This window comes from Neoarius graeffei, chromosome 1, assembly GCF_027579695.1.
Source record: "Neoarius graeffei isolate fNeoGra1 chromosome 1, fNeoGra1.pri, whole genome shotgun sequence".
NCBI lineage: Eukaryota > Metazoa > Chordata > Actinopteri > Siluriformes > Ariidae > Neoarius > Neoarius graeffei.
The window spans coordinates 50,752,031-50,896,209 of record NC_083569.1 but is presented as its reverse complement, the minus strand read 5'-3'; the positions used below and the strand labels follow the sequence as shown (position 1 = coordinate 50,896,209).

At 40.6% G+C, this 144,179-nt stretch overlaps 2 protein-coding genes across 10 annotated transcripts; both read right to left on the bottom strand.

Annotated features, from left to right (window-relative positions):
• Positions 1–33,034: 33,034 nt before the first annotated feature.
• sstr1b (somatostatin receptor 1b) lies at positions 33,035–104,654 on the bottom strand. 9 transcript variants are annotated; one of them, XM_060933565.1, is made up of 6 exons: positions 93,122–93,241; positions 81,657–81,684; positions 55,698–55,889; positions 55,031–55,209; positions 48,006–48,095; positions 33,035–34,935 (listed from the first exon to the last, which is right to left on the bottom strand). In XM_060933565.1, exon 6 carries the CDS (start codon positions 34,196–34,198, stop codon positions 33,080–33,082), a length of 1,119 nt encoding a protein of 372 aa, XP_060789548.1. In that variant the 5' UTR covers positions 34,199–34,935; positions 48,006–48,095; positions 55,031–55,209; positions 55,698–55,889; positions 81,657–81,684; positions 93,122–93,241; the 3' UTR covers positions 33,035–33,079. The 9 variants fall into 9 exon arrangements, with proteins under 9 accessions (XP_060789548.1, XP_060789530.1, XP_060789503.1 ...); XM_060933547.1 differs by lacking the exons at positions 48,006–48,095; positions 81,657–81,684; positions 93,122–93,241 and adding exons at positions 102,317–102,382; positions 104,574–104,651; XM_060933520.1 differs by lacking the exon at positions 48,006–48,095.
• A 396-nt stretch (positions 104,655–105,050) lies between these two features.
• znf16l (zinc finger protein 16 like) lies at positions 105,051–126,935 on the bottom strand. The gene is made up of 3 exons (XM_060933507.1): positions 126,250–126,935; positions 117,105–117,296; positions 105,051–108,067 (listed from the first exon to the last, which is right to left on the bottom strand). Exons 1-3 carry the CDS (start codon positions 126,872–126,874, stop codon positions 107,370–107,372), a joined length of 1,515 nt encoding a protein of 504 aa, XP_060789490.1. The 5' UTR covers positions 126,875–126,935; the 3' UTR covers positions 105,051–107,369.
• Positions 126,936–144,179: the final 17,244 nt, after the last annotated feature.

Here is a 144,179-nt window from a genome sequence, read left to right as displayed (position 1 = left end):
TAATTCAGTGTTTTTTTCTTTATTTTTATGAATTAAAAGACACTTTATGGCAAAGTAATGATGGATGTTGTTTCTCTTTACATAGTTGAGTGGTTCTTGACATAATATATATTACTACAGTTGTGGAATAGGGCCATTTACTGTATTTTTTTATTATTTACTATTTACTGTTTGAGCTCAAACACATTAAGAAGGCAAGAAATTGCACTAACTAACTTTTGATGAGGCATAACTGTTAATTGAAAAGCATTCCAGGTGACTACCTCATGAAGCTGGTTAAGATAATGCTAATAGTGTACGAAGCATCATCAAGGTAAATGCTGGCTACTTTGAAGAATCTAAAATATAAAACATAATATTTTTTAACACTTTTTTGTTTACCACATAATTCCATATACAGTGCCCTCCACAATTACTGTGAGGGAAAAGAGAGAGAGAGAGCATACAAAAAAAATAGAACTAATGCATGACAGTTTTTATTTTCATCTTGTGTGTGAGGAGAGATACAGTACATGTATTATATAAAGTCTAGAAATATAGAAAAGGAAAAAAACTTCAAACAAAGACACAAGATTGCATCACAAATTAGTAATTAAACTATATTTAATCACTGTTTTGTCATCCTGTAATAGAATTACATTGTGTTGGCCTAAAAGTAGCTATAGAACAATAATGTAAAAATGTCCCATACTATTATTTATGACCAAAAATACAGTGTAACATTATCCTGAATTAGAGCACACAGCAGATTTGTGCTTCTCGTGACACACAAATCTTTGATTACAGTATGGTTTTTTTTCAATATTAGTCTGCTCTTTTTTTAATAAAGCTCTGCTTTTATTAGCTGCACTATGAAAAAAAATGTAACCCCATTCTGTCAATTCCATCTCATATCTGTAAGCCAGTGCTGCTGCATCAATATATAACAGAACACACTGTTGGATTGTTTTAACTAACCAAAGATTGACTCAAGAACAGATCTTTTTTAATCTTCATTTCAAGGGTTGTTTGGCCTATTCATGATTATTTAGGACCCAGATTGAGCATCTGAATACATTTTAATCTGAAAAATCATTGGAAGGCTTTTATGTTTCGAGAATATATTTAGTTCATTCATTCACCTTCAGTAACTGCTTCATCCTGATCAGAGTTACTGTGACTCTGGAGTCTATCCCAGTAACACTGGATGCAAGGTGGAATTCACAAAAACTGGTGTGAAAAACAAAAAACATTGACTAAGTGACATTTCTGTGGGTAAAGATGTCTTGTTTTATAAGAGAGGTCAGAGTCCATGATAGCCTCAGATGCCCTTCCACATCAAGGTTCGATGTGTTGTGCATACTGAGATGCTTTTCTATACATGACAGTGAACAGGAGCCCAAACAAAATCATGTCTTTATACATGAATGATACAGAATGAAAGAAACCTGACTAAACAAAAGCAATGTGTTCATTTCATTTATTTAAAAAGTCATTTTTTGTGGTCTAATACCTGAGGATTGTGTGATAGAAACTGCTGCTGCAAAATCTTTGATAAATTATTTTTATCTCACAGATGTGGTGAGATACTACAGATGCACTTCACCTTGGCTGCACTGAGCTATCATTGACAGGTTGCCTTTGAATTACTAAGTACCACCATCTCTGTGATGTGCCAGTTCTTGGCTGATAAAAGAAGAGCCGAAGACAATATTTGGAAGTCTGTGGCATAACTTGAACAATATGTGTATATGTGTCTTCTTCTTCTTCTTCTTCTTCTTCCTTATAATAGATTTCAGTTGCCTTTTTGATTGATTTCCTTTAAGCAGTGCAAATATTTATCTTACATAACTTCATTTTTCCCCATTCCTGTAATGTGAGATAAGCCATTGGCATGGCGTGCTCTGAATCACCTGCAGGTATGCTGGAGATAAAAGTTTTCATCTGTTGAGGGATTTTCAAATACATTACAGCTTGAGTTAAGTACATGGTAATATTCAGTGTAGAGAGTAAAACAATAGGTTCAGGTTGTATTTCAATCCTCGTAACGGCCCTGTGTAACATCTGAAAACCTTGTGGACATGTGCACACATGCTGGGATTTTACAACAAGGTCACATAGTGAGATATTTACCACAAGTACCACCATCATGCAGTAATCATTTCCTTTCTCTTTCTCACAGGCTCAAAACAAGCTGCATCTGAACATGGTTGTGGCTTGAGTAGGTCCTGCAATTTCATGGCAGCTTTCTCCTGAGTACCTGCTCATATCGAATAATGTCTTTAATGTCTACTTTTTTTTGCTGAAGACTTGCTTATTTAGTTTCATTCCATTAGAGAAGGCTGATAATAGAGAGGCATTGAATGGATGAAGTGGGAGTGAGAGGGTCAACAGATAAAAACCAGATGTGAAGAGGTGCCTCATGCATCACCAAGCACACCATATATTGGGTTTATGGGTACGAATCAGCTCTGCAGAAACTGTCTTGTGTACTAGGGTCACCCTGTGGGCCTGCTAGCAAAGAAACCTTAGTTAGGAAAATGGAGGTTATGGAATCATGATGCCTGTATGAGCAAACATCTATTTCCATGGTGCATTAAGAGACCACATCCTACGTAATCCTCTCTTACAACCCTATTTCCAAAAAAGTTGGGGAGCTGTTTAAATTGTAAATAAAACCAGAATGTGATTATTTGCAAATCATGGAAACCTTAAATTTTATTGAAAATAGTTCAAAGACAACATATCAAATGTTGCAACTGAGGGATTTTATTGCTCTTTGAAAAATATATACTCATTTTGAATTTCATGCCAGCAACACATTTCAATAATGTTGGGACAGGGGCAACAAAAGGCTGGAAAGGTTGTGTAATGTTAAAAAGAAAACCTAATTAGGTTAATTGGCAACAGGTCAGTAACATGATTGGCTATAAAAAGAGCATCCCAGAGAGGCTGAGTCTCTCAGAAGTAAAGATGGGGAGAGGTTCACTGCTCTGTGAAAGATTGTGTGTGCAAATAGTGCAGCACGCCTCAAAGTAAAGTTGCAAAGAATCTGAGGATCACATCATCTATGGTACATAATATCGTTAAAAGATTCAGAGAATCTGGAGGAATCTCTGTATGCAAGAGACAAGGCTGTAAACCAGTGTTGGATGCCTGTGACCTTCGGGCCCTCAGGTGACACTGCATTAAAAACAGACACGATTCTGTAGTGGAAATTACTGCATGGGCTCAGGAACACTTCAGAAAACCATCATCTGTGAAAATAGTTCATTACTGCATCCACAAATGCAAGTTAGAACCAGATATAAACAATATCCAGATACACCACCACCTTTTCTGGGCCCGAGCTCTTTTATGATGGACTAAGGCAAAGTGGAAAACTGTTCTGTGGTCGGATGAATTGAAATTTGAAATTCTTTTTAGAAATCATAGACACCACATCCTCCAGGCTAAAGAGGAGAGATACCATCCAGCTTGCTATCAGTGCACAGTTCAAAATCCAGCATCTCTGATGGTATGAGGGTGCATTAGTGCACATGACATGGGTAGCTTGCTGGGAATAGCACCATTAATGCAGAATGATATATACAGGTCTTGGAGCAACATGCTGCCATCCAGACAAAATCTTTTTCAGGGAAGGCCTTGCTTATTTCAGCAAAACAATGCCAAACCACCTTCTTCACGTATTGCAACTGCATGGCTCCGTAGTAAAAGAGTCCCGGTACATTACCCACTAGAGGGTTTTGTGGTGTTCTACACTTTGAGATTTTAAACTTTCATGGTCTCAGTTTCAGCCTTCAGGACCCCCCTTGAAAATCAGGGCCCCAAGCAAGTGTCTGCCTTTCCTTTCCTGTAGCCACAACTCTGCCCTCATCTACCCGACAAAGAGGGGACTAAATCTCATCTCATCTCATTATCTCAAGCCGCTTTATCCTTCTACAGGGTCGCAGGCAAGCTGGAGCCTATCCCAGCTGACTACGGGCGAAAGGCGGGGTACACCCTGGACAAGTCGCCAGGTCATCACAGGGCTGACACATAGACACAGACAACCATTCACACTCACATTCACACCTACGGTCAATTTAGAGTCACCAGTTAACCTAACCTGCATGTCTTTGGACTGTGGGGGAAACCGGAGCACCCGGAGGAAACCCACGCGGACACGGGGAGAACATGCAAACTCCACACAGAAAGGCCCTCGCCGGCCCCGGGGCTCGAACCCAGGACCTTCTTGCTGTGAGGCGACAGCGCTAACCACTACACCACCGTGCCGCCAGGGGACTAAATGGTACAAAAAAAAGATTCTTACAGAGTCAGAGATTAAGGCTTTGTAGCAGAGTGCTATTTGAGGAATAATTTCATGGCAGTTTTTCTTGAATACTTTTAAATAGAAATTTTGAATAATATTGAACAATACCTTTAATAGCTGGGTTTTTTCCCCCAGAGACTTGCATATTTAGTTCCAGTCCATTAGAGAGTGCTGACAATGGAGAAATACTAATAGATGCAGTGAGAGTGAGAAGGTCAACAAATATAAGAACCAGATGTGAACAGGTGACTCACGAGTCTCCAAGTGCACCATATATCAGGTTTATTCTTTATTTTAAGAAAAAGCACGGAAGAAGAGAATTAAGCACTTATGCCTGAGTGGCTTTTTCAATGTTTCTGAACTGTCTTTGTGCTTTAAACAATTATAATGTGATTAGTCTTGCTGGCTCTTGTCAGTCTGTTGTTCTGTTTAATTTCATAATAAAGTTATCTTTCTCACTGAACACCTGAGACACTGGACCTCACCAATAGCTCTCTGTAATTTAAGAATCACTGAGCTAGAATTAATATGTATTTATATTTTTAACACTTTGCCTTGCATTTCTAAACATAGTACTATTATGTTTTAGACATGATGGGAAAACAAGTGTTGTTTTTACATTAAATTTAATGAAATGTAATGAATAAGGAGAGAGTTGGCTGGCTTCATTTGTCTCGGAGCAAGCACATGATAGCCTTCACCCTCCCTGTTTGGTAGCTGTCATATGATAGGAAAGACCTAACTTGTAGGTAGGAATTACGTCATGGACTGCATCAGTTAGGCTTCCAGTCATCTATAAGTCCTGAGTTTGCCTATCAATAATTAAACTATCACACTCAAGCCAATTCCGCCTCCCTCATGGTGCACCCTGGGGAGCCTGATCTTGCAGTCAGGCGGGCTGAAGGAGCTCTGGTGAGTCACCAGATGAGGGTTTGGGTCCCTCTGGTGCACTATAAATCACCCAAGATGATTCATGGATGCTAGTTTGCAAAGGCAAGATGACACCAGAGAGTGGATGGGTCTGTCCAGTGCCTCTGATCTGGCCTGCGATAGGTCCAGGTGGAGAGAAATTTGTAGAACGACTTCCTGGACCGTCGACCCTCAACTATGAGGATGGCAACAGCCAGACTGCCAGACAACATATAATGCATTGCGCTCCTTCTATCCTTGTATGCCTATATGGTTAAATCCTTCCAGAAGAAGAGCTAAATAGGAAAGCTAAATAGTCCAGGGTGTGTTCCTGCCTTGTACCAAGTGTTCCCAAGGTTTCTCTGGCATAATTAAACATTGATAATAAGTGAAAACAATATTAATGCCTGTGAAATACATATTTATCAAATGGAGGTAAGTGGATGGTGTTTGATTCATGTTAAATCATGATTAGTGCATGTTTTGATTATTATTAAGGGCAAACGAGCATGTTTCCCATGACATTTTGTATATTCAGGGAAAGTGAATATTTGCCATCATTTTTTACAGTGGCATGCAAAAGTTTGGGCACCCTTACTGAAAATGTCTGTTACTGTGAATAGTTAAGTGAGCAGAAGATGAACTGATCACCAAAAGGCATAAAGGTAAAGACAACACATTTCTTTTCAGTGTTTTCTGCAAGATTTGTGTATTATTTTTGTTTTGTACAATTGGAGAGTGAAAAAAGAAAAGGAACACCATGTGAAAGTTTGGGCACCCCAATACATTTGAGTTTTCAAGTAACTTTTACCAAGGTTCCAGACCTTAATTAGCTTATTGAGCTGTGGCTTGTTCAAATTCTTCGTTAGGAAAGGTCAGATGATGCAGATTTCAAAGCTGTATAAATTCTCTGACTCCTCAAACTTGTCCCTAAAATCAACAGCCATGGGCTCCTCTAAGCAACTCTCTCGCATTCTGAATAATAAAATAATTGATACTCACAAAGCAGAAGAAGGCTACAAGAATGTAGCAAAGTGTTTTCAGGTAGCTGTTTCCTCAGATTGTAATGTTATTAAGAAATGGCAGTTAACAGAAACAGTGGAGATCAAGATGAGGTCTGGAAGATGAAGAAAACTTTCTGAAAGAACTGCTCGTTAGATTGCTAGAAAGGGAAATAAAAACCCCTGTTTGACTGCAAAAGACCTTCAGAAAGATTTAGCAGACCCTGGAGTGGTGGTGCACTGTTCTACTATGCAGCGACACCTGAACAAATATGACCTTCATGGGAGAGTCTCAGAAGCAAACCTTTCCTGCGTCCTAGCCACAAAATTCAGCATCTGAAGCTTGCAAATGAACATCTAAATAAGCCTGATACATTTTGGAAACAAGTCCTGTGGACTGATGAAATCAAAATAGAACTTTTTGGCCACAATGTGCAAAGGTATGTTTGGAGAAAAAAAAGGTGCCAAATTCCAGGAAAAGAACACCTCTCCAACTCTGAAGCATGGGTGTGGATCAATCATGCTTTGGGGTTGTGTTGCAGCCAGTGGCACAGGGCACATTTCATTGGTCGAGGGAACCATGGATTCGAATAAATACCAGCAAATTCTGGAAGCAAACATCACACCATCTGTAAAAAAGTTGAAGTTAAAAAGAGGATGGGTTCTATAATAAGATGATGATCCAAAACACACCTCAAAATCTACAATGGAATACCTCAAGAGGCCCAAGCTGAAGGTTTTGCCCGGGCCCTCACAGTCCCCTGACCTAAACATCATTGAAAATCTGTGGATAGATCTCAAAAGAGCAGTGCATGCAAGACAGCCCAAGAAACTTGTAGAACTGGAAGCCTTTTGCAAGGACGAATGTGTGAAAATCCCCCAGGTAAGAACTGAAAGATTATTAGCTGGCTACAAAAAGTGTTTACAAGCTGTGATACTTGCCAAAGGGGGTGTTACTAGGTACTAACCATGCAGGGTGCCCAAACTTTTGATTCAGGCCCTTTTCCTTTTTTGTCATTTTGAAAATGTAAAAGAAGAAAATAAATTGTTTCTGCTTAAAATATAAAGGGAATGAGTCATCTTTAACTTTATGCTTTTTGGAGATCATTTCATCTTCAACTTGCTTAACTGTTCACAGTAACAGCAATTTTGACTAGGGGTGCCCAAACTTTTGCATACCACTGTATATCTGGTGTCATGAAATCATTTCAATTGCTCAAATCACAGTGAGTTGTGTGTGCCTAAATTAATTGTCCATTAACTACAGTGCTCAGCGTAAATGAGTACACCTCCTTTGAAAAGTAACATTTTAAACAATATCTCAATGAACACAAACAATTTCCAAAATGTTGACAAGACGAAGTTTAATATAACATCTGTTTAACTTATAACGTGAAAGTAAGGTTAATAATATAACTTAGATTACACATTTTTCAGTTTTACTCAAATTAGGGTGGTGCAAAAATGAGTACACCCCACAACAAAAACTATTACATCTAGTACTTTGTATGGCCTCCATGATTTTTAATGACAGCACCAAGTCTTCTAGGCATGGAATGAACAAGTTGGTGACATTTTGCAACATCAATCTTTTTCCATTCTTCAACAATGACCTCTTTTAGTGACTGGATGCTGGATGGAGAGTGATGCTCAACTTGTCTCTTCAGAATTCCCCATAGGTGTTCGATTGAGTTCAGATCAGGAGACATGCTTGGCCACTGAATCACTTTCACCCTGTTCTTCTTCAGAAATCCAACAGTGGCCTTAGATGTGTGTTTAGGATCATTGTCATGTTGGAAAAGTGCACGACGACCAAGGGCATGGAGTGATGGTAGCATCTTCTCTTTCAGTATAGAGCAATATGTCTGTGAATTCATGATGCCATCAATGAAATGCAGCTCCCTGACACCAGCAGCACTCATGCAGCCCCACATAAGGACACTGCCACCACCATGTTTCACTGTAGGCACCATGCATTTTTCTTTGTATTCCTCACCTTTGCGACGCCATACAGTTTTGAAGCCATCAGTTCCAAAAACATTTATCTTGGTCTCATCACTCCAGAGTATAGAGTCCCAGTAGTCTTCATCTTTGTCAGCATGGGCCCTGGCAAACTCTAGGTGGGCTTTTGTGTGCCTGGGCTTTAGGAGAGGCTTCTTTCGTGGACGGCATCCATGCATGCCATTCCTCTGCAGTGTACACCGTATTGTGTCACGGGAAATAGTCACCCCAGTTTGGCTTTCTACTTCTTTAGATAACTGCAGTGAACTTGCATGCCAATTTTCTTCAACCCTTCTCATCAGAAGACGCTCCTGTCGAGGTGTTAACTTCCATGGACGACCTGGACGTCTCTGTGAGATGGTTGCAGTTTCATCTTTCTTAAATTTTTGTACCACTTTTGTTACAGTATTCTGACTGATAAGTAAAGCTTTGCTGATCTTCTTGTAGCCTTCACCTTTGTGGTGTAAAGAAATTATTTTCTTTGGGGAATTCTGAAGAGACAAGTTGAGCATCACTCTCCATCCAGCATCCAGTCACTAAAAGAGGTCATTGTTGAAGGATGGAAAAAGATTGATGTTGCAAAATGTTGCCAACTTGTTCATTCCATGTCTAGAAGACTTGGTGCTGTCATTAAAAATCATGGAGGCCATACAAAGTACTAGATGTAGTAGTTTTTGTTGTGGGGTGTACTCATTTTTGCACCCCCCTAATTTGAGTAAAACTGAAAAATGTGTAATCTAAGTTTATATTATTAACCTTACTTTCAGGTGGCATGGTGGTGTAGTGGTTAGCGCTGTCGCCTCACAGCAAGAAGGTTCTGGGTTCGAGCCCTGTGGCTGACGAGGGCCTTTCTGTGTGGAGTTTGCATGTTGTCCGTGTGGGTGTGCTCCGGTTCCCCCCACAGTCCAAAGACATGCAGGTTAGGTTAACTGGTGACTCTAAATTGACTGTAGGTGTGAATGGTTGTCTATGTGTCAGCCCTGTGATGACCTGGTGACTTGTCCAGGGTGTACCCTGCCTTTTGCCCGTAGTCAGCTGGGATAGGCTCCAGCTTGCCTGCGACCCTGTAGTACAGGATAAAGTGGCTAGAGATAATGAGATGAGACCTTACGGTACTTTCATGTTATAAGTTAAACAGATGTTATATTAAACTTTGTCTTTTCAACATTTTGGAAATTGTCTGTGTTCATTGAGATATTGTTTAAAGTGTTACTTCTCAAAGGAGGTGTACTCATTTATGCTGAGCACTGTATATCTAAATCAGTCATTTTTCTGTTTAGTTCTAGTAGCTGTAAGTAATTAGTTCCTAAATGTATACAATAAAACAACAGAGCCTTTAAAGGGTGGGCTACCTGAATAAATACAATCTGACTTCTTTCAGTAAATATTTTAAGCAGTTATTACCAAATGTTACAAATAACATTCTAGAACAGATTGAGGGTTAAGTAAAAAAAAAAAAAAAAAATGGTCAATGACCTTATGTTCACATCAGATTGTGGATTTGTTTCACTTTTGACCTGACAGGTTAGTTTGCAAATATTTGGCCAGTAGTCAAGTATGAATAGAGATGTCTTAAACCCATTGTATCAAAAGCATTGTTTTATAAAAATAATTTATAAAGCTAGCAGGTTAGTGTTAAATACATCGACACATTATTTATTTGAAAATGTAATCATCTGACTGAAGTTGAGGCATGCAGTTCATTCGTCTAATATCATGAAATGACAAATAACAGCTTTTATGGAATGACAGCCGATTGAAAGCTTTCCAATTGTACAACAAACATGCTTCAGTAGCAAATAAGGCAAAAGGCTGAGATGCTGCATAGTTCCATTTTTCACAGAAACAACAAAAGAATGTAACCACAAAATTCTCATGCCAAATAACAAGCATGGTGGTTTTGCACATGTTTAGCAACTACATAAACTGGCCACCTTGCACTCATTAAGTCTACTGAAAACTCCCTTTTAAACAGTATCTAAACAATCTTGAGGCAAATCTAAGGTCATCTGTCTCACAAATGATGCTTGGCCAAAACTGATTTATGCAGTAGGGCAATGATCCCAAGTACACCAGTAAAATTAAAGTTGAATGGCTAAACAAGAAGAAAATCATCTCATCTCATTATCTCTAGCCGCTTTATCCTTCTACAGGGTCGCAGGCAAGCTGGAGCCTATCCCAACTGACTACGGGCGAAAGGCGGGGTACACCCTGGACAAGTCGCCAGGTCATCACAGGGCTGACACATAGACACAGACAACCATTCACACTCACATTCACACCTACGGTCAATTTAGAGTCACCAGTTAACCTAACCTGCATGTCTTTGGACTGTGGGGGAAACCGGAGCACCCGGAGGAAACCCACGCGGACACGGGGAGAACATGCAAACTCCGCACAGAAAGGCCCTCGCCGGCCCCGGGGCTCGAACCCAGGACCTTCTTGCTGTGAGGCGACAGCGCTAACCACTACACCACCGTGCCGCCCAGAAGAAAATCAAGGTTTTAGAATAACCAAGAGGCTATGGCAAGATATTAAGAGAGCTGTGCATAAATAAATGCCATGAAACAGCAATGAATTAAAATAAAGTTGTAAAAAATGTTCAAAAAAGTTGCAAAAACAATTCAATTCAAAATTCAACTTTATTTTTACAATGCAGTAGACATTGTCAACAACAGCTTTACAGAAGTCTGGAGGTAGAGGCTAAAAGCAGCAAGGAAAAACTCCCTGAGATGACATGAGGAAAATCCTTGAGAGGAGTCAGCATCTTTTAGGTGAGACTAGACTGGAAATTTAATCATCAGAATATACAGCTGTTTAGAGTAAAGTCAAATTACATTTAATGTGTTGATACAAATATATGATTATAATAAATATATAATACATAAGGGGATTCAAGTTTTCACGTGATTTTTTTTGTTGCAAATTGGTTGTATCCATCCATCCATTATCTATACCACTTATTCGTCAGGGTCTTGGAAGAAGCTGACTTTGGCCAAGAGGTGGAGTACACCCAGGGCAGGTCACCCATTCACACTCAGCCCATGTTTACATTAGACTGTATCAGCGGATCATCAGATTAACGTTTTTAAAACGATTAGTGTGCACACAGCAACACCAATACACGATTTGCGTGCACACAGCAATACCAATACACGGATACGCTCGGCTCCGTAGGCATCCTGCGCTCCAAATCACTCCGCCCTGAACAGCGAGTGCCCTCTGGAGGGTGCGCACTCCAGCCTTGCGCAGCTCACAGAGCACGCGAGTGAAGTGAACAAGCTGTGATTCGGGACTGAGCCGCTGTGTGTGTGATCCCAGCGCATATCACTTACCACTTGCAAGTGGAAGGATGGCAAGCCTAAAGACAATCATAACTACACAATGGGCAGTATTTGCATCAGTATTTGCAGTATTTTCATACTTTTATACTCTTTAATGAAAGGTGATACAAGGCGGAAGTCCGCGCCGTTTTTCAGCAGTCACGTCACATGACCAACGCCAGCGAATCAGGAAGGTGGATGTCACAGTGATGTTGTCCAATGACGACGCCAGCTAGAGCTCAGCACAGCGTATCCGCGTATTCTGAATGTTTACACAGCACCGGAGCTGACACGATCTGGATTGAATACGTGGACGCTGGCGGACTCCCGTTTCCCGGCGTTTCCAGGCGTTTTAATGTAAACGGACAGTGCATCCGCGAAGAAAACGAGACAGATACGGTCTAATGTAAACGTAGCCTCACATTCACACCTATGGGCAATTCAGAGTGGCCAGTTGACCTAATCTGCATGCCTTTGGACCATGGGAGGAAGCTGGCACAACCCAGAGGAAACTCAGAGACCCACCAGCTGGCAGTCACGTCCACATGGTGCTCACTGGACACGTGGCTGGCATTGGCACTTCCTCACCTGCAAGCACAGTTAGGTTGATAGGTTTATTAATATGCTGCTACATCGACATCTTTGGTATGACTATAAAGAGGTATGCATGCTGCTTAGTATCAGTTCTAGATATCACTGTGGGATTAAGAGTTTGTGTGAAGGATGGAGACTTCCGGACAGAGACGGCTGTACCAGTCTCCCTCAAGCGCTGGGCTTCAATCTACTCTTGCATTTTCACTAACAGCTCATTTATTTGGCCCTTGAAAGCTGCCATCTCTTCTAATCTGCTTTCCAACACAGTGGAGGCATTCTCTCCTGTTTTATGAACCTGCTCAGCAGAGTTTTCTGTCCACTTTTGTTCCTGCCACTGCCACACTCTTTGCTGCATTGGTGCAGTGATAGAGGAAGGAAGTAAATAGCCAGAAGCATTTACATAGCCTTTGAGGCATATTAAAGGCATATGAAGTGTGCTGTTAATGGCTGTATGCTGCAGTTAGGGCAAGGCTCTGCAGTGCCTGTCTCAGATGTTCAGGTCCCAGTTTGGGCATTGATCCTGTTCATTGTCCAAATTTGGGGCTTGGCAGAACAAATAACTCACCATCCTGCCCAGACACAAAGGGTGGAAAAGTTGATAAAATTTCAGCAGTTCACACAAGCTCGTTTGTGGTCAAGACATTTATGGATATTATTAAATTCTGTAAGATTCTTCTCCAAATTACACTGCATCCATAGTATCTGCGCTGCTACACACTGTCTTTAATACGGGCCAGTGGCAGTCAATCATGACAAAATGAGTATTAAGTAAGATATTGGAAATACTCTTGTCTAAGGTGAGCCCCAGCATGTTCTCTTTGACAGTGCAGATTTTAACAATAACAATGAATTAGTGTTATACTCAGCATCTTAAATCTATTTCCTCAATTCCTCTACAAGATTGGGGGGGGGTGCACAGGATGAGCTTGCCATTTTGGGGGATTGCGCACATGAGGTCACGGTCACAGCGCGATGTCTTTGCTATTAGTACTTGGCAAGGAAATGAAAAAAGAAACAAAAAACAAAAAAAAATTGGGAATAACTCCAATAGTTCCAAAGGAAACTGTCCTGGAGGTCCAGAATGAAAGGAAGCAAAACCAATGACTTAAACAAATAATAGAAGCAGAGACATAAGCAAAGTCCACTAAAGGCCTAAAGCACAAATGTTCATGAATAATTAATTCATTATATCTCCCTCCTCCAAAAGTGTCCACTGCTTTATCGATTTGTGTAGTAATATGCCCTCATATTTTTTCACACATTCTTAAATTTTTAATGTTTATGAGTTTGACAAAATATGAGAAGACATAGGAATACATAAGATAATATTGAAACCCATTAATTAACTGTACAAAGTAAATTAAACAGCAATATTACTGCTGATATGGCATACCAGCTACAACCCCAAATCAGAAAAAGTTGGGACGGTATGGAAAATGCAAGTAAAAAAAAAAGAAAGCAGTGATTTCTAAAATTTACTTTGACTTGTATTTCATTGCAGACAGTATGAACACAAGATATTTCATGTTTTGTCTGGTCAGCTTCATTTCATTTGTTAATATACATCTATTCCTGCATTTAAGACCTGCAACACATTACCAAAAAGTCAGGATGGGGCAATTCAGGGCTAATAATGAGGTAAAACAATACAAAAAATAATGTGATTTGAAACAGGTGATTATAATCATGATTTGGTGCAAAATCAGTCTTCAGGAAAGGCCTAGTCTTTGAGAAGCAAAAATGGGAAGAGGATCTCCAGTTTGTCAACAAACGCATGAGAAAATTATTGAAATGTTTCAGGAATTTCAGTGCATAAAGGGCAAAGGCACAAGCCTAAGCTGAACACCCGTGATCTCCGATCCCTCAGATGGCACTGCATCAAGAACACAACAGGTTCATCTCTAGCTGATTTTGGCAGTGAGGGTGTGGTCAAGCATTGGCTGTAAATGGCAAGGAGTCAAGTTGAACCAGCAGGTAACATGTGATGAGTTATACCTGTGTCTAATTACTGACTGTCTATTAACGTGTGTCTCTGTATGTCTTTCAGATAGCCAGTAACAAGAGAGAGAACTGAGTTTCCCAACATATGGGTTTATGTGTGTAGCGTGCCTACGTGGTAGTGAAAGTCACTGAAAAGTGAAAAATAAAATAAAGTGCACCTTGAGTTGTAGCGCTTGTCTCCAGTTCCTCATTTTCCACCCATCCAAAGTTGTTAGACTGATATAACCATATGGACACGGGATTCCTTTGGCAAACCTTTTGTCAAGCACTACAATACAGAGTTACAATCACAAATGCCAGTTAAAACTTTACTGTGACTAAAGGAAGCCTTGTGTTAACTGTGTACAGAAGCTGGGATGGGCCATTACATAGTGGAAATATGTATTGTGGTCAGACGAATCAGTATTCCAGGTCTTTTTTTTAGAAGAAATGGACACCATGTGCTCTGGATCAAAGACGAAAAGGACCATCCAGATTGTTACTGGCAACAAGCCCAAGAGCCAGGGTCTGTCATGGTATGGGGTTGTCAGTACCCTTGGCAAAGGTAACTTACATTTCTGTGATGGCAGCACTAATGCAAAAAAGTGCATTGAGATACATATGCTGCCTTCAAGATAACATCCTTTCCAGGGATATTTCAACAAGAAAATGCAAAACCACATTCTGCACACATTACAAAGGCATGGCTGTGGAAGAAGAGGGCGCAGGTGCTGGACTGGCCTGCCTGCAGTTTTGACCTGTCTCCTAATCGAGAATGTGTGATGAATTCTGAAAAGAAAAATATGACAATGACAACCTCGTACTGTTGCACACCTTAAGACCTGTTTGCAGGAGAATGGGACAAAAAACAAACAAACACCTGAAACACTTCATCATTTGGTGTCTTCAGTCCCTAAGCATCTTTTAAGTGTTGTGAGAAGGAATGGCAACATTATAAAGTTGTACCATCCCAACATTTTTGAAATGTGCTGCAAAAATCAAAATTGAAATGTGTTTATAATTAAAAAGAAAAAGAGAATTCATGAGGTAAAACCTCAAATAATGTGCTGTTGTGTTGTTTTGAGTGCCATACAGGTCAAAGATTATTTACACATTATTGTCTCATCTCATCTCATTATCTCTAGCCGCTTTATCCTGTTCTACAGGGTCGCAGGCAAGCTGGAGCCTATCCCAGCTGACTACGGGCGAAAGGCGGGGTACACCCTGGACAAGTCGCCAGGTCATCACAGGGCTACACATTATTGTTTTCAGTTTTAATTTAAATTTCTGCATACCGTCCCAACTTTTTCTGATTTTTCTGATATAAGTCATGCAGGTTATTAAAACTTCATTAACTTTTATAGGAGCTTTAAATATTGCACTGCAGTGAGTTGTAGAAGTAAAGCGAGGTACAATATATGCTGCAGGATTTCTAATTTGGTATTTGACTATACTGCTCCCTAGCATTGTGTATACCTTTTAAACTATTAATATTGCATACATTTCAGTGCGTTTAGTTTAGTTTAGTTTAGTTTATTTAACAGGGGCCATGTACAGAACAAGTCCCATACCAGAGTTAGCTATACAGCTAATTTTCATCTGTGGTCCCTGGGCAGGGAACAAAACAAACAAACAATAAAACAATATAAACAATACATACACTACTATTGCCACTACAACTAAATATAAATTAAAAACAGCAACATCATACTAGGACAACACAACATCACAACATGTAACAATGACACAAGAACAACACATCTTTGATAAGCCTTCAGCCATATCTTTAAGGATTTTTTAAATTGGCTGAAACTTGTACAGTCCCTAATATGAACTGGAACTGAGTTCCATTTTTCTACTGCACTGATAGAGAAAGCTGATCGGCCAAAGGAAGCCTTCCTGAAACTCCCATAACAATCACCTCTCACTGAAGACCTAGAGACCCTTAATTTATCTCTGCAAAGTGATATGTATTGCTTGAGAGGTGGCAGTGCAAAATCATGGATGAGTTTATACATCAAGCACATATCAGCAAAACAGATAAAACTCTCAAAGGTTAGTAAGTTGTGTTTTGTTATAATGGCAATTTCTTGATGATGGTAATTTCTTGTTTTTTTTTAATCAAGAACTTTTATAGCCCGTTTGTAGAGGGTGGCTAAAGGTTGTAAGATAGTCACCCCTGCCTGGGACCAACTTGTAGAGCAGTAAGATAGATGTGGAAAAATCATAGAATGTAAAAACAGTTTAGCAGCAGGTAAGGGCAATTGGTGCCTAATATGCCTAAAATTTAGCTAGACTAGCTCTGACACTTTGGATATCTTTTTTATATGCTTTTTAAAAGTTAAGTTAGAATCAATGATAACACCCAGATACTTAAAATTATCAACAGTATTTATCACCTCTCCCTTAACAAGGATATTAGGTTGTTGTTTTGGGGCATGCCTCTTGATGGGAAAATACATGGCTACTGTTTTGCTCACATTAGAGTAAGACAGTTAACTGTCAGCCAGTCAGACACTTTATTTAAAGCTGCAGTAAGTTGTATTGCAGCTTGTTCACTCGTTTTGGCATGTGTATAAATAACTGTGTCATCTGCATACATCTGAATGTAAACTTCTGGGTATATCAGAGGTAAGTCATTAATATATAAACTAAATAAAATCAGTCCTAAAATCGATCCCTGGGGGACTCCAATGGTGCTATTAGATAGGGGATAGCATGTGTCCATAATTCTTGTACACTGCTTTCTTGAATCTAAGTAAGATTTCATCCACGTCAGAGCGTTAGAAGAAAGGTTGAACTTTGAACGTTTGTTTAATAGAACATTATGATTAACCGTATCAAATGCCTTTTTAAAATCAAGGAAGACAGCACCAACAACACCTCCCCTGTCAAGTCTGGATTTAATTTGCTCAATAAAATAACAAAGTGCTGTTTCTGTTTAGCCTGGCAAGCCAGATTAAACACAAGCCAGACTAAAGCCACTCGTAGGCAAAAATATTTTTGGCCGCTAGGCGGGTGGGTCTAGTTTACTAGGCTAGTTTCTGTTGAATGATTCTTCCTAAATCCAAACTGCATGGGGTGTAGTGGAAAATTACCATCTAAATAGGCTATCAACTGGTCACAGACCACTCTTTCGGCTGGAAGAATGCTAATGGGCCTATAATTTGTAACATCAGTTACATCACCTGATTTAAAGATAGGGGTTATTACTGCTGTCTTCCAGGCATTAGGAAAATAACTTTGTTTAATGGACGGATTGACCAAGTGAGTAACTGGAGAAGAGAAAATGTTTGCGTACTTCCTAACAAATGCACAATCACAGTCAAAAATATATTTATTAGAGTTCTTAAACTGGTTTAAGATTTTAGTTACAGATGATTCTGGTACTTCTAAGATGTTAAACAATGGTAGATCATTATTTGGTAATGTAATGACCTTTTCTCTTGGACCAAAGTCTAGTGCTAGATTTTGAACTGAATCAGTAAAGTAACTATTGAACACAGAAGAAATTTGGACTTTATCTTGGGTTATAATCCCCTGCACTTGTAATTCATACCCTTTATCTCTTTTATTATTGTCTCTCTTTAAAACTCTATTAATATTTTGCCAAATTTTCTTGCAATTATCCTTTTATTCATTTATAATATTAATAAAAAAAAGTGCTTTAGCCTTTCTCAATTCATGTACCACTTCATTGCGCAACTGCTGAAAAGTTCTCCTATCATTGGGTAATCCAGACTTAAGTGCAGTTTTCAATGCATAATCCCTTCGCTTCATTAAGTTCCAGACTTGTTCACTAAGCCAAGGTAAGTTTTGCTTTTTTTCTGGAGTATGTAATATTTTTACTAAATTCACTTTTAACCTTATCAATCATGGTCATTAATCTCTCAGAAGCATCATCTAGGTCCCTAATGGAACCAATCTCGTTCCAATTCAGTTGCTTAAGCTGGTGTTCAAATTCACTAATGAGCCTCTTTGGTACAATTTTTAAGGTCCTTCTGCTTTCCTGCCAGTACATAAACCTTTGTTTTGTTAATTTCCTTGATATCAATGTCAAATTATGATCTGATAATCCGGTCAAGAAATTAAATGTTTTTATTATTCTTTCTGGTTTGTTACTAAATATTAAATCAATCTGTGTTTGTGTTGATGATGTAATTCTGGTAGGACCTTGAATTAATTGTGTGAGGTTAAATTGATTTGTTAAGTCTTTAAGTTTCTTTCTTTTCGACTTATCAGTCCAATTTATGTTAAAGTCTCCAAGTAAAATTAATTCTATATTTGTGTTCATTTCTTTCAAAATGTGTCTTAGGTGTTCATAAAACATAGTATTTGATGAAGGTGGTCTATATATGCAAATGACAATGAATGACTTATTGGAAGATAAAATCATTCTTACTGCCATGTATTCCATGTCCATACAGTTCAATTCAATTTCATTGCAGTTTATGGAGTCTTTGACATACATCAATAGTCCACCTCCTCTGCCAGACTTTCGATCTTTTCTAAAAATATTAAAACCAGGCACTAAATATGTCGTGTCAGATGATGAGTCTGTCAGCCATGATTCTGACAGGCAGAGAAAATCAAGATTCGAATCCATTAGTAATTTTTCAAGTTGATCAGTTTTTGGAGCGACACTTCTAATGTTTAAATGTCCTTCCAATAACCCTTTGGGCTTTATGTGCAGGTCCCACAAGACTTTCGCGTGATTGGTTGTTTGAAAAAGCAGAAAATTGCGTTGTTTATGAATGGACAATTTACTAACATTACGTACTTTAGTCACTGGAATCATTCCACTTACACTTGCCGATGTAACAACCAAGGGAGGAGATGGTAGATTATCACTTACAACATTGTTTCATTTTTAGTTAAAAAAGCTATTATTGTTAACAGAAGTGTATTGTAAAAAGAATGAATAAAATATATACATCCTGTCACAAATCACTCTCAGCTGAAAAATAATGGTTTGTGAAACATTAATTCAGTAATTCATACAAATATTTTTTTACACATTTAACACGTAACTGTCTGAGTTTCTTTTTCCTTATCTTTATATCTACACTGAGTGCAACATATGTGCAATTTGTCTCTCTTCTTGTGAAGTCACTTTTTATTAAAACCAATGGGACATATGGTAACCTTGCCACCCCTCCCCAATAAGTCATGGATACAGCTTTCTTCTTCTTATGAACCACAACATCTTTAGCTTCTTAGATGTTCCCTTGATGAAACAATATTTAATCTGTTCTGTTCATTAATCTGTCCTGTCCCTTTATCTCCAAGATCCTTGAAAAAGCTGTGGCACAGCAGTTATGCTCATATTTACATAGGAATAACATCCATGAAATGTATCAGTCAGGATTTAGACCTAATCATAGCACAGAGACAGCTTTGGTTAAAGTAGTAAACAACCTACTGTTGGCGTCTGATCAGGGCTGTGTCTCGCTGCTTGTGTTGCTTGACCTTAGTGCAGCATTTGATACCACTGATCATTCCATTCTTCTGGATAGACTAGAAAATGTTGTGGGAGTTAAGGGAACGACCCTCTCCTGGCTCAGCTCTTATTTAACTGATCGTTATCAGTATGTTGATATAAATGGTGATATTTCTAGACATACTGAGGTAAAGTTTGGTGTTCCACAAGGTTCTGTCTTGGGTCCACTGCTTTTTTCTTTATATATGTTACCTCTGGGTGATATTATTCATAAACATTGTATTAGTTTCCACTGTTATGCTGATGACACACAGTTGTATGTTTCTGCAAAACCTGATGAGAGACACCAGCTTAATAGAACTGAGGAATGTGTAAAGGACATTAGACGCTGGATACTTATTAACTTCCTTCTGCTTAATTCTGACAAGACTGAAGTGCTTGTACTAGGACCACATGCAGCTAGAAGTAAGTTTTCTGATTACACAGTAACTCTGGATGGCCTTTCTGTTTCTTCACGTGCAGCAGTAAAAGACCTCGGAGTGATTACTGACCCCAGTCTTTCACTCGAAACTCACATTGATAACATCACCCGGATAGCTTTCTTTCATCTCAGAAATATTGCTAAGATAAGAAATTTAATGTCACTACATGACGTGGAAAAACTAGTTCATGCTTTTGTTACCTCCAGGTTGGATTATTGTAATGCCTTACTGTCTGGATGTTCCAATAAGTGCATAAACAAGCTCCAGTTAGTTCAAAATGCAGCAGCAAGAGTCCTTACATAGTTAGTTGCCGGAGTCCCTGCTTGTACTCAGTGCAATATGTATACTGTTCCTACTTATTCAGGTGACATTGGGCATACCTAACAACCTGTGTTTTCTCTCCCTCTCTCTCTCCCCCCCCCCTCCACCCAAATCTGTCCCTCTGAGTTACATATTGGTCCTGGGATTGAGATGCTGACCTCTTCTGCTCCTCGGACCTGCCTGATCCATCCTGGTGCCCTGTGTCTGGTTGGAGTCTCATCGCATCACTCCTATGGAGGACAGCCCCATGAGGACAGTTGAAAGTCACACTTGGAAGACGCTCTGGACTTTTACAGTAATGCTTTTATGGCTGAGGACTACAGTTGACTTGTTAACTTTAGGACTGCAGTTATCATGAACAGTTTTGCACTCAAGTTTCCATCAATGAAGAGTTTATAACATCAACAAAACTGACTTCATGTTAAAACTGTTAATGTTATAGTCATGCTGTCTGTTGTTGCCCAAATGAGGATGGGTTCCCTTTTGAGTCTGGTTCCTCTCGAGGTTTCTTCCCCATGTCGTCTGAGGGAGTTTTTCCTTACCACCATCGCCACAGGCTTGCTCATTGCAGATAGATTAGGGATAAAATTAGCTCATGTTTTTTGTTCAAATTCTGTAAAGCTGCTTTGTGACAATGTTTATTGTTAAAAGCACTATACAAATAAACTTGACTTGACTTGACATTAAGTAAGATTCCAATATAGTCTCTTGATTTCAAATTTGTCAGAATTCCCACAAGACAAATTGTGGAGTTGCTTTGGAGGTAAGAAGTTAAGAATTGCTTTATCTTTTCATATGACATCTATGCATATAAAAATAATAATTAAAAAAGTAATTCTATGTTTATAATCTTAAAAAAGCTCTGTCCTATTCTATTCTATCATACTTAGAGGGACACGATGTAGTGATGATCTGCTAAATGCTACAGTGATGATTTAGTGAAACCTTATGTTTATCTGTCTTTGAAGGCCATATGTGGAGCATGTAGTGCATATGTGCCTTCTTGCACTAAGTTAATATATATTCATTCATTTCCTTCAGCTTTTCAAGGTGGGTGTCATGGTGTTAATTTAATAACATGCAAATATTCTGTACATAGTTCTTTTTAATGGAGTTTTGAAATAAAGGTTGTTTATTTCTTCAATATTCTGTACTGGAGGTCAGACTCTTAGAAACATGCATATAACCTTATGTGATCAGAAAAAGTTGTTAATGCATAAGGACTAATGTTAATGCTAACTAATTGTTAATGCTACAGGATGACAGTCTGATCTATTGCTCATGTGCTATTTAGATTATGGGGCTAAACTGCAGAATACAGCATTAAAACTAGATGGCCTTTCGATTTCATAAAATCGGTGAAATTTAGTTCCCTCTGAAATTTGGTCATTGTGACATATATTTATTTCTGTAATATAAACAAAACCCCAGGCCATTCTGTGGCTGGGAAGTTATTTAATTTGAGGGTATTCCCGAGCAAATAATGTGCATGAAATTGTTCACTTCACGCAGTCAAGCAGACAGAGGACGTCAATGTGCACATGTGCAGGTTTACCTTCTTCTTTTGGGTTTTACGGCAGTTGGCATCCAGTGTTGCATTACTGCTATCTACAGGTTTACCTTTGACCATGCACTGATAGTTACATCATTCTGTCGTTAAAGCAGATACGCAGAACCTTTATTTTTAAATACATTTCTGAGTGGATAGTATCCAGAGGTGGACAGTAATGAAGTACATTTACTTGAGTACTGTACTTAAGTACACTTTTTAGTATCTGTACTTTACTTGAGTATTATCCTTTTTGGAAATTTATAACTTTAACTTCACTACATCTGAAAGACAAATATCGTACTTTTCACTCCACTACATTTCTGTCAAGGTCCTCGTTACTATGAAGCAGCTTTAAAAGTGGATGTTTTTTTCTTTTCTAAAACGTGATTGATTTTATTGCAGGTGACACTGAGACAGTCTATCAGTAATCACTAGAGTCATGTCACATCCATAGACTGGATAAAATCAAGATTGATGATTTCTCCGCAGCATTATTTAACACAATCAGTTGATGGCAGAATGGAAGGAGGCAGTTTTTCTGGGGAATGCACGCACCCATGACCCACGAACCCATGTACCAGTTTTCTGCAAGGATTAAAGATTCATTTTGTTTTAAATGTTTGCTTTGTTTGCCTAAAACGAACCACATCACAGCCTACAAAAACTCACCATCCAACCTGCAGAAGCATATTGGGGTATGTAAACATTTTGTTCCAAGAGAAAGCTTGCAGTAAACTTGTCTGTGCTTTTAGAGCGAGCAATAATGTTGCAATGGCTATGCAGTCTGGTTAGTCAAAGGGTTTTCTATGGATTTTCCCACCAAGCTGCCGTTGCCTTGTCCATGGCTAACATTAACACATAGCTAGTTAACTTGGACACCGTTAGTTAGCATGTAAAAATGGAGTTATGCTAACATGAATAGCATTAACTTATCTGAAGTCCTTTCAGAAATATGTTTTAGCATAATCTTGCCAAATAAACAGAATGTAGAAATCTTTCTTTTCTAGTAACGTTAGCTACCCAATATGATTTTGAGTTTGAAAAGAGTTTGCTAGCATGTCAGGTGGAGTTTCACTGACTAGCTAGCTTAGCGTTAAACCGCCATGATGGCACAGCATGCGTTCATTTTGTGAATTCACATTTCTGTCTTTGGTAATGGGATTAGGTTTTGTAAGCGTTATGGCAATAATACAACAATGCGTTGACAGAAAATGTACTTTTAATACTTAAGTATTTTTAAAAGCAAGTACTTCAGTACTTTAACTTAAGTAAAAATTTGACTGGACAATTTCATTTGTATCAGAGTAACATTTGACCAGTGGGATCTGTACTTTGACTTAAGTAATAAAGTTGGGTACTTTGTCCACCTCTGATAGTATCTCCATCCTTGACTCTCATATGCTGCATAATTTGGAATAAAAAAAATATTTTTGAGAGTTAAAATCGACCACAAAGTTGGCATTCGAGCTGCCCCGCTAAGCCAGCCAGCCCTGAGTGCGTGACATCACAGCGGGAACCGGTGCTATAGACCAAAGCCAGACTCGGCAGGCGAGAGTGGTTGCAATGGCCTCTTCGTTCAGCTCCAGTTAGTTCAAAATGCCGCAGCAAGAGTCCTTACTAGAACTAGAAAATATGACCACATCACGCCTGTCTTATCCACACTGCATTGGCTCCCAATCAAATTTCGTATTGATTATAAAATACTACTATTGACCTTTAAAGCACTAAATGGTCTCGCACCACAGTACCTGAGTGAACTTCTGCTCCTCTATGACCCGCCACGCCTACTTAGATCAAAAGGTGCAGGCTATCTGCTGGTACCTCGTATAGTGAAGGCTACATCAGGGGGCAGAGCCTTTTCTTACAAAGCCCCACTGTTATGGAACAGCCTTCCAAGTAATGTTCGGGAATCAGACACAGTCTCAGCATTTAAGTCTAGGCTGAAAACATATCTGTTTAGTCAAGCCTTTTGTTAATGGTGTTTATGAGGTAAAGGAGTAGATCTGGAGGGTCCTCAGACATAGAGTGTTTTGGTAAACTGGGATGTATGGATGCTGTCAGTCCCCACTCGCTTGCTCACTCGAGTTTGTTGACGGTGCAGTGGCTGGCTGCTTTATGTCCCGGGGCTCCCTCATGCCTGTGTTACCTTCTGGCTCTCTCCTTTTAGTTATGCTGTCATAGTTAGTTGCCGGAGTCCCTGCTTGTACTCGGTGCAATATGTATACTGTTCCTACTTATTCAGGTGACATTGGGCATACCTAACCACCTGTGTTTTCTTTCTCTTCCCCCCCCCCCCCCCCCCACCCCAAATCTGTCCCTCTGAGTTACATGGAGTCAACAGGAAATCTTTTGGTGGAGACGGTGGGGACCTCGACTGGCTATCGTAGCCTGCAGGGAATCGGCCGTCAGACGTTCTGTCGCATGTCCCAGACCCGGTGAAATGTAACTGAATTGTCTTGGCCAGGCCTAAGGGTCCCATCTGCATCTCATCATTGCTGAGGAGTGTGCTCCCATCACCCAATCAAGCATTCAGCCAGAGCAGGTCATGATATATTTTTTACCATATTAACATGCCATTGTGCGTCATGCCTGATGTAAAGACTCTCGTCTCTGCGAGCCTACCACACAGATTTAATACTTGTCATTTTTAGGGCATACCTAACAACGTGTTTTCTTTCTCTCCCCCCCCATCTGTCCCTCTGAGTTACATGTTGATCCTGGGATTGAGATGCTGGCCTCTTCTGCCCCTCGGACCTGCTTGATCTATCCTGGTGCCCTGTGTCTGGTCGGAGTTTTATCGCCCCACTCCTGTGAAGGACGGCCCCATGAGGACAGTTGAGGGTTATACCTGTTAAAACTGTTAATATTATAGTCAGGCTGTCTGTTGTTGCCCAAATGAGGATGGGTTCCCTTTTGAGTCTGGTTCCTCTCGAGGTTTCTTCCTCATGTCGTCTGAGGGAGTTTTTCCTTGCCACCGTCGCCACAGGCTTGCTCATTGGGGATAGATTAGGGATAAAATTAGCTCATGTTTTAAGTCGTTCAAATTCTGTAAAGCTGCTTTGCGACAATGTTTATTGTTAAAAGCGCTGTACAAATAAAAACTTGAGATTTATTGGAGATTCTTCGGATTCCTCAGATAGTAATACATCTGACTGTGATAGTCCTGAAATTGGTGTGTGTGTACATGCTACTGCTATACACGTAGAACCGTATCAGTTCGAACCATCGGAAAGTGAATCCGATAGCAACACGTCGGCCACAGAGGCCCCCACCTTACGAAATAAAGCCAGAGAACAAAGCCGTCTAGAGAATTGGATGGACTTGAACTGACAGTCTCATGTGACTCTCATTAAAACAGGATAGGTGTTATAACTTATGCAACATACATGTACATATACATGCATGCATTTTCACTGATAAAATGTAAAAGACTAATTAAATAATCAGATGAACTGAGACAATCACATTCTGAAGCAAATTAAATAATCTTATACTGGTAACTTAAACACACAATGCAAGTTACATGCATTAATCTAAATGCAGGTAAACAACGAGTGTTGTTGTTTTTGTTATGTAGCCAAATGAGAGTCACATCTTACCTGTCTGTGTTCTCGCTTCCTGAAGGCCAATCTTGTGGCAGATTGTTTTGAAACAATCTGACTTTCAGTTCTTCGTTCATTCACTTCTTCCACATAAGGGCGAGATATTGCTGCTGAGGCAAGCATATCCAGCGGGGGGAAAAAAACCCCACTCATTCCACTCATTCTCCAGTTTCTCCATACTGAGTACTCCGCCATTACTGCTTGGCTCACACTCCGGGAGAACTGGTGCAACTGAACTTACTTTCCTTTTCTTGTAGTTTTCTTTTCCTTTAATTGTTGGTACTGCACCCTCTTTCAATACGGGCTTATAGCCAATGCTCATCAACAGATCAGGGGTTTCGTACGAGTCCTCAGTAAAATGTGTAGAGCAGAGGAGCTAGAGACCACTTCATAGGGGCCCAATCCATGAATGTCTCACAAAACACGTCCAAATCTTTGCAGTTTGAACATTCTTGGGCCATGAATGCAACATAAATCCACCTTCTGTCATGTTGCTGCACCGGCCAAAAACACATCTATGTGGCATGGCAATAAATTAGCTCAAAATGGAGGATTGAAGTTGCAGTTAGCTCTGTGTTTTAGTATCGTGGAAATGGCGATGAGACCGATAGCCTTCCTGCGGTGATGTCACAGATGTCAAGGTCATTCACTCAGACCGCTACCTATATGAATCACTTTAATCATAAAAATTACTACAACCCCGATTCCAAAAAAGTTGGGACAAAGTACAAATTGTTAATAAAAACGGAATGCAATGATGTGGAAGTTTCAAAATTCCATATTTTATTCAGAATAGAACATAGATGACATATCAAATGTTTAAAGTGAGAAAATGTATCATTTAAAGAGAAAAAATAGGTGATTTTAAATTTCATGACAACAACACATCTCAAAAAAGTTGGGACAAGGCCATGTTTACCACTGTGAGACATCCCCTTTTCTCTTTACAACAGTCTGTAAACGTCTGGGGACTGAGGAGACAAGTTGCTCAAATTTAGGGATAGGAATGTTAACCCATTCTTGTCTAATGTAGGATTCTAGTTGCTCAACTGTCTTAGGTCTTTTTTGTCATATCTTCCGTTTTATGATGTGCCAAATGTTTTCTATGGGTGAAAGATCTGGACTGCAGGCTGGCCAGTTCAGTACCCAGACCCTTCTTCTACGCAGCCATGATGCTGTAATTGATGCATTATGTGGTTTGGCATTGTCATGTTGGAAAATGCAATGTCTTCCTTGAAAGAGACGTCGTCTGGATGGGAGCATATGTTGCTCTAGAACCTGGATATACCTTTCAGCATTGATGGTGTCTTTCCAGATGTGTAAGCTGCCCATGCCACACGCACTAATGCAACCCCATACCATCAGAGATGCAGGCTTCTGAACTGAGCGCTGATAACAACTTGGGTCGTCCTTCTCCTCTTTAGTCCGAATGGCACGGTGTCCCTGATTTCCATAAAGAACTTCAAATTTTGATTCGTCTGACCACAGAACAGTTTTCCACTTTGCCACAGTCCATTTTAAATGAGCCTTGGCCCAGAGAAGACGTCTGCGCTTCTGGATCATGTTTAGATATGGCTGCTTCTTTGAATTATAGAGTTTTAGCTGGCAACGACGGATGGCACAGTGAATTGTGTTCACAGATAATGTTCTCTGGAAATATTCCTGAGCCCATTTTGTGATTTCCAGTACAGAAGCATGCCTGTATGTGATGCAGTGCCGTCTAAGGGCCCGAAGATCACGGGCACCCAGTATGGTTTTCCGGCCTTGACCCTTACGCACAGAGATTCTTCCAGATTCTCTGAATCTTTTGATGATATTATGCACTGTAGATGATGATATGCTCAAACTCTTTGCAATTTTACACTGTCGAACTCCTTTCTGATATTGCTCCACTATTTGTCGGCGCAGAATTAGGGGGATTGGTGATCCTCTTCCCATCTTTACTTCTGAGAGCCGCTGCCACTCCAAGATGCTCTTTTTATACCCAGTCATGTTAATGACCTATTGCCAATTGACCTAATGAGTTGCAATTTGGTCCTCCAGCTGTTCCTTTTTTGTACCTTTAACTTTTCTAGCCTCTTATTGCCCCTGTCCCAACTTTTTTGAGATGTGTTGCTGTCATGAAATTTCAAATAAGCCAATATTTGGCATGGAATTTCAAAATGGCTCACTTTCGACATTTGATATGTTGTCTATGTTCTATTGTGAATACAATATCAGTTTTTGAGATTTGTAAATTATTGCATTCCGTTTTTATTTACAATTTGTACTTTGTCCCAACTTTTTTGGAATCGGGGTTGTATATTAGATTTATTGTTAATGCTTAAAACTATTCCTGTGCCATTCTTGAGGTCTCAAGGCATTTATAAACAAAAAGTGAGGCCATGGCTCTGTGTATCTCCTTTAAACGAACAGCTGATCACACCAAGGTGCTCTCTGACCGCTGATATTTATTAGTTTGGTCCTGTGTTTCCTTTGCAACATAACATCTTTTCTTCTCGCTTTCTGTTACTGTAGTTGGTCTTTCACGTTTCATTCACACACTCACGTCCTCCATTTTTCTCTCCTCTTTCAAATTTGTATCCCACAATGCCTTGTGCGAATGGGGAAAGCCCATCACGAGATGCATGACGTAGTTTCTTGAATTGGGTCATGGTGAAGCAAGAAAAAATAGCAGAGGATTTAGAGCCACGTGGCCCTAAATTCATTAATTGTTCTATTTTTTTTTAAATCTAATAAAACTGGAAGTCTGTGATTCGAATTCAGTAGCTTTCAGTCCACTAAACAAAAATAACTTGGTGTCGGGGAGAATTCTTTTTCTGACCTAAACTTGAAAAATCTGAAAGGCAGTCTACCTTTAATATTATATTTAGTCATATCTCTGGCTTTAAACCACATAAATAAAACTGTGTGAAACAAATAAACAAACAAACAAACAAACAAACAAACAAACAAACAATGGTTGAAAATGCCTTGGGCACATTTACTGTGTTTGACTTTATAATGCTTAAGTTGATTTGGATAAAGGAAGTTTTCACTTATGAATATAATATTTAGTTAAGAGAAAAACAAGACACATACTGACTTCTTCTTATAATAATCATGGAATCCAGATAATACATGCTTAACATAATAAAAACCACACTCCGTTACTGTCTGAGTATAGGCTGTGTGTATAGATATTTTATTTTTGTGCCGTATGTATCATGTATGGTACGTGTGTGCATATTATCCTTGTGTTTAGGCTATTAGCAGCTGATAATTACATTTCAATAATAGCAGCAATTATTTGTATCTTCTTTATTTTCCCCTAAACCTCTTCAGTACTTTGTCATGTTTAGTCACCAGTAAGTTCTTCAAGCAAAACTCTTGAATAATTGTTGTGAATATAGTATATCTGATGAGCTTGTTCAGTCAAGATGTTTACAAGGTTGTCTGTAAACCTTCAAGTGTTAAACCTTCAAGACTGAAGCAAGCAAGCCTTTATTAGAGCATAGTGAAATTCTTTCTCTGCAATTCACACATACCCAGAGCAGTGGGCAGCAGCACCTGCGGAGTAGTTGGGGATTAGTTGCCTTGCTCAAGGGCACTTCAGCCATTCCTGCTGAAATTCACTTTGTAAATAGTGCCTTTCTTGAAACATGTATCAAATACCTTAAAATAATGACCTACCCTATACTGTACCTACGCCTACTCTATCACAAGGCTGATGGACCTGAACTAAACATTTGTGGATGTAACCTGTGTTGTACAGACAAGCACAGTTCCGCACCGGACAGGAAGTCGCAACTCCAGGCATGGGTGGTGGGCATGCTAGCAAGAAGGCTAAAACCCAATGGAGTGCTACTGTCTGTCACTAGCACATCTCTTAATAATGTGAGGTCTACTCAAGCACAACTGGAGTCCAGCTAATTTGGTGGTATATGAACATATTAACATTCCTTAATTGATGATCCAGTAAGTGTGAAGTAATCACATAAAGCCAAAGTGACTTCATCAATTTATGGTGAGCAACAGGAATTTATGACGCATCTTTCATTAATTCATACATTAAATCATTATGAGCTATACATTAGTGAAGCATTACTTAAGTATATCATTTGTAGCATTGTTATAAAGTGTTACCGTTATTTTTTATATTACTGTTAATTTGTAAATTTAAAAAATAACCGATACAATTTGTAGGATAAATAGCAAGAAGCCTTTACAATTTTCTTTATTCATAATCTAATATATTGACCTTGTTATTCTGCAAGGATTTATATGGAAAAGGATCATGCTTAAACTAATTTGTTGATATGTTATAAACATTTTATCACACCACTTAGTGACTGAAGCGCATAGACTTGGGCCCTCTCAGCAAATAAGGATATGAACTTATTTCCTGTTTGTTTTGTTGTTTGTTGTCAGTACGACTGTTGTTCAGTGCTGGAGAGGCTGTTCCCTGGAAATAAGCTTCTGCAAATTTAGTACCGGCTCTTTAATGGTATTATCTTTTTCATGCAAATACCATTCTCTAACTCACAACAGAGAGATTTCCTGTGCGGCATTTCCTAAATTTATATATTCAATGCAGTATTCTTTGGAGACAATTTTAAGTATGTTAAGAAGCTGTCCAGAGCATAAAACTGACATGCTGGAAATTACTTGAAAGGTTCAAACTCGATTTTGCAGTTTGGCATAAAACATTATATAGTTGCTGAGTTGAATGTTTGGTTCAGGAAAAGGAATTGTCTAGAATTAAAACAAAAACATAGGGGAGAGTGGGGAGACTTGGGACAGTTTGTATTCCCATAAATTTATTTCAACCAATTATGTTTCAGATGACATCAGAAGTTAAATGTTGCCCCTTAGAGTAACCTACTTCCTTTGGAGTCACAAAGCTGGACACTGCAGTAAGGTTTGTGCAGTTAAATATTTTAGTCAACTAAAACAAAAATTTTCTACTTCGCCTCCACCTCCATTTTATGGTGTAATGTCTGCTGGTGAATTCGGGATTTGTTAGGAATTAAAGTATGTAGTCTAGAGTTACCATATGTAGTATTATTTGTTACACTTAAATTCTGTAAAAAAAAAAATAATAATAATAATAATAAATAAATAAATAAATAAATATCATTTAAGGATTTTTTTTTCAAAATGGCTGGATAGGGAGAGTTCGGACAGTTCATCAAGTTGCAGGGGTTTTTTCTTGTGGTTTACAAGCATAAAATTGTTTAAATTTTTTTGCTAAAAATGTGGGCATGTACCTGCATGAGGATTAAACTTATTTCATTCTTTCTTGAGAATGGAACTGTTTTGTCGAGTCAAGTTTTGGGTAAACTGACATTTTTCTATCACTGTACCAGCATTGTGTGTTCCTACAGTTCATATGCTATAAGTTTTGATCATAAATAAAAAATAAACATGTAGGCCTAGGTATTTTATTTTTGTTCCATGTCTCCCCAGAATGTCCTTCAGTAATAACTGTTGTTACCAAAAATTTCCAGATCCAGAAGGATGAAGGAACCATCATGCCTTGTTTTAATGTCAATTGAAAAACAGCATCTTGTTTTTCTTCTGATTTCTTTCTTGGTATCTTTAAGGATACTAAGCATGTTTTCATGCATTTCTCTGGATATTTGATGATCCTTAAAATGATGTAAGATACAAAAAGGGGCAACAACACTTTGGGCATTAACTGCAGGGAGTGAGGAACTGGGAGAGTTATAACAGCTCTTTCTTAACACAATGACATTTTTTCTCTAGTGTGAGGAAATAGACTTATGATACAGATATGGTCACTGTGAATCGGAATCAAGCAAGAGAGATACTCACATATGTTGAGAACATGCTGATTAGTTATGTTTTACACACATCCAATATTTATTGTCCTGCAAAATATTATGCAGCAGGAAGTATATTCATATTTGACTTCAGGAGATAAATATTCCAAAGCTCTATTGGAAACTCATTTGTACACAAACTTCTCATTTTAATACATAATTATAAACGTGATGGGCCTACAATACATGACTTGCACAAACATGACTATGAGTAAGAATGATTTAATCAATAAGAGCAATAGGATATGGCTTACCCCATCTTGTCATCGTAATGCCATGCTAAAGCAATCGTAACTTTAATTCTACACATTTAATGTTAATCAATGATACGGATACTTACTGAATACCTACAACTAAGAACAAGACTTTTTATATCATCATAATTAAGCTTTGTCAGAAAGGCTAGACAAAAGACTATAAATTACAATCAGTTAGCAGAACATATAATGAATAATTCAAATATCAAGGGATTTTACAGTGCCCGCCATGATTATTGGCACTCCTTGTAAAGATCAGTCAAAAGGGTTAGAAAAAATCCACCTTTTGGTGAAGTAGCTTCATCTCACACTGAAAAAAATGAGAAAAAATCCAACCTTCAATAGAAATAAATTTATTCAGGGAAAAACAAATCCCTCATCAAGAAATAATTATTTTCAACAAAAACGCATGCCATGTACCCTAACAAGGTATCCAGGGCCTTTGGAGGAAAAACAGCCCCAAAACATCACAGAACTGCCACCATATTTTACAGTTTGGATAGGTTTCTTTTCATTATAGCCGTCCTTTTTTTTTTAACGCCAAACTCACTTTGAGTGTTTATTGCTAAAAAGCTCCACTTTTGTTACATCAGACCATAGAACATGGTTCCAGTCAAAGTTGTAATAGCATTTTGCAAACTTCTGGTGCTTACATTTGTGGTTAGCTTTTTTTTCTGGCAGACCTTCCAAATAATTTGTTGCCATGGAGGTGGCATCTGATGGTGGTTTTGAAGACTTGGAAACCCCAAGATTTTACTTTTTCACCAACAGTGATCCTTGGGGATTTTTATTTTATTTTATCTTTTGCCTCTCTTACCCTCCTCCTCACTGTGCATGGGGGGGAATAAACGGGTCCTCTTCCAGGCAAGTTTGTAACAGTCCCAGTTGGTGTCCAGTTTTTTATTATTGCCCTAACAGTCAAAATGGGCATTTTCAGACAAGTAGATATTTTTTTATAACCACCCCCTGACTTATGAAGGTCAGTACACTTTTCCTTCATTTGGTTTGTATGTTCTCTTATGTTGATGAATGGCTAAAGGAATTTGGCCTCTGTGTCACCTCATATTTGTTCCTCAGTTAATCAGGAAGTCATGGATTACAGCTTGAAAGTTCCTACACACTCCAATCAACTCAAAAATGCACAATTTAAATAGGAAACATGCTTCGATTATGTTGTGTTAACTATCATTTCCAGGGTGCCAGTAATAGTGGCACGTTTTTGTTGAAAATAATTATTTCTTCATGAAGGATTCATTTTTCTCTGAATAAATGGATTTCAATTAAAGGTTGGATTTTTCTCATTTTTTTCAGTGTGAGATGAAGTGGCTTCACCAAAAGGTGGATTTTTTCTAACCCTTTTTACTGATCTTTACAAGGAGTGCCAATAATCATGGAGGGCACTGGAAGTACTTATTGTACATAGACAGCTAAACTTGTTCCTATTTACATATGAAAACAGGGTATTTGTTTTTTTATTTTGAAAACACTCAGAGAAAAAAAATTACAGGTTAGTGGTACGAGAGGTACATGTTCCGTTGCGAAACACCATATCAGAGGCTAAGAAGCACTCTTTAGGGAAGTCCTGTGGACCACATGTTGTTTGCCGCCGGAGGGCCACAGCATAGTAGTCCACCTGCTCTGCATCCGGCCCATTTTCCAACCAGCGGAAGCACACAATTCTCTGGAAGGAGCGCCGGAAGTTGTCGGAAACAAATCCATATAGTATAGGATTAGCACCACTGTTAGCATAGCTTAGAATGAGAAACAGCTGAGTCACTATGGGATCTGGTGGTTTGCAGAACACACTCACAAGCTGTACTATGTAAAACGGCATCCAGCAAAGCACAAAGACAGTGACCACCAGTAGCACCATGCAAGTGATCTTCTTCTCAGAGCGCCGCCGCTGCATCCATCCTGCCTTGAGCCCTACTGCTCTCATACGCACCACAATCATGCAGTAACACAGGCAGATAGCTGCCACAGGAAGCAAGAAGCCCAGCAAGAAGGTATAGACCACAAATGCTTCTGACCATGAGGACTCAGGCCACAGAAAGTTGCAGTCTACCCCTCCATCCTGTGCTGGAACAGTGTCTGCAAAGATAATGATGGGCAAGATGACAAGAAGTGAAAGTCCCCACACACAGATGTTAACCACTTTGGCAACAGTAGGTCGGCGGTAGCGTGCTGCCTTGATGGGGTGCACCACTGCAATATAGCGGTCCACACTGAGCACAGTCAAGCAAAAAATGCTGGTGAACATGTTTATGCCATCCACGCTAAGGACCAGCCGACACATCATTGATCCAAAGGGCCAGTGACGCACTGCAGCTGATGTGGCCAGAAATGGAACACTCAACATGAAGAGTTCATCCGCGATTGCAAGGTTCAAAATGTAAATATTGGTTGCCGTTTTCATCTTGGCATACTTGAGGATGACATATATAACCATAGCATTTCCTATGATGCCCACACAGCAGACTAGGGCATAGATAGAAGGGATGATGATCTTGCTAGCATTGGACTCTGATTGAAAATCGTCATATTCAATGGTGAAATTGAAAGGAAGGTCAGTGGAAGAAAGCATGCTTTCAGTGCCATTATATTCTGTAGCTTCAGCCATTTTATTCTGATTTTGGTAAACCAACTTCAATCAAGCTAGTATTCATCAATGATATCGTCCTTGTAAATATTTCAGTCATTTGATAAAATTGATTTAAAAATACCTTCGTTTTAAAAGTAACAGTGGTGAGGTTTAAGCTTGGTGTTTATTTAATCCTTTATTCCCCAAACCTGTCCGTGACTGGAGAAAGTTAAAACAACAATCTTTGGGTTTTGCTCCTTAAATCACTTGAATTTGTTTCAAGCACATCAGGAAAATCAATTTTTGGAACTTTTTGGCAGTGGACCTTGCAGAAAGTTGGGATCCTCTGACTAAATGGTTCCATCTGTGGAATTTCCAGCTTGAACATTCCTCATTCATTGATAAATAAACCTATGTGTATATATGAGAATGTTGCAGGTGTTGATGGGCTAGGCTCAGTGAGAGGCTCTCAGACACTCAAACTTGGCAATGAGAGCACAATCCAACCATTTATATGAAAATAGGGCTGGAGAATCATAGTATTATGAGGTTACCCTCTTGACAATATGAGCCTGCCTCCAGAAAAAAATCCCTCGTTGAGAATCATGGTCCTCGCTGCATCCTTGAATCCAATCACATGACAAAATATGCACTTGTGTCTCTGATCTCATGATGGAAATTTGGCACAGGGTCCATAGGAATGATAATTGCATATCTGTAATTCTTGTGTTTGTCTCCTGTATGTCTTATATATTGCACTAGTCCATATGCACCATCTGTAAGATCCACAAAGAAACAAAGAGGAAATTTAGGGAGCTTTCGGTAATCAAAATTTACTGCATATTATACAAAATAAGAAAACATCACATGAAAATGAAACAACAAAGCAACAAATCATATGAAGTTATCGGATATCTCAACACATCCAACATTTATTTTCACAAAGAATATGATCATGTATAGCGGTTTATGTGCAGCTCAGAGATGATGAAAAAGCAGAGCAGAGGCATGATGTGTATATCAGACATGCATTTTTGGATCTGCAGTACACTCTGCCCTTGTGTACTCAGCCGTCTGCCTGTAAAATTACAACAACATTCGCAACACAGAAACACCTCTGACACCAATTTCTGTGCTTACAAGGAGCAAACATGTTGCAGAAGGAAGACATGGGGGAAAAAAAGTTTGCTAAATGAGAATTTGATCCAAGAAAGCAGATGAGAATCACTGACTATAGCTCACCACTCACACTCCTTGTCTCTGTCCATGAGGCCCACAAAAATATCAAACAGAGAGTAATTAGAAAAAAACCACAAACCTAATAACATCAATAGGTTGAATTTGCATTTACATCGGTCTGGAGCAGAGATGAATCACAGCTCATTTCTAAGGTTTGGCAGTGTAAGCAGAGCTTTGAGAAGAAAATCAGTAAAATGTTCCACATCCTCTGATATGCCAGATATTTGTTTGTTTGTTTGTTTGTTTGTTTGTTTGTTTGTTTGTTTGTTTGTTTGTTTGTTTGTTTGTTTGTTTGTTTGTGACAGAAAGGTGAAACAAGGCTTATGCGTACTGAAAATTTGAAAATTTTTCTTATCACGGAAAATGCTTCTTAACATTTTTCTTGCTTGTTTATATCTCTACCTGAATTAAACTCACAAAAGCTGAAGACCTCGGACATTTACTTTCATTACTTCATTTAATTTGCTTATTCATTACAACCCCAATTCCAATGCTTTTTGAAACATATATGCTCACTCTGAAATTGATGCCAGTAACATGTTTCAAAAATGTTGGCATGGGGTAAAAAAAAAAAAAAACTGGAAAAGATGTGTCATGTAAAAAAAAAATAAATAAAAAATAAAAACCTAATTAGGCTAATTGGCAGCAGGTCATTACATGATTGGCATAAAAAAGGCACCGCAGAGAGGCTGAGTCTCTCAGAAGAACCAAAATAACTTTTTACTTTGATGATTTATCACAAATGCACATGAAAAATAAAAAAGGAGAAAAACAATCCATGTGAAAGGGTTACTATATAAAATAAAGTCAAATAGGCAGATGCAATTCAAATAAAATCATATAAATGCTACTGCACTCCTTCCTGAAGCTACTGGCCATTGGTTGTAATCTTTCTGATGTGTTTGAGTGCTATGTTTGCCAGAAGACAACATAATTAAAGGTGATCCCAGTTAGCCTTGGCTTACACCATTAGTGCATCTCAAACAATTAGAATATAGTGAAAAGGTTCTTTATTTGTAATTTAGTTCAAAAAGGTAAACCTTTATATAGTCTATATTCATTACATGTCAAGTGAAATACTTCAAGCCTTTTTGTGTTTTAATTTTGATGATTATGGCTAATAGCTCATGAAAATCAGAAATCCAGTATCTCAAATTATTAGAATATTTCCTATTTCTGAATCTCATTACATTGTTGTTGTCTGACTCCAATATAATGACAATAGAGCTATCTGATTCTAAGATCAATACAAAAAGGATTTACAATACAGAAATGTCCAACTTCTGAAAAGTATGTTCATTTATACACTCAATACTTGATTGGAGCTCCTTTACCATGAATTACTGCATTAATGCAGCGTGGCATGGAGTTGATCAGCCTGTGGCACTGCTGAGGTGTTATTGAAGCCCAGATAGTGGCTTTCAGCTCGTCTGTATTTTTGGGTCGAGTGTTTCTCATCTTCCTCTTGACAATACCCAATAGATTCTCTGTGGGGTTCAGGTCAGGTGAGATGGCTGACCAGTGAAGCACAGTAATATCATGGTCAGCAAACCATTTGGTAGTAGTTTTGTCACTGTGGGCAGGTGATAAGTCCTGCTGGAAAAGGAAACCAGTATCTCCATGAAGCTTGTCAGCAGATGGAAGCATGAAGTGCTCTAAAATCTCCTGGTAAATGGCTGCATTGACTTTGGACTTGATAAAACACAGTAGACCAACACCAGCAGATGACATGGCACACCAAATCATCACAGACTGCGAAAACTTCACACTGGACTTCAAACCCCTTGGATTCTGTGCCTCTCCACTCTCCCTCCAGACTCTAGGACCTTGATTTCCAAATGAAATGCAAAATTTACTTTCATTTGAAAAGAGGACCTTGGACCACTGAGCAACAGTCCAGTTCTTTCTCTCCTTAGCCCAGGTAAAACACTTCTGATGCTGTCTCTGGTTCAGGAGTGGTTTGATATTAGGAATGCGACAGTTGTAGCCCCTTTCCTGAAGACGTCTGTGCGTGGTGGCTCTTGATGCACTGACACCAGCCTCAGTCCACTCCTTGTGAAGCTCTCCTAAGTTCTTGAATCGACTTTTTTTGACAGTCCTCCCAAGGCTGTGATCATCCTTGTTGCTTGTGTACTTTTTCCAGTCAGCCTTTTCAGCAATGACATTTTGTGGCTTTCCCTCCTTGTGGAGGGTGTTGCTGATCGTCTTCTGGCCAACTGTCAAGTCAGCAGTCTTCCAAATGATTGTGGTTGTGTGTACTGAACTAGACTCAGAGATGCACGGTATTTATACTGTTTGAATAGTAATTTCCTCAAACTCGAAATGAAATATTCTAATTTTGAGATGTTTTTTAATTTTTTTTGCACTGTTGGCCATAATTATCAAAATTAAAATAGAAAAATACTTGAATCATTTCAGTTTATGTGTAATGAGTGTAGAATATATTAAATTTTCACTTTCTTAAATAACTGATGGAAAATATTGAACTTTTTCCACAAAATTCTGATATTGCATTGTTTGAGATGCACTAGTAGTTCTTCAACATAAGCTTGATGTTTGAGAGCTTTAGACTGTTAGTGATAGCGATAGCTAGTGATACCTACAATAACAGAAGACCATGTTGGGTTCCATTCCTGTCAGCTAAGAACAGGAATCTGATTGTACAGTGGGCACAGGCTCTGAGACAGAAACTGAATAAGTTGAAAATTGGAAAAGGGCCATGTGAATTTTTTATGCATTGTGGTGCTGCCACATGAGTGGCTGACCGGATAATTGCATGAATTGCAGGGGTGCAGATGCTCCTCTTAAAGTGGCCAGAGAGTATACACAGTTAGGTCCATATATATTTGGACACTGACACAAATTTTGTTTTTTTACCTGTTTACTGAAACATATTCAGGTTATAGTTATATAATGGATATGGACATAAAGTCCAGACTTTCAGCTTTCATTTGAGGGTATCCACATTAAAATTGGATGAAGGGTTTAGGAGTTTCAGCTCCTTAACATGTGCCACCCTGTTTTTAAAGGGACCAAAAGTAATTGGACAATTGACTCAAAGGCTATTTCATGGGCAGGTGTGGGCAATTCCTTCGTTATGTCATTCTCAATTAAGCAGATAAAAGGCCTGGAGTTGATTTGAGGTGTGGTGCTTGCATTTGGAAGATTTTGCTGTGAAGAAAACATGCAGTCAAAGGCGCTCTCCATGCAGGTGAAACAAGCCATCCTTAAGCTGCGAAAACAGAAAAAAACCCATCCGAGAAATTGCTACAATATTAGGAGTGGCAAAATCTACAGTTTGGTACATCCTGAGGAAGAAAGAAAGAAAGAAAGAAAGAAAGAAAGAAAGAAAGAAAGAAAGAAAGAAAGCACTGGTGAACTCATCAGTGCAAAAAGACCTGGACGCCCACAGAAGACAACAGTGGTGGATGATCGCAGAATAATTTCCATGGTGAAGAGAAACCCCTTCACAACAGCCAACCAAGTGAACAACACTCTCCCGGAGGTAGGCGTATCAATATCCAAATCTATCATAGAGAGAAGACTGCATGAAAGTAAATATAGAGGGTTCACTGCACGGTGCAAGCCACTCATAAGCCTCAAGAATAAAAAGGCTAGATTGGAGTTTGCTAAAAAACATCTAAAAAAGCCAGCACAGTTCTGGAAGAACATTCTTTGGACAGATGAAACCAAGATCAACCTCTACCAGAATGATGGAAAGAAAAAAGTATGGTGAAGGTGTGGTACAGCTCATGATCCAAAGCATACCACATCATCTGTAAAATACGGCGGAGGCAGTGTGATGGCTTGGGCATGCATGGCTGCCAGTGGCACTGGGTCACTAGTGTTTATTGATGATGTGACACAGGACAGAAGCAGCCAGATGAATTCTGAGGCATTCAGAGACATACTGTGTGCTCAAATCCAGCCAAATGCAGCCAAACTGATTGGTCAGCGTTTCATAGTACAGATGGACAATGACCCAAAACATAAAGCCAAAGCAACCCAGGAGTTTATAAAAGCAAAGAAGTGGAATATTCTTGAATGGCCAAGTCAGTCACCTGCTCTCAACCCAATTGAGCATGCATTTCACTTGTTAAAGACTAAACTTCAGACAGAAAGGCCCACAAACAGACAGCAACTGAAAACCGCTGCAGTAAAGGCCTGGCAGAGCATTAAAAAGGAGGAAACACAGCATCTGGTGGTGTCCATGAGTTCAAGACTTCAGGTAGTCATTGCCAACAAAGGGTTTTCAACCAAGTATTAGAAATGAACATCTCATTATCTCTAGCCGCTTTATCCTGTTCTACAGGGTCGCAGGCAAGCTGGAGCCTATCCCAGCTGACTACGGGCAAAAGGCGGGGTACACCCTGGACAAGTTGCCAGGTCATCACAGGGCTGACACATAGACACAGACAACCATTCACACTCACTTTCGAGTCACCAGTTAACCTAACCTGCATGTCTTTGGACTGTGGGGGAAACCAGAGCAAACCCACGCGGACAACATGCAAACTCCGCACAGAAAGGCCCTCGCCAGCCACGGGGCTCAAGCCCGGACCTTCTTGCTGTGAGGCGACAGCGCTAACCACTACACCACTAACCACTACACCACCGTGCCGCCAGAAATGAACATTTTATTTACAATTCTTTAATTTGTCCAATTACTTTTGAGCCCCTGAAATGAAGGGATTGTGTTTCAAAAATGCTTTAGTTCCTCACATTTTTATGCAATCATTTTGTTCAACCCACTGAATTAAAGCTGAAAGTCTGAACTTCAACTGCATCTGAATTGTTTTGTTCAAAATTCATTGTGGTAATGTACAGAGCCAAAATTAGAAAAATGTTGTCTCTGTCCAAATATTTATGGACCTAACTGTGTGTGTGTGTGTGTGTGTGTGTGTGTATATATATATATATATATATATATATATATATATATATATATATATATATATATATATATATAATGCTTCTCATTTAAACAAAAAAGTTCTATTTTGGTCTCATCCATCCACAAAACATTTTTCCAATAGCCTTCTGGCTTGTCCACTTGATCTTTAGCAGACTGCATACAAGCAGCAATGTCCTTTTTGGAGAGCAGTGGCTTTCTCCTTGCAACCCAGCCATGCACACCATTGTTGTTTAGTGTTCTCCTGATGGTGGACTCATGAACATTAACATTAGCCAATGTGAGAGAGGCCTTCAGTTGCTTAGAAGTTACCCTGGTGTTCTTTGTGATCTCGCCGACTATATATACACACTGTGTGTATATATATATATATATATATATATATATATATATATACAGTGATGCTTGAAAGTTTGTGAACCCTTTAGAATTTTCTATATTTCTGCATAAGTAGGACCTAAAACATCATCAGATTTTCACACAAGTCCTAAATGTAGATAAAGAGAAACCAGTTAAACAAATGAGACAAAAATATTAGACTTGGTCATTTATTTATTGAGGAAAATGATCCAATATTACATATCTGTGAGTGGCAAAAGTATGTGAACCTCTAGGATTAGCAGTTCATTTGAAGGTGAAATTAGAGTCAGGTCTTTTCAATCAATGGGATGACCATCAGGTGTGAGTGGGTACCCTATTTTATTTAAAGAACAGGGATCTATCAAAGTCTGATCTTCACAACACATGTTTGTGGAAGTGTGTCATGGCACAAAAAAAGGAGATTTCTGAGGACCTCAGAAAAAGCTTTGTTGATGCTCATCAGGCTGGAAAAGGTTACAAAACCATCTCTAAAGAGTTTGGACTCCACCAATCCACAGTCAGACAGACTGTGTACAAATGGAGGAAATTCAACACCATTGTTACCCTCCCCAGGAGTGGTCGACCAACAAAGATCACTCCAAGAGCAAGGTGTGCAATAGTTGGCAAGATCACAAAGAACACTAGGGTCACTTCTAAGCAACTGAAGGCCTCTCTCACATTGGCTAATGTTAATGTTCATGAGTCCACCATCAGGAGAACACTAAACAACAATGGTGTGCATGGCAGGGTTGCAAGGAGAAAGCCACTGCTCTCCAAAAAGGACATTGCTGCTTGTATGCAGTCTGCTAAAGATCACGTGGACAAGCCAGAAGGCTACTGGAAAAATGTTTTGTGGACGGATGAGACCAAAATAGAACTTTTTGGTTTAAATGAGAAGCATTATGTTTGGATAAAGGAAAACACTGCATTCCAGCATAAGAACCTTATCCCATCTGTGAAACATGATGGTGGTAGTATCATGGTTTGGGCCTGTTTTGCTGCATCTGGGCCAGGACGGCTTGCCATCATTGATGGAACAATGAATTCTGAATTATACCAGCAAATTCTAAAGGAAAATGTCAGGACATCTGTCCATGAACTGAATCTCAAGAGAAGGTGGGTCATGCAGCAAGACAACGACCTTAAGCACACAAGTCATTCGACCAAAGAATGGTTAAAGAAGAATAAAGTTAATGTTTTGGAATGGCCAAGTCAAAGTCTTGACCTTAATCCAATCGAAATCTTGTGGAAGGACCTGAAATGAACAGTTCATGTGAGGAAACCCACCAACATCCCAGAGTTGAAGCTGTTCTGTACAGAGGAATGGGCAAAAATTCCTCCAAGCCGGTGTGCAGGACTGATCAACAGTTACCAGAAACATTTAGTTGCAGTTATTGTTGCACAAGGGGGTCACACCAGATACTGAAAGCAAAGGTTCACATACTTTTGCCAATCACAGATATGTAATATTGGATCATCTCATCTCATTATCTCTAGCCGATTTATCCTGCTCTACAGGGTCGCAGGCAAGCTGGAGCCTATCCCAGCTGACTATGGGCGAAAGGCGGGGTACACCCTGGACAAGTCAATATTGGATCATTTTCCTCAATAAATAAATGACCAAGTATAATATTTTTGTCTCATTTGTTAAACTGGGTTCTCTTTATCTACTTTTAGGACTTGTGTGAAAATCTGATGATATTTTAGGTCATATTTATGCAGAAATGTAGAAAATTATAAAAGGTTCACAAACTTTCAAGCACCACTGTGTGTGTATGTATATATATCAGATGAACACAGTGAAGACACAGTGAAACTGGTTGAACTCCCTTGGTAGATGTTTAAGTGTGCAAAATTACTAACTGGAGCAGGAGAGGAGCCTTACAGACAGTAGCAGTTAAGCAACAGACAAAAGGTTTGCCTGGACAGAAGCAGTAAAATTAGGGTAGAAGTAAAAGTAGAAGCAAGAAAGAAAGAAACAAGAAGTGATTGGAAGTGGAGAGTGAAAGGACAAACTCCAGCTGCATAGTCTCACACATGAAATTAAAGTGAATAATAGCCCAATAATGCATCAGTGATGAAAGTGAGAGAAGCGGAGTGAACGAGAGGGAATAAAATAAAAATTAAAGCCGCAAGCGGCCTCGACGGGCCCTCGCGCCAGCGGCCAAGGGGGGCGGGGGCATGCGTCCCCGCGAAATACCTTCCACAGCTTCTTCGGCAAGAGACATTACTCCGACAATGGCAACAAAGCACAGAATCGGACACAGAGTACACGGTGCGCTGAGATGTTGTCATGGACAGAAAATTTTATGCCATGGCTTCCCAACCAAATTAATGTATTTACCTCATCAGTCACCAAGCTATAGCTACATAGGATTGTCTTCTGTTAGACATCTATTAGTCTGTATGTAACGCTACAACACTTGCTCCCGACTGCCTACCCATTCCCCACAAGTCATGTGTGTTTAAGGCAACCAAAACAACATACTCCTGGTGCCTCATGATTATAAACACCTCTCCTGCAACTGATACAGCGCAATGAGCGCCCCCAGTGGTGAAAGTTCACCAAATTTGGTATACATGTCAAGGGACCTATGAAGAGTTGTTGTGTCAAGTTTGATCAAGTTTGACCAATCAGAAGCCGAGATATAAAATGTTGCCTGAAAACAGCGCCCCCAGTGGCAAAAGTTTACAAAATTTGGGAGATATGTCGGGTGACCTGTTAAGAGTGTGCGTATCAAGTTTGATCAAGATTGAGAAAATAGAAGATGAGATATTGATTCTTGAAGAAAAAATGTTTTGGTTTTTCCCATGTCAGTAGGTGGCGCTATGCTGTACATGAGCGATTATGAGTTGGAAAAATAAGTGTCTACAACAGCAACGTACTATCACAAGGTAGTGGTGTGAAGGAAAAGCATTAAGGAATTATTTACCAAAAACCCGTTTTGGAGCAATTGCGTCGGCCCAAAACAGCGCCCCCCATGGACGAAAATTCCCAAAATGGGGTATACATGACATGGGAGGTAGTAAGAGGGTGGCCGTGAAGTTTGACCAAATTTGAGGAAAGATTGGATTTTTTGCCCAAAAATAGCGCCCCCAGTGGCGAAATATCACAGAATGTGGGTAGCATGTCAGAAGCCCAATGAGTGATTTGCGTGTGAAGTATGAGCAGCTTTGAGCAATTAGAAGATTTGTTATGAATTTTTAAGCATGTAAAATTTTGCATTGAAAATTGATTGACGTATAACTTCTGAACGGCTTATCCTACGTGAAACGTATTTAGGAACTTTTGTCAGCCATGTCTGTAGATGATGTCTATCAATTTTGGTGACATTCCTATGAACGGCCTAGGAGGAGTTGCGCCGTCTTCGTGGCCATGCATTTCGCACAAAAGTGAAGTTACCTCACTTCCTGTTGGGCGTGGCTAATGCATTGGCATTACATTTTTGTCCGGCTTACTGAGATACATATGCGTACCAAATGGCATGCCACTACTACAAACTACATGGCAACCAGGCACCTTTATTCGGGAGGCCAAAATCACAATGACTTAGGGGGCGCTAAAGAGGCCCTGAGGCCCGCCTGTATCTGGGCTTCTGGTTCTCAGTAGCGGTGGCAGTCTAAGAAAAAGGAGCCAAATTTCGTGCGTTGTCGACCATGGCAAGCGCCCCAAAAAGGGTCTTGTAAAGAGTTTGCTTGCCAAGTTTGACAAAGCAGAAGCTGCAATATCATTTTTGCCATAACCAGCACCCCCAGGGGCGAAAGTGCACAAAATTTGGCGTATATATCAGGCGAGCTATGAAGAGTTTGCGTATGAAGTTTGATGACAATTGAGTAAATAGAAGATGAGATATAGATTTTTGAAGAATAAATTTTTTGGTTTTTCCCATGTCAGTAGGTGGCGCTATGCTGTACATGAGCGATTATGAGTTGGAAAAATAAGTGTCTACAACAGCAACGTACTATCACAAGGTAGTGGTGTGAAGGGAAAGCATTATGGAATAATTTACCAAAAACCCGTTTTGGAGCAATTGCGTCGGCCAAAAACAGCGCCCCCCATGGACGAAAATTCCCAAAATGTGGTATACATGACATGGGAGGTAGTAAGAGGGTGGCCGTGAAGTTTGACCAAATTTGAGGAAAGATTGGATTTTTTGCCCAAAAATAGCGCCCCCAGTGGCGAAATATCACAGAAATTGGGTAACATGTCAGAAGCCCAATGAGTGATGTGCATGTGAAGTATGAGCAGTTTTGAGCAACTAGAAGATTTGTTATGAATTTTTAAGCATGTAAAATTTTGCATCGAAAATTGATTGACGTATAACTTCTGAACGGTTTACCCGACGTGAAACGTATTTAGTAACTTTTGTCAGCCATGTCTGTAGATGATGTGTATCAATTTTGGTGACATTCCTATGAACGGTCTAGGAGGAGTTGCGCCGTCTTCGTGGCCATGCATTTCGCACAAAAGTGAAATTACCTCACTTCCTGTTGGGCGTGGCTAATGCATTGGCAATACATTTTTGTCCGGCTTAGTGAGATACATATGCGTACCAAATGGCATGCCACTACTACAAACTACCTGGCACCCAGGCACCTTAATGCGGGAGACCAAAATCACAACGACTTAGGGGGCGCTATAGAGGCCCTGAGCCCCGGCCAAGGTTGGGCTTCTGGTTCTGAGTAGCGGTGGCAATTCTCGGAACTGGTGCCAAATTTCGTGCGTTTTCGCCCATGGCAAGCGCCCCGAAAATGGCCCAACAGCGGAGAAAAATAAAGAAGAAGAAGAAGACGGAAGAAGAAGAAGAAGAAGAAGAAGAAGAAGAAGAAGACGGAAGAAGAATAATAATAGTGAACTCTTACAAGAACAATAGGGCCTTCGCCCATAGGGCTCGGGCCCTAACAAGTATAGCTCCACAAGGGAATGGGGAACTCCATCACTTGTCTCAGTTATGAAGTAAAGGCTCCTGAAGTACTTTTTTTTTTGCTGAGTAAACCCTGATGTCAGTGCTAAAAGAGAAGTGCACTAATGGATAGAAAAGAGTATCATAGTACATAAGTACTCGGTATTCAAATTAATAGTGTTTACTTTTTTACCCTCTTGGCAAAATAGTGAAGACTTTGGAAAGTAAGAACATCTGACTTTGAAATCTATTTAAGTTATTAGTATTTATACTATAATTATGCTGGAAAGACTTAATCTCACTGCAGGTATATTTTAATAAGAACAGAATCAGGGCTATCACCTTGGGGAAAATCTACCTTGGGCTTGGTTTCCTGGCTAGAGGATGATGTTTCATTTGGTTGACTCATTTCAGACACCATGTTATCCAGCAATAATACATTAATAAATATTCCTTATTCTTAATGAATGATGCAAAAGTAAAAAATAAAAAAAAATTACAGCAGGCAAGACGAGACAAAAATCACAGCAGCTCTTCCAACATTGAACACCGGGCTGCTGTCAACTTTCATTAAAAGTTAAAATGGCACCAATGTTATTATAGTTCCATCTGTTTGGTATGGTTTAAATCTTATCTATGTTTTGGGGAGGTTGGAGGAAGTTGGACAACCTAGAGGAAAACTACACATCATGTCAAACTTTGCACAGGCAATAACTTGAGCTCAGGATCAACCCAGGAACTCATGAGTCATGAGGCAGCAATGCTACCCATGGTACCAACAACCTCAGCTGTTTACTAATAACACAGTAACAGACCTAGTATGCATACAACTTTCTCAATGCAAGCCCATGATTTGACATGAAATGCAGCCTTAGAACACAGAAACTCTAATGAATGTATCAAATATGAATGCCACTACAAGAAACAGTACAACTAACAGCATAATTTCTTCACAATTGCAGGGCCTTTTGTGATGAAACGACATCACAATCAGGCCCGCACACTTTTCTTTCTATTCTGCTATTTCTGTCTCTAAGCATGGATATTACTGTAGCTGTCATGCTGTCTTATGCCATGTACACACGTAGCCGGGTATTTTTAAAACCGAACATTTCCCCCCCCTCCGTTTATAAAAATGTTTTATCCACACCACCTCGTCTTCGAAAAAAATCCCTTCCACACATAACCGAACATCTGCGTTTTCAATCACATTCATAAGCATTCCAAACCTGTAGATGGCTATTTCCCCAAATCCTACCCCCTAATCACATCGCCTGTGCTCTTGGAGCAGTAGTTGGGCTTCTAAAATTAAACACGTAAATAGCACCTGCACAATAATTAACGCTTTCAAGGCACTACTCCGATCCATTACTCTTTAGCTAGCCGCACACTACGCCGATTTTCAGCGTACCGAGCCAACTGAAGTCGCGAGTCAGGCGTAAAGACTAGTTTTCGATGGTACCGACTCATCTCACAGCCGATTCGAAAAACTAATCGGGAGCCAGACTGATCGGCGAGAGTCGCTAGCAATAGCCAATCATATCTTTCGCATATAACACGTGACATCATTAAACACAATTTCTAGCGCGAGAAATACGTGTTGGTAGCACCTAATGCAGGTATATACTGTAATTCCATAGACTGAAGCTTTATCCATAGACACAGTGGGCTGGAAAGCCACTCTGCTCAAGTTGTGTGGCTGAATTCCAAATCGCTTTAACTCCCCTATATAAGTGCACTATTTAAGGTTGGGAATAATAGCTCATGCAGCCTAGATAGTGCGCTACATATTCCGTGTTGTGTCATTTGTAATTCAGCCTGTAGCATCTTCAAGTGTTGGATTTAACAGTAACTATATCCAATAGCCAATCACAAAGCTATTAAGTTGTCATGTGTCGCTTCAATCGCGACTGCACTCGTCAACAGTCGGGGGATATGTGCATGCCCTGTCGGGAGTCGGCTCTGAAATGGGTCGGTTCGGTACCGCGTGGATCGCCATGGTGTGCGGCTAGCTTAAGTCCATGCTTAATCTGGCTTCTGCAGTAAACAAAGGTCACACGTTTGACGTCAGGGCAGATTTGTTGTCATTTTTTTGGCGCAGATTGTGACGTTCTAAAACGCAAAACTCCGGTTATCTCTGTCCACACGAAAAGGCATACACGGAGTTTTCAAAAATCTTCACTTTGCCCGGAGTTTTTTTAAATATTCGTTTTTGATGTGTTTTCATGTGGATGACAGGCCAAAACGTAGAAAAATATCTTCGATTTAGCAGATACCCGGCTACGTGTGGATGGGGTCTTATTCAGAGCCTTATAATTCTCACATCACAGAAGCATGTTGAGTCTTTTTGATCAATCTGCACACACCAGGTGACCATTTGGGGAATGAAAGAAAAATAATTAAACAATTTCAATGCTGCATTAGAACTTACTCTGAGTCTCCCTGTACATTTCATGCCATACAGTGTCTTGCAAAAGTATTCATCCCCCTTGGTGTTTGTCCTGTTTTGTCGCGTTACAAGCTGAAATGAAAATGGATTTTTGGAGGGTTAGCACTATTTGATTTACATAACATGCATACAACTTTTAAAGGTGAAAATTGTTGTTTTATTGTGACACAAACAATAATTAAGATGAAAAAAAAACCCAGAAGTCTGGAGTGTGCATAAGTATTCACCCCCTTTCGTATGAAACCCCTAAATGAGAGCTGCTCCAACCAATTCACTTCATAAGTCACATAATTAGTTGATTAAGATCCACCTGTGTGCAATCAAAGTATCATATGATCTGTCACATGATGTCTGTATAAATCAACCTGTTCTGGAAGGACCCTGACTCTGCAACACTACTAAGCAAGCAACATGAAAACCAAGGAGCCTCCAAACAGGTCAGAGACAAAGTTGTGGAGAAGTATAGATCAGGGTTGGGTTATAAAAAATATCCCAAACTTTGAATATCCCAGGGAGCTCCATTAAATCCATTATAGCACAATGGAAAGAAATATGGCACCACTACAAACCTGACAAAAGAAGGCCGCCCACCAAAACTCACAGACCGGGCAAGGAGGGCATTAATCAGAGATGCAACAAAGACACCAAAGATAAAAGTAAAGGAGCTGCAAAGATCCACAGTGGAGATGGGAGTATCTGTCCATAGGACCACTTTAAGCCGTACACGCCACAGAGTGGGGCTTTATGGAAGAGTGGCCAGAAAAAAAAAGCCATTGCTTAAGAAAACACATTTGGAGTTTGCCCAACAGCATGTGGCAGACTCCCCAAACACATGGAAGAAGATTCTTGGGTCAGATGAGACAGATGAAGATTGCTGTATACCAATGCAGCCCATCTAACTTGAAGGAGTTGGAGCAGTTTTGCCTTGAGGAATGGGCAAAAATCACAGTGGCTAGATGTGCTAAGCTAATAGAGACATACCCCAAGAGACTTGCAGCTGTAATTGCAGCAAAAGGTGGCTCTACAAAGCATTGACTTGGGGGGGGGGGGGGTGAATACCTATGCACGCTCCAGATTTCTGTTTTTTCATCTTACTTATTGTTTGTATCACAGTAAAAAACAATTTGCACTTTTTTAGTGGTAGACATGTGTAAATCAAATGGTGCTAACCCCCCCAAAATCCATTTTAATTCCAGCTTGTAATGCAACAAAACAGGACAAACACCAAGGGGGATGAATACTTTTGCAAGACTCTGTAATCATTATTCTATGCATTAAATACTCCAAGGCTTATGGTACTCTGTGACCACTGGCTTGCACAGCACAAATACATGACATTTTAAAATATATAAATATATGTAACATTTATTTTGTTGGCCATTATTTTGGATTTAAAGTTTAAAGATCCAGGTGCATTTACTGAACACACATAACAGATGTTTTTCTAGTTTTAGGTTTTGTTCTTGTCTTTCATGTCTGGCTCAAGTATTGCCGAAGAAAGAACAATGGTTATGATGCCTTAAGAAGAGAATTCAAAGAGAATAATAGCATAACCACTGGGTATAACCCAAGAAAGTTTGTTTTGTATCTCCGCCAACTTTGTTGGAGGAGGTTATGCTTTTGCCTCTGTTTGTTTGTTTGTTTGCTTGCTTGCTTGTCTGTCTGTTCTCAAAGTAACTCAAACAGTAGTGAACGGATTTTGATGAAATTTTGAGGAAAGCTGAACTATGGGCCAAGGATCAATTGATTAGATTTTGATGCAAATCCAGATAAGTATGTGGATCCAGGATTTTTTGTGGATGTTCCAATATGTGGCTTGGCGGAGGTATGCACTCTACTGAGTGCCCTTCTGTTTTGGTTTTTGGATTTTTTTTTTCCTGTGTCAACCTGATCACAAGAAAAATTCATAGGAATTAACAACTGTCTGATTTCATGCAAATGAATTTGTAAGAAAAGCAGTTTTAACCCTATCTTCAGTCTATCTTTTCACACAACTTGGTCCATGCTAATTTGTGCAAATTTGCAACCATAAAACATCTCAACAATCAACAGAGTGTTGATTTTGCCACAAAGGTTCCAGGATCCAAATTGTTTGCCTTGCTTTCCTAGTGTTCTAATACAGCATAATGTTGCTTTTTGCTTACTGACCCCAAAGCTGATATGAAACAGAAGTTCACTGTGACTAAGAAAAAAAACATCTGGAGAGAGAGAGAGAGATAGTGACAGCTAGTGTTACTATATTATTTATTCGCTTAACACTATTTGACATATGGCACTCTCCATAAATGAAACTTTCTGGACAGAACATTAAAGTAGACTCTGTTCTGCTGTTGGATGCTTATGGATGCCTATGCTTTTGGATGTCCCTTTATGGTAGTTTTCGCTGGAATATCATTCTCTTGTCATATTTTATGGATGCATTTTCCACAGCTGTCTAAAGGACAGATTAAAGCACAGAACTGAGTCAGTCTGTGGCTGCGTCTAGTTAGTTGTTGGTGGCAAGCTTTGAACCATGCTTACAAGAATATTAAAAGGCTTAAATTAGAGACCACATGGACTTTTCTTGACTATAGTTAATTTTCAAGTGCTCACAGTGTGTAGGCTTGATTGCTGAGTGGCTTTGCGTAATTTCCATAATGCAAAGTGAACATATGTTAATTTAAACAGTGACAAATACCAGCAAACTGCAGGTTAATTCACAAATGCAACATTTTTATAAATGTGAAATAAAATATAGTTTAACATACATTTTGTAATATTTGTTAACCATTAATTAGCTATCAGCTGATACGGAGTATGCTACAATGGTGTCATGATTGTTACTATTGTAGTGTCTCGTCTTTTTGACCTAGGATCTATGCACACTAGGGGTGTAACTCGGTGCCACTATCTGTGTCTGTATCAGTTACTAAGGATAAGGGGGAAAATTGTATCATATCTGTATTTGTAACTGTTTAGAACACATTATCTGTTTATTCCCGAATAATATATTTGCATTTGGTTACACTTCTAATGTTTACTAACTTTTTCAAAGCCCATTACTTGTTAAAACGAACACTTGTGATATACACTCACTGGCAGAAGACTATCATCTTCCTGTCTTAATTGATTAGCTCTTTCCTGGCACTCATTATTACAGTTTCTATTTTTAGGGCTCATTAGAACTCCTAGTGCTAGGGTTTTTTTTTTTTTTTTTAAATCTTAGCAAGTGAAAATATACTGAATATATCTGAATCATATTTACCTAGTATTCCCTATTATAAGATTACCATAAACCAAATAAAATATTATTTTAGCCATTTCTGGATGTTTTTACTAATGTCAAGCTTTATATTTTCTTATTCTATTAACTCAGGAGTTCTCAACCTTTTCTGCTTTAAGGCACACCTATTCATACTCGTAACGAGTCAGGGCCCATTAAAAAAGATTCCCAATTATTTTGGCTCATCTATTCTATTAGAATCTAATAATCTGTTGTAAAGTGTATTAATGGGATGTAACATCACTCCCTGTTACAGATGGGAGCCCAGGAATTAAATAAATGCAATAAAAACCAAAATATTTAATTGTAGGTATTGTATTTAAAACTGTATGGATGTGCCAGAAGCCAACAGAAAGCCATGCATGCAGGGCATTCTCAGTCAAAAGGGGTTAATGATCCAAAAGTGGAGTCTGGTCCATTAACACAAGAACTTGTTGCCATGTTTGTGTCCAGCAAACAAGCAAGTTATTAAAACCAAGAAGTACACTTAAAAGGAGTGGATATAGAAACCACTCAATGGGATTAGATCCTTACATGTTAACACAGAAGGATTTTTCCTATGAGTTGGAAAATTATCCATCCGTTGAGTTCCCTGTTCCGGTGCTGCAGACATCGTTCTACACGGACACACAGATGAAAACCTGGAAGAGCATGGAGGCGTACAACTTTTTATATGTGGCTGGGATAAAGATCTGGGGATCAGGACACTACAAGATAGACAGTGGTAGATGGAGCCAAGTGCAGGAAGAGTGTTTATTAGTAGGCGTGATATTTACAAAAACAAAACACAGGAAAGATTATTTAAACCGCATTATAAACATGGCTAGAAACAAATGTGACAGTGATAATACTTCAAAGTATCTATGAAAACAGTGTCCATATATGCATGTGCTGATTGTGCTCAAATCACTATCAGGCGTTTCCCATAACGACTGGGTCCCAAGCTCGTGCACAACATGCTCTGTGAGTGAACATGGCCACTCAAGCTGCGCCAGACTCAAGTGCACAAAAGTCAAACGTTCACCTGCTGTGGAACTTTTAGCTCATGTGTATATCGCCATACATCGCCACCAAAACGCCTCATTTTCATTGATAACCCATCGCAAAGCATCACGAGCTGTAGTGTGATTGTAGCTTAATGAGGTGGATGTGACGTTGGATGCAACTCAACAATTGTACCATACTATGAGTAAAAAAATTATTTTCAACTTGAAAAAAAAATCACAACCCACTAGATGGTGCTTCGCAGCTCACTAATGGGCTGCAGCCCAGTGGTTGAGAAACACTGCATTAACTCATGGTTTTGTTTCCTTCTAGAACTAAATGGTTATTAGCTAAATTATGTACCAATAGAACAATTATTTCAAGCTTGACATAATCTTATTTTTTAATGTCTAGAAATAGGTTGAATAATCTTATATTTGGCTTATTGTAAGTGTATAGGAATGAAGAGATACATGTTTTAATATTTCAAGATATGTTCAGGTGATAAGATGAGAAGTCATTTTCCCCCCCAGTGTCTTTAGTTGGCTATGCTAAAACTGTCCCTAGTTTTGTGTGTGTGTGTGTGTGTGTGTGTGTGTGTGTGTGTGTGTGTGTGTGTGTGTGTGTGTGTGTAATCCTGACTAGGATAAAGCAGTTGCTGAAGATGAATGAATGAATGAATGAATGAATGAATGAATATACAACTCTTGTACATGTTACTGACATTATTACAATGATATTCTTAATTTCTCTTTTTTCTCGTATTTTTCATTTAACCAGGTTCTGTATTGTCTGATTCCAACTCTGTGTGGCACTACTGCCTTCAAGGTTTTGAACATGGATCCTGCTTCCAATAACCTTCCACTTACTTACAGATTTCAGTTACATTTTGACATGGAAACATTTCAAAACCTTTAAAAACTGCTTTTTTTTTATTTATAAAGTTAAAATCCAGATAAGGAAGACTTATATTTGTTGAAAAAGATGCAGCAATATGAGATGTGTGCACCATGAGTATGGCTTCAGGAAACTTTTTTAACAAGTATATAATGAGATTGTACTCCACCTTGTGGCAATACCATGATGTCTGGACGATATGAATAAACGTAATCTACCACACTTGATGCTGCTAAGTACATAGCTGGGTCTCTTCTTGGTAAGTGATCATTTATTCATGCTCCGTGTAACAGGTCTTGAAACCCTTAAATTAACAAAAGCGCTTTACTTCTAAAGGGGATAGTTTAAAATCTTGTATGATTTCATCAGGTACTTGATGGCATTCAAATGCCAGTCTTACGCGGGCTTTTTCATGGTGGTGTTTCAATTTACTCTTGATAAATTTAACATAAAGAAGACACCAGATTGGTTTCTCTGAAGAAGAGGACACTGATGTTCTCATTTTCTTCTCTCTTTCAGCTATTTATACTCTTCAAAGGTTGTATTTAGAGCCTGTATGCTCCACTCATGTGGTCAAAACCATATTTCACAATTTTTCTTGGTCATAAGTCAAGATACTACTGTATATTATGTTTTCTGAATTGAATGTGGAATAAAAATGAGTCACCAGTGCACCAATACGATAGTGAGTATTATTACCTTAACCACTCAAGATTGTGTTATAGTGATACCAATTCCTATCTGATGTTTCATAAAACTTAGAATATGGGTGACAGGCTGAAAATAAGCAAATGTGATCAGGATTAAAATAGATGTGAAATGACTTGTGCTTTGACTTGTGCTAGATTAACCTTCCAGAATGTATAGGGACATTCATACATGTATCTTTAATCTCATTGTACATGTGTATAGTGACAATAAAGGCATTCTATTCTATTCTATTCTATTCTATTAATTTGGTCGGTAAACAAATAATTTTAAAAAACACATTTAATCAGATAACTGTTTTGTAAGTGTCGAATTATTATCAACTGGAACTAAGCGAACAAAACATTTTTACTCATATTATTTTAAAAAAGACCTAAAACAAGTGACACATAAGCTATTAAGATAACTAATGACTGTAACTGTATGATAATCTTCATGCTAGGATTAAGATCAGGAGTTAAACTTGTCTTTAAAAAAAAGAGCAAAAAAAAAATCCTCACTAAACATTGGCTACAGAAATTACTTAATTCATTTGAGAGAACATCTCTCTTGAGCAACATTAGCATCTTAAAAACTCTCATTAGCATCCAATACTGATGCATCTTAAAACACAGAGGTGGCTGAAATCACTTGCTGTTCAAGGCAAATGCTGAAATGAAAGCACCTGCTGTTCTGCCCAAGTTTCAGGTAATTCAATCAAATACAAACAAAGACAAACAAGTCTTCTGGAGGTGTGAATCTTTATATGGGTTTTAAATGAGAAACACAGAATACTGCCTTAAAAACGCATTGCTATCTCTCTTTGCTGAACAGTCTACGGTTCGGTATTAATTAAAGCACACTAAATGGAATGAAAAGAAGTACTCTATTATAAAAAGAAAGAAAAAAGGGGGAAAAAAGACATCCACCATCCACAATACTTCTGGTTATGTGTCTGTGTATATGATAATAAGGACTCAGTATGGCCAAACAACAGACACTTATCTTATATTGCACATATTAATCTGTAACAGCTACTAATTGATTGGATTATTATCCTCCAACCTCGAGCATAATAGATTCAGTATGGATTTGTGAGCTTTGGAGATGAAGTTGTCTTATTGTACTATTTAACAAAACAATAAAGATGCAAAAAGAGTAATAAATCCATGCTCACCTTTCTGTACATTTTTAGTTGTCCAGGTGTAACACCTGCTCGTCTTCCAGGTGCCAAATAATTCAGCACAAGAGGAAGAGACATATGAATAACGTCAACCTCAGCTGAGTCTTTTGTCCAAGCTGTTATTTATATGCAAATGATGCTGATACTTAGGATTCATCCAGCAAAAACAACAGCTATAGAAATAAATGATGAAAACATTTCAGTTACTGACAGCTTTAATATAGTCTTGATATTTGAAACCCCTAGGCAGCAAAGATATAAACTATATACCATATATTTATTTGTATTTCATGCCTGACAATAGGGCGCAGTGCGATGGAGATGATTGATCTGTAATGATGTTGTTCTTCTAACAACTTTGTTCACTCTAATGAAGCGGAAATAATTATTGCTTGAAAAGAACATAATCAAGCATAGAACAGTAATAATAAAAGAAACTTAAGTGTGTGTCCACATAAAATATGCATATCTTAGTTAATTCATAATCAATCAATCAATAACCTGTCCCTTTTTCCCTTTTTAATCTTTACATCTGTCTTTACAGCACCGATTAGCATATATATCCATTATGCAAGAAGTCCATGTCAGTAATCAGTGAAAATAGGGAACGAGAACTGTCTGGATATTTTTATTAGTCAGAGAAATGAAAGATATGACCCACCTTGTTTCATCCAGATAAGAGTGCATGTGTATGAGCAAGTGTGGAAGGAGGTGCAGGATGCCCGTGCTGTGGTTTCTCTCTCAGGATGCTGGAGACTGGAGAGAGCTGAGATATCCTCTCTTCTCTGCTGCTTCTGCTCATCCAAACAGCCACCAGTCTTCTGCTGCATCCCTCTCACTCTAACGTCCTTCTCTAACACATACACACACACACATACACACACACACACACACACACACACACACACACACACACACACACACACACAGCGTAATGCTGTCCCCATCCTGGAAATTGAATTGCTTTTGCTGTGCAAATGAGTCTGATTTTCTCTCCGTGGTTTTCATTTCCTTCTCTTTGTATCATTCACACTTTCTTTTGTTTTAATATCTTTGTGACGAAATTCCAGTAACATGAATAATTAATGCAGCTAATTACTACTATGCGTACACTTAACCCTAACCTCAAATATTCCTAAACTTGTGAGCATATTTGATATCCATTCCAATGTAATATAAATCCATGGCTGTAACCCCCCCTCCACAATCCCCCACACCCTCCTTTCTATGAAATGCATCCACTTGAGCAAGGAAATAATTTTGAAAGCTGGTGGGTTGTTGGAGCCCAACTCCAACAACCCACCACATATATAAGACATAGAAATAAATTTAATTGTCTGATTCGCATATCAAAATGAACTTCTCAACAGGAAATGGCCAAACAACGCTCTTCCTACCACATTTCATGATGGAGCATCTGACTTATCTGACTCACAAGATATTGTCAACAAATTCAATGATTTTTTCATTAATATAGGTCCTTCACTGGCTAAGAAAATTAATAAAACTGTTTGTTCCCCCCAACATACTTTAGCGGCTCTTATCCACTAATTACATCTTTCAAGGCACCGAAGTACAAGTGAAATTCATGACATACTTGTTGAGCTAAAATGTTCAGTCCCTGGACATGATGAAATAAGTACCTCTATATTAAAACAAATCTTTCCAACAATTTTGAAACCAATTACACATGTCTTTAAAATTTCACTGGAAACTGGAATAGTGCCATCAGACCTGAAAATAGCCAAAGTTATACCACCGTATAAAGCTGGGGACCCTTGTGTATTCACTAACTATCAACCAATATCTATCTTACCAGGATTTTCTAAAATCTTAGAAAAATTAGTATACAAAAGGATGGTACGGCACCTAGAAAAAAATAATGTTCTATATAACCACCAATATGGATTTCGGAAAAATTATTCATGTTATATGGCCCTTTTACAACTTGTTGAAAGAATTACAACAGCTCTAGTAAACAATGAATATACCATAGGGATATTCCTGGATCTGTCAAAAGCTTTTGATAGTGTAGACCACCACATCCTAATGGATAAACTGAGCTTTTATGGCTTTCAGGGTTCTGTTCGTAAGTGGCTAAATGACTATTTAACAAGCAGGAAACAATATGTTACCACCCGCGACTACCACTCCCCTATGAAAACCATCTCATGTGGTGTTCCACAAGGATCCATCCTTGGCCCACTATTGTTTCTAATCTATATAAATGACTTAGCATTTGTACCCAAAAAATTGTTTACTTTACTATTCGCAGATGACACGAACCTGTTTATGTCCCACCAAAACTTTGATGTCCTAGTTAGCTCCATGAATTATGAAATGTGTGGGGTAAATAAGTGGTTTCAAGCAAACAAACTATCCTTAAATATAAAAAAAATTTATCATCTTTGCAGGAAAAAGTTAAAAACACTGTAAGAAAAACGGCAAAATATATATTGACAACATACCAATCAATCAAGTTATATATACACACTTCTTAGGTGGTTTAATAGATGAAAAGCTTACATGGAAAAATTATGTTGAGTTCATTAGCAAAAACATATACAAGAATATAGGAATAATACAAAAGGTTAAATATTTACTATCACAAAAAAGACTCATGATTCTATACTACACCTTGATTTACCCATACCTTACATAGTGCAATATTATATGGGCAAGCACTTATCCAACAATGCTAAAGCCATTGCTCTTACTACAGAAAAGCTTTACTAGGATTGCTTCAAATGTGTCATATACATTCCCTTCAGCAAATTTGTTTCATGATTTAAAAGTATTAACAATATACAACATTAACAAATTACAGAATAGTCTTTTTGTTCACAAAATCATCTATGGAAGTTCATGTTTACCAGCACATTACAGAGATAGCGTCACATTTAACTCAGATATCCACAAACACAACACAAGACAGTGCAATAACTTAAGACCGATTCTAACCAAATCTAATCAGCGACGGTTTGCTTTAATGTATAGACGACCCTTTGTATGGAATAGTCTAAAAAGACAATTACAAAACAGTACGTCTCTGCCCCTTTTCAAGAAGCAGCTGATAAAGGAAATCTTGAATAATCCAACTACTAAATTACACTGATCCATCTTTCCAAGTCCTTGTTATCAATTAATTGTTTACAATTGACAATGTTTTCATGTTTAATATTAGATTTGTTCAGAAAGTTGATCTTTAGCTTAGCCCTATCATTTTATTCAGCAAATCGATGTCATTGTTGTCATTTTACCATGTATTCATATATTTGCTTGTGGCAAATTGTATGGGTTTTTTCCCCCTGGCTATCTAGTTGATTAATTACTTAAATTATTAAGGTTTTTTTTAAACTTTATGCTTTATATAAGTTGACCTAATATTGTCATTTTTATTTTAACAAGGGGAGACTCTCGAAAACCCATCAGGTTTCAGGCCTCCCCTGGATGTCTTGTATTTGTTATATTTTGTTAAGCCAATTTTTTTCTTGTATGTGCAAAAAACAATAAACAATAAGTTGACCGTAGGTGTGAATGTGAGTGTGAATGGTTGTTTGTCTCTATGTGTCAGCCCTGCGATGATCTGGCGACTTGTCCAGGGTGTACCCCGCCTCTCGCCCGTAGTCAGCTGGGATAGGCTCCAGCTTGCCTGCGACCCTGTAGAACAGGATAAGTGGCTACAGATAATGGATGGATGGATGGATGGATGGATGGATTGTTTTGCATAATTATTTACAAATAAAAATGCAAAAGTAGTGATTGCGTGTGTTCACCCTTGTCACTTCAAAACCCAACGTGATCCTGGAAGACCCCAGAGTCCGTCTAAGAATATCACTAAAGAAACAGCAAGGAGCTATGAAAATAAGTCTGGGAAATTAGCAATCAGGGTTTTGCTATTTAACCAAATGCAAAACTTTGCCAAGAGGAATGGGCCAAAATTGAACTACAATGCTGGAAGTACACTATATGGCCAAACATTTGTGGACACCTGACAGTCACACCAGCACCGAAGTCCATTCCAGTCTCAACACAAACACAGTCTCTGTGAAGTATATGCTCAGTGTCATATTGTTTGCTAGACAATCTTTTTGATTGTGTTATGCATTTCTAGTTCTAACTGTTTGCTACTTGTTTCCACTTGATTTTCCCATTGCTTATAATATCCTGGTTGCTGATCGCCTGACTCTTTGCCTGTTTCTTGACCACAATTTTTGATCATGTTTTAGAATTTTCTGCCCTATTTGTTATTAAACACTTTATATGCACTTCCATCAACCTCCAGTGTCTCCCTGACATTGACCATCACACCCATATACGTTTTTTTCCCCCCCAAACTGCTGCCACAAAGTTGGAAGCACATAATTATATAAAAATAACTTTGTTTGCTGTAACATTACAGTTTCTCTTCTCTGGAACTACAACATCCAAGCATGTTCCAGCATGGCAATGCCCCTGTGCACAAAGCAAGGTCTGTAAAGACATGCGTTACCAAGGTTGGAGTGGAAGAACTCGAGTGGCCCACACAGAGCCCTGATCTCAACCCCACTAAACGCCTTCTGGATGAACTGGAACATGGACTGAACCTCAGGTTTTGAAAGACATCAGTGCCTGACTTCACTAATGCTCTTGTGGCTGAATGAACAAATCCCAGAGCTAGAATAGAATGCCTTGATTGTCACTGCACAAAATGTACAACGAAATTTAGTTAATCAGAGGACAGCAAAGCCACTGTGTATGTGCATGCTGCCACTCATGGACACTTCAGCCCAAGACCGTCCCATGTTTAAGGTGTAAAATGTACTGTTGTGTTATACAATCAGGCTGCACACACACACACACACACACACACACACACACACACACACACACACACACACACACACACACAGAGGAAGGAAGGCTTATTTTATTTTTCAACTCAAAGCATGGTCACCACTGCATGTTACCATGCTAAAGTCATTCTATTTCAGCCTGCAGATAAGAACAGACCAGCTGTTCAGTACTGATATACAACCCCGATTCCAAAAAAGTTGGGACAAAGTACAAATTGTAAATAAAAATGGAATGCAATGATGAAGTTTCAAAATTCCATATTTTATTCAGAATAGAACATAGATGACATATCAAATGTTTAAACTGAGAAAATGTATCATTTAAAGAGAAAAATTAGGTGATTTTAAATTTCATGACAACAACACATCTCAAAAAAGTTGGGACAAGACCATGTTTATCACTGTGAGACATCCCCTTTTCTCTTTACAACAGTCTGTAAACGTCTGGGGACTGAGGAGACAAGTTGCTCAAGTTTAGGGATAGGAATGTTAACCCATTCTTGTCTAATGTAGGATTCTAGTTGCTCAACTGTCTTAGGTCTTTCTTGTCATATCTTCCGTTTTATGATGCGCCAAATGTTTTCTATGGGTGAAAGATCTGGACTGCAGGCTGGCCAGTTCAGTACCCGGACCCTTCTTCTACACAGCCATGATGCTGTAATTGATGCAGTATGTGGTTTGGCATTGTCATGTTGGAAAATGCAATGTCTTCCCTGAAAGAGACGTCGTCTGGATGGGAGCATATGTTGCTCTAGAACCTGGATCTACCTTTCAGCATTGATGGTGTCTTTCCAGATGTGTAAGCTGCCCATGCTACATGCACTAATGCAACCCCATACCATCAGAGATGCAGGCTTCTGAACCGAGCGCTGATAACAACTTGGGTCGTCCTTCTCCTCTTTAGTCCGAATGACACGGCGTCCCTGATTTCCATAAAGAACTTCAAATTTTGATTCGTCTGACCACAGAACAGTTTTCCACTTTGCCACAGTCCATTTTAAATGAGCCTTGGCCCAGAGAAGACGTCTGCGCTTCTGGATCATGTTTAGATACGGCTTCTTCTTTGAACTATAGAGTTTTAACTGGCAACAGCGGATGGCACGGTGAACTGCGTTCACAGATAATCTCATCTCATCTCATCATCTCTAGCCGCTTTATCCTTCTACAGGGTCGCAGGCAAGCTGGAGCCTATCCCAGCTGACTACGGGCGAAAGGCGGGGTACACCCTGGACAAGTCGCCAGGTCATCACAGGGTTCACAGATAATGTTCTCTGGAAATATTCCTGAGCCCATTTTGTGATTTCCAATACAGAAGCATGCCTGTATGTGATGCAGTGCCGTCTAAGGGTCTGAAGATCATGGGCACCCAGTATGGTTTTCCGGCCTTGACCCTTACACACAGAGATTCTTCCAGATTCTCTGAATCTTTTGATGATATTATGCACTGTAGATGATGATATTTTCAAACTCTTTGCAATTTTACAAATGTCGAACTCCTTTCTGATATTGCTCCACTATTTGTCGGCGCAGAATTAGGGGGATTGGTGATCCTCTTCCCATCTTTACTTCTGAGAGCCGCTGCCACTCCAAGATGCTCTTTTTATACCCAGTCATGTTAATGACCTATTGCCAAGTGACCTAATGAGTTGCAATTTGGTCCTCCAGCTGTTCCTTTTTTCTCCCTTTAACTTTTCCAGCCTCTTATTGCCCCTGTCCCAACTTTTTTGAGATGTGTTGCTGTCATGAAATTTCAAATGAGCCAATATTTGTCATGAAATTTCAAAATGTCTCACTTTCGACATTTGATATGTTGTCTATGTTCTATTGTGAATACAATATCAGTTTTTGAGATTTGTAAATTATTGCATTCTGTTTTTATTTACAATTTGTACTTTGTCCCAACTTTTTTGGAATCAGGGTTGTACTCTAGTCAGTCCATATCACTCAAAAGCACTGTTATTCTTCTATTCTATCCTTTTTTCCACCTTCTTTCTGAACATACAACCCATAACAAGTCATACTAAATGAAAGAGGATTATGTAATCACGCTCTTTCATTCCTTGGAGAGTAATCCTTTTAAAGTAACAAAGGTTCATTGCCCTTTAATTTTCTTTTTCAAGCACTAAGGACTGCTATCCTCCTAACAGATCTTCTTGGCAAAATATAAACAGGTTTAATATTTATAAACCGTGTGTACATGTGTATGGTGGAAAAATATTATCAAAGGGGTTCTCTCACCCTTCCCAGAATCCAATTCTGTTTTTGTTTTGAAAGCATATGACCGGTACCTGCTAGCTTTCTGTGCAGGAAACCCTTTGCAAAGTCACTGTTATTGATCCCTTCAAAACCCATCTCCAATTTTTCCTTCATCTACATATCATACATGGAAGCTTTGAATAAAATATGCCTTATTTTTTCTTTCCTTTGAAGCTGCATGTGAGACAGCTGAGGCCAGTTCAGGTCCATTACAACAGAATAACCATAAGAAGATGGAATGGGTTGGTCCAAAGAATTTAAAATGTAGATACTTTGACAAAATATATTCAATTTCATGTTACAATTTATAGTTTATGGCCTAGGATGTTGCTGGATTGTTGTGGATAGTTTTTGGATATCCTTATCTTTTTAACACAGAAGAAATGACCCAACATAATCTATCAAAAAGAAATAAATAAAACTAACAAATCGGTTGAGGACCAATTCAGTGTATTGAATCACCTATACATCCAATAAACTCATCTCATCTTATTATCTCTAGCCGCTTTATCCTTCTACAGGGTCGCAGGCAAGCTGGAGCCCATCCCAGCTGACTATGGGCGAAAGGCGGGGTACACCCTGGACAAGTCGCCAGGTCATCACAGGGCTGACACATAGACACAGACAACCATTCACACTCACATTCACACCTACGGTCAATTTAGAGTCACCAGTTAACCTAACCTGCATGTCTTTGGACTGTGGGGGAAACTGGAGCACCCGGAGGAAACCCACGCGGACACGGGGAGAACATGCAAACTCCACACAGAAAGGCCCTCGCCGGCCCCGGGGCTCGAACCCAGGACCTTCTTGCTGTGAGGCGACAGCGCTAACCACTACACCACCGTGCCGCCCCTCCAATAAACTAATAATTATAAATAATTGTGTTTTTAACACAATAGCCCTTTATCACTTCTTCTTCTTCTTCTTCTTCTTTTGGCTATTCCCATTAGGGGTCACCACAGCCGATAATGTCCCTCCATCTCCTCCTGTCCTCTGTATCTTTTTCTGTAGCACCAACTGTCCTCATGTCCTCCTTCACCACATCCATAAATCTCATCTTTGGTCTTCCTCTTTTCCTTCTACCTGGCAACTCCATCCCCAGCATTCTTTTCCCAATAAACCTCGGCTCTCTCTTCTGTACGTGTCCAAACCATCTCAATCTCACCTCCCTCACTTTGTCTCTAAGCCGTCCTACATGTCCTGTCCCCCTAATAGTCTCATTTCTCATCCTGTCCAACTTTGTCACTCCCAATGAAAATCTCAGCATCTTCAGCTCTGCTACCTCCAGTTCAAGTCAAGTCAAGTTTATTTGTATAGCACTTTTAACAATAAACATTGTTGCAAAGCAGCTTTACAGAATTTGAATGACTTAAAACATGAGCTAATTTTATCCCTAATCTATCCCCAATGAGCAAGCCTGTGGTGATGGTGGCAAGGAAAAACTCCCTCAGACAACATGAGGAAGAAACCTCGAGAGGAACCAGACTCAAAAGGGAACCCATCCTCATTTGGGCAACAACAGACAACATGACTATAACATTGACAGTTTTAACATGAAGTCAGTTTTGTTGATGTTATAAACTCTTCATTGATGGAAACTTGAGTGTAAAACTGTTCATGATAACTGCAGTCCTAGAGTTAGCAAGTCAACTGTAGTCCTCAGCCATAAAAGCATTACTGTAAGTGTCCAGAGCATCCTCCGAGTGTGACTTTCAACTGTCCATATGGGGCCGTCCTCCACAGGAGTGATGCGATGAGACTCCAACCAGGCACAGGGCACCAGGATGGATCAGGCAGGTCTGAGGAGCAGAAGAGGTCAGCATTTCGATCCCAGGACCGACATGTAACTCAGAGGGACAGATTGGGGGGGGGGGGGGAGTTCAGCCTTCTGTCCTTTTGTCAGTACCACTGTCTCCAAACCATACACCATCGCTGCTCTTACTACTGTCTTGTGCACTTTCCCTTTCACTCTTGCTGGCATCCTTCTGTTACAAATCACTCCTGACCCTCTCCTCCATCCATTCCAACCTGCTTGCACTCTCTTTTTCACTTCTCTTCCACACTTGCCATTACTTTGTACAGTTGACCCCAGATATTTGAACTCCTCTGCTTTAACCACCTCTGTTCCTTGTGATGGTCAAAGCAGATGAGTTCAAATATCTGGGGTCAACTGTACAAAGTAATGGTGAGTGCGGAAGATCCTTATAATATCCCTGACAATATCCCTTACAAGATCCTTACAAAAGCCCTTTATCACATTGTTATTTAAAAAAAAAAGTTTTCCTGAAAATCCATAGTAAGGAAATTTGCATCAACAAATGAGCTCGTAATTCTACAACCCTCAACCAGGAAAGGTTGGGATGGTATGGAAAATGCAAATTTTAAAAAAGAAAGCATTGATTTTTAAATTTACTTTGACTTGTATTTCAAACAGTATGAACCCAAGATATTTTATGTTTTGTCTGGTCAATTTCATTTCATTTGTTAATATACATCCACCTGGCGACTTGTCCAGGGTGTACCCCGCCTTTCGCCTGTAGTCAGCTGGGATAGGCTCCAGCTTGCCTGCGACCCTGTAGAAGGATAAAGCGGCTAGAGATAATGAGATGAGATGAGATGAGATGAATATACATCCATTCCTGTGTTTCAGGCCTGTAACACATTACAAAAAATGTTGGGACAGGGAAATTTAGGACAAGTAATGAGGTAAAACAATTAAATAATAATGTGATTTTGAAACAGGTGATGTTAACAGGTGAATGTAATCATGATTTGGTACAAAATCAGTATCTAGGAAAGGCCTAGTCTTTGAGGAGCAAAAATAGGCTGAGGATCTCAAGTTTGTCAGTAAATGTGTGAGAAAATTATTGAAATGTTTAAAATGTTTTTCAAAGAAAGACAGGAAGGGATTTGGATATTTCAGCCTCTACAGGGCATAATATCATTAAATCTTTCAAGGAATCTAGAGGAATTTCAGTGCATAAAAGGGCAAGGGCACAAGCCTAAGCTGAACACCCGTGATCTCCGATCCCTCAGATGGCACTACATCAAGAGCCGCCATTCATCTATAGCTGATATAACCACGTAGACTCGGGATTACTTTGGCAACCCTTTGTCAAGCACCAGCAGGGAGTTACATCCACAAATGCCACTTACAATTTTACTGTGCAAAAAGGAAGCCTTTTGTAAACTGTGTCCAGAAGTGCCATCAACTTCTCTGGGTTTGGAGGCATCTGGGACGGACGATTACACAGTGGAAATGTGCACTGTGGTCACAAAAATCAGTATTCCAGGGCTTTCTTGTAAGAAATGGATGCTGTGTGCTCTGGATCAAAGACGAAAAGGACCATCTAGACTGTTACCAGCAACAAGTCCAAAAGCCAGGGTCTGTCATGGTATGAGGTTGTGTCAGTGCCCTTGGCAAAGGTAACTTACACTTCTGTGATCGCAGCATTAATCTTGGAGCAACATATTCTGCCTTCAAGACGACATCTTTTCCAGGGAGATTTCAACAAGACAATGCAAAACCACATTCTGCACACATTACAAAGGCATGGCTGTGGAAGAAGAGGGTGCCTGTCCTCTCTGTCCCCAATAAAGAATGTGTGGGAATTTTGAAACAAAAAAATATGACGACAACCCATACTGTTGCACACCTTAAGACCTGTTTGTAGGAACAATGGGACAAAATATCACCTGAAACACTTCATCACCTGGTGTCTTCAGTCCCTAAACATCTTTTAAGTGTTGTGTGAAGGAATGGCAACATTTATAAAGTGGTAAATGCTTTACTGTCCCAACTTTTTTGAAATGTGTTGCAAGAATTAAAATTGAGATGTGCTTATTTTTAAAAAATAAACTAAAATTCATGACGTAAAATGTCAAATAATGTGCTGCTGTATTGGTTTGATTGCAATACAGGTAAAGTATCATTTACAAATCATTGCTTTCAGTTTTAATTTCAATTTCAACATACCGTCCCGACTTTTTCTGATTTGGGGTTGGTAAAAAAAAAAAAACATTTACGTATAAATTAAAAAACTGTTGGGTAATATACAGTACATTCACTGTCCACTTTAATAGGAACATCTGTACAGCTGCTCACTGATGCAGTTATTCAATCAGCCAATCATATGGTTGCAGCACAATGCATAAACTCAAGCTGATATATTTTGTGTAAACTCTAGAGACTATTGTGTGCAAAAATCCCAAGAGATCAGAAGTATTTGAAATAATTAAACCAGCCCATTTGGCACCAACATTCATGATAAGGTCACAGGAGATGACATTTGTTCCCCATTCTGATGTTTGATGGGAACATTAACTGAAGCTCTTGACCTGCATCTGCATGATTTTACCCATTGCGCTACTGTCACAACTGGCTGATTGTATAACTGCATAAATGAGCAGGTGTACAGGTATTCCTATTAAAGTGGATGGTGAGTGTATCTATCTAGCATCTCGCTACAGTGACATGGCCGTTCTGATGACTTCAGCCATCAAAGTCTCTAGGGAGAGATTACAGTAGCAGTTTCCTGTTGCCTTCTACTGGATTATTATGGAGGTTTTCTCCTTTCAATCATTCACACACCTATGGACAATTTAGAGTAGTCACTTAACCTAACCATATGTCTTTGGACTGTGGGGGGAACCAGAGCACCCGGAGGAAACCCACGTAGACACGGGGAGAACATGCAAACTCCACACAGAAATGCCCTCGCCGGCCGCTGGGCTCAAACCCAGGACCTTCTTGCTGTGAGGTGACAGTGATAACCACTACACCACCATGCTGCCCTGGGGTTGTATTATCTCATCTCTAGCCGCTTTATCCTGTTCTACAGGGTCGCAGGCAAGCTGGAGCCTATCCCAGCTGACTACGGGCGAAAGGCGGGGTACACCCTGGACAAGTCGCCAGGTCATCACAGGGCCGACACATAGACACAGACAACCATTCACACTCACATTCACACCTACGGTCAATTTAGAGCCACCAGTTAACCTAACCTGCATGTCTTTGGACTGTGGGGGAAACCGGAGCACCCAGAGGAAACCCACGCGGACACGGGGAGAACATGCAAACAGTGCCTTATGAAATATGGTCACTTTTGTGTTATCTGTCTGGGACTTTTTCTCTCCATGTGTGCAAATAATCACACCCAACATGTCTGAACATCCATCCATCCACTATCTATAGCCGCTTATCCTGTTCTACAGGGTCGCAGGCGAGCTGGAACCTATCCCAGCTGACTATGGGTGAGAGGCGGGGTACACCCTGGACATGTTGCCAGGTTTATCGCAGGGCTGACACAGAGACAAACAAGCATTCACACTCACATTCAATTTAGAGCCACCAATTATCCTAACCTGCATGTCTTTGGACTGTGGGGGAAACCGGAGCACCCGGAGGAAACCCACGCAGACACGGGGAGAACATGCAAACTCCACACAGAAAGGCCCTCACCGGCCGCTGGGCTCGAACCCCAGACCTTCTTCCTGTGAGGCAACAGTGCTAACCACTACACCGCCCATGTCTCAACATGTTTTTACATTTATATATGACCTTTCCAATGACCAGATGGGTTCCCTTTACATTTATATATGACCAGATGAAGATGGGTTCCCTTTTGAGTCTGGTTCCTCTCAAGGTTTCTTCCTCATGTCGTCTGAAGAAGTTTTTCCTTGCCACTGTCACCTCGGTCTTGCTCATTAGGGATAAATAAATTGCTTAGGGATAAAATTAATTTGTTTAAAGTCTTTATTTTTCTATGAAGCTGCTTTGTGACAATGTCTGTTGTTAAAAGCGCTATACAAATAAACTGACTTGATTTGACCTTTCCATTCTTGAGTCTTCAGCGTTGCCTTGGTCTGCATCACAATGTCATTTAAAGGAAGCAGTTGCCAGGGTAACTGTGTGAAGAAGAGCAGCGGGTGTGAAAGGGATGAAGCATCTGCTCATTCTAAGGTGGGAGCATGGCACCCCCTGTGTTCACTCACTGAGTATGTTTGAACAAGTCCTTTCTACATCAGGAATAAAATTATCAACAACAGCATGCTCAGAAAAGTTGCTATGATTAAGCAGTGTAATTCTGTGACTAGGCTCATACTTGACTGGACTGGATTTACATTTCTACTCCTGCCATTGCAAACCCTGTCTTATGAGATTGATTCCTCTCCCAATGGGAGCCCATCTGTTCTCGGCAAGAACCAAGCTGCAGGTGAAGGGACCTTTAATTAATGTCCCAGGCATCAAATTATATGTTTTGATAGCCCACTGTGGCTGTGACTAACCCAATATACACATTCTGCTGAGTGATATGACAGCTTCTGTCAAGGAGAGTTTAATTTGCAGTGAGTGAGATCACTGAATCTGCAATACAGTCAGCAATAACAACAGCCAAGATATGCATTCAGGCACTTCAGGGAAAGGCATTTATTAGCTATTGAATACTGTAGTTCATCTGAGGGTAGGCCTCCCTTAGTGGGCTTAAATAAACTTCATAGCCTCCCTTTCATTATATTGTACTTCATAAGGTTTGTAATAGCAATGAGAAGGCAAGGCTGAAATGCCTTTCATAACCTAAAACCATAGGTTATTTTAATGATACCACACTTTACACAGCCTTCTAAACAACTTTCTACCTTTAAAAAAGGAAGAAAAAAACCCGCAGGAAACTGCTGAACATTTTATAATGTGTACATATACAGTAACAGCCACCCTTTATGGACATGAGCAAAAAATCAATACAAAAATTGTCATGAGTAACATGCAATGAGTGACAGTTTGAACTTCAGCATTTGATAGTTTGCATAGTTAAACATAGTTTGATTAACAATATATATATATAAATAAAAGCTTTTCTTATTTCTTAAGTATCGGTATCCTCTTAAAGATAGACTACCCTTCAGAGTTTTCAAGTGTAGATTATATAAAGAATTCTCCCTGACACCCAATTATTTTTGTTTAGTGGCCCGAAAGCTACTGAATTCGAATCACAGACTTCCAATTTTATTAGTTTTTTTTTTAAATAGAGCAATTAATGAATTAAGGCCACGTGGCCCTAAATTCTCTGCAATTTTTTCCTGCTTCACCTTGACCCAATTCAAGATACTACGTCATGCATCACGTGGTGGGCTTTCCCCGTTCGCGCAAGGCATTGTGGGATACAAATTTGAAACAGGAGAGAAAAATGCGAATGAAATGTGAAAAAACGATTATACAGTAGTAACAGAAAGCGAGATGAAAAGACATTGTGTTGTGAAGGAAAGGAAACGCAGGCCCAAACTAATAAATATTGGCGGTCAGCGAGCACCTCGGTGTGATCAGCTGTTTGTTTAGCGACAGAATGATGGAACTGTCAGTGCACGGTCAAAGATAAACCTGTAGATGGCAGTAACGCAACACTGTGGATACCAGCTGCCATAAAACCCAAAAGAAGAAGAAGATAAACCTGTGCATGTGCACACGGACTTCCTCTGTCTGCTTGACTGCATGAAATGAGCAATTTCATGCACATTTTTTGCGAGGGAATCCCCTCAAATTAAATAACTTCCCAGCCACAGAATGGCCCGCTTTGTTTTTTTTTTGTTTTTTTTAGATATTGCAGAAATAAATATCCCAATAACCAAATTTCAGAGGGAACTAAATTTCACCGATTTTATGAAATTGAAAGGCCGTCTAGCTTTACTATGTTCTGAAACCTCCTCTGTAGAGAAAAACAGAAAGGTGTCAGTATTAACATTTTCAGCAGTTTGTGCTACAGTAGCTCTTCTGTGGGATTGGACCATATGGGATAGCCTTTGTACGCCATGCAAATCAGTGAGCTTTCGACACCCATGACCCTGTCACCGGTTCACCAGTTGTCCTTCCTTAGACCACTTTTGGTAGGTACTAACCACTGCATACCAGGAACACCACACAAGATGTGCCATTTTGGAGAGACCCAATCATCTTGCCAGCTCTCCAGTCGTCTAGGCCGCGCTTGTTTATTATCTACATTAATAATCTTCCTGACATTGTCCATCATACTCAAGTATCCCTATATGCTGATGACACAGTCCTGTACTATTTCTCCTCTTCGGTTGTTGACATTGAAGATAAGCTTAATGACGATCTCAAAATGGTTGGTGATTGGTTTAAGTGTAATCATTTAACCTTGAATACATCCAAAACTAAAGCTATGTTGTTTGGAAGATAGGGCCTCCGATTTTCCGCGATCACGGAAAATGGACGGAAATCGCGGAAATTGGGGTCAGAAACAGAATTAGTGCTCAGAAACGGAATCTACGGAGCCCCTCTGGTGACATGGGTGAAAAAAAAATTCCGTGGCCATGAGTTAATAACGTGTGAGAACGAGATCCTATTTGGTGGCCACGACTTGCTTAATGCGTGGGAACGAGATGATTATTGGGTGGCCACAAATTAATAACGCATGGCCACGAGATGATTCAAGTCCCAGCCTGATGGGATGATGTTCAGTTTTTGAGTGGCCGTCAATTGTGCAGTAAATACAGGATTTATCCTGTATGATGAAATCTATAACTTCCCCGAGGTCAGCATATTGTCTACGTTTGAGCCCGTGCTTTTTGAGCAGCCGAATTAAGTGTCTCTTGCTCAGAATTACTCCATGTCTAACTGCAAGTGATTTAAGGATATCATTATAATTCATTCCTAGATTAAAATAAAATGAAATCAGATCAAACTTGTCCATATTTGCGGCTGAAGCTACTGATGCCAGAAAGTCAACAGTCTCAGTGATGAAATGACTAACACTTCTCGTGGCCACGCATTATTAATTCGTGGCCACCTAATAATCATCTTGTTCCCACGCATTAAACAAGTCGTGGCCACGGAACAGGATCACGTTGCCACGCGTTATTAACGCGTGGCCACGGAATATTTTCAAGCACAAAGGAACTCCTAATGCTGTACTATAATGGTGATCTTGAAGGCAGATTTTGAACAGTCAGATTTCCATTAGTAGTTTGCACCAAGGCTTTTCAGTTTAACATTATATAATAGCAACTGATTATTTTCATGATTTAATGGTTTATGTTCTTAAATAAGAAGTTATGTTCGAAAGAATGGTTTTCTATATAAAGACTTTGAAGACTTGTGCATTATTAAATGAATAATTTACAGGCAAAATGTAAATTAAACTAATAATAGAGTTAACTGTTAAATAATTTGAATCATTTAAAGTATATATTAAATGGACACTGTCACACACTATGTTAGACCTGTCGCTGCACTGAAAACATTGTAAGCATAACAACGAATAAAAGTTTGAAAAACATGGATAAAATGATAACTGAGATTGTTTTATTTAAATGTACATGTATAAAGAGTAAGGATAACCATAAAAGTATTAATATACAATATAAAGTTTTAAAGAAAATAGCAGGAGCCAGTCAACAATCAAGTTAACAGCACTAATTAACTACAGTCTTAAATAAATGAAAGAAACACATTTTCAGTGAAGTGAAATTTCATGTTGATTCTAAGGTGCATTAAGATATTAGACTGTGTACAGAAAGTTTAAGGCTATATGAAGTTGTACTACAGCAGGCCAGTAAAGCAGGATTACAGGGATAGATGCACAAGGACAACAAACATGCAGATGCCTCCCAACACCAGTTACCTGAAACATAAAATTTCATGCATTTATTACATGTACTTAAGAATTCTGATTCTGAATTATGTATTTTATATGTTGAAAATCTAAAAATGCCAATTTAGTGGTCATTTGAGCATATAACTGAAACAAATTGTCTGAAACGGAATTGAAATGGAATTAGCCATTCTCTGAAACGGAATTTAATGTTTTTTTAAATGGAAACTAGGAGGCTCTAGGAAGAGGAAAACTAGCAACATTTCCACTATATCCATTCAAGTACACATGAAAGACATTGAAAGAGTGGAGGAATTCAAGTAACTTGGTGTGGTCTTTTCAAGCAACATGTCTTGGTCTGCTCACATTGAAAAACAGATTACCAGAATCAATAAATGCCTTGGTCTTCTGAAGCAAATGAAACATCTTTTACCTACATTCGCTAGATTGTTGTACTTAAATAGCTTAGTTCTACTGCTCTTTGATTATGGTGATATTGTGTGGGGAGCTAAAGACATCATCACGCTGATGCAATCACTTCAAATTCTGCACAACAAATCCACCAAGATTATCTTGGATTGTCCCCTACAGTCCTCAGCAATTGATGCACGTAAGGAACTCAACTGGAAAGATCTCACTCAATGCAGACTCCATCACCGATGTCGGAACATCTTCAAATATAAGAACAACTTGTCATCAAACCTAAAGTTGACCAAGTTGAATGAACATGGTTATGACACATGACATGGAAGCCTGTTTCATCTACCAACTGCAAAAAGGAATTGGGGAAAACTATATTAAAAAACAGTGCTCTACGATTTCCCAGTTCAAAATCTAAATTCTTTCAATGCATACGATTCAAATGTTTACATTTTAACATTATCCATCCATCCATCATCTGTAGCCGCTTATCCTGTCCTACAGGGTCTCAGGCAAGCTGGAGCCTATCCCAGCTGACTCCAGGCGAGAGGCAGGGTACACCCTGGACAAGTCGCCAGGTCATCACAGGGCTGACACATAGACACAGACAACCATTCACACTCACATTCACACCTACGGTCAATTTAGAGTCACCAGTTAACCTAACCTGCATGTCTTTGGACTGTGGGGGAAACCGGAGCACCCGGAGGAAACCCACGCAGACACGGGGAGAACATGCAAACTCCACACAGAAAGGCCCCTGTTGGCCACTGGGCTCAAACCCAGGACCTTCTTGCTGTGAGGCGACAGCGCTAACCACTACACCACCGTGCCGCCCATTCTAACATTATTATAATGTTAATTTTAATCAATCTGTTTCAATTAGTTTAAATAGTTTGTTTTCAAACTTTCTCAGTCTGGTAACTTGTAATTAGTTTTTACAGTACCTCCTTGAAAATCACTTTGGTGTAGAAGCATCCTGTTAAAATATCACTATCATTCAATAAGTAAATAGCCAGCACAATTTAGCCCTTGTCAGAGTTGCTCAGATCTTTACGCTTGCCCATTTTTCCTGCTTCCAACACATCAACTTCAAGAACTGACTGTTCTGTTGCTGCCTAATATATCCCACCACTTGACAGATGCCATTGTAATGAGATAATCAATGTTATTCACTTCACCTCTCAGTGATCATAATGTTATGGCTGATCAGTGTAAGTTGACAAAGAATAGGGAATTAAATGTTGCTTTTTTTTAGCAAAAAAAAAATTAATTTTTTTTTTCAAAAATTTCATGGGAAAACCATATCGTGACGCCAATATTGTAAATCAAATCATGAATTGGATGAATTGTTTCATGTCTACTAGACTAGACTGTTGCATGTGAAAAATCCAAGGAAAGCCAAAGTTCTGAAATTCTCAAACCATCCCATGTGGCACCAACAACCCTGCCCATTCTGATGTTTGCTGTGAGCCTGGAGTATCTGCATGATTTTATACATTGCGCTGCTGCCATGTGATTGGCTGATTGGATAACTGAGTGAATGGACAGGGGGACAGGGGTCCAGGTAGAGGTGTAAAAATCTGGAACTCCTTGCCCAATGAGATAAAGAGTTGCTCTAGAATAGCCTCTTTTAAGCGCCAACTGAGACAACATTTGCTGAGTGATTGGCTTATGAGTTAAAACACTCTGAGGTAGGGCTGTGCGATATATCGAATATACTCGATATATCGCCGAAAATTCTGTGTGCGATACATAAAATTATTATATCGTAACTATCACGTATTTTATGGTCATCTTCCGACTTGTATTTGTTGCGTTTGTTTAAAACCGTTCCCGGTGGTTTTCTCCCTGTCCCTCAGGCAGTAATGTGAGAGGCTGCCTAATGGCCCTTTTCCACTACCCTTTTTCAGCTCACTTCAGCTCGCTTCAGCCCGACACGGCTCGCGTTTCGACTACCAAAGAACAGCACGACTCGGCTCGCTTCAGCCCTGCTTAGCCCCTAAAACTCGCACCGTTTTGGAGTGGGGCTGAAGCGAACCAAAGCGAGCCGAGTGAGGCTGGGGGCGTGAGCAGACACTCCTCTGTGCACTGATTGGTGAGGAGGAGTGTCCTCACATGCCCACACACGCCCCGCGAGCACGCTGGGATCTGTAAACACCGTAAACCCGGAAGAAGAAGAATTATGAATTACGAGAATTTCTGAAGCCTTATGCGCCTCGCCTCATCCATACACTCTTGCCAGTATCTGTTGGCGCTGTTGGTGACAACAAGCCACAGCACCAAGACCAGCAACACTAACGACTCCATGTTTATTGTTTACTATTCGGGTCGTGAGACTACCGCTTAAAAGATCACTGATGTCACTGTTTGCGCTGCTTAACGACATCACGTGACGTCCACCCACTTTCGCTAACTCCACCCAATGTGTCCACCCACTACCAGCCAGCACGGTTCAGCGCGGTTGTAGTCGAAATGCAACTCCAACAGCCCCGCTCAGCTCGACTCAGCCCAACTCAGCACGGCACGGCTCAGCCCAACTCAGCCGCGTTGGTAGTGGAAAAGCGGCATAAGGGTGCTGAAAGGAACTTCCGGGAAGATTTTCTAGTTTCGGTTGTGTTGCCAGATTGGGTGGTTTTAAGTGCATTTTGGCGGGTTTTGAACATATTTTGAGCTGGAAAACGTCAGCAGTATCTGGCAACACTGCCGGCAGGAAGATTTCCTGGTTCTGGTTTACAGCGCTGACTCAGTTCGTGCAATCGCTGGTGTTGCGTAGGCTACCGTGTAAGCTCTGTCAATTTCAGCGACAAATTAAAAATGGAAGCGGACGAATTGGTTCCTAAAAGAACTCGTAAGGGGTCAGTCATCTGGCATTTTTTGGATATCACGAGGAGGACGTGGAACAGCAAATGCCAATTTGTAAAGTGTGCAAAAAAACCCTGTCATCACGAAAGGCAGCAGCACTACAAATATGTTCCATCACCTGAAAACTCACCCGGTACAGTATGAAGAGTCTCTTAAACTCCGAACTACTTGCCCATGAGCTAAAAACCCCCCCACGGGCTAAACAAATGACCATAGCGGCCTCGTTCTCCAAAGCCCCCCCATATGAGAAAACGAGTCAGAGATGGAGAGCTATAATGGATGCAATCACTAACTTCATTGCCGAAGACATGATCCCAGTTAGTATAGTGGAAAAACCAGGCTTCCAAAAATTACCAAACACACTCGATCCCAAATACGAGTTGCCTGGTCACAGAGGCAGAGCCAGAAAACATTCAGTTCAAAAGTGTGCAAAGAGAAAAATTATGTTTTGCAGATCTCTCTCTTCTCTCCCTCAATCTCTCTCTCTATTGTGAATGTTCCAGTGGTTCTCAGTAGTCAGGTTAATAGCTTGCAGATCTATTTTTTTAAATAATTTAATGAATGAGCACTTTTCTTATTTACGCTAAATGTCTTTCTCAGTGTTGAGCTTGCACTTTATTGGTTTGAGCTCTGAGCAGCTCTGTATTGTGTTGCCCCTTTGTTGCAATTTTCAAGATTGTTTTTGCAGTTTGTGCCACATCTTTGTTGAACAAAAATAGTCTTATTTCAATTCAATTGTGATTAATCACTAACATGAAAATTTAAAATGTGTTGTTGAAAACCACCTGTAAAGTTAACCAATAATGTTATTTAATCTGCAGGGATTGTAGTGAAAACAGTAAAGAGTAAAAGTTAGATTTCATGGGGTCCTTTAGAGGAGATTTAAATATATCGAGATATATATCGTATACCGTGAAATGGAGAAAATGTATCGGGATATTCATTTTTTCCCATATCGCACAGCCCTACTCTGAGCTCACGGTCCCCCCGGGGGGACTTTTTGGGCTGTTCCAAACGCACATCTGAAGCTCCGCGAGTTTTTGTGCTAGAAACATTCAAGTAACACCACTAGAAACCTTGAATCATCTAGTTTTAAAATATATATATATATATATCTTTAAAACAAACTTTATCTTTAGCACTTCATAAAGAGGGGCGGCAATGTGGTGTAGTGGTTAGCGCTGTTGCCTCACAGCAAGAAGGTCCGGGTTCGAGCCCCGTGGCCAGCGAGGGCCTTTCTGTGTGGAGTTTGCATGTTCTCCCCGTGTCCGCGTGGGTTTCCTCCGGGTGCTCCGGTTTCCCCCACAGTCCAAAGACATGCAGGTTAGGTTAACTGGTGACTCTAAATTGACCGTAGGTGTGAATGTGAGTGTAAATGGTTGTCTGTGTCTATGTGTCAGCCCTGTGATGACCTGGCGACTTGTCCAGGGTGTACCCCGCCTTTCGCCCGTAGTCAGCTGGGATAGGCTCCAGCTTGCCTGCGACCCTGTAGAACAGGATAAAGCGGCTACAGATAATGAGATGAGTTACCTAAGTCAACATGCCCTGCATAGTCATAGTTTATCTTCATTGCTAACTTTAGATTTATTATAGTCCGTGCATAAGTCTATGCATAAGATTATGAAATGTAGCTTAGGGCTTCTTTTCTTTGCAGTAACTTTCCAAGCAGAGAGGTGCGTGGGGGGGGGCAGGGTCTTTGTGTTTGACAAATGGACTATTGACAGTGACGGGGGGGATTACAGGTGAATTACACCTACTTCATCAATATTCATTTGAAAGGGCAACTGACTTTGGAGAAAACATAGGTAGTCTGAAGTTTCTACAATTAGTATTGAAACTACAGAACATTTCTGAATGCTGTTCTTACTTTTATGTAGCCAACACCTATGTTTACAAGGTTCAGACTTCAAAAGTCTTATGCAGATATATTTATAGTGTGGCTTTTTTTTACAAGGTTTGAAGACTCTGAAAATAGTTTTTTGTAAAGTTGCGTTTGTACTTAATTTAAATAAAAACAAATTTCATTACATTCACTTTACTCTCATATTATTATTGCTGAGGGCGTCCAGAATATAACCATGTGTGTCACTTTTGCAAGGATGTTTTTAGTTAGACGAAATACTTAAAAACGTCCAGGTTTATCAGACTGCCACAGAGTGTCTGACAGGCCCAGGACCTCAGAGTGTTTAATATTTGCATATTGGAATTTATGGTAGTATTTTAACCAGTAATCATACAGTGGTGCTTGAAAGTTTGTGAACCCTTTAGAATTTTCTATATTTCTGCATAAATATGACCTAAAACATCATCAGATTTTCACACAAGTCCTAAAAGTAGATAAAAATAACCCAGTTAAACAAATGAGACAAAAATATTATACTTGGTCATTTATTTATTGAGGAAAATGATCCAATATTACATATCTGTGAGTGGCAAAAGTATGTGAACCTCTAGGATTAGCAGTTAATTTGAAGGTGAAATTAGAGTCAGGTGTTTTCAATCAATGGGATGATAATCAGGTGTGAGTGGGCACCCTGTTTTATTTAAAGAACAGGGATCTATCAAAGTCTGATCTTCACAACACGTTTGTGGAAGTGTATCGTGGCACCAACAAAGGAGACTTCTGAGGACCTCAGAAAAAACGTTGTTGATGCTCATCAGGCTGGAAAAGGTTACAAAACCATCTCTAAAGAGTCTGGACTCCACCAATCCACAATCAGACAGACTGTGTACAAATGGAGGAAATTCAAGACCATTGTTACCCTCCCCAGGAGTGGTCGACCAACAAAAATCACTCCAAGAGCAAGGCGTGTAATAGTCGGCGAGGTCACAAAGGACCCCAGGGTAACTTCTAAGCAACTGAAGGCCTCTCTTACATCGGCTAATGTTAATGTTCATGACTCCACCATCAGGAGAACACTGAACAACAATGGTGTGCATGGCAGGATTGCAAGGAGAAAGCAACTGCTCTCCAAAAAGAACATTGCTGCTCATCTGCAGTTTGCTAAAGATCACGTGGACAAGCCAGAAGGCTATTGGAAAATTTTTTGTGGACGGATGAGATCAAAATAGAACTTTTTGGTTGAAATGAGAAGCGTTATGTTTGGAGAAAGGAAAACACTGCATTCCAGCATAAGAACCTTATCCCATCTGTGAAACATGGTGGTGGTAGTGTCATGGTTTGGGCCTGTTTTGCTGCATCTGGGCCAGGATGACTTGCCATCATTGATGGAACAATGAATTCTGAATTATACCAGCGAATTCTAAAGGAAAATGTCAGGACATCTGTCCATAACCTGAATCTCAAGAGAAGGTGGGTCATGCAGCAAGACAACGACCCTAAGCACACAAGTCATTCTACCAAAGAATGGTTAAAGAAGAATAAAGTTAATGTTTAGGAATGGCCAAGTCAAAGTTCTGACCTTAATCCAATCGAAATGTTGTGGAAGGACCTGAAGCGAGCAGTTCATGTGAGGAAACCCACCAACATCCCAGAGTTGAAGCTGTTCTGTACGGAGGAATGGGCTAAAATTCCTCCAAGCCGGTGTGCAGGACTGATCAACAGTTACCGGAAACGTTTAGTTGCAGTTATTGCTGCACAAGGGGGTCACACCAGATACTGAAAGCAAAGGTTCACATACTTTTGCCACTCACAGATATGTAATATTGGATCATTCTCCCCAATAAATAAATGACCAATTATAATATTTTTGTCTCATTTGTTTAATCTCTTTATCTACTTTGAGGACTTGTGTGAAAATCTGACAATGTTTTAGGTCATATTCATGCAGAAATATAGAAAATTCTAAAGGGTTCACAAACTTTCAAGCACCACTGTAGTTAAATGTACGTTTATTATTATTGATTTATGAGTCGTTTTAGTAAATATATATATATATATTTTTTTTTTTTCTTCATTGTTTTGTAAATTGGATATGAAGATCCTGTTCGGGAATCCAATAAAGTCTTTTGTATTTGGTTGGTAAGTATATATTCCAACCATGTATCTTAAATGTCTTAACCTCCTGAGAGGAGCGGTTTGGAATAAAATTTGGGTCTTAAGTGCCAAATTCTTTAGGAATTTAGGAAAGTTACACTTATACATTGGCTAGAAGATTGATTATAGAGAAGTTATTAAAGAGATCAACAAGCATCTGCCCATTTGTGTTGAAAAGCAGAATATATTTAATCTGCACTTTTGTTTTGTCACGTCTACCTTCTTTAAAGTAGAAACATCATTAGAAAGACGTGCAATACAATCACTTGTCTAATGAGCGATTGTGAAGCTTTAGCATCCAGTTGATTACAGACACTCTATTTGGATGAGAGACAGAGAATGATGGGAAGAGGAGGACTGAAGAGGTAAATGATCCCATCGCATCACTATGAAAGGATGATGGCAACTTTTCCACTGTGCTGTTTGCTTACATACCACCACAATCACCTGGCAGCATTACTGTCTGAAGACCACAGGTGTCATTATTTTGGTTTTAGTGTTATACTATATAATGATGCCACATTGTTGAAAACTCCACCGTTTTGTTTTTTTTGTTGGATGAACACAAACCAACCATCTTCTAGAGGTGTTATATTGTGTACTAAATAAAGATGTTACTTTCACTAAAAACTCGAAAGAAACAAGAAATAAAAGGGTTTGTATTTTGCTCGTGTGGCAGCGGGGGCGTGGTCAAGCGTCGGTCTGTGAATGGAGGGTGGAGTCAGGGAAGAAAAGTGGCAGAATCACTGCACCTGATGTGAGTTAACCTGTGTTTGTGTGTCTTCCCCAGTGACCGCACCCTATAAAAGGAGAGAGAGAGCAGAGAAAGGGGGCTCCCTCCCGACCCGAATGCATGTGTGCGCATGTGTGAGAGAGTGAATGAGCTGAAAAGCCACATATATATTTAAAAATAAGAGTTTCTGAGAACTGAGTTCTGGCCTGCCGTGCTTCTGTGCTCCACCCACCTGCTCTGGTTCTACAGTGGTCAAAGTCAAGACAAAGTCAGGACTTTTGCTGCATTCAAATGATTGTGCTTCTATTTTGCTGCTATAATATGCTCATCTTATGTATGTTCTAGACAATACAAAAAGCACCACATGCCAAATAAATAATTGAATACATAATAATAACAATAATAATAAATGCTTCCAATGTTATAGTGTTGTTCGTATTTGGTTGCATTCACTGCATGAATATATTTGATTGACAATTTGACTGACAGTGTTTTGGCATATTTAACATTTATCCTCCAAAATAAATCAACTGTTTTGGTTTAAGATTGTGCAAGCCTTCAAATTTTCTCACTGAACATTTCTCCTTCACATTTTTCACCTGTAGGCATGTGACAAGATTTAACATGATATTGCTCAACCTACCTCTGTAAAGTCAGCTAACAACTTATTAAAATGCACCAGAATTCAGCAAATAACATGTATGATAATAAAAAACTTCTGGGGGAGGACCCCCAGACCCCCCACTAATCATTTCCTTCAAACCAATGTACAACAACCTGTACAATCTGTTACATTGGCCAACCAATCTACATTCAAACTGCCATAATGTGTAGAGGGGCACTACAAGACACACATAGGCCTACAACACACAGATAAGGTGTATATCTCTGTGCAATATGATATGGTTATCAAATTAGAGGGTTATTTTCCAAAAAGTATATTGGGGCAGGGCGGCGGGGGCAGGTACGAGGCAGAGCCCCCCCCACATAACCAATCCCAATTTAACCCCTGTGTGTGTATATATATATATATATATATATATATATATATATATATATATATATATATATATATATTGTGACATCCCGAGAGGAAGGGGCGCTATATCCCACGCAGATGGCTCCAACCACTGGCAGCTATAACTCCATCTGGTGGTGGAGTTAGGAACTTCACCCCTCAGCACACAACATGGCAGCACACCTGTGGCCAATGAGGGCCTAATGAGTAAGAGGGCTTTGTGAGAGCTCAAAACTCTGTGTGAAGGTGGAGGGTAGAGGAGCGAGGTTCATGGACTCTCCTGCTGAGTGGAGTATTTATTGAAATGCTTATCTGGAATTCTAGTGTTGTGCATGAACGCGTTCAAAAGAACGCGTTCATTGAACATGCTCGTTTTTCCATGAACTTTGAACTGAACACAACAACTTTGTAATGAAAGAACTTGAACGTGAATTCGTTCAAATTATGCGACATGAACGACAAACATGAAGATGAACGAAACATGAAACCTGATGAATCGAGTGGCACGTCTACTTGCAAGATATTTTATGTTCTACTACTTCACTGTCAGTCTGATGATGTTGTCACTCACTGCCCTGAAGTGCCAAGTGTGTGCAATGCATCATGGATAACGTAGTGTGAAGCCGGAGATAGTGGATGGCTCTATGATTTGGCTCCATACTATGTTACCCATGATGCAGCAGAGCAGAGTAGGCATAACCCAGCATTCCCTAGCTACAGGCAGCAGACAGCGTGCACACCACAGCCGGCGCACACTCACAGCAACATGGCCAGTGAAAGTTCAAGTAGCGGCATGGAGAACACAGATGAGACGGATTCTTCTCATGGTTATTTACAGCAATTTTACACAATTTCACACAAAGACTCAGATGGTAAAAACCTTACCTTTCTGTGTAAGCTTTGTCCACCTTTCCTGAAAAAAACAAGTAAGAACATCGACAACGTCGTTCTCAAATTTGAAACGACACATTGAGTTGAAGCATCTGTCCAGTTTCAAAGCATATATGCAAGTCCTCGAGGATCAGAAGGGAAAGGGCAAGAAGATCCCCTGCCAAAATCCCAAAATCCAAGTCACACTGCCTGCAGCCTTCAAGAGTACCACTGTCTCCCAGCAGCAGGTAGATAAACTGATTATTGACTACATTGTGGAAGATTTACAACCACTAAGCAAAGTTGAGAAATCCTCATTCATCAGACTAGTTTATTAGAAGTTACTGTTAGTTGAAACTGAAAGCATTTGTTTGAAGTCACGTGTAACGTTTTGGTGCAGTGGTTGAGTCAGTGAAGAAATCAAAATATTTTATCCTTTTTCCATATATAGTATGTACAATAACTTCCATTTTGTGTGATAGAATATAATATCTATAATATGTGAGTAGTTTTGAGCTAGAATGTAGCATATGATTTTAGTCTTTATTTTCATATCCTGCCTAAAAGTAAAATAAACTGAACTTTGAACTAGTTCAGAATTAAAACTGTGAACTATGAACGTGACCAGTTCACTTTTAACATGTTTGAACTGAACTTGAACTAGTTCAAAAAAAAGTGTGAACTTGCACAACACTGTGGAATTCTTACCTGAGGGATTTTTGCATGGAAATAGTTACCTGTGTTACAAACGCCTGCTACTGGGGTGCCACCGGGCTGAAGACTACAGGGATTGTTGACTGGACTTAAAGTAAGGCAGAAGATTTTGTTTGTTCTGTGAAAAGGATATTGGACTGAAGGAAACCTGCCTATAATTTTGTTGTTCTAAAGCCAGAGACATTGTTTGAGTTTGACTTTTGGGAATCCATCTTCGTTTGAACATTGGACTTTGAGATACCCTTTCTGTTTAAACTACTGGCAAAACATTAAAAATCTTGATTTATTTTAACCTTTGTGTCCTTGCACTGATTGAACGGTCCTGCTGAGAGCCAGCCAACCTCTCGTGAGGTCACATATGGTGGAGGATGCGGGCATTTCAATCATCAATAATAGTGCATGTATGAGGAGGACACTGAACATTTGATTGCTCAATTTTCCCAGTTAACCATAGGCCCTCTGCATAACAAGATGGAGGAAATTTTGAAGGCCCTTATCGCAGGCCAGCAAGCCCAAATGCAGGTGAGCGCGGCCCTCCTGGAGGAACAAGGAAAGCCAACCAACTGAAGGCAGAGGAGTTGCAGCTACAGAAGAAGATGGCTGTTCAGAGCGTTGGCCCAATAAAGGTAAGTGATTTTATCTCCAAAATGGGGGTTACAGATGATGTTGAGGCATACTTGCACACCTTTGAAGCCACGGCCACTAGGGAAGGATGGCCCAAGACACAGTCGGTTGGACTGTTAGCCCCATTTTTAACGGGAGAATCATTGAACACTGTCCGAGACCTACCCCCTGACAAGACTACGAACTATGATGCTCTGAAGACTGAGATCCTCAGCAGACATGGGCTCACCAAGTTCAGTATGGCTCAACGCTTCCATAGCTGGACATTTCAAGCAGACCAGGCTCCCCGTGCGCAGATGCACAAACTTTCCAGAATCGCAAGGAGATGGCTGGAACCTGAGAAAACCACAGCAGCTGCAGTAGTGGAGGCCATTGTCATGGATCACTACATTCAAGCCCTGCCATATGAGGCGAAGCGCTTCATCAGCCAACAATCCCTAACCACAGCTGAACTGACTGTTGAAGCTGTGGAAAAGTACCAGGCCACAACAGAAATGCTCCGTGCTTCCAGGAAGGACCCCAAAAAACCCAAGGGGTCCAGCCCAGCCACAGCAGGACCTGGCTATGCTCCAGGGGGAGCCAGAAGCCAGCCGGGTCTGGTTAGGATTCCCCGTGATGGTGACACCTGACAATGCTTCCGGTGTGGGGGCAGGGGACACATGTCTTGGCAGTGTGGGAAACCGGTGGATGAGCCTATGCCCACTGCAGGGTCCTCCAGCTCACCATCCGCCCAGCTGTTTGCATCACTCGTCGGGGCTGCAGACGGGCCCCCAGATCGACCCCCCCCCACCTGCCCAGTGACTGTGAATTGCCGTGATGTTGAGGCACTGTTAGATTCGGGTAGTCGGGTCACCTTGGTGCATAAGGACCTGGTGGATCCATCGTGTCTGACCACTGACAAAATTCTCCCAGTTTCCTGCGTCCATGGGGACACCAAAGAGTACCCCACCACGGAACTAAAAATGACCACCACTAGGGGGACTATACACACGAGGGTGGGAGTGGTTGATTCCCTCCCTGTTCCTGTTCTGATTGGGCGAGATTGCCCAACCTTCCACCTGTTGTGGAGAGAGACCTAGCAGAGGCCAGCCTGGGTACCCCGCAGTCAGAGAGGTAAGACTCATCCTGCAACCACACCAGTGCAACCCGCACAACCCCGCATCCCTGCTTTTGCCCTCGCAGGGATGACAGGCACCCAGGCTGACACAGAGACTGGCCCGGAGACTGGAGAAGAGAATGTGGCCCCGGAAAGCTCTCCGAGCTCTGACGAGGAAGACGCCCCAGGCATCAAGGAGCTTCCCCCTCTCACAGACCAGTATGGTACTGCCCAGTTGCAGGATCCCACACTTGCAAATGCCTTAAGAAATGTGCAGGTGCTAGAGGGTGTGCTGTTAGGGGGTAGAGCAAGCCTTACATAACCCCATTTCGCAATTATACGGGGCCTACTGTATCAGGTGGTGAAGAAGAATGGCAAAGTACATGAACAGCTCCTTGTACCACAGCCCCACCGGGCGACTGTGCTCAATCTGGCACACACACATCCACTGGGGGCCCACCTAGGTGTTGAGAAGACAAAAGAAAGGATCTTACAGCGTTTCTTTTGGCCGGGAGTGCACAAGGAAACAGAGAATTACTGTCGTAGTTGCCCGGAATGCCAGAAGGTGGCGCCTAAGCCCCCATATCGTAACCCACTCATCCCCTTACCAATTACTGAAATTCCTTTTGAGAGGATTGGACTGGATATAGTTGGTCCTTTGCCAAAAAGCTCCAGGGTGCATCAGTACATTCTGGTCATCCTGGATTATGCGACCCAGTACCCTGAGGCCATCCCCCTGAGGAAGGCTACCTCCAAACAGATAGCCAGGGAGCTGTTCCTCCTCTCCACCAGTCTGGGGATTCCAAAGGAAATATCGACGGACCAAGGCAGTCCATTCATGGCCAGGGTGATGAAAGAACTGTGTGCCCTGTTGAAAATCAAACAGTTGCAAACGTCTGTCTACCACCTCCAGACAGATAGGTTGGTCGAATGTTTTAACAGGACTCTGAAGTCCATGCTGAGGAAGGCGATTGAAGAGGATGGGCGGAACTGGGACCAGCTGCTGCCATACCTGCTGTTTGCAGTGAGAGAGGTACCCCAATCTTCTACTGGCTTTTCGCCTTTTGAACTTTTGCTTTCTTACAGACCCCGAGGGCTGCTGGACATTGCCAAGGAGGCTTGGGAGGAGCAACCCTGCAGACAGTGGACCCTGATCGAGCATGTCGGGGCCATGAAGGAGAGAATGAGGGCCATCTACCTGATAGTGCGTGAACTAGGGATGTTAACCGATGACCGTTTGACCGGTGGTTGACCGAATCAACGTCAACCGGTTAATTTTTTTTTTGGTTGTCGGTGAAAAAAAAAAATCAATCATTTTGAAGCTGCCGATTTTGGAGCGGAGAACCTGGAATTCTGTGTTGTAAACGCTTGGGCCATGCCATGCGGTGTAAGGACGACAGCTGACAAATCAGAAACACCCATTCAGTCATGTCCCGCCCTCCCACCCCAGTTAAAGACAGCTGACAAATCAGAAACATCCATTCAGTCATGTCCCGCCCCAGTTGAACACAGCTGCCACTCGGTGAAAGAAAAAAGTGTAGACACAGGCTTTTTAGCTTACAAATTACTATTCTGTTTTTTTTTTTAATTATTAGAAGGCACATCGAGTTTAGTCCTGCCTTGGCCAGTGCATTCTGAAAGTATGTTTCGGTCTCTAGCCAACAATGCATGTTACTGCAGATCATATCTCTCCACACAAACTAAAGGCGCAGATGCCGACTTTTCACAGCTTTTTCATGGACTGTAACGGCATTTGCTTATGTAGTAATTTTAATACAGAATTTACTCTGATGAAATTATTCAGACACTCCAACGCCCCCCCCAAAAAAAAAATTCGGATCTGCACGAGCCGTGAAAAAGGCACGCCGTTTGCATCCCTGTTTAAACTCATAGGTTAACCGACTTTAACCGGCTAATGAGGCTCGGTGGTCGGTCAAGATTTTTTTTAGTTTTCGCCATCCCTAGCGTGAACACATGGAGACTGCTCAACAGCAGGCCTCCTACAACCGACCTTCCCAGCCGAGAGAGTTTAAGTCAGGGGACAGAGTGCTGGTCCTGGTGCCGAACGTGGAATGTAAGTTCCTGGCAACCTGGCAAGGACCGTATGAGGTCATCAAGCAGGTAGAAGTGAATTATAAGGTGAGACAGCCTGATAAAAGGAAACCTGAGCAGATATATGTGACCCCTCACCGAATCCAGGGACACATGTCGGCCGAAACAAATCCGAGATAATTGCAAAAGAAGCATTTTTTTTTTGAAATTTGTGATTTTTGTTTTTTTCCATCATGTGCAAGTTGAGATCTTGAAGAATGCAATCAATATTTCAGATAATAGATTGTTTTGTTGGAAAAGCATACATTTTTTGTTGCAAATTGTCTCGTTTTTGTCAGGACTGTAGCCTGCTGGGGGGTGTGGGTAAATTACCATATGGGCCATTCACATGATGATTTAAGTCTTTTGGTTTTTTTTTCCGCGAATCAGCAGTATGATCCGAGCTGAGCGCATGGCTACTTAACTGCATACAGGCATGTAATTTCACTATGGAATGAGTTACTAAACAGAGCGCAGAGGAGCTGACACACATCGGAGATAACCATTTCTAGCAAAAAAAAAAAACGCAACCTCGTTTTCCAGATTGAATGGAATACTTGAATGATTGGATGATACACGGACCGTTCTAGGATTACATTCCATCGGAGGCATTGGTGTGTGCAAGGTGCCGTTTCTCTTTCTGATGGGGCAAGTTTATTAATCTAAGGCTGTGTGGTTATTTTTGCATGTAACGGAGAGTGTTGTGGTTTGGTTAAGCCTAGGTCACAACCGGACGTACGATTTTTTGGCCGTGTGATTTTTGGCGTTTCCCAAATTGCTGCTTTTTTTTTTTTTTTGTTCATGGAAAAAGACGCGCGTTGGCCGTAAGTTTGTCTTGCAACCTGAAAAAAAACGTAAGCGCCCGTAGAGTTTGTTTGACATGACAAAGAACCTCTGCGGCCGGTCTGCGGCTTGAAAATCAGCATATCACACGCGCGCTCTCGTGCTTTTCACACGCGTGCTCTCATGCTTTTCACACGCACGCTCTCGTGCGTTTCATGCGCGCACTCTGTGTGTTTCTTGCGTTTTTTGCATGTAGACCAGCCATAGGAGCACGTACTGTACAGCCGGTTGTGACCGAGGCTTTACATGAAACTAGTGTTGTGTTAGTTGTGTCATCATCGTGCTATCTTTCTTACGGTGTGAGTAATTTTTCAACCACAAAACGTTAAAGTATACTTTAGGACTTATTTTTGTACTTCATAATTGTGTTGGGCATACTTTGCATGGAAGGAAAATTGACGTGGTGATCTTTGTTTACATGAAAGTAGTATCGTGCTAGCTAGTAGGGGGTAGGGCTTTCCTTAATGTCATGCAAATGAGCACCATTATGTGCCCGCCCTACACCCAGAGTAGCTGAGATGGAAAACTTTGAGGGCGATTTTCTCCCTTTTCTGTTTTAAGAAGTATACACTTTGAAAAGGCCACACATTCTTCAAATATTGTCAGATCTCCACATGGAAGGCATCATTGGAAAGCTTAGAAACTGGACTTTCTGAATCTGTCAATAACTCAAAATGCCCCTGGGCAGACATGTGTCCCTGGATTCTGTGATCTGCCACATATCACGTTAACCTCTTGAAAAAATGGCACGCCAGGGAGGTGTTGTTCAGTTGTTTGCCCCCGACAGAGTCCAAAGAATCCACCAGAGAGGAGGTTCAGGTGGGGCCAGGCCTACCCCCACACCAGTGGCAGATGACCCTAGAGCTGGTGGACCGCAACCGAGACGTCTTCTCACTCCCTGGGCACACAGAGGTGGTCCAACACGAGATCCGCACCGTCCCGGGCCGAACAGTGACCCAGCGTCCCTATCGTGTGCCGGAGGCTCGCAAGGTGGCCATCCAGGAGGAGGTGAGAAAGATGCTAGAGCTGGGAGTCATCGAAGAGTCCAAAAGTGCCTGGGCAAGCCCCATCGTCCTGGTTCCCAAACCAGACGGGTCGGTGAGATTCTGCAATGATTATCGCAAATTGAATGAAGTGTCAGAGTTTGATTCATACCCTATGCCCCGTGTCGATGACTGACTTAGTCGACTCCTTAGGACATGCCCGGTTCCTCACCACTCTGGACCTTACCAAAGGCTACTGGCAGGTGCCCCTGACCCCGGCGTCAAAGGAGAAGACGGCCTTTGCCACACCAGAAGGTCTCTACCAGTACACACGGCTTCCATTTGGTCTTCATGGAGCACCAGCCACGTTCCAGCGCTTAATGGATCGGGTCCTTGCTTCCCACAAGAGGTATGCAGCTGCATTTTTAGATGATGTGGTCATTCAAAGTCTGGATTGGGACAGTCATTTACCCCGTGTACAAGCTGTGCTTGATTCCCTCAGAGATGCAGGTCTGACGGCAAACCCGAAAAAATGCAGACTGGCCTTCAGTGAAACCAATTATCTGGGGTACACCATTGGCCGGGGAGTGGTCAAGCCCCAGGAAGCAAAGCTGCGGGCCGTACAGGACTAGCCGCAACCCCTCACCAAGAAGCAGGTGAAGTCATTTTTGGGCCTAGCCAGCTACTACCGGCGTTTTATTGCCAATTTTGCCTCCATTGCTGCACCCCTGACAGATCTGACAACCAAATGGCACTCAAGAATGGTGACGTGGAATCCCGCGGCGGAGGCAGCCTTCATCAACCTGAAGCAGGCCCTCTGTTCCAGTCCGGTTCTGGTGGCACCAGACTTCAAGAGGGAGTTCATGGTGCAGACAGACGCTTCAGAGGTGGGGCTGGGGGCTGTACTCGCTCAAGTACATGAAGGTGAGGAACATCGCATCTTATATCCAAGCAGAAAACTACTCCCAAGAGAGAAGAACTATTCAACGGTTGAAAAAGAGTGTCTCGCCATTACCTGGGCCCTGGAATCCCTACGATATTACCTTCTGGGCCAGCGTTTCACGGTGATCTCTGACCACGCCCCTCTGCAGTGGATGGCCAAGAACAAGGAGACAAACAGTAGGGTTGCCAGATGGTTTTTAAGCTTGCAAGCATTTAATTTCTCTGTTGTCCACGGGGCTGGCAGGCGCCATGGCAATGCGGACGCCCTGTCCCGGCGAGATGCCCTCTTCGCAACCTTCAGCCTGACGAGGACGTTGGTCCTGAGGGGGGGGGGGGGGGGGGGGGGATGTGTGACATCCCGAGAGGCTGCGTCTTGGAGGGGCGCTATATCCCACGCAGATGGCTCCAACCACTGGCAGCTATAACTCCATCTGGTGGTGGACTTAGGAACTTCACCCCTCAGCACACAACACGGCAGCACACCTGTGGCCAATGAGGGCCTAATGAGTAAGAGGGCTTTGTGAGAGCTCAAAACTCTGTGTGAAGGTGGAGGGGAGAGGAGCGAGGTTCATGGACTCTCCTGCTGAGTGGATCCTGCTGGGTGGAGTATTCATCGAAATGCTTATCTGGAATTCTTACCTGAGGGATTTTTGCACGGAAATACTTACCTGTGTTATGAACGCCTGCTACTGGGCTGCCACCGGGCTTAAGATTACAGGGATTGTTGACTGGACTTAAAGTAAGGCAGAAGATTTTGTTTGTTCTGTGAAAAGGATATTGGACTGAAGGAAACCTGCCTATAATTTTGTTGTTCTAAAGCCAGAGACATTGTTTGAGTTTGACTTTTGGGAATCCATCTTCGTTTGAACATTGGACTTTTGAGATACCTTTTCTGTTTAAACTCCTGGCATAACATTAAAAATCTTGATTTATTTTAACCTTTGTGTCCTTGCACTGATCGAAGGGTCCCGCTGAGAGCCAGCCAACCTCTCGTGATGTCACTATATATTTATTTATCTTTCTTATTATTTTTATTTACCATTTTTAAATCACATACTCCTGAACACAAGTAATTAAACATATTTGCCTGTACTAACAAAATAGAAAGTAAACAAAGTAAATAAAAATATGTGCAAAAGCCCTAGTGCTCGTCCCACCCTTCTTCCTCCCTGTACCTAGTGAATACCATGTGTTTGTACCGCTGTTTGACTATACTCATGCTTGGACATTGCTTCAGCCCCCCTGACAGTCTGTTCCACAATTTCACTCTACATACTGAGATGCCCGCGTGGGTTTCCCCCACAGTCCAAAGACATGCAGGTTAGGTTAACTGGTGACTCTAAATTGACGGTAGGTGTGAATGTGAATGGTTGTCTGTGTCTATGTGTCAGCCCTGTGATGACCTGGCGACTTGTCCAGGGTGTACCCCGCCTTTCGCCCGTAGTCAGCTGGGATAGGCTCCAGCTTGCCTGCGACCCTGTAGAAGGATAAAGTGGCTAGAGATAATGAGATGAGATACTGAGATGCAATTTTTTTTTTAAGGTTGTGTGATCAAAAAGATGTTTAAAGTTCATTTCCCCCCTCAAATTATATCCCCCCCCTTTCTGAAAAAAAAAGTTTTTGAATGTTGACTGGAAGTAGGTTGTTTATTGTTCTATACATGATTTGTGCTGTTTGAAAATGAACCAGATCTGTGAGTTTTAGTATTTTTTATTTTAAGAATAAAGGATTAGTATGTTCTCTGTAACCAGTGTTATGAATTGTCCTTATGGCTCTTTTCTGCAGTATTCTCAGTGGTTGTAATGTACATTTATAAGTATTGCTCCAAATCTCTACATAGTAATTTAAGTATGGTAATATTAGTGAGCTGTAAAGAAAGTGGAGTGATTTGTAGTCCAGAAAGTGTTTTGCCTTACTCAGTACTGAAATGCTCCATGACAGTTTAGTTTGTACATGTTTTATGTGGGATTTCCATGTTATTTTTATCATCCACAATTACACCAAGAAATTTATTTTCATATACCCTTACAATATCAACCCCATCTACATGTATTAGTGCTTGAGTATTCCTTTTACAATTCCCAAATACAACCCCGATTCCAAAAAAGTTGGGACAAAGTACAAATTGTAAATAAAAACGGAATGCAATAATTTACAAATCTCAGAAACTGATATTGTATTCACAATAGAACATAGACAACATATCAAATGTCGAAAGTGAGACATTTTGAAATTCCATGCCAAATATTGGCTCATTTGAAATTTCATGACAGCAACACATCTCAAAAAAGTTGGGACAGGGGCAATAAGAGGCTGGAAAAGTTAAAGGTACAAAAAAGGAACAGCTGGAGGACCAAATTACAACTCATTAGGTCAATTGGCAATAGGTCATTAACATGACTGGGTATAAAAAGAGCATCTTGGAGTGGCAGCGGCTCTCAGAAGTAAAGATGGGAAGAGGATCACCAATCCCCCTAATTCTGCGCCGACAAATAGTGGAGCAATATCAGAAAGGAGTTCGACAGTGTAAAATTGCAAAGAGTTTGAACATATCATTTACAGTGCATAATATCATCAAAAGATTCAGAGAATCTGGAAGAATCTCTGTGAGTAAGGGTCAAGGCCGGAAAACCATACTGGATGCCCGTGATCTTCGGGCCCTTAGACGGCACTGCATCACATACAGGCATGCTTCTGTACTGGAAATCACAAAATGGGCTCAGGAATATTTCCAGAGAACATTATCTGTGAACACAATTCACCGTGCCATCCGCTGTTGCCAGCTAAAACTCTACAGTTCAAAGAAGAAGCCGTATCTAAACATGATCCAGAAGTGCAGACGTCTTCTCTGGGCCAAGGCTCATTTAAAATGGACTGTGGCAAAGTGGAAAACTGTTCTGTGGTCAGACGAATCAAAATTTGAAGTTCTTTATGGAAATCAGGGACGCCGTGTCATTCGAACTAAAGAGGAGAAGGCCCACCCAAGTTGTTATCAGCGCTCAGTTCAGAAGCCTGCATCTCTGATGGTATGGGGTTGCATTAGTGCGTGTGGCATGGGCAGCTTACACATCTGGAAAGACACCATCAATGCTGAAAGGTATATCTAGGTTCTAAAGCAACATATGCTCCCATCCAGACGACGTCTCTTTCAGGGAAGACCTTGCATTTTCCAACATGACAATGCCAAACCACATACTGCATCAATTACAGCATCGTGGCTGTGTAGAAGAAGGGTCCGGGTACTGAACTGGCCAGCCTGCAGTCCAGATCTTTCACCCATAGAAAACATTTGGTGCATCATAAAACGGAAGATATGACAAAAAAGACCTAAGACAGTTGAGCAACTAGAATCCTACATTAGACAAGAATGGGTTAACATTCCTATCCCTAAACTTGAGCAACTTGTCTCCTCAGTCCCCAGACGTTTACAGACTGTTGTAAAGAGAAAAGGGGATGTCTCACAGTGGTAAACATGGCCTTGTCCCAACGTTTTTGAGATGTGGTGTTGTCATGAAATTTAAAATCACCTAATTTTTCTCTTTAAATGATACATTTTCTCAGTTTAAACATTTGATATGTCATCTATGTTCTATTCTGAATAAAATATGGAATTTTGAAACTTCCACATCATTGCATTCCGTTTTTATTTACAATTTGTACTTTGTCTCAACTTTTTTGGAATTGGGGTTGTAACATGAATTTAGTTTTATTAAGGTTTAAAGATAATTTGTTCCTGTCGAACCACTTCTTTAATTTAGACAGTTCTGCAGGTCCTATATATAACAATACATAGGACCGCAATGGAAATAAGAGACTGTTTTCTCTTTATTGCATTTTTATCCTGCAACTATATTTTAAAATATCAATGACATTCTATTAATTTTCATTTTTGTTGGTTTTATGCATTATGCACTTGTAACTTTTTAGTTTGTCTATCTCTTTGTTGCAAATAAACTCTATCTACAGTTAAAATTATTTACAGTTCCCAGTTATTTTTGAAACAAATTTTCATTTGATCATTTAGACTTCAGCTTCTTGGCCAAAGCCAAAAGCTCATCAGTCCTCTCTTTTTTCCTTTTTCTTTCATTAGCCAACGCCTCCTGGGTTTTTACATGCTCTAACCTGTCTCTACACTCCTCTCTTGCTTTGCTAAACTTGTTTTTTATACCAGCATCAATTTCACGTACCTTCGCTTCATCTCGCTTGTCAATAGTATTTGGCGTCTTGAGAAAAAAAACACCGATTAGAGGAAAGTATTTTTGATATGCAGCTCACGAACATGTCTAAGTTTTGATAAAAGAAAGCGGATGTGGGTGTCTTTGTAAAAACTGTTTTGATTGGCTATCAGTGTTACTAGATACTGCTGACATTTTCCAGCCCAAACTATGTTCAAAACCGCCCAAAATGTACTTGATGCCTATCTTGTAAAGTAAAAATATGCAGCTAAAGTCCAGTATACCAGGGGTTTTCAGAGTGTGGGAGAGTCAGCCCCCCCCCCAGAGAGCAAATAAACAGCAGCGCTCCCCTTACAATTTTTATTGTTGCTATACTTAATGTTCCATTTGTATTTAAAAAAAATGGTTGTTGTACACATTTTAATTTTTTTCTTTTACACATTTTAAACATCTGTGCTTTTTAAAACTTTATTTTACACATTTTAAACATCTGTGCTTTTTAAAACCTCTTTTTTACACGTTAAACGTCTGTGCTTTTTAAAACATCTTTATTTTACACATTTTAAACGTCTGTGCTTTTTAAAACCTCTTTTTACACATTTTAAACATCTTTGCTTTTTAAAACCTCTTTTTACACGTGTTAAACGTCTGTGCTTTTTAGAACATCTTTATTTTACACATTTTAAACGTCTGTGCTTTTTAAAACCTCTTTTTTTACATGTTAAATGTCTGCTTTTTAAAACCTCTTTTTTTTACACATTTTAAACATCTTTGCTTTTTAAAACCTCTTTTTACACGTTAAACGTCTGTGCTTTCTTAAAACATCTTTTTTTACACGTTAAACATCTTTGCTTTTTAAAACCTTTTTTTTTACACATTTTAAACATCTGTGCTTTTTAAAACCTCTTTTTTACACATTTTAAACATCTGTACTTTTAAAAACATATTTTTTACACATTTTAAACATCTGTGCTTTTTAAAACATCTTTTTTACACATTTTAAACATCTGTGCTTTTTAAAACATCTTTTTTTTTTACACATTTTAAACATCTGTGCTTTTTTTAACATCTTGTTTTACACATTTTAAACATCTCATAGCATCGTTAGCTAGCACCTCTTGGCAGACAACACACTGTGGCAGTGGAGCATCTTCAGATCCAGTCCATGAAAATCCAAACTTTAAATAATCGTGGTCATACTTCCTTCTTTTTTTTTTTTTTTTTTGCTCGGCCCAGACTCCATCTCCTTACTCACTGTAGCTTTAGGTACTAAAAATCGATCCATTTTGTCTCTGGCAAAGGCTAGCTGAAGTTCGCTAAATGTCCGCAATCGTAACTTATTCTGGTTTATTTTTCCTCACGTTGCACCCCCCCTGAAGAACTCTGGCGCCCCCTAGGGGAGGCGCTCCCCACACTTTGAAAAGCCCTGCAGTATACTATTTGTAAATCGAACAAATAGCAACATGAGCCCGTCAGTGCTGGAGGTGAAAAACCTGCTGTCTGGTACTAGGCTATGTATGACTGAATCAGATTATAACTTTGCAATCATCTGCTGTGTTCTGAATCCTACATGCACCAGTAGGTGGCGCACACGCAGAATATTGTGTAGGCTATGTTAGGCTACGATGCATCTCTAACATCTGCCTTGCTGAGGTTATTTATTTATCTTTTTATTTATCCTGTTTATTAATTTTATAGGCCTAGTTATTCTGCTTAATTTATTTTTGTCTACATCCATGTATTTTCTTCATCTGTTATCCTGATTTTTGTGGATTTGTTAGATTGTACCTGTTTTATATACTTCAATTTAAAAAAAAAAAAAAGTTAGACGGCTGAATGTAACGTGAAGAGAAAATGGAGAATGGATTTCAGTTTCTGCACTACATTCAGGGGTTAAATTGGGATTGGTTATGTGGGGGGGCTCTGCCTCGTACCCGCCCCTGCCCCAATATACTTTTTGGAAAATAACCCTCTAATTTGATAACCAGGGGTTAAATTGGGCCGGGGCTGTCCGGGGCTGAGCCCCGGCACATAAGCTCGAAGTGGATGGCATATGATCACGCACACATCAAAAGCAACAAACCCTTTTCACGATTTTCAGTTCTGAATAATTAAATATCGTTTTATTAATCAATAAACCCATGATTTTTATGAGATAGATCATAGTTTTCCTGATCACAAGACGACCTGTCAAAGCTATTTAGAACAGAACTTGCGATCAGAGATTCTGGTTTCTGGAACACTGCGTGGGTTGCCAATTCCGCTTTTTATAAGCGACTTTGGGGTTTCTTTTTTTGTGAGCTCGCTTTAAAAAAAAATCAGAAGTCGTGGTTTGCGGGTTTTTGGGCTTGTGTTTCAGCGTTGTGACTTGTTTATAATTTTCTCCGTACACCGTCTCCCCTTTTACCTGCATACGATCCTAATCCATCAGAGGTGCTTGAACGAACTGTCTGTGCATTTGGCGAGTTCAATTTCCATAGTCCCCAGTTATCGACAGAAATTAGCCAGGGGGAAGGGGGAGATGTCAGTTAAAGTTAGCTACTGAGATTGACCAAAAGTTAAGCCTAACGTTGCCTCAAGTTAGCTACCTTTGGCAAACATAAACAAAACACTCGTCTTGTGCTCTAGCCTTAATTAACTGTCGATACAGTCAATTTCACTTTTATACAAGAAGGTTAATAAATTGTTTTGTTGTCTTGGATTTTTAGAGGTCAGCAGCTAAAGGTTAAAAATGAGGAAAGCAAAGAGGAGGAAGCTTACAGATTTCTTCAAAAGGTGGGCAGCAAACAACATATCTGTTAAAATGTTAATTTAAGGTACTGTACTGGTAGCCTGGTTAGCACCAGACCATATCACATATGGTCTGGGGACCCTCCTATAATAATAACAATAATAATAAATGCTTCCAATGTTATGGTGTTGTTTGTATTTGGTTGCATTCACTGCATGAATATATTTGATTGACAATTTGACTGACAGTGTTTTGGCATATTTAACATTTATCCTCCAAAATAAATCAACTGTTTTGGTTTAAGATTGTGCAAGCCTTCAAATTTTCTCACTGAACATTTCTCCTTCACATTTTTCACCTGTAGGCATGTGACAAGATTTAACATGATATTGCTCAACCTACCTCTGTAAAGTCAGCTAACAACTTATTAAAATGCACCAGAATTCAGCAAATAACATGTATGATAATAAAAAACTTCTGGGGGAGGACCCCCAGACCCCCCACTAATCATTTCCTTCAAACCAATGTACAACAACCTGTACAATCTGTTACATTGGCCAACCAATCTACATTCAAACTGCCATAATGTGTAGAGGGGCACTACAAGACACACATAGGCCTACAACACACAGATAAGGTGTATATCTCTGTGCAATATGATATGGTTATCAAATTAGAGGGTTATTTTCCAAAAAGTATATTGGGGCAGGGCGGCGGAGGCAGGGGCGGGTATGAGGCAGAGCCCCCCCACATAACCAATCCCAATTTAACCCCTGTTGATAACCATATCATATTGCACAGAGATATACACCTTATCTGTGTGTTGTAGGCCTATGTGTGTCTTGTAGTGCCCCCCTACACATTATGGCAGTTTGAATGTAGATTGGTTGGCCAATGTAACAGATTGTACAGGTTGTTGTACATTGGTTTGAAGGAAATGATTAGTGGGGGGTCTGGGGGTCCTCCCCCAGAAGTTTTTTATTATCATACATGTTATTTGCTGAATTCTGGTGCATTTTAATAAGTTGTTAGCTGACTTTACAGAGGTAGGTTGAGCAATATCATGTTAAATCTTGTCACATGCCTACAGGTGAAAAATGTGAAGGAGAAATGTTCAGTGAGAAAATTTGAAGGCTTGCACAATCTTAAACCAAAACAGTTGATTTATTTTGGAGGATAAATGTTAAATATGCCAAAACACTGTCAGTCAAATTGTCAATCAAATATATTCATGCAGTGAATGCAACCAAATACAAACAACACTATAACATTGGAAGCATTTATTATTATTGTTATTATTATAGGAGGGTCCCCAGACCATATGTGATATGGTCTGGTGCTAACCAGGCTACCAGTACAGTACCTTAAATTAACATTTTAACAGATATGTTGTTTGCTGCCCACCTTTTGAAGAAATCTGTAAGCTTCCTCCTCTTTGCTTTCCTCATTTTTAACCTTTAGCTGCTGACCTCTAAAAATCCAAGACAACAAAACAATTTATTAACCTTCTTGTATAAAAGTGAAATTGACTGTATCGACAGTTAATTAAGGCTAGAGCACAAGACGAGTGTTTTGTTTATGTTTGCCAAAGGTAGCTAACTTGAGGCAACGTTAGGCTCAACTTTTGGTCAATCTCAGTAGCTAACTTTAACTGACATCTCCCCCTTCCCCCTGGCTAATTTCTGTCGATAACTGGCGACTATGGAAATTGAACTCGCCAAATGCAGACACAGTTCGTTCAAGCACCTCTGATGGATTAGGATCGTATGCAGGTAAAAGGGGAGACGGTGTATGGAGAAAATTATAAACAAGTCACAACGCTGAAACACAAGCCCAAAAACCCGCAAACCACGACTTCTGATTTTTTTTTAAAGCGAGCTCACAAAAAAGAAACCCCAAAGTCACTTATAAAAAGTGGAATTGGCAACCCACGCAGTGTTCCAGAAACCAGAATCTCTGATCGCAAGTTCTGTTCTAAATAGCTTTGACAGGTCGTCTTGTTATCAGGAAAACTATGATCTATCTCATAAAAGTCATGGGTTTATTGATTAATAAAACGATATTTAATTATTCAGAACTGAAAATCATGAAAAGGGTTTGTTGCTTTTGATGTGTGCGTGATCATATGCCATCCGCTCCGAGCTTATGTGCCGGGGCTCAGCCCCGGACAGCCCCGGCCCAATTTAACCCCTGACTACATTACACACATTCATATTAGTCTTACAGTTACATCGACATTTTTTTGTTTAAATAATACTTAATGAGATTAATGTTTATTGTTGATGATTAAATTTAGGCCAATGCTCGATTTTGGTTGTTTAAAATACCTAAGGCAGACCTGGGCATTTTGCGGGCCGCATCCGGCCCTTTGGTTCATTCTGACCGGCCCGCATAAGGTTAATTAGAAATTACAAAATAAACGTATTTTCTAATTTTACCTCATGCATGGACTGAATGTGCATTGCTTTTATTTTGAAGTTGTGTTCAACAAAAATGTAATGCGCACGACATGAACATGACATGAAATCCCACGAAACCTAATCCCGCGATAACTACTTCCGTAATTTGTCCAGACCAACCACAAACTTGTACGTCATCCTTCAAACAGTCCAGCCAATCATAGTGTGACGTCACCAGCAGGCGTCGGAGCTCGAGCCGATCTGTAGATCTGATTCCTACACTGAATCGACGTTGTTGCGAGCAGGTCACAGGAAGACTTTCGCCCCCAAAATGTCCGCAAAAAGAAGAAAGGTAGATGCCGAATGCAGGGCTTTCAACAAAACATGGACTGCTAAGTATTTATTTACTGAAGTCAGAGATAAAGCCGTGTGTTTAGTTTGCGGAGAGCAGATCCGAAAAGCTGAAAAACACCAAATGAGGTGATTAGACTACAAATGTGGGCATCATTATTATAATATGATGTATCTTGCTTGATATTTGGAGTAGAAAGACAATATTGTGATGTCTTTATTGTGTTTTGGGGTGAATGTGACCTGAAAAAAAAAAAAAAGGTACAAACTTTCATATTTTGTTAACCATTGTTTTGGGAAATTTGATTGAATAAATGACATTTTTTGTAAGGCAACCTCGTTTTTTCCATACTCTTACCAGTCTTAGCAGCTTGTAAAAACAATTATTTACTGCTTTATATAAAGAAATACAATTAATATTATGCAGAATTTAGTTCAGCCTTTTGGTCCGGCCCGCCACAAAATTATGTTGCCCCTTTTCCACCAAAGCAGTTCCAGGGCTGGTTCGGGGCCAGTGCTTAGTTTGGAACCGGGTTTTCTGTTTCCACTGACAAAGAACTGGCTCTGGGGCCAGAAAAACCGGTTCCAGGCTAGCACCAACTCTCTGCTGGGCCAGAGGAAAGAACCGCTTACGTCAGTGGGGGGGCGGAGTTGTTAAGACCAACAACAATAACAAGACCGCGAAAGATCGCCATTTTTAAGCGACGAGAAGCAGCAGCTGTACAAACGCGAAGTCATCCATTATTGTTGTTGCTGCTGCTGCTTCCGTGTTGTTTTTGCTTTGATATTCGCGCCAAGGTTTATGCAAACGTAGCGACGTAACTGACGTATACAGCGACGTAACTGACGTGGCTTCCCTTAGCACTGCGAGCTATGGAAAAGCAAACTGGTTCTCAGCTGACTCGCAAGTTGAACAAGTTGTGAACCAACACCGGTCCCGAACCAGCCCTGGAACTGATTTGGTGGAAAAGGGGTATGTTTCTCATATGGTCCCATGGAAAAAATAATTGCCCACCCCTGCTTTAAGGGGTACTGGGTAAACTAGGTCTATGACTTGCCTTAGTTGACCAAAGATAGCCATTTTTCCTGATTTCCTTCGCATATTCAAGAACATCATTCGGCTTAGTTTAATATGGATTGGATGTAGACTAGTGGACGTAGATAGTACATAGAATGTGCTGCATCAAAGTCCTTCTAAGGCTACATACAGTGCCTTGCAAAATTATTCATACCCCTTGAACTTTTTCACATTTTTCCACCTTACAACCATGAACTTAAGTTTTTTATTGAGATTTTATGTGATAGACCAACACAGAGTAGCACATAATTGTGAAGTGAAACGAAAATGATAAATGGTCTTCAAAATTTTAAACAAATAAAAATCTGAAAAATGTGGTGTGCATTAGTATTCAGCCCCCTGTACTCTGATACCTCTAAATACAATCCAGTGCAATCAATTGCCTTCAGAAGTCATCTAATTAGTTAATAGAGTCCTACTGTGTGTAATTTACTCTCAGCATAAATACACTTGTTCTGTGAAGGCCTCAGTGATTTGTTAGAGAACACTGAAGAACAAACAGCATCATGAAGACCAAAGAACTCACCAGACAGGTCAGGGATAAAGTTCTGGGGAAGTTTAAAGCAGGGTTAGGTTATAAAAAAAATATCCCAAGCTCTGAACATCTCAAGAAGCACTGTTCAATCCATCATTCAAAAATGGAAAAAGTATGGCACAACTGCAAACCTACCAAGACATGGCTGTCCACCTAAACTGACAGAGCGAGCAAGGAGAGCACTGGTCAGAGAAGCAGCCAAGAGGCCCATGATCACTCTGGAGGAGCTGCAGAAATCCACAGCTCAGGTGGGAGAATCTGTGCACAGGACAACTATAAGTCGTACACTCCACAAATCTGGCCTTTTTGGAACAGTGGCAAGAAGAAAGCCATTGTTGAAAGACAGGCATAAGAAGTCCCGTTTGCAGTTTGCCAGAAGCCATGTAAACATGTGGAAGAAGGTGCTTTGGTCAGAAGAGACCAAAGTTGAACTTTTTGGCCTAAATGCAAAGCGCTTTGTGTGGCAGAAAACTAACACTGCTCATCACCCTGCACACACCATCCCCACTGTGAAACATGGTGGTGGCAGCATCATGCTATGGGGATGCTTTTCTTCAGCAGGGACAGGGAAGCTGGTCAGAGTTGATGGGAAGATGGATGGAGCTAAATGCAGGGCAATCCTGGAAGAAAACCTGTTGGAGGCTGCAAAAGACTTGAGACTGGGAAGGAGATTCACCTTCCAGCAAGACAATGACCCTAAACATACAGCCAGAGCTACAATGGAATGGTTTAGATCAAAGAATATTCATGTGTTAGAATGGCCCAGTCAAAGTCCAGACCTAAATCCCATTGAGCATCTGTGGCAAGACTTGAAAATTGCTGTTCACAGACGCTCTCCATCCAATCTGGCTGAGCTTGAGCTATTTTGCAAAGAAGAAAGGGCAAAAATTTCAGTGTCGAGATGTGCAAAGCTGGTAGAGACATACCACAAAAGACTTGCAGCTGTAATTGCAGCAAAAGGTGGCTCTACAAAGTATTGACGCAGGGGGGCTGAATACTAAAGCACATCACATTTTTCAGATTTTTATTTGTTTAAAATTTTGAAGACCATTTATCATTTTCGTTTCACTTCACAATTATGTGCTACTCTGTGTTGGTCTATCACGTAATAAAAAACTTTTAAGTTCGTGGTTGTAAGGTGGAAAAATCTGAAAAAGTTCAAGGGATATGAATACTTTTACAAGGCACTGCAAGTGTCTCTGGCTGCATTCTCACACAGAACGCTGGTGCGAAATATTTATAAACATCTGATAAAAACCTGCCGAACTAACGTCAAACCCGCCCAATTTTTGTCAACCAGCCCAAGCCATTTTTTGCCCGCAAAGTAGAATTCAAAACCGTCCAAACACTGTTGGCTATTATGGTCTCGACATCGATGTTTTGACCAATAACAATGTAGATGACACGAATTTTACATCACACTCAATGAGATTTAAACGAGACTAAAGATGGCGACTTACAAATAATGTGTAAACATCGTTGGAGTTAATAAAGTTTGAACAGCATGAAGGAACATACTCCAACCCCCCGAAATTAATAAAAAAAAAATTCTCAACGGATTTGGCATAATATAAAAAGCTCGTTTTTTACTCAGAAAAAGCAGAAAACTCTCATCCCTGCTTTTAGGTCTTGTGTGAAAATCTGATGTTTTAGGTCATATTTATGCAGAAATATAGAAAATTCTAAAGGGTTCACAAACTTTCAAGCACCACTGTATGCATGGTTATCATAGTTTTTGGTAAACTAGTGTGTATGGATGTTGTTGCTCACTCGGGTTTGTTGACGGTGTAGTGGCTGGAGGCTTTATGTTCCAGGGCTCTTCCCTTTTTGTTATGTGGTCATAGTGAGCAGGGGCATAGCCATCATTTTAGAAGTGAGGGGGACAAATTGTTCAGAGGTCTATTGAGTGATTTATCATCCTCTCGCATTCAACTGCACCTCTCCTTAGCAGCTAAAGAACCACATCACCACAAACAGCACAGCACCGGGGAACCGACTTAAGTTCTTTAAAATGATCTACTATCAAAATCTAAAGTCTAAATCTATAAAGTAAAATGTATAAATAGAATTAAGAATAGTAGTAGTGACATAGCTAGTTATATTCTCTTCTCACCTGTGACCCTGCATAATCATCCCTGTTGGCCTCTGGTCCACTGTCTCCTCTCTCACCCTGCTCTTTCTATTGTGGCAATAAAGATTAAAAAATATGTGGAAAGCAACATTTTGAAATAGAATTAGGAATACAGTAATAATAATCAGCAAATTCATGGACTTTAAACTTTAACTACTGCAAAAATAAATTGAATCTTTACAAAAATAACAGTCAAAGGAACACAAATACATTTATATTCTTATTTTCTACCCAGAAGTGAGTAATCTTAGAGTAGCCAAAATATTAACGTTACTCAAGTAAGAGTATTGTTACTTTAGAATAATATTACTCAAGTAAAACGTATTTTGCAACAAAACAACTCTTAAAGTGCCATTCCACCATTGGATGTATTCTTTGGCATAAAATACAATATATTTTGACAACATATATAAATGGTATCACTAGATAGAGAAATCTTTTAGCTTCAAAATGATATATCAAACATCATTTTTTGACGACAAGTATATTAATTTTGCGACCAAAGTCACCTACCCTTTTAATTTCTGCGCGTGATGTCATCGGCAGGTTCCCCTTCTTGTGTACCACGTGATGTGTGACGTGGCACATATCAGCAATGGCGGATAGAACGCGATAAAAATAATACCAATAAATCTAGCTAACTGAAAGATTAACTCAAATTTTTCGCAATTTTTTGGCCCCCATATACGAGGAAAAATGACTCTCTCACTTTGGGGGTTTCCTGGTCTAAAAATAGACCGACACGTGGTACACAAGAAGGGGAACCTGTCGATGACATCACGTTTCACTACCGTGCGGAAATTAAAAGGGTAGGTGACTTTGGTCACAAAATTAATATACTTGTCGTTGTCAAAAAATTATGTTTGATATATCACTTTGAAGCTAAAAGATGTCTCTGTCTAGTCATGTTGTCATAAAATATATTGTATTTTATGCCAAAGAATACATCCAATGGTGGAATGGCACTTTAAGAGTACAATTTATCCAAAAAGTTACTCAAGTAAATGTAACAGAGTAAATGTAACTAGTTACTGCCGCCTCTAAGTTAGCTAGCTAGCTTAACTAACTAAATTGACATCTATTTGTCATCTTTTCGCTAAACATTATCTCCATTCAACAGCATTACTCAACTTACATGGTTTGTTTGGAAAAAAAAAACTGTAAAGTCTTTAGCCTCTTGGCTGGTTTGCTGAACATACAGAAGCGCTGCCCAGATCTGAATCACACCAAAGATGATCACAATATTTTCTAAAGCGTCTCTGATCACACACCACAGCGGTGTTTGTTTACCGCCTGAGCGCCGCCTGCTCATGATGCGTTTAGAGGCGGCTCTGAAAAACGCGTTTCCATATGTTAAAAATGAACTGAGTGGTTGTAATGGCTGTAAAAAGTGCGGGGGACAGAGGGCACAAATACGGGAAGTGCGGGGGACATGTCCCCCACGTACGCTACACCCATGATAGTGAGTTTTGCCGGAGTCCCTGCTTGCACTCCGTGCAAAATGTATCCTGTTCTTACTCATTCGGTGACATTAGGCATACCTAACAACCTGTTTTTTCTCTCTCTCCCCCCCTCCCTGTCCCTCTGAGTTACATGTCGATCCTGAGACACCAGTAAGATGCTGATCTCTTCTGCTCCTCAGACCTGCCTGATCCATCCTGATGCCCTACATCTGGCTGGAGTCTCATCACATTTTTCCTGTAGAGGACGGCCACATACGGACAGTCAAAAGTTGCACTTGGAAGACGCTCTGGACACTTACAGTAATACATTTATGTCTGAGGACTTCAGTTGACTTGCTAACTCTAGGACTGCAGTTGTCATGAACAGTTTTGCGCTCAAGTTTCTATCAATGAACAGTTAATAACTTCAACAAAACAGACTTCATGCTAAAACTATCCTGGTTTCACAGTTATACTTTGTGACTTTATAGGACACTGTTATAGAAGCGAGTTATTTATAATTATGCTATCTGTTATCACCCAGATGAGGATGGGTTCCCATTTGAGTCCGGTTCCTCTCGAGGTTTCTGCTTCGTGTCGTCTGAGGGAGTTTTTCCCTTGACACCGTCGCCACAGACTTGCTCATCAGGGATAAAATTAGCTCATTTAAAGCCTTTAACTTTCTGTAAAGCTGCTTTGTGACAATGTCTATTGTTCAAAGCGCTATACAAATAAACTTGACTTTTTATAGCAACAGTAGGATTATCTGCATTCTTGACTAAACCCTTTAAACTCACTCTTTGTCCATCCTGAAACAGTCCAGATTGTACTGCTGTGTTTCATCTCTTCAGTGGTTGCTCCAACAGAGGACAAACACTTTCACACTGTCAAAACTCTCCACATCATCACCTCCCTCAGCATGTGTTGGTGCATGTCTTGGTGAGGAATCATTAATCTGGATTAAATTTTCTCTTCACACAACTGCAGCCATATCAGGAACATTGTTCCAACATGATCTAAATTCCAGTCTTGTTTGTTCTAGTTCCACTCATTATGAGGGTAATAAATATGAAGGATAACATTCACTATCGGAGCCAGAGTCACCGAAACGTATTATGACTAAACTCTTGTGTCTGCTAAATAAGGGATCATTAATTTTGATTTTCTAATCAGAGTACACCATCAAAATGCGTCTTAGTATGCACACAAACCTTTCTACAATGTTGCATGATGACCTGGAATTGCAATGGATTTAATCAGAATTATATAGCAAGTAATTAAAAGTACATTTTATTTAGAAAACACGTTGAAAACAATAGTTGCCCAATGTGCTGTAGGCTACATACATAAGAATAAAACTGCAACTCAAAACACAGACAGGGCACAATAAATAAAGAATTATGCTAGGAGATAAAATAGTAATAATAATAAAAATAAATACATAGAAACAATTCAAAATGCAAGCATGAAAAGATATACGTTTTAGTTCTGAGTTGAAAACGGTAACTGAGGATGCCTTCCTGATATCTAGGAGTAGGCTGCTCGTCAACCTTGGCACAGTGACTACAATGGCACGGTCACCCTTTAGCCTTAACCAAGACCATGGAACCACCAGGAGTTACTGACCAGAAGACCTCAGAGACCTAGATGCTGTCATGAATCCGCAAAATAAATAGCCCAAAATACTGAAGTGAATGTAAAAACAAGGTAGTCTGAAAATTATTTACAAATTTAAAAAAAAAGTGGTTGCATAAGTATTCACCTCCACTGCTGTAAAACCAACAAACGCCTTCTGGTTCAACCAGAAGTCACATATTTAGTTAAGTGTCGATCTGATAAGTCATGTGTTCCTAGAAAGCCCCAGATTTTGTCACAGAACAGAAAATGGGCCTGGATTTCCTGAACATGAAGCATCTCTATCACAAACAGGAAGGAAGCTACCGAAGAAACACTATTTAAAAAAAAAAATTTGACCTTGACCCTGTTTGGATCAATTGCAAAAAAGTCTAATTAGTTAATCTGCTGGTTACATTGATAATCCCATAAAACTCCTACAAACGTTCAATTACTTGTTTTTGAGATATTGCACTAACAACAAGCTTGGATAGACAGACTGCTACACAGACATCCTGATGCCTCTACCACCTAGTAAAAGAACCGAGAATATGGCATGGAAAGGGCTGTCCATCATAAGTCAGTGACCATGGGTTACTCTCATGATGCTACTACCACCACCACGCTTCACTATGGCGATGGTGTTCTCAGGTTGATGAGCAGTGTTGGGTTTTCTCCAAATGTAGCACTTTTTGCCAATGGCCAAAAAGTTCCATTTTGGTCTTATCAGACCAGAGAACCTCCCCCCCATGTTCCATGGGATTTCATGGAGTCACGCTTGCTTAAAGGCCAGCTTTGCAGAGTGTTCAGGCTATGGCTGTCTGGCAAAAAACTTATCCTATTTAAGCAGTGGATATCTCCAGCTTTTTCAGAGTTACTTCAGCACTTGGCTAAGCTAACGTTCAAATTTATGAAGTAATAGAGGATTCATGTTTCAGATCATATAATGTTTATTAATTTGGGTTACAACTACGTTGGCAGTAAGTGGTAAAGACCAGTCCAATGGCATTTGATTACGGACAGTTTGTATCACCTTATCCAACAGTCATACATTATTTTTTTACATTGGGTATAATTTTCAATAAAAGTCCTATGATGCAACTGGTATCACAACAACTTAATTGCTGACTTTTAGCTTATGTAAAAATACCTACACAAGTCTTTCTATTTCTGAAAAAGCAAGTTTTTGTTTTGCTTTCCATAGCTTTTGCACATGATAGACTTTGCTTAGATATTAAACGAGTGGACACATTTAAATAAATCCAAAGGATCAGTGTGTTAATAGTGTCAATTACATGATAAAGTAGTAAACTAGAACACAAATAGGCAGTTTAGGATATTTCCTATACAACTACTGAAGCAGTCAATACAGTAACACATCATCCAGAGGGCAACAGCAGCATTGCTCTTACCACAAGGATATCCAAAGCACAAAAGGCTCAGGTGCATTTAAACTCAGGCTGAATGCAAAACCGAAGCTTGCTATGAAAAACAAAACACGTTTTTAAAAAAATACTTTCAACAGCTGTGTAGTACTAGTACTCTCACAAATCAACATGCATGCTCATTGTTTTGGAAACACAAGCCATAGTATGAGGAAAGAATATGAAATGTGAGAATATTTTAATGCTGTAGGTCTCTTTTTCCTAAGCAAACCTGGGTTAAAGCAGCATGTGCTAATTTCTGCTCGCTTCAAGTGGTCTCCTCCTTCACGTCAAACCCATCCGCTCGACATAAACTTCTGATTTAGGACCTGATCTAATCAGATTCTTTATATCATCTGTCCTACTGAAGGTTTCAGCATATCTAAACCAGAAATAAGATTGCAGAAACGGGCCACGTATTTCTTTCCCTTTTAAAGTGTCCTATCTCTGTCCGCAACATTTAGCATCCTCGTCTTGGAGAACATTCTTCAAACATGTGCTGAAGAAGCAGCGTAGCGCTACAATGCCTTACTTAACAAGCGAGCAGTACTTTATTTATCCAGTTTGGACTTTGTCCTCTTGTGTCCAAGCTGGACCATGTGCACTGGGTACCTGTGTAATGGGGGTGCAGCGATGGCTTTTGTAAGTCCCTAAATGTCGGAAGCTTCGGCCACACTGGTAGCACGTGTAGGGCGTGGCACCACTGTGAATGCGCATGTGTGTGTACAGGTTGCCGAGCTCTTTGAAACGTCGACCGCACTGAGGACACGCGTAGGGGCTTTCGCCTGTGTGCACACGCTGATGTCTTTTAAGACCAGAGAGCACAGGGAAGCCCTTTCCACACTGTGGGCATGGGAAGGGGCTCTGGGCGCCGCTGTGGCTGAGCCGGTGGCTCTTGAGGCGAGCGGCGTGCCGGAATCTCTCGCCACATTCAGAGCACACAAATGGCTTTTCCCCTGTGTGGATGCGCCGGTGCTGCCGCAGGTTGCCCAGGTAATTGAAGCGGCGCCCGCAGTCTCCGCATTCGTAGCCACCTTCCACCTTTTTCTCACGAGCTTGGGATTCATTAGAGCTCGCCTTCCGCCACACCTCTCCCTCGCTGCCCTGCCCACCACTCGAAGAAGAGCCGGACTGAGCAGCGTGAGTGCTTCCATCTCGGTGCATCAACTTCATATGCTCCTCCAGGTACAACGAATCAGGGCAAAGGGTTCCACAGAAGGGGCAGATGAAGGTAGGGGCAGAGAAGTGCTGCTCTGAAAAAGAAACAGAGAGTTGGGGTTGAAAAAATGTGATGGTACTGGAGTGAGTATTAAGTAGTGTAGGTATTGCACGATGCAGCTTGTGCTCCTGACCAAAGTAGCAAACAGAAGTATGCAGTTAGTTTGACAAACTAATACTCCTACTGTTTGCTCTTTCTGGTGCAATTAGATCATACATCCAGCTCTAATTTAATTTAACACTATTTTCTTCATAATCCAACAAGTCATTTAAAAAAAAAAAATCAGCAATGACATTTCGGATGTATTCTGAATTCTAAACTATATGGCCAAAAGTTTGTGGACACGTGACCATAACACTCATATGTTCTTGTAAAACATACCATTCCAGTTCTGGTCCCCCTTTGCTGTTATTATAAATAACCTCCACTCTCCAAGGAAGGCTTTAGGATTTTGGAGCTTGGCTGTGGGGATGTGTGCTCGCTCATTCAGCCACAAGAGCATTAATGAGGTCAGGCACTGATGCTGGGTGCAGCCAGCATTACAGTTCATCCCGAAGGTGATCAGTGGGTTTGAGGTCAGGGTTCTGTTCAGGCAACTCAAGTTCTTCTACACCAACCTTAGCAAGAAGTCAGTGTCTACTTGGAGCTCAATTTGTGCGCAGGTGCATTGTTACGTCTGAACAGGTTTGGGCCTCTTGGTTCCAGAAAAGGGAACTTGTAATACTACAGCATACAAAGACAGACATTCTATACAACTGTGTGCTTTCAATTTTTGGGCAACCGTTTGGGTGGGATGGTCAGGTGTCCACAAACTTTCGACCACAGTGTATTTAGGCACTAAATCTTTATTGCAAACTAGCTACTTTAAAAGGGCACAAAAAGTTACAGATTTTTCATTTGCACAAACAGTATATCCAGAATATCTAAGAGACAAATAAATAAACAACTAGCATGAATCTGACAAGACTTCAGTGTCTATATTTATATGCAAAGATTTATCAGTGCAAATTCTTTCTGGATGCAGACTATTTAAAAAAAAAAAAAAAAAACTGCCAAACCTGACGAGGAATTATTTGTAGTTTTACATTATTCAATTCTACCTGGTTATTGAATACTTACAGTGATGCTTGAAAGTTTGTGAACCCTCTAGAATTTTCTATATTTCTGCATAAATAGGACCTAAAACAACATCAGATTTTCACACAAGTCCTAAAAGTAGATTTAGATTAGATAGATAAATAAATAAATAAACAAACTTTATTGATCCTTTTGGGGGGGGGGGGGGGGGTGTCCCTCAGGGAAATTAAGATTCCAGCAGCATCATTACAGATAAACAGAGAAAAGAAATAGAGAAAACTTCTAGATAAATTAAAATAAGTACTTACATATACAAATATAAAAAGAATAAGATATGGGGAAGAGAGGAAGGGGGGATGGAGAAAAAAAAAAAACCCAGAACCCAGTTAAACAAATGAAACAAAAATATTAGTCATTTATTTATTGAGAAAAATTATCTATTACACATCTGTGAGTGGCAAAAGTATGTGAACCTCTAGGATTAGCAGTTAATTTGAAGGTGAAATTAGAGTCAGGTGTTTTCAATCAATGGGATGACAATCAGGTGTGAGTGGGCACCCTGTTTTATTTAAAGAACAGGGATCTATCAAAGTCTGATCTTCACAACACGTTTGTGGAAGTGTATCATGGCACAAACAAAGGAGATTTCTGAGGACCTCAGAAAAAGCGTTGTTGATGCTCATCAGGCTGGAAAAGGTTACAAAACCATCTCTAAAGAGTTTGGACTCCACCAATCCACAGTCAGACAGATTGTGTACAAATGGAAGAAACTCAAGACCACTGTTACCCTCCCCAGGAGTGGTCGACCAACAAAGATTACTCCAAGAGCAAGGCGTGTAATAGTCGGCAAGGTCACAAAGGACCACAGGGTAACTTCTAAGCAACTGAAGGCCTCGCTCACATTGACTAATGTTAACCAGAACCATCTCCATTCGGGCCAATCAGAAGCCATGGCTGACAGGGGAAGTCCACAGGCTCCTGTGGGCTCGGAACGCCGCCTTCAGAGCGGGGGACGAGGTGGGCCTGAGGACAGCTAGGGCCAATCTGTCACGAGGCATCAGGGTGGCCAAGAGACAGTATTCCAGGTACATTGCTGACCATTTCAACAACAGCAGAGATACCAGGAACCTGTGGCGGGGGATTCAGACCATCACAGACTACAAGCCCTCACCGCAGACCTGTGACAACTCCACATCTCTGCTGAATCAGTTGAACGACTTCTTCACTTGCTTTAAGGCAGACAACAGCACCACGGCACAGAAGACCCCACCTCCTCCCGGCGACCAGGTGTTGACGCTGTCCCCAGACAGCGTGAGGAGAGCTCTCAGGACGACAAATACACGAAAAGCCCCGGGTCCTGATAACATTCCTGGTGGTGTCCTGAGAGACTGTGCCGAAGAGCTCACAGATGTCTTTACAGACATCTTCAACATCTCGTTGAGCCAGGCTGTTGTCCCCATGTGCCTCAAAACCACCATCATCCCGGTCCCGAAGAAGCCATCTCCCTCCTGCTTCAATGACTACCGCCCTGTCACACTCACTCCCATCCTCATGAAGTGCTTCGAGTGGCTAGTCATGCGGCATATCAAGTCTGCCCTCCCCCCCCCCGCTCTGGACCCTTTCCAGTTTGCATATCAGTCCAACCGTTTGACCGATGACACCATCTCCACTGCCCTCCACTCAGCCCTCACCCACCTGGAGACAAAAGACTCGTATGTCAGAATGCTGTTCACAGACTTTAGCTCAGCATTCAACACAATCATTCCTCAGCAGCTCATTCATAAACTGGACCAGCTGGGACTCAACACCTCCCTGTGCAACTGGCTGCTGGACTTCCTGACGGGGAGACCACAGGCTGTACGGGTTGGCAGCAACTCCTCCAGCACCATCACATTGAACACGGGGTACCCCCCCCCCCCCCCCCAAGTATGTGTGCTAAGCCCCCTCCTCTTCACTCTGCTGACCCACGACTGCACACCAACATCCAACTCTAATCTCTTCAATAAGTTTGCGGATGACACGACTGTGGTGGGTCTCATCAACAATGGCGATGAGACAATCTACAGGAGTGAGGTGAGCCGCTTGGCCATGTGGTGCAAGGACAACAATCTCCATCCAGGGTATCTGCACATTTTTCAAGTACAAATTTAAAGACTTTTAAGACCTTTTCAAGACCTCTAAATGGAAAAATTAAGACTGTACCTTGACAAAGAAAATGATAAATATGACAACTTAAAACTTTTCTGCAATAGTTTTTTTTACTAACTTTAAGAATAATGCACACAATTGGTGAACAACAGGGTGCATCAATGGCAACTGTTAGACATGCAAACAGCTGAAGCAAAGTTGTGTGTTTTGGGCCTGCAGAACTACTGTAGCAGCAAGGAGAAGACTGGTGTTTACTGGAGAAAACACCATGAATCATTTCAAAAACGAAAACAATAAACGGCAAGTAGAACCAGCTGAACAACCTTAGCCGGCATCATTTCAATCCCCAAAGATCATCTTTGATGTGATTTTGTGTCCGACAGCAAAATCAGTCTGAGTGTCGTACAGTATACAGCTGGCTGAGGAAGTTCTCGAGTATCTTCTGCATTATAGCAGGTAACAGCATAAACCCGTTTATGCAGTCATACAATCATCAGAGCGTTACATTAAACACAGAAAAACAACCGTCACCTTTCATAACCATTATCAATATTAATCAATGTGTTGTAATAACTAAACTAATTATCATCAGTGCAATTGTTATATCAATGTTCATTATTCAAAAATAATCATTAATTATCTATAATCCATGAATAATTAATTGTATTACTACTACTACTACTACTAATAATAATAATAATAATAATAAACTACTTTTTTAATAATTTTTTTAAAAATTAACTCAATTTTATAACATCTTAATAATCACTACTCATTAGCTATATTAATAATAGCGTAGCAATTATTATAATTCAGTATCATTACTTAATTAATAAGTAGTGATTATCAAAATGTAATTTAATAAGTAGGAATCATCAACTACTAAATTATACTAATAAATAAGTAGTGATTAGTAAAATGCTATAAAATTGAGTTATAAGATTAGTTAAAATTATTTTAAAAATTATTATTATTAGTAGTAGTAGTAGTAGTAGTAGTAGTGATACAAACAATTATTCATGGATTATAGATAATTTGTTTTTAATAGTGAACATTGATAACTGAACTGATAACATTAACAAGTATTACTGTTTATTATTATTATTATTATTAGTAGTAGTAGTAGTAGTAGTAGTAGTACAGTTATTTTATATCAATGTTCACAATTTAAAAAAAAATTATCTATAATCCATGAGTATTTGTATTCTACCAATTACTACTTTTTAATTATTTGTAATAATTTTTAATAACTTAATTTTATAACATTTAATAATCCCTAGTACTTATTAATCACATTCATAAGTAGTAATGATTAATAATCCATAATAATTACTATTACTACTAATTATTATTAGTGGTTGTTAATATTATTCTTATTATATTAAAAACACTGTTGTAGACGATAGGTAATAAAACAAAAATTTTGTACAAATTATATTGTACTATATTTAGAATTATTGTATTTTCTGTAGTTCTTTTTAATTGAGTTTTGAAATAAAGGTTGTTTATATTTATATTAAACTTAGTACAATAAACAATGTTAATTTTTTTACATAATTATGTTAATCATTATTAGTATTATGTCCCACAAGTCCCATTTTCCACCTGACTCTTGCGCGCATGCGCGAACCCCCCCCGCGTTTCACTCCGGAGCGCTTGACCTCTAACACACATACGCGCGCGCCTCGTGTCGGTGAAAAGCCGGTTTCCCAGTGGGCGTGTCCCAGCGCTGCGGTACCGGCTTTAAACACATTTGTGCGATCCAGCGCTTTTTATCGCAAACGATTCTTCTCCTTATTTTGGGGGTCTGTCATCCCCCAACCACTTGTCGTTAAACAGACATCTTCCCATAATTATCAACGCTTTCTAGCGCCCGCGTAAGCTACCCGCGCATCTCTCACTCTTCACAAGCACCGCACCACACCGCACTTCCTCCAGTAGCCTCCTAACGTTAGCTCTTCATCTGCGTAATGCATAGAACCAATGCTGCTCCCAAAAGGTGCGCTGGTCACTTTTAAAATTACAGTTAAAAAAATACCCCGAACCGGATGGAGACATTTCACTCGTTTGGTCCAAGATTAAATTTAATACCTCCCTTTCGAAAATTCCAGTCATTCCAAACAATTTAAGACATTTTAAGGCCTTGAAAACCAAAAGTTGTATTTAAGACTTTTTAAGGACCCATGGGAACCCTGTCCGTCTGAACGTAGAGAAGATGAAGGAGATTGTTGTGGACTTCAGGAGAGCGCACACCCAGCATGCGCCACTATCTATCGACGGTGCTGCAGTGGAGAGGGTGAGCAGCACCAAGTTTCTGGGTGTGCACATCTCTGAAGACCTGTCCTGGAGCAACACCACTGCATCACTGGCCAAAAAAAAGCCCAACAGCGTCTGTACTTCCTCCGCAAACTGAGGAGAGCAAGAGTCCCGGCCCCCATCATGCACACTTTCTACAGAGGCACCATCGAGAACATCCTGACCAGCTGCATCACCGTGTGGTACGGCGCCTGCACCGTGTCCTGCTGCAAGACTCTGCAGCGCATTGTGAGAGCAGCTGAGAGGATCATTGGTGTCTCTCTCCCTTCTCTAATGGATATTTATAACTCCCGCCTCACCCGCAAAGCCATCAGGATTGCAGGTGACCCCACCCACCCATCTCACAGCCTCTTCAGCCTGCTGCCGTCGGGGAGGAGACTGCAGAGTCTCCGGGCCAAAACCAGCAGGCTCAAGGACAGTTTCTTTCACCAGGTGGTCAGGAGGCTCAACTCACTCCCTATTCTGCCCCTCCTCCCCCCTCTGCCACAGATTCTGCTCGCACACACCCCTGCCCCCCCTTCAGCATCTGACGTGTCATCCTCACAGTCACCCCCCCCCAAACACACACACACACACACACACCTCAACGTTCATTAACACACTGAACTCAGGGACCACACATCTCACTTTACCTCGATCATTTGCACTATTCCGCACTACCTCACCTTAACAGCTGCTAGTTTGTTTATACTGCTTATTTCGTGTTTACCTGCTATACCGCAAGTGCCCTTGACTGTTTATTTGTACCAATTTACATGTGTGAGATATATATATATATATATATATATATATATATACACACACACACACACACACACACACACACACACACACACGAGTGTTTAGTCTGTCTAGTTCTTATCTAGAATGTTTATACTGTTTATATTGTTTGAGTGCGTAGTCTGTCTAGTTCTTATCTAGTGTTTATATTGTCTGAGTGTTTAGTCTTTGTCTAGTTCTTATCTAGAGTGTTTATACTGTTTATATTGTTTGTTTTTTCAATTATTCTATTTTTTGCATTGCCTGTTTGCGCCGTGGGTCAGAAAGGACTGAAATTTCATCTGTGCCGTATGTCGAGCATGTACAGCATATTTGCCAATAAAGTTGACTTGACTTAATGTTCATGAGTCCACCATCAGGAGAACACTGAACAACAATGGTGTGCATGGCAGGGTTGCAAGGAGAAAGCCACTGCTCTCCAAAAAGAACATTGCTGCTCGTCTGCAGTTTGCTAAAGATCACGTGGACAAGCCAGAAGGCTATTGGAAAAATGTTTTGTGGACAGATGAGACCAAAATAGAACTTTTTGGTTTAAATGATGTGTTATGTTTGGAGAAAGGAAAACACTGCATTCCAGCATAAGAACCTTATCCCATCTGTGAAACATGGTGGTGGTAGTATCATGGTTTGGGCCTGTTTTGCTGCATCTGGGCCAGGACGGCTTGCCATCGTTGATGGAACAATGAATTCTGAATTATACCAGCGAATTCTAAAGGAAAATGTCAGGACATCTGTCCATGAACTGAATCTCAAGAGAAGGTGGGTCATGCAGCAAGACAACAACCCTAAGCACACAAGTCGTTCTACCAAAGAATGGTTAAACAGGGTTTCTCATACATAGACCATTGTGTGGTGCAGCGCCACACAATGGATTCCTATCACCACACAATCAGACTTGCGATTTTGGAAAAAAAAAAAAATTCCGTTGCGTATTGTTCCCTTCATTCATAGTGCTCTTCTCGTTCACACCCACACACAGACAGAGAGAGAGAGACAGAGAGGCACGTACACAGGCCTGCCGTTGCGCATATACCCGGACTGCAAGTAGGCCTATTAGGCTAATTAAAAATAACGCAGCCTTCCCGATTCTCCTTCCGACCCCTCATTTTAAAAGGTAGCCTACGTCATGCTCATGATGAGCTTTATCATAGCCTTCTTGGCTTACAGGAAACGGACATCCCTGAGTCAGGCTATAAATCAATTCTGATGCATACAGTAGCAGCTTGACGCGAGGAACCGGCCTTATTGCATTATCCCGTTTATCCCGCTTCAGCATTCATGCAAGTTATTAATAATGGCTTGACATTCACAATAAATAATGATTTCCCACTAGCCTAAATAAAAATGTTGTTATACTCGCGGGAATGCCTAGTTGATGCCATCTATTTTATTATTATTTTGTTGTTACATTATACTATATTTCATTTTAGTATTGGTTGAGGTAAGTGTTGAGTTCAATATTTAAAATAAAAATCTCCAGCTTGTTTTTTGCAATTTATTCCTTGAAATGTCAACTAAAGAATGATTGCCACCAAAAAGGCAAAAAACTAAGGTAAAAACTAAACTTTAACTTCAATTTTGGTGAGTAATTTTCATAAATTTAAAAGGCAGGTTTTCCACCAACATCAAGCCCAGCAAACTAATGGCCTGCCCTGTAATGTAAAGTTGGGTTGAGGAATGAAACCAGGCAGGGTTCTGCTAAAAATTGTTTTAGCTGTCTTCTCTTAAAGAACTTAAAAGAATTTAGATTGAACTGAATAATCTCAAATGCTTCTTGTAGCTTTAAAATAGTCCCAGCAGGTGACTCTGAAGAAAAATACTGTGTTTGAACACCGCCCGCCGTAAACACTTTGCATACACCCCAATGACCGACTCCACCGACCGCCACGACACCACTGCACACGATTCCCTCATCGGCACAGTGGAGCACCACAAATTGCTACCTGGTCTGTGGGAAACACTGTTAAAGAAGGATAAAGTTAATGTTTTGGAATGGCCAAGTCAAAGTCCTGACCTTAATCCAATGGAAATGTTGTGGAAGGACCTGAAGCGAGCAGTTCATGTGAGGAAACCCACCAACATCCCAGAGTTGAAGCTGTTCTGTACGGAGGAATGGGCTAAAATTCCTCCAAGCCGGTGTGCAGGACTGATCAACAGTTACCGGAAACAATTAGCTGCAGTTATTGCTGCACAAGGGGGTCACACCAGATACTGAAAGCAAAGGTTCACATACTTTTGCCACTCACAGATATGTAATATTGCATCATTTTCCTCAATAAATAAATGAGCAAGTATAATATTTTTGTCTCATTTGTTTAACTGGGTTCTCTTTATCTACTTTTAGGACTTGTGTGAAAATCTGATGTTGTTTTAGGTCATATTTATGCAGAAATATAGAAAATTCTAAAGGGTTCACAAACTTTCAAGCGCCACTGTACAATGAAGTTTATATTCAATAAACTTCAAATCAGACTGACTGGTTTATACTCAATCCTGAATGAGTTGCAAATATTTGAATAAATAATCTTTCAGAAAGATCCTGAGAACATTTTACAATGTAGAATTGTGTCCATCTTCATTTCCCATAATTTCTCAGATTTTGGAGTTTGCCCTTTACACGCAATAAAGATTTAATCTTCAGACCTGCTCTATACTGTCTCCAGTGCTGGAAACACAGCAGGGTTACGTTGTTAGTAAAAGTTTCAAGTCCATGCCTTAACTGCAATGCTAACTCCCTTTAACACACTAACCTGGATCTAAATGGTCGATACTGTCCTCCACCGGGCTGCTGTTGTTGTCCTCCTCTGGCGAGCCGTGAGCATCCAGGGCAAACGGAGCTGAGGAATCGTCAGAGACCGGCCCCATCCCTCTCCTTTCTTCAGACTCTTCTTCAGCTGTCGCTCTTGCAGCTATGGCACTCTCACACTTGGACTCACACTCACCTAATCAAGCAACAGCACAAGGAAGGATTAGTTTCTGAGGAAATTAACACATTTTCTCCCCACATACAAGTCAGAAGTCCTCAGGATGCGTGGAAAAATGAAGGTTCAACTGATATCAACAAAGCTACATTAATACAAGCAAAACCTCTAGCTCGAAGCACATGCATATCACAATACTAAATACTGACAAACAGAAATCAGAAAAGTTGGGACGGCATGTTGAAATTAAAACTGAAAATGATTCGGAAATAATCTTTGACCTGTATTGCACTCAAAAAATTATAACAGCACATTATTTGACATTTTACCTCATTCATTTTTCCCCCCAAAATAAACAGTTCAATTTTGATTTTTGCAAGACATTTAAAAAAAAAGTTGAGACAGTAAAGTATTTACCACTTTATAATGCTGCCATTCCTTCTCACAACACTTAAAAGATGTTTAGGGACTGAAGACACCAAGTGCTGAAGCGTTTCAGGTGTTACTTTGTCCTATTCTTCCTGCAAACGTCATAAGGTGTGGAACACTAGGAGGTCGTCGTCGTCATTTTTTTTTGTTTCAAAATTCGCCACACATTCTCTTTTGGGGACAAAGGGGACAGGCACCCTCTTCTTCCAGTCATGCCTTTGTAATGTGTGCAGAATGTGGTTTTACATCGCCTTGTTGAAATCTCCCTGGAAAAGATGTCATCTTGAAGGCAGCATATGTTGCTCCAAAAACTCAATGTACTTTTCTGAATTAATGCTGCCATCACAGAAGTGTAAGTTACCTTTGCCAAGGGCATTGACAACCCCATACTATGACAGACCCTGGCTTTTGGACTTCTTGCTGGTAACAGTCTGGATGGTCCTTTTTGTCCTTGGTCCGGAGCACACGGCATCCGTTTCATACAAAAGAAAAAAAAAAAAGAAAAAAAGGCCTGGAATACTGATTCATCTGACCAAAATACACATTTCCATGGCGTGATGGTCCATCCCAGATGCCTCTGAGCCCAGAGAAGTCAATGGTGCTTCTGGACAAAGTTAACATAAAGCTTCCTTTTCAAACAGTAAAAGTTTTAACTGGCATTTGTGGATGTAACTCTATATTGTTATGCTTGACAAAGGATTGCCAAAGTAATCCAGAACCCAATGGTTATATCAGCTAGAGATCAATAATGATTCTTGATGCAGTGCCGTCTGAGGGATCGGTGATCACGGGTGTTCAGCTTAGGCTTGCGCCCTTGCCCTTTACACACTGAAATTCCAGAAACATTTCAATAATTTTCTCATGCATTTGCTGACAAACTGGAGATCCTCGGCCTATTTTTGCTCCTCAAACACTAGGCCTTTCCTGCATACCGATTCTGATATGCATGATAGGATTGTATCATGATTACAATCACCCATTTCAAATCGCATTATTTTTAATTGTTTTCTCTCATTACTAACCCTAAATTGCCCTGCCCCAACATTTTTAGGAGTGTGTTGCAGGCCTGAAACACAGAAATGGATGTATATTAAAAAAAATGAAAAGAAGTTGACCAGACAAAACATTAAATATCTTGAGTTTATACTGACTGCAATGAAATAGATGTCAAAATAATTTAGAAATCCTCCCCCCCCCCCAATTTTCCATACTGTCCCAACTTTTTTTGATTTGGGTTTGTAGAATTGTGTGTTCATTGGCTGATGCAAATCTACTTAAAATGGATTTTCAGGAAAACTATAAATAAATGTGATCAAGTCAGTACAAAAACATTTTTAGTCTCCAAACATTCATTTTCCAGCACAAAATTAAATGTTACAGAAAAACATGGTTGTATCTGAGCAGCATATTACATAAGAGAGCAGTTTTCAGATTAAAAAAGAAAACGTAATGAAGGCTGCTGGGTTTTGGTGCAAAATGAAGAAGCGAGTGAGACAGACAAAGTGTCCAGAAGAACTGTGGCTGCTTCTGCAAGATGCTCCATAAAACCTACAGCTCATTTCCTGCACTCATTGTACCTGAGACGACTTTTTTTTTTCCAGCAAAGGGTCGTCTCACACCATATATTGACTGTGTTTCATTTATTATGGCTTACTGCGGTTTATAGTTTTGTTTTTTTTAATGTTGAAACATTTAATTACTTTTAAGCCGATTTTGTTTTACAGCATTTCTTTATATGTGCCTAAGACTTTTGCACAATACTGCGTGTCTATATATACATAGACCCTCCACGATTATTGGCACCCCTTTGAAAGATTAGTAAGAAGGGTTGGGGGGGGGGGGGGGGGGGGGGGAGTCCCCTGGATCATCCAGGGTCCTCGGCCCTCTCTTGTGCACTCTCCTCTTCAGCTGACTGCACAAGTTTAGAATGGGCTTCAGCTCAAGGGACTGAGCTGGTCATGTCAGAAGCTTGATTCTGTGATCAGGTAACCTTTTGTGTGTTGATTTGGACAAATGCTTCGGATGATTGTCCTGCTGGAAGATCCAGTGACGGCCCAGTTCTAGTTTCCTGGCAGACGCAGCCAGGTTTTGATTTAAAAATATCCTGGATTTCATGGAGTCCATGATGCCATGTACCTGAACAAGGTTTCCAGGGCCTTTGGAGGATGACAAAAGGGAATTTGGCCTCTGTGTCACCTCTTATTTGTCACCTGGTTAATCAGGAAGTCATGGATTACAGCTTGAAACTTCCTACACGCCAATCAACTCACAAATGTACAATTTAAATGGGAAACATGCTTATGTTTACTAGAATTTCCAAGGGTGCCAATAATGGTGGCATGGTTTTGTTGAAAATAATTCATTCATTCTTGATGAGGGATTTGTTTTTCCTCTGAATACATCGTCAATTAAAGGTTGGATTTTTCTCGTTTTTTCAGCAGGAGATGAAGCTACTTCAACAAAAGGTGGGGGGGGGGGTTTCTAACCTTTTTTACTGAGCTTTACAAGGGGTGGAGCAGTTGGAGAAGGATTTCGGGAGTCATTTGTGATCGGAAAGTCCCAGCAAAAGTGAAAGGTAAGATGTATAAGACGGTAGTGAGACCACCTGTGATGTCTGGATTGGAGACCCTACCCTTAATAAAGGGACAGGAGGCAAAGTTGGAGGTGGCGGAGTTGAGGATGTTAAGGTTTGCGATGGGAGGTTGGACAGGATAAGGAACGAGCAGATCAGAGGGACAGCACATGTGGAGAGCTTGGGAATTAAGCTAAGAGAGATGAGACTGAGATGGTATGGGCACATCCTGAGAAGAGATGCAGAGCATGTTGGAAGGAGAATAGAGCTGCCAGGCACACGAAAATGAGGAAGGCCAAAGAGGAGATACATGGATGTGGTGAGAGAGGACATGAAAGTGGTAGAGAAGGATACGGAAGACAGGGAGCAATGGGGACGAAAGACCTGCTGTGGCGACCCCTAATCAGGAGCAGCCTAAAGAAGAAGACAAGGGGTGCCAATAATTGTAGACAGCTCTGTACATGATGTGTGCAAAACATCAAGAGACTGTTTTTAACCAGAATTTCATACTAAAATGTTGCCTTTAATTTTCAGCTTGTGTTTTTAAATGATAGGGATGATTTAAAACTAAGCTCTCTTAGCTTAATTCCCAAGCTCTCCACATGCACTGTCCCTCTGATCTCAGGGCTCTACACTAACTTCTTTTTTTCAGGAGCACACGTGCTCCAAGTTAAAAATTTTAGGAGCACAGGGAAAAAAATGGGGGCACAAGCAGGTTTTCATTTTAAAGGTTTACTGCAGCGCAAACCTTAGACACACCAACACACAAAATGCAAAATTCAATTGAGAATGAATGAATGAACGAATGAATGAACAAACAAATGAATAAGGAACAACTGAATGAATGAACAAACAGTAGCTAAACAGAGAGCAGAGCTCAGCAGAGCTAACATCGAGGACAGCTCCCACCCCGGCTCTGAGTTCTTTGACTTGCTGCCCTCAGGCAGGCGTTACAGGTGCATCAAAGCAAGGACCAACAGACTCAAAAACAGTTTTTTCCCACAGGCCATAACCACCTTGAACAATTAGCCTTTTTCACATTACGTCACTTGCAGGGGAACTCGTATCCGTTTTCAGCCTTTTGAATGGAAGAAGAGGTATACGGCGGCAACATATGTTAACAAAACTGTGTCATTCACAGATAAGATTGATAATAATATTGCGCATTGTTGTTTATCATTACGTATTGTTAGCGACCATTCCAGTCACCTATCTGCCTTGTTTTGGAAAGGAAGTTTACTGACTTTCTATGGTTGCTACTTCTTAGCCAGCAGATTAGCATGCCGCCTCTTCTTCCATTCAAAAGGCTGAAAACGGATGTGAGGTTCTTCTGCAAGTGACGTAATGTGAAAAAGGCCAATTACATGCACTGACTGATGCCACTTCTGGCAGATGCAACAATGCACCAACAAGGACCTAAAAGGACAATATTCTCACACTTACCTGATACAGTGCAATACTTATTACAGTGCAACCTCACAGAGCAACTTTTTAGTTTTTATAGCTTTTGTATATTTTATATTTATATTTCTACACTTTTACATCCATACCCAATACAATGCAATACCAAATACAGCGTATCCTGAGTTTTGTAGCTGAACTGAGTTTTGCTTTTAAAAAACGCCGTTATTCTCTGCATAGCGAATATATTTCTCAGCTCGGTCCGAACCAGCTCTCAGTTATCTCTCAGTTGAATGATCTGATGAATCCCTAAAAAGCACTTTTCCCACCTAATGCCACACCCACAACATACAACTGTGGGAAAGAGGGGCAATCACAGAAAGATGAGTAGAAAACGGGAAATGTTACGGGGGATATTTATTGTGGTAGTAGGCTATTGTAGCGTCAGCACAAAAGCACCAGACTCAACATTAACTGAAAGTGTTATTCAGTAGCCTAAACTTACTCAATCTACAGACCGAGAAGAATAAAAATGCTGAAATCTCATGTCCCGGTAAAACACACTAGCATGGCAGAACAGCAAAAAAAAAAATTTAACTTTTTCACTCCCCCCCGGCTACCGTGGGAACCACCGCAGTGCAAGACAGAGGCAATCCACGCAACTACAGACAGGGAGCAAGGCGCAGGCAGAAAACACACACACACACACACACACACACAACAATACAGGCCGTTACTTGTTACACTATATTAGGTAGGCTATCCAGCGCTGGATTTACATACTTTGCAGTTTAACGTCTGATACATTTTAGAATGTTAAACTCATAGAGTCTGTGCTCAGTGCTTTCCTAAATTGTCGGCCGCAAGAAGCCCTCGCACGAATGCGTGGTTTTTTTCGTCGTTCGCATGCCGAAAAATTCGCTTGCAAATGCGAGTGAAATGTGCGCACTGTAGAGCCCTGTCTGATCTGCTCATTCCTTATCCTGTCCAACCTTGTCACTCCCATTGCAAACCTTAACATCCTCAACTCCGCCACCTCCAACTTTGCCTCCTGTCTCTTCGTTAAGGGTACTGTCTCCAATCCATACATCACAGCTGGTCTCACTACTGTCTTATGTCTGATGATGAATACAGTGATACTTTAAGACCAGGCTATCAATGTCCCACCATAAGAAGAAGAAGAAACCTTTATTTGTCACATGCACAGTTGCACACTAAGATTCCATCCTCTGCATTTAACCCATCTGAAGCAGTGAACATACACACACAGAGTGGGCAGCCACACTACAGCGCCTGGGGAGCAGTGAGGGGTTAAGTACACTGGTGCTTGAAAGTTTGTGAACCCTTTAGAATTTTCTATATTTCTGCATAAATATGATCTAAAACATCATCAGATTTTCACACAAGTCCTAAAAGTAGATAAAGAGAACCCAGTTAAACAAATGAGACAAAAATATTATACTTGGTCATTTATTTATTGAGGAAAATGATGCAATATTACATATCTGTGAGTGGCAAAAGTATGTGAACCTCTAGGATTAGCAGTTAATTTGAAGGTGAAATTAGAGTCAGGTGTTTTCAATCAATGGGATGACAATCAGGTGTGAGTGGGCACCCTGTTTTATTTAAAGAACAGGGATCTATCAAAGTCTGATCTTCACAACACATGCTTGTGGAAGTGTATCATGGCACGAACAAAGATTTTTTTCTGGAGGTCCTCAGAAGTATTGTTGATGCTCATCAGGCTGGAAAAGGTTACAAAACCATCTCTAAAGCGTTTGGACCCCACCAATCTACAATCAGACAGATTGTGTACAAATAGAGGAAATTCAAGACCACTGTTACCCTCCCCAGGAGAGGTCAACCAACAAAGATCACTCCAAGAGCAAGGTGTGTAATAGTCGGCGAGGTCACAAAGGACCCCAGGGTAACTTCGAAGCAACTGAAGGCCTCTCTCACATTGGCTAATGTTAATATTCATGAGTTCACCATCAGGAGAACACTGAACAACAATGGTGTGCATGGCAGGGTTGCAAGGAGAAAGCCACTGCTCTCCTAAAAGAACATTGCTGTTCATCTGCAGTTTGCTAAAGATCACGTGGACAAGCCAGAAGGCTATTGGAAAAATGTTTTGTGGATGGATGAGACCAAAATAGAACTTTTTGGTTTAAATGAGAAGCGTTATGTTTGGAGAAACACTGCATTCCAGCATAAGAACCTTATCCCAGCTGTGAAACATGGTGGTGGTAGTATCATGGTTTGGGCCTGTTTTGCTGCATCTGGGCCAGGATGGCTTGCCATCATTGATGGAACAATGAATTCTGAATTATACCAGCGAATTCTAAAGGAAAAGGTCAGGACATCTCTCCATGACCTGAATCTCAAGAGAAGGTGGGTCATGCAGCAAGACAACGACCCTAAGCACACAAGTCGTTCTACCAAAGAATGGTTAAAGAAGAATAAAGTTAATGTTTTGGAATGGCCAAGTCAAAGTCCTGACCTTAATTCAATCGAAATGTTGTGGAAGGACCTGAAGCGAGCAGTTCATGTGAGGAAACCCACCAACATCCCAGAGTTGAAGCTGTTCTATACGGAGGAATGGGCTAAAATGGTGTGCAGGACTGATCAACAGTTACCGCAAACAATTAGTTGCAGTTATTGCTGCACAAGGGGGTCACACCAGATACTGAAAGCAAAGGTTCATGTACTTTTGCCACTCACATATGTAATATCGGATTATTTTCCTCAATAAATAAATGACCAAGTATAATATTTTTGTCTCATTTGTTTAACTGGGTTCTCTTTATCTACTTTTAGGACTTGTGTGAAAATCTGATGATGTTTTAAGTCATATTTACACTACCGTTCAAAAGTTTGGGGTCACCCAGACAATTTTGTGCTTTCCATGAAGTGTCACTTTTATTTCCCACCATAAGTTGTAAAATGAATAGAAAATATAGTCGAGACGTTTTTCTGGCCATTTTGAGCATTTAATCGACCCCACAAATGTGACGCTCCAGAAACTCAATCTGCTCAAAGGAAGGTCAGTTTTATAGCTTCTCTAAAGAGCTCAACTGTTTTCAGCTGTGCTAACATGATTGTACAAGGGTTTTCTAATCCTCCATTAGCCTTCTGAGGCAATGAGCAAACACATTGTACCATTAGAACACTGGAGTGAGAGTTGCTGGAAATGGGCCTCTATACACCTATGGAGATATTGCACCAAAAACCACACATTTGCAGCTAGAATAGTCATTTACCACATTAGCAATGTATAGAGTGGATTTCTGATTAGTTTAAAGTGATCTTCATTGAAAAGAACAGTGCTTTTCTTTCAAAAATAAGGACATTTCAAAGTGACCCCAAACTTTTGAACGGTAGTGTATGCAGAAATATAGAAAATTCTAAAGGGTTCACAAACTTTCAAGCACCACTGTACCTTGCTCAAGGGCACTTCAGCCATGTTAAGCTAACCTGGGGACTCCCTAAAGTGAATGACGCATGAAATGGAATGACAGCTAGTGATTTGAACAATAAATGGTCCCTTGTCATTCTGATTCTTATAAATGGAATAACGATTGAAATGTAGGTGGAATGACGTGCTTTCAGCTCATGAAATGGAATGACATTGTTTCTAAGTGGAATGACATACTTTTAGGTTATGTTATCAGTGATATCCCCTTTTACAAATGGAATGACAGTGTTTTTAGGTGGAATGACATACTTTGAGGCAATGTTATCAGTGATATCACCTATAACCCTAGAAACAATGTCATTCCATTTGTTAATTTGATATCACTGATAACATTGCCTCAAAATATGTCATTCCACCTCGAAACCTTATCATTCCATTTGTAAAAGGTGAGATCACTGACAACATTAGCTCAAAGTAAGTCAAGACATATAGAAACCCTGTCATTCCATTTGTAAAAGCTGATATCCCACCAAGCACCCACTTATCTTATCCTAGGGAGGTCTAAAACTAAAGATTTCAATCGTTATTCCATTTGTAAGAATCTGAATGGGGGCGGCACGGTGGTGTAGTGGTTAGCGCTGTCGCCTCACAGCAAGAAGGTCCTGGGTTCGAGCCCCGGGGCCGGCGAGGGCCTTTCTGTGTGGAGTTTGCATGTTCTCCCCGTGTCGGCGTGGGTTTCCTCCGGGTGCTCCGGTTTCCCCCACAGTCCAAAGACATGCAGGTTAGGTTAACTGGTGACTCTAAATTGACCGTAGGTGTGAATGTGAGTGTGAATGGTTGTCTGTGTCTATGTGTCAGCCCTGTGATGACCTGGCGACTTGTCCAGGGTGTACCCCGCCTTTCGCCCGTAGTCAGCTGGGATAGGCTCCAGCTTGCCTGGACCCTGTAGAACAGGATAAAGCGGCTACAGATAATGAGATGAGATGAGATGAATGAGAATCTGAATGACAAGGGACTATTTATTGTTCAAATTTACTACCTGTCATTCCCTTTAGGGAGTCCTCTAACCTGCAGGGCTTTGGACTGTGGAGGAAACCCTCGAACCCAGGACCTATTTGGTGGCGTCTGAGACCTGTCTAAAGCTGCTCTCTCGTTACCTTTATACTCAGAGGTGGAGTTGAGTTCTACTCCAGACATCCACTCATAGTCGTAGAGCCTCTTGCTGGCGGAAGGCAGCATGCTGAAGATGTCCTCGCTCTCTGTCCAGGGGCTGAGGGAGGCCTGGTGCTGCCGCTCGCCCTCCACATCAGCAGCACCTCCGCGAGAGTTCTTGTCCTTCATCAGGTAATCGCATATGGCGTCGATGTTCTCCTTTTTGACAGCAGGCGCGGCCGCTTTGGCCTTCTTCGGCTCTGTGTTGCTGCTCTTCTGTGGTGCCTGGAGCAAGTCGGCTTTCCTGACCGGTTCGCTGGCGACACACTCCAGCCGGGCTTTGAGCAGCTCGATCTCGTCGGTCTTCTCCCTCAGCTCCATTTTGAGCAGCCTGGTTCGTGCGCTCACTACTTTGCGGATTTCGGACAGGGCCTCCTCCAGCGCCACGGTGATGTTCCTGCCGAGGTGCTCGGTGATCTCACTCACTGAACACACCAGCTCTTCATCCAGCTCCAGCTCGCAGAAACTCTCCTCCACTCGACCAGACGGCCCCGTGTTCTCCATCACTGCGGCCTGAGAGTCAACCAACTGCCCCGTTTCAATAAAACTATGGTTTCTTTTACGGCTCATAGCTTCAAAATAATGCACTGTTTTGAACGTTCGATGCTCCAACAGCGCAGAGTTTTGACAACTTCCGCCTGCTTTATGATGTGCGTTTATTAACAGCGCCATCTGGAGGATTGGTGGCACATTTCACCTCTACGGTCTGTGCTGGAGAGCACTAGACAGGGCTGACACATACAGTAGACACAGACAACCATTCACACTCATTCACACCTACGGTCAATTTAGAGTCACCAGTTAACCTAACCTGCATGTCTTTGGACTGTGGGGGAAACCGGAGCACCCGGAGGAAACCCACGCGGACACGGGGAGAACATGCAAACTCCACACAGAAAGGCCCTCGTCGGCCACTGGGCTCGAACCCAGAACCTTCTTGCTGTGAGGCAACATTGCTAACCACTACACCACCGTGCCGCCAGTTTGAATATCCATCCATCCATTATCTGTAGCCGCTTATCCTGTTCTACAGGGTCGCAGGCAAGCTGGAGCCTATCCCAGCTGACTATGGGCGAAAGGCGGGGTACACCCTGGACAAGTCGCCAGGTCATCACAGGGCTGACACATAGACACAGACAACCATTCACACTCACATTCACACCTACGGTCAATTTAGAGTCACCAGTTAACCTAACCTGCATGTCTTTGGACTGTGGGGGAAACCGGAGCACCCGGAGGAAACCCACGCGGACACGGGGAGAACATGCAAACTCCACATAGAAAGGCCCTCGACGGCCACGGGGCTCGAACCCAGGACCTTCTTGCTGTGAGGCGACAGCGCTAACCACTACACCACCATGCCGCCCCTATATTATATTATATTATATTATATTATATTATAAGAAGGCTTTACAGTGCCTTGCAAAAGTATTCATACCCCTTGAACTTTTTCACAATTTTCCATCTTACAACCACAAACTTAAAAGTTTTTTATTTAGATTTTATGTGATAGATCAACACAGAGTAGCACATAATTGTGAAGTGAAATGAAAATGATAAATGGTCTTCAAAATTTTAAACAAATAAAAATCTGAAAAATGTGGTGTGCATTAGTACTCTGATACCTCTAAATACAATCCAGTGCAATCAATTGCCTTCAGAAGTCATCTAATTAGTTAATAGAATCTTACTGTGTGCAATTTACTCTCAGCATAAATACACTTGTTCTGTGAAGGCCTCAGTGGTTTGTTAGAGAACACTGAAGAACAAACAGCATCATGAAGACCAAAGAACTCACCAGACAGGTCAGGGATAAAGTTCTGGAGAAGTTTAAAGCAGGGTTAGGTTATAAAAAATATCTCAAGCTCTGAACATCTCAAGAAGCACTGTTCAATCCATCATTCAAAAATGGAAAAAGTATCGCACAACTGCAAACCTACCAAGACATGGCTGTCCACCTAAACTGACAGAGCGAGCAAGGAGAGCACTGGTTAGAGAAGCAGCCAAGAGGCCCATGATCACTCTGGAGGAGCTGCAGAAATCCACAGCTCAGGTGGGAGAATCTGTAAACAGGACAACTATAAGTCGTATACTCCACAAATCTGGCCTTTTTGGAACAGTGGCAAGAAGAAAGCCATTGTTGAAAGACAGGCATAAGAAGTCCCGTTTGCAGTTTGCCAGAAGCCATGTAGGGGACACAGCAAACATGTGGAAGAAGGTGCTTTGGTCAGATGAGACCAAAGTTGAACTTTTTGGCCTAAATGCAAAGTGCCATGTGTGGCGGAAAACTAACACTGCTCATCACCCTGCACACACCATCCCCACTGTGAAACATGGTGGTGGCAGCATCATGCTATGGGGATGCTTTTCTTCAGCAGGGACAGGGAAGCTGGTCAGAGTTGATGGGAAGATGGATGGAGCTAAATACAGGGCAATCCTGGAAGAAAACCTGTTGGAGGCTGCAAAAGACTTGAGACTGGGAAGGAGATTCACCTTCCAGCAAGACAATGACCCTAAACATACAGCCAGAGCTACAATGGAATGGTTTAGATCAAAGAATATTCATGTGTTAGAATGGCCCAGTCAAAGTCCAGACCTAAATCCCATTGAGCATCTGTGGCAAGACTTGAAAATTGCTGTTCACAGATGCACTCCATCCAATCTGGCTGAGCTTGAGCTATTTTGCAAAGAAGAAAGGGCAAAAATTTCAGTGTCTAGATGTGCAAAGCTGGTAGAGACATACCACAAAAGACTTGCAGCTGTAATTGCAGCAAAAGGTGGTTCTACAAAGTATTGACGCAGGGGGGCTGAATACTAATGCACACCACATTTTTCAGATTTTTATTTGTTTAAAATTTTGAAGACCATTTATAATTTTCGTTTCACTTCACAATTATGTGCTACTCTGTGTTGGTCTATCACATAAAATCTCAATAAAAAACTTTTAAGTTCGTGGTTGTAAGGTGGAAAAATGTGAAAAAGTTCAAGGGGTATGAATACTTTTTCAAGGCACTGTATTTATCACACGTACACTCCACCACAGACTTCAGCACACAGTGAAATTCCTCTTCTACATTTAACCCATCTGAAGCAGTGAACACACACATGCACAGACAAGTGAGCAATGAGCACACACACACACACACATATACCCAGAGCAGTGGGCAGCTATGCTACAGCACCCAGGTAGAAGTTGGGGCTTAGGTGCCTCGCTCAAGGGCACTTCAGCCCAACCTTCAGGCCATGGCTGCCTGATGTTAACCTAACTGCATGTCTTTGGACTGTGGGGAAAACTGGAGCACCCGGAGGAAACCAACACAGACACGGGGAGAACATGCAAACTCCACATAGAAAGGCCCTTGCCAGTCGCTGTGCTCAAACCCAGAATCTGTGTGACAGTGCTAACCACTACACCACGGTGCCACCCATTATTATTATTATTATTATTATTAATACAGGGCGGCACGGTGGTGTAGTGGTTAGCGCTGTCGCCTCACAGCAAGAAGGTCCTGGGTTCGAGCCCCAGGGCCGGCGAGGGCCTTTCTGTGTGGAGTTTGCATGTTCTCCCCGTGTCCGCGTGGGTTTCCTCCGGGTGCTCCGGTTTCCCCCACAGTCCAAAGACATGCAGGTTAGGTTAACTGGTGACTCTAAATTGACCGTAGGTGTGAATGTGAGTGTGAATGGTTGGCTGTGTCTATGTGTCAGCCCTGCGATGACCTGCCGACTTGTCCAGGGTGTACCCTGCCTTTCGCCCGTAGTCAGCTGGGATAGGCTCCAGCTTGCCTGCGACCCTGTAGAAGGATAAAGCGGCTACAGATAATGAGATGAGATGAGATTATTAATACACACTCTCTTTTCCAGTTTTGCAATGTCTGTTGGTATGTTTACCTCGCCCCCTAGTGGGACAGCGAGGTATTGTGATCACCCTGTGTGTGTGTGTGTGTGTGTGTGTGTGTGTGTGTGTGTGTGTGTGTGTGTGTGTGTCCCACCCCAGATTTTGCTCATAACTCAACAACAGCTGGACGGATTGACATGAAATTTGTTGGGCTGATGTATCATGTTCATAGGAACTCATTCAATTCATTATGTTGCGGTGCGAAGAAAAAAGAAGTGAAAGAAAAAGAAAGAGTACTTTCATATATATATTTTCCAAACAATTATGCTTTATGAGAAAAGGATGAACCACGATTTGTACAGATCTGTTTAATAATACTAGAGCCACACTGCCTGTCTTTAATGATGCCCTTGAGAATTGATAAAGCAATGTACGGTAACCCAACAAAAATTATATTCAATTGGCGAAATGGAAGAAACAAATCAGAAAATAGTGAATGAATATAATCTGAATGACCCCCCTTCTAGTCAAGAGGAAATCATCATTACACTGTGGGGGTGAGGTCTGCTATCTTTGATTGCCTTGTTTTCTCTTGTAAACAGAGGGGAACTGTCAGGGCCTTCTAGGCCTTCAGAGAAGGCCCAAACATATCAGCATTGAAAACATTAAAATTGAGTTATCCAATGAGATATTTTTGTTTGTTGTATCTAGGCAGAGAAGAGTCTAGAGCTGGCTCACTCATTGGTTCGGACTTCATTGCCGGGACAGAAGGCCATGGCAGTGTATGCTTATGTAGGAAGTGACAGATGAATCACATTTTGATTTATAGTGAGAGGGACCAAAAATGTATCAAAAATGTATTCTCGAAGGCCGACGCGAGCTCAACCGCGAGTCGGCGCCGTCAGCACAGCAGTGAAGTCACCTTCCAGCTGGTGTAGTGTTCATCAGTAGTGTTAGTGAATGCTAAAAGCAGTCAAGCCAGTGCTATCGAGAGCAAGTAGCACAGGCTAATGACAGAGAAACTAAGATTTCTGTCTCCAGACACTTCTTCCATGGTCGTTTGCTACAGTATTTTTCACTCAGACTGAAGTATTCATTTCCCTGTGTAATTTACTTAGTTACTTTTAAAATCAACATCGACAGCTACACACAAAAGAGCGACCTGTCAGCCTGCTGCTAATCCCTTGCAAAATCCTTTGCCCTGTTGCTTTTTTGGTGTCTGGCTAAGCTTTGGCTGAGTTGAAGTCTCAGCTCTAATACTAACAGTTTGCCACCGATATTTAACATGGCAAATCCCCAGAATCACCACTTGAAATCGTTCAGTATGATCGCCAAATGTATGGTCCCACGTCTCGAGAGAACTCTGGTGTGTGGGTTCTTGCGATTAAAATATTAAAAGTTGGTTAAATCTGTTGTTTTGTCTGTGGTCTCCCATATTTTTAAAATCAGGTAAAAGCTGAAAATCCTATTGTGTGCACCAGGCCTAAGTGTGAATGTGTGGTGAACGTGTTTTTCTGTGTATCTGCCCCGTCATGGACTGGTGACCTGTCCAGGGTGTTTCCCTGCCTTTTGCCCAATGAGAGATTGGATTGGCTCCAGACCCCCCACGAACCCCCCCAACCCTAACTAGTATAAGTTGCTTAGAAAATGAATGAATACTGTATTATATTTTGTGGTAACATTGCCATGAGCCCTGCGTTCAGGTTATTATTTTTACGGTGAATGTGTGCATGTTTTCTCCAAGTCTTTATGGGTTTCCTACGGTTTCTCTGGTTTTCCTTCCTCCTCCAAAAACATACCAGTAGGTGGATTGATTATGCATGTGTTATGTAATGTTATATAAATGTTCTTCTGTAATTCTATATTGTGTTACTTGTGTTTCCAGCATACAGTATTTTCATAACCTCTGAGCTTTCTTTGGATTTGGAAAGAAATCCAAAATGAAATTTTCTATAAAGATTACTCAACCCAGCACCCTGTCCTTTTTATATATGCTTGGCTGGATATATTTATATATAGCCTGGCTGGACTTTGATGATCCTTTGGACAGTTCTGCCTGATGACATTCACTCATTAATTTAAATCAGGTATTTACAGATAAATGCTTGGTTCTGAATTGTTTTTCAAACTATTATTTTGGTACATGATACATCCTGTTCTGTATATGTTTCCACATTTCCTCTTCATTCCACAAGTCGTGCCAGATTTTAGTCACTGCACATATTCGGCTAACCCAATCCATAAGCACAAGAGAAGTATTTGCAAAGGTTTATTCAGAAATAGCTCTACAGTGCTTTATTGGTATTCTTAGACTCTGACCTAGCATGAGGATGTGTTTTCATTGGGAAAACAAAAACTTCTGTGAGTCTCTGAATAAGGGCATTTGCTCAATGATAATGTAAATGTAAGCGCTAGTTGATCTGTCCATTATTCAGGGTATTTAGGTTAGTTTTAGTGTGTAATTGATCTGAATTTAATTTTCCTGCTGTCTGGAATGGAAAACCTGTATTTCTACGAATCTCAAGTTAGATGATCTTCGCCGAGTTTCCCAAAAGCATCGTAGCACAAAGATCATCGTTAAATGGTAGAGCAAGCAGCACAATGAACACTCACTCTCCTAGTTAAGATGCTCTTAGCGTTAAGAGGCTTTTGGGAAAGCCACCCCTGGTTAGTTTGCAAAACTATTTGATCATTTTACATCTGAAATATGACTAGAAAACACTGAAGGGTGACTCTGCATAGTGAATGTCATTCATGCAGTCAGCAGTAGAGAGCAGCAGTGCACAGCATTGATTTACTCGGTCTATACCCCTTGTGTTTTTCAGGATATCTGGTTTGGTCCTTTTTTTTACAAGACTTTTCTACCTCTGTCTTCCTCAGCATTGCTTTCTGATGAAGCGATATGATCTCCTCTACACAACAAGTGTTGCGAGACAAAACAAACCTCACCCAGCAGCACTTATTTTATACCTATATGTTGATAATGGTCATATTTCTCAATCATCAGCTGTCAAGTTATAGTCCTATGAAAATCCATGATCTTGAGTTTGACATTTCAAAGTCAAAGGTCATGGCTCAACTGAAAGCCCATATGGGACTTCTTATATGTTGATAATGGTAAACATCTGGCTATCATGAACCATTTTAAAGTTATAGCCCTTTGAAAACCCATGACCTTCAGTTTGACCTTTCATGGTCACTCAAGGTCAAAGATCATGGTGCCAAATGAAAGCCCATATGACACTTCCTATAAGTTGATAATGGTAAATATCTGTCTACCATCAACCGTTTTCAAGTTACAGCCCTCTGAAAATCTATGACTTTGAGTTTGACTTTTCAAGGCCACTCAAGGTCAAAGATCATGGTGCCAAATGAAAGGCCATATGGGAGTTCATATATGCTCATAATAGTAAACATCTGTCGATCGGCAACCTTTTTTGAGTTATAATGGAAAATATGTTATTTTGACCGAAAGGTTGACCTTTTCGTTGACCTTCACCTTGACCCGATTACCCCCAAAATTTAATCAGGTAATCTACGGACCATTGCCCACCTACCCTGCAAATTTGAAGTCAATCGGTGCAACCGTCTAGACGCTAGATTGTTAACAGATAGACACACACACAAACAAACAAACCGCACTGATTACAATACCTCGCCCTACTTACTCCGTCACAGGCGAGGTAAAAATGTTTCAACATTCACTTTATGAGCGTGCCTATACACAAATGGCACTCTGTAGACTTACCTCTTCAGTATTTCTCAGTATTTTTACTTCTCACATACATAGAAAATGTTCCATATTCACCACTTTACCTCTTACATACTCTGAATTTTTGTTACCTTTGTCTGGTTGTTTCACAACACTATGGCCTTTTTTTCACTGACAGTATGAAATGCTTGATGTTTTTGTGGTTTTTCTGTTGACGCATCAGTTATACTCAGAGATTCGAAACGCTTAGCTCAAGGAGAGCTAAAGTCCTTCACACCTTGCACGCTCAGTGTAGGTTGTTTTTTTTTTTTTTGACCTGCTTTTTTATGCTTATGCTGTGACCTTTTAACAGAAACCCTGCCACTCTGGACAAGAAAATATGCAGGACACACGTCCAAGAGATTTTGAGGTGGGTCTCAGTTTGTGTTGTGCTAAATATGGAAACCTAGTTCTTAACAGACATTTATAAAGTTATAATCAAACAATAATTATTGTTTAAGTATTGCAAAAACCAACATATATTAAATCATCAGTATCATTAATGAATAATATATTATGCATATGGAGTGCTATGGCATTCTCTATTAGCTATATACTTATGAAGGCATTATTAAACAGATTGATGAAAAGTAGGGGTTTGGGAGCTAAACAGGAGCTTGAAGTTCTCAAATCCACCATTCACAAAGAGTTGTAGTGAATGTGCAATTATCAAAGACCTCTTTGATAAGGAAGTCTGTTAGAAGTTACAGGGTCCACTAAACTTTAGGGAGAAAAAAAAGTCTATGCCTTTTTGTGTGGTGTTTGCATGTTAGATTAGATTAGATTAGATTAGATTAGATTAGATTAGATTAGATTAGATTAGATTAGATTAGATTAGATTAGATTAGATTAGATAAAACTTTATTGATCCCTTTGGGAGGGTTCCCTCAGGGAAATTAAGATTCCAGCAGCATCATTACAAATAAACAGAGAAAAGAAATAGAGGAAACTTCTAGATAAATTAAAATAAATTAAGTATTTACATATACAAATATAAAAGAATAAGATATGGGGATGAGAGGGAGGGGGAGGGGGAAGGGGGGAGAAGTGGGGTTAGGGTAAGTGTGTGTGTGGGGGGGAGCAGGAAAGATATTGCCTGTGTGGGTTTCCTCTGGGTGCTCTGGTTTCCTCCCACAGCCCAAAAACGTGTGGATTAGGCTAACTGGCTCCTCTAAATTGCCCATAGATTTGAATATGAGTGTTAGTCTTGTGATAGATTAGCAACTTGTCCAGAATGTTTGATGTTCATCCTTCAGGGTCGAAGACGATCATGACTTCAATTTGGTGGGTGGCGGTTGTAGGTCCGGAGGTGACTGATGAGGCCAATCTGGGCTTTGAAGGCACACCCACATGTCGACGTTCCACGTGCCAAGGTTGAGTACCTTCACTATCTTTTTGTTGTATTTCAACCGCTGAGTATAACCGGTGTGCTGGCCAGGGTGAGGTAAAGCAGACTATGTTTGGGGCACCTTTTCTAACCCCTTCCTCCATGGAGGTGAGCAGAGTGAATCCTAAACAGGGCTGCTTAGACACCCAGAGGGCTGCCGAACACCACTGCTGCTTCGTTCCAGCAGAGAGCGACCCTATGCCCTGGGCCGCCTGTATGCAGGTTCATGACGACAGCTTCCAGTGTTTCCGCAGCTGCTGCTTCGCCACTTGCCCATCGCCACAGGACTTGAATTTGAATTTGAAGTCATGACTTGCACGTGACTTGGATTAGAGTGAGGGGGAATTGCACAGCCCTCAGCCTCACTCTCTTGTCCCGACCTAACTGGGTCCAGGGGCAAGACAGAATCAAGACAGCTGGCACTAGGTCGGGATGTAGTGGATGGCCAACAGTGTTCTACGTGTTGCACTGTGTCCTGATCACGCTCCACAAATGTTTTGTTGGGTCTGCCTTCCTGCCCATTGAACCACCAGGTGGTGGTCTCCTCCACACAGTCTGCCGAGTTCAGTATTTGGTTGTAACCTTGACAAGGGAGAGCGAGGGGTTGCTAGTGCTTGCTCAAGGCACCACTCCAGGCTAGTGGAGGAAAGGAAACACCTTACTACTCCATTGCATGGCAGTCAAGGACTGACCTTGGACCCTGTCCAGGGTGTACCTCTTGCCTAAAGTCAGCTGGGAATGCCTCCCACTCGACTCGCAATGGATAAGTGGTATAGAAAATTAATGAATATTCTAAATGTATGGTTCCTCAAATGGTAACAGCTTTATTTTTTATTTAAATCAGAACTATTTTTTTAAGTCAGACATATCTACACTATCCAGAAAAGAATGCCATTCTGAAGTGAGCCAATATAGAACAGAAGTACAGTATATAGAGCTACATAATGTATACATCTTCAAACATGGTTTGAATCATATTCATTCATTCATTCATTCATTCATTCATTCATCTTCTGTAACCACTTTGTCCTGGTCAGGGTCACAGTGGATCCACAGTCTGTCCTGAGAACATGAAGCAGGAATATACCCTGGATGGGATGCCAGTCCATCACAGGGCACCACACACACATGCTTATATGCATGGATTAAAGTTTTCCGTCGCTACGACGGATTTCCGTCAACTGGGAGTGCTAAAGGTCAATAATGAGAGTGATGCAGATCCGAGGGAAAAAAGGAGGGGGGGTAGGCCCATAGGTCTGACACCGATGTGATTTAGAACTTCACCAAGCTGCTGTGATTGCCTGTTGTTGAACCCTTTCTTGTGCTATGTTTGAGTATATGTAAAGGAATAAGTTGTTGCGCTAGATAGGCATAAATAAATAAATAAATAAATAAATAAATACAGCCTCCGCTACTGTCTAGTCCCGGGGAGGCTCGGCGTAGGCCACTGATGAAACTATTTGGCTGTCCGACTACTAGGCAACTAGGTTACTTGTCTACTACTAATGCTAGGCCTTTTGTAGTAGTAGTAGTAATAATGATATTTGCCTATTGAAAGGTGATCAGGTGAAAAGTTGAAGCCGCAGCAAGACCTTTGCTATTAAGCGTTTTGTAGGCTTCGGCAGACAACGTTCTGGAAAGGCTGTGTTTTTCTTTGGTTTGATTAGCCTACGATTTAATCTTTAAACATTATGGTTTCAGCAGTTCGCTTAAACATTGGAGGCTGCAGAGTCGGGCTGCAAGATTTCCCGACACTTGTTTAAGATGCCAAACTTCATAGTAAGGAGAAAATAATTTCACAGTATTTAGTGCCTCGTCAGTCTCAAAAATTAATAGTGAAGGAGCAACGCGAATTAAGTCCCAAAAAAGCATCTCGTAGGCCTATATTTTACATTTTCAAAAAAGTCTGGAATTGGAAGTCGGTCAGTGGAGTGTAATGAAGTGTCTCATTCACTAAGCACAAAAGGTCAGAAAACAGTGGAGAAAACAGCTATTGCTTAAATAGGCTACTAATGGTTTACATTAGTAATTTAATGTATGTGACAAATAAATTCATTGATTAAATAGATAAAGAAGCGAATACTCCGAAGCTCAAAATTCAGGAAAGTGGCTCCTGTGTCAAGTGCACAAGAACAGTTATTTGAAAGTTAACCTCATGAATTTGTGCATGCGCGTGCGATTTCATGAAGAACCGGGACAATTGGCATTCGGTGAAAGATTCACACCTATGACTCATTATATTCGCGCGCGCCCTCTCGCCCACTGCTGCTTCGTTTTCCCGATTTACACGAGTGTCTGAAGATGGAGAAATATTGAGTGGTTTTTTTGTTTTTTCGTTTTCCAGATTGAATGGAATACTTGAATGATCGGATGATACACGGATCTCCTCCACTCTGCCCCGAGTTTGCGAAAGTAGCTGTTTTCAGTGACTGAAACCTCCGTATAGGTGTGAATGAGCGGTGCAACTGAATAAATAAATATGCGTCTTTTTTATCCGGCTACATGTAGGCTATCACTGCGCAAAGCCTCTTATGTTGAAATTGTAGTAATATTTGTTAAAATAATAGTAGGCTAATTTCCACATTAATTGGTAAAATGGCCCAAGGGATGTGATGGGGGGATGGCCGTTTTATAAGGGGAATGATTTGAGATTTTTATTTCAGAAAGGGGATGCCATCCCCCCACATCCCCCCTCAACTTGAGTACTGCGTATAAGGCCACCGGACATAGGCCCTTCGATTTCCATCACTAGAGCGCATCAAATTACTTTCGGTTTTGCCAGCATGGACGCGCTTCTTTTAAATGAAGGCACAGATGTGTCAGACATCGACAAAACGGTAAAGAATAAGTGGAGATGGGCTTGGCTAAATGAAATGGGCGATAATGGCAAGCCATTTAGTTCATGGTGCAAAAAGATGAAAATGGCAGGTGTGTGCTTTTGTGTAGTTTGCCATAAAAAAAAGTCTATGGAAGCAATGGTAAAAAACTAGATGCCTTTGGCTTCACCGCGAAGAAGCAGAAAAAGTGAACTTTCACTTTACTTTTCTTGTTTCCTGGCTTTATTTCAACAGATTTTCTTAATTTTCTTTCTGTTCCACTCTTCTGAAAGCATGGTTCAAGTTCGACTGCACTTGCACTTTTCTCTTAACCACTGCTGTGCAGTACTAAAGTATTGTTGAAATAAATTTGCACTTTGCGCTGAAAACTTGATGTTTCATCATTTATAGCCAGTAATGACAATGGTAAAGTCTTGCCTTAGCTTTAGTCATTTGTTAAAATTATGTAAATGTACTATAAGTAGGGGCCTAGGGGATAATGGACAACACGGCGTTTAAAATTTGACGCATCGCTGACGTGATAGGGGCCAACAACATGGAGCTTTTTTTTTCAGTCAGGTGATTTTTTTTTTTTTGCTTTAATCCATGTTATATGCTCATTCACACCTAGGGACAATTTCGATAAGGCAATTCACCTACTGGCATGTTTTTGATAGGTAGGAAAGAGGAGAATGTTTGAAACTCCATATAGTAACCCAACCTCATCAAACTGGGTTTGAATTGTACAAATGTAGTTTGACATTTGTTGTCTCTTACTTCTCTATTTCCCAACATTTTTTACATATGGATAATGGACCGTGTTCAGGTAGTTAGCATGCAGTAAAATTAATTTATTTGTTTGTTTGTTTGTTTGTTTGTTTGTTTTTCACATCAAATATTATGAATGAAACTTAAATTTATAGCTTTAAAAGAACCAATTTGTATTATTTGCTGGTCAAACATTGTTTAAATCCCAGTACTTTTTTCCTAATTAAATATATTATAATAAACTCTACATTAATTTTCACTTTGTTCCTAGCAGCACACTGTAAAAATTGTGTATTTACTGTAAAATATACAACCCCCCCCAAAAAAAAAAAAATTGGGACGCTGTATAAAACATAAATATAAACAGAATTTGCAAATCCTTTTTGACCTATATTCAATTGAATATAATACAAAGACAATTTATTTAATGTTCATGCTGATAAACCTTATTGCTTTTTGTAAATATACACTAATTCTGAATTTGACGCCTGCAACACATTCCAAAAAAGTTGGGACAGGGGCAACAAAAGACTGGAAAAGTTGTGGAATGATTAAAAAAAAAAGTGTTTGGAACAGTCTACAGGTAAACAGGTTAATTGGTAATTGGAAAGACTCAGTCATTCACAAGCAAGGACGGGGCAAGGTTCACCACTTTGTGTGTCAAACTGCATGCAGAAAATAGTCCAACAGTTTAAGAACAACGTACAACTGTCCAACAATAATGCAACAATTTAAAAACAATATGCGAGTTCTAGTCGCAGTTGGGTCATACCAAAGACCATCATAAAAATGGTACCTAGTGGCAGCTGGTAAGGCATGCTGCAATACAGATGAAAGTAGGGCCTCAAACTCTTGTGGTTACCAGAAGACCAGCCCCCCACTGTAACCCTAGCTATATAGGTGAGAGGTCAAGGGCTATAGAAACGGAAATCAGCACCACCCAAGTTCCAAATAACCAAAGAACCAAATAAAATCAATCAATCAATCAATCAATCAATCAATCAGTCAGTCAGTCAGTCAACCCAATGCACTTTTAGAACAACAGTTTCTCAACATTGTGACAGCAGCCAGGGGAAAATGCTGCCAAAGCAGCACACTGCTCCTCACGCTACCACTCCCGTGGTCCTGAAAGGACGGCAGCGATTGACACCATTGTTTTGGACAGCCAAGAGCAGTGTGGCAATGGGATGGAGCCCGCTGATCACACACAGCTGGAGTGGAATGGTCAGCCCTCCTCGAGCAGCCATGGGAGTTTAAGAAGAGGCTACTCAAGAGGTTAGAGAAGCTCGCTCAATGCTGCGCATCCCCCCCCCCCCCCCCATTCAGGACACCTCACTGACATCAAGGACAACAAGGAAGAATTCAAACAGCCTTTTATTCTCTGCTGGTGGATCCCCCTGCCTTCACGAGCTCTGGAGCTTCACAAGAAGACACAGATGCTGCCAGCACCTGCCTGCAACCCTGCCTCTGGCCAGCTTGGGACCCCTGGCACCGGCACTGATTACTCCGTTCATGGTAAAATGGTGTGGGTGCTTAGTGGTAAAATGGTGTGGGTGCTAAACTGGCCTGCCTGCCTCCCATTGAAAATGTGTGGTGCATTATGAAGTGCAAAATATGACAGCTGAGACCTCGGACTGTGGAGTCATATATCAACAGAAGTCATATATTAAGCAAGAATGGGAAAGAATTTCACTTTCAAAACTTAAACAATTAGTGTCCTCAGTTCCCAAACACTGACTGAGTATTGGTAAAAGAAAAGGTGATGTAACACAGTGGTAAACATGCCCCTGTCCCAACTTTTTGGAATATGTTGCAGGTATCCAATTCAGAATGAAGGTATATTTACAACAAACAATAAAGTTTATCAGTTTTAACATGAAATACCTTGTCTTTGTATTATATTCAAATGAATATATGTCAAAAAGCATTTGCAAATCATTGCATTCTGTTTTTATTTCCATTTTACACAGTGTCCCAACATTTATGGAGTTGTTTTCAGATAAATATCAATAGACAAAAGATTTGATATAATTGGATGTAATAAATCATACTTTGGCATGTTTGTATTCATATATTACAAGAAACCATTTACTTGTATTAAATCATGTTACTTTTACATTTGTCATATCCATATGCACAGCAAAACTACAAATCTGGTTAAAGGTATTTTCCAACTGATACCATAAACGGATTAACTAAGTTTTAGGTTAAAAAAAACTGATTATAAACTGTCAAAGAAAAAAGTGTTAATTATAGGCATTTTTGCAAACATTTATGCTGGCCAAATGAACTTGTCCACACTACTGACGTAGGAGAATGGCAAAATACGGGCTGTAACCTTCAAAATTGCTGGCACAGTGATAATGACAAACCCACACTGGTCAAAAATAAATTGCTTACACTGCTGCCTCAAGTCTTAACAAGGCCACAGTGGCTTTTTTTCTGACTTCAAAGTAAGGCTGACACATGCTGAATATATTCAAAGGAATTCAAACATCTGTGTAAAATGTCAACTGCAGATATATATATATATATATATATATATATATATATATATATATATATATATATATATATATATATATATATACACAGTGCCTTGCAAAAGTATTCATACCCCTTGAACTTTTTCACATTTTTCCACCTCCTTACAACCATGAAATTAAAAGTTTTTTATTGAGATTTTATGTGATAGACCAACACAGAGTAGCACATAATTGTGAAGTGAAATGAAAATGATAAATGGTCTTCAAAATTTTAAACAAATAAAAATCTGAAAAATGTGATGTGCATTAGTATTCAGCCCCCCCACGTCAATACTTTGTAGAGCCACCTTTTGCTGCAATTACAGCTGCAAGTCTTTTGTGGTATGTCTCTACCAGCTTTGCACATCTAGACACTGAAACTTTTGCCCATTCTTCTTTGCAAAATAGCTCAAGCTCAGCCAGACTGGATGGAGAGCGTCTGTGAACAGCAATTTTCAAGTCTTGCCACAGATGCTCAATGGGATTTAGGTCTGGACTTTGACTGGGCCATTCTAACACATGAATATTCTTTGATCTAAACCATTCCATTGTAGCTCTGGCTGTATGTTTAGGGTCATTCACTACGTTTACATGCACATAGAGAGAATCGAATTTCTGCCGTTGCTCGACTGAAATCGAAGTTCAAAATGCCATGTATACACCTTAATTCGGCTGAAATTGAACCGAACTTGATTTCTCGGAATCGAGCTACACGACCTAGTTTATGCGATTTCTGCCGAGCTACTTTGTGCATGTATACCCTATCGAGCTAGTTGTCGAGCTACTTCCGGAAGTGACGAGTGACGAGACCACAAGCGGGAAACACAACAGCCTCGGTCGGCATGACAACAGTAGTAGCGAGCAGCAGAAGAGGTCAGGAGGAACAAACGGAGAAGAGAAAATGGCAATGTAGAGCTCTCTGAAGTGTGGGTGGAGCACAGAGGACGGCAGGACAAAGCTTCTGGTACTAATAGGCTTTTTATTGTCAGACTTTTCAGTTTAACAGCCTACTTTTATTCTTGAGAGAAAAACACACACGCGCGCGCTGTGTTCTAGTCCCGGGATGAGCTGTCCCCGCTACTCTCCCTCTGCCTCCTTAAATAGGGCGCGGTTACTGGGAAGACACACAAACACAGGTTAATTACCGTCAGGTGTAGTTATTCTACCACTCACCTTCCCTGGCTCCGCCCTCCTGTCACAGACCGGTGCTTGACCACGCCCCCACTGCTACAGGCAAGCAGAAACGTGCACTTCTGGAGCAATGAGGAGACAGAGTTCATGCTCATTCAGCTTAAGGAGTTGAATATATTAAAATTCATGGACGGGAGAAAAACGCGCAATGGAGAACACGGAACTGATAACTTTGTTTGCACTCTTGAATAGCTCTTCTTCATGACGACAACCGGAAGTGTACCAACACGATGGGGCGTGTTGCGCCACCTGTGGCTCGGGTGCACAATGCACCTCACACAATAGCCCGATTTCAGTTGTGTGCATGTAGGATTGGATTTCTCTGGCACCCTGCTGGGACCTTCAGCTCGATTACCGACAGCAGCTCGATTTGGATGTGCATGTAAACGTAGTCACTAATGTCTTGCTGGATGGTGAATCTCCTTCCCAGTCTCAAGTCTTTTGCAGCCTCCAACAGGTTTTCTTCCAGGATTGCCCTGTATTTAGCTCCATCCATCTTCCCATCAACTCTGACCAGCTTCCCTGTCCCTGCTGAAGAAAGGCATCCCCATAGCATGATGCTGCCACCACCATGTTTCACAGTGGAGATGGTGTGTGCAGGGTGATGAGCAGTGTTAGTTTTCTGCCACACATAGCCCTTTGCATTTAGGCCAAAAAGTTCAACTTTGGTCTCATCTGACCAAAGCACCTTCTTCCACATGTTTGCTGTGTCCCCTACATGGCTTCTTATGCCTGTCTTTCAACAATGGCTTTCTTCTTGTCACTCTTCCAAAAAGGCCAGATTTGTGGAGTATACAACTTATAGTTGTCCTGTGCACAGATTCTCCCACCTGAGCTGTGGATTTCTGCAGCTCCTCCAGAGTGATCATGGGCCTCTTGGCTGCTTCTCTGACCAGTGCTCTCCTTGCTCGCTCTGTCAATTTAGGTGGATGGCCATGTCTTGGTAGGTTTGCAGTTGTGCCATACTTTTTCCATTTTTGAATGATGGATTGAACAGTGCTTCTTGAGATGTTCAGAGCTTGGGATTTTTTTTATAACCTAACCTTCTAAACTTCTAAACCTAAACCTTTTAAACTTCTCCAGAACTTTATCCCTGACCTGTCTGGTGAGTTCTTTGGTCTTCATGATGCTGTTTGTTCTTCAGTGTTCTCTAAGGGCGTATTCACACCTACGTTGTTTGGTCTGGACCAAACGACTAAACGAACCAAATTTCCCTTGGTCCGGACCTTTTGGGTTGGTCTGAATACAAACCACCGAACTCTGGTCCGGACCAAACAAGCGGACCGAGACCGAGCTGCAAGGTCGGACTCGGTCCGGACCAAAGGAACCCTGGTGCGGACCTTTTGGAGGTGTGAAAGCAGACCAGACCTAATCTGACAGTTTTGCTTTTTTGTACCTCGGGAGCTTCCGTCGTTTGTCGAGCATTATGGGAAACAGAGTCTTGACACTCCACCACAAAGTACAAGCACTGTTTCAGTTGTCAAGGGAACCTTACAACAGTCGTTCAGTCATTCAGACCAGTGGTAGGCTAGACTACAGAGTACAAAAAATGAGTAGGGGGCAAACGTGGGCTGAGGAAGAAACGCGTACCCTTGTGGATAT

What these genes read in the sequence shown, in the direction of transcription:
- sstr1b (XM_060933538.1), bottom strand. Translation starts at nt 34,198, where the DNA reads ATGGCTGAAGCTACAGAATATAATGGCACTGAAAGCATGCTTTCTTCC.
- znf16l (XM_060933507.1), bottom strand. Translation starts at nt 126,874, where the DNA reads ATGAGCCGTAAAAGAAACCATAGTTTTATTGAAACGGGGCAGTTGGTT. An exon ending in CTCCACCTCTGAGTATAAAG is followed by an intron (nt 117,297 to 126,249) that starts GTAACGAGAGAG and finishes TTGCTTGATTAG; the next exon opens with GTGAGTGTGAGTCCAAGTGT. An exon ending in TATCGACCATTTAGATCCAG is followed by an intron (nt 108,068 to 117,104) that starts GTTAGTGTGTTA and finishes TTTCTTTTTCAG; the next exon opens with AGCAGCACTTCTCTGCCCCT.